At 43.5% G+C, this 144,179-nt stretch overlaps 1 protein-coding gene across 5 annotated transcripts; it reads right to left on the reverse strand.

The window, feature by feature from the left end:
- Positions 1-8,150: 8,150 nt before the first annotated feature.
- CPEB4 (cytoplasmic polyadenylation element binding protein 4) lies at positions 8,151-81,198 on the reverse strand. Of its 5 annotated transcripts, none has more exons than XM_049647770.1 (9): positions 79,043-81,198; positions 58,999-59,080; positions 40,282-40,332; positions 28,777-28,950; positions 25,536-25,625; positions 25,044-25,162; positions 22,761-22,875; positions 21,242-21,423; positions 8,151-18,565 (listed from the first exon to the last, which is right to left on the reverse strand). In XM_049647770.1, the coding sequence occupies exons 1-9, from the start codon at positions 80,165-80,167 to the stop codon at positions 18,338-18,340; spliced, it is 2,166 nt and encodes a 721-aa protein (XP_049503727.1). In that variant the 5' UTR covers positions 80,168-81,198; the 3' UTR covers positions 8,151-18,337. The 5 variants fall into 5 exon arrangements, with proteins under 5 accessions (XP_049503727.1, XP_049503729.1, XP_049503728.1 ...); XM_049647772.1 differs by lacking the exon at positions 79,043-81,198 and adding an exon at positions 60,955-62,345; XM_049647771.1 differs by lacking the exon at positions 40,282-40,332.
- Between the last annotated feature and the right edge of the window lie 62,981 nt (positions 81,199-144,179).

Genomic DNA, 144,179 nt, shown 5'->3' on the forward strand with positions numbered 1-144,179 from the left:
TTTTTCTGAGACCCCGCTACACATATTAAGTCTTCTTTTACCCTGTTCCGTATATTTCTTTTGCTCTTTCCTGTGGTTTCCGTCCTTGGTTCCGTCGTCACTTCTGTCTGGTTATTTTCTGTAGACCAGTCCACTAGTCCACTTTCCACGAATTCACTAACCTGCCATCAAATTCTAAATTTCAGTTACGTTTTTCAGTTCTGGAATGAAATGGAAACTGAGTTTTCTGCCTCTGAATTTCTTCAGAATATTTTCTAGAACGTATTGATCAGAGTGGTTTTCCATCCCATTAGGATCCGTGCAACCACTTTTTTTCTTTCTTGTTTTTTGGTTACTTGATTTTTGAATCCTGGTGTTCTGGGGAATTTGTGCATGCCAGATAATGTATAATTAACACTATAGATTATTTGAGAGTCTGGATAATATTTATCTTTCGTTTCTGGCAGGCAGGTAGGGTAGGGGAGTTTGAATTGATTTATAGCTTCGCTTGAGTCTTTATAAAGGTCGGTGTATATCTTGTTCAGTCTTGCTCCTTAGAATGTAGTTCCTCAGATGTCCCAATGTAAAGCCTGGGGCATTTACTAGACCCTCCTTGGGTGACCTTGAACGCTAGGCTGCCACTCATAACCTGGGCAGCATCTGGGGAGGGGGGAGAATTATGGTGGAGAGTCCTCTTGGTGCTTCTCTAGTGTTTGATTGTCTTCTTGGCAGGAGAGACGCTGGACCTGACACCAGCTAGTGCCCCCACGGCCACCGCAGGGGTGGGGCAGAGGCAGGGACCAGAGAAGACCAGCTTCCACGCCTCACCAGCATATTCACTCTCACTGGGCCCACCCTGTGCTCCACTGGCAGTCGGTGGGGATGGCCTCTGACGGGACTACCAGCAGGATGTCAAGAGAGCCAGGTGGGTGGAAGCATTTCCCAAAGCCAGAACCTTCTCAGGGTTCAGATCTCATCCCAAAGGACCCTCCTGAGAGTACCCCCCCGGGGTCCCTCTCTCCAAAGCAGCCTCTGTGCCCAAGTCCCTTCCTCACCCAATGTCTTTCCCGCAGGCTGCGGGGTTCTTTCTAATGGAGCGGCTTACCCCACAAGCCACTTGTCACCCCACAAGCCCTCCAGTTGCTACATGAAAGCAAGGACCCTGACCCTTTTGTCCCCACAGCCTGTCCCCAGGCACTTAACGCAGTGCCTGACACACACGTTCCACACTCCCCTGTTGTATTTATGAAGAAATAACGAAATGAGTGGCTAGACGCATTAGAAAAGGCCAACAAGAGAAGGAAGTTGCTCAGCTAACTTCCTCCACCAGGTGGCAGTCACAGCTCCCATATAAAAGAGGATCGCCCCTTTCAAGGAGAAACCACTCCGTTTTTATTTTTGCCAAGGAGTTAGTAGCCTGAATTCAAACCACGACTCTTTCCTTTGGCTTTTCGAAAGTAACACTTGGAGGAGGTGCGTTCCCAACCCGTATGTCCCGTGGGGCGAGTGGTCCTGGCTGCCTGCGCAGGGGGCAGGCTGGGGTAGTGCTGCGTAGAAAGACCAGGGGCAATTGTATAAGAAGGCATCTCAGCCCACAAAAGAGATATCTGCTCCTCCGTCGCCCCTCATCAAACAGCTGCAGAAGCTGAAAGAAAAACCAACGGATGCATATTCCTAGCCATGAATTTCATTTGGCCAGTCGTAGGCCTGGGGACATATGGTCCCCCCCCACCAGGAGGCGGCCGACTGTCGGATAAGGGCCTTCCCACCTCATCCGTGCTGAAGTGCTGTTCCTTCACCCTCCACTGGCTCTGACGAGTACTTCCCGCAGCTTCTGCCTCGTGCCTGGGAATGTACAGGGTGGGGGACCTGGACCGGTCCTTGCTGCTGAGCCCTAACTTCCAAAGAGCTAACATCAGGGACTCCTTGAGAAAGAAAGCGGCCCAGGCCAATTCCATGTCAGGGGGTAGGAAGCAGGGGGGAAGGTGGGTTTTTTAACAGGAAGAAATTGTGATATATTTTAAAACGCTTGCATTAAACAAATAAAGCTTTCACCCTCAAAATACAACTTAGAATTCTGTGTTTCCCAAGGAATTATAGGGGTTCCTCTTTAAGACTGGATCCTTTATGTGTTACAGGCAGAGGACGAGGTAATGGTACCTGAGTTTAAAATGGTACCGGAGGGGCGCCTGGGTGGCTCAGTCGGTTAAGCGTCCGACTTCAGCTCAGGTCATGATCTCGCGGTCCGTGAGTTCGAGCCCCGCGTCGGGCTCTGGGCTGGTGGTTCAGAGCCTGGAGCCTGCTTCCGATTCTGTGTCTCCCTCTCTCTCTGCCCCTCCCCCGTTCATGCTCTCTCTCTGTCTCAAAAATAAATAAACGTTAAAAAAAAAATTAAAAAAAATAAAATAAAATGGTACCAGAGTTTAAAGGCGTGTGACGGTTCAATTCTATTCTCATACCTGTCAGCAGATTTCTGCGGCATTTGTTTCACCTGAGATAAGGTCTCCCGGCTCCCTTTTTTGGCCCTTTGTGAATGAGAGAACCACGGGATGGGACGCGGCTCAACACTGAGTAAGTTGGGATTGAATGGATGGGAGGACCCCGCCCTGTGGGGAATGCAGAGAAACTTCACTAAACCTGGTGGCAGGGAAATCAAGTATTCCCTCCCTCCCCTGCTGCCTCCACCACCAAATCGACACCCACTCTCACCCATACACATGCACACACACATGCTTTGGCCCCTGGTTTTTAAGCCCCATCTCTAAGATTAATTAAATTGTCTGTGTCATTCATCTAGCTCATCTTCTTTCCGGAAAACCCCTCCGAATTAAACTAATGCTTAATCCGAATTAGAGCCCATCCAAGGCATCTAAGCACCGCTCATTACTTGCTAAAGCAGGATCTCTCTTGCCCTCAAACAAGCAAAGGATTTCAATGAGACCTCCCAGGACAGGGACGGGAACAGGGTAAGAAGTTCCCTTTGTAAGCGACATGCTCCTTTGGAAGCTTCTGTGTGTCTAGGTAGGATTAGAACTGCCTCGTTTCCTCCGGGTTCCCCGAAGGTTTCGCTTTTGTAGAAGCGTGCCAAGGGAATGGGATTAGGACTGCTTGGTAAATTGTGCTTCCTCCAAAATTAGCACAGCGTGGACCCAAGTCGTTCTCACGTATCCCTCACTCCAACCTATAGCCCTCCCGTGCCCACCTCTCTCCGTTCTGCCATCACTCTGGCCCATGCCGCTGTCATCTGCCAACATCCACCGTCCTCACTCACAGACACCCCTGCCATCCCTTCCTAAATTGTTCTTCTGCTCCCACTCTAGCTCCCCTCGGACCTAGTCTCCACACCATCACCAGAGTAATCCCAACTCAGTTCCCACCCTTGCCCTGCAGCTCCTTTCCAGCAGCTCTGCATCTGATTTAAAAAAAAACCCAAGGCCTCTGCCCTGGCTAACAAAGCCCTGCTTTATCTGGCCCTTTGGCCTCTCCGAGCTCATGCCACGACCTCTTCTTCCCCTTGTTGCTGTGTCCAGCCACACTGCTCTTCCTGAAGTATGTCAAGCTTGGTCTTGCCTCAGGACTCTTGCATGTGCTGTTCCCTCTGCCCAGAATACCTTTCCCTTATATGTCACCTTGGCTTGTTTTTCTCCTTATTCAGGTCTCGGCTTAAATCTCGCCTAGAGATGCCTTCTCGAACCTCCCAGTTCAAGTAGCTCCACTTCTCGTCTCCACCAAGTTACCCGGTTTTATTTTCCTCGTGACTCTCAGAACATTTTCCTGTTTATATATGTGTTTGTTGATTATCTGATTTCTGCTTCTGAATGTAAATGCCTACAGGACAGAGACTTCGCCCCCACAATATCCCCAGAGCCCAGAGCAGTGCAAACACTTGGATGAATGATTGACTGAACAAGGAAACCCCTCAATATAATTCTCCTTTGCAGATTTCCACCTTTGGCTAATAGAGGGCAAGTTCAAAATTCAGATGAGTGGTTCTGTGCATAATAATGCTTTATCTTTGTAAGGCACTGTCTCCTGAGAGTGTCCCGGCAACTACCCATGTTGGGAACAGGCATCGCATCTTGCCAGGGCTCAGAAGTTGAAATGACTCACCCAAACCTCTCTCTCTTACACACACAGGTGAGGTCTCAAATCCAGGTCTTTGTTTACAGGACGTAAACGCCAAGAGGACAGAGACTTTGCCTGTCTCGTCCCCACAGTATCCTCAGGATACATAATATCCTCAGCAGGTATTTGCTGGAGAAATGAGGGATACATGAATGAGCAAACTCCTGGGTAGAAGTCTCTCTGTGAGACGGAGGCACAGTCTAAAACAAAGCCGATTCCGACCTTTCACCCCATCTGGCTGCTCTGCTCTCCGTATCCAGAGGACGCTCCTCCCCTCTTGGCCCCTGGATCCTGGGTCTGAGAAGCTTCCAGCTCAGGAGGTGTGCGCACCACCCCTCCCAGCCACTATGCTCGCCCTGTCTTTGGGACTCCAAGGTTTAAAAATTCAAGGCTTGGGGGCGCCTGGGTAACTAAGTCGGTTAGGCGTCTGACTTCAGCGCAGGTCATGATCACATAGTTTGTGAGTTCGAGCCCCACACGGGGCTCTCTGCTGTCAGGGCGGAGCCCGCTTGGGATCCTCTGTCCTCTTCTCTCTCTGCCCCTCCCCCACTGGTTCTCTCCTCTCTCTCTGTCTCTGTCTCTCTCTCTCAAAATAAATAAACTTAAAAAAATTTTCAAGGTTTTCACGAGGCCAAAGTTCTTGCTTCTCCGCATGGTCTGCGATGCAGCAGTTCGGAGAAGCAGTTCTGAGAGCTTGTTAGAAAGACAAGAGTTTCAGGCCCCCAGGAGTGCTGAACCAGAGCCTGCATTTGAACAATATCCCTAGCTGAACTTGGTGCCCATTAGCACTGCAGGGCTCGGAGCTACCTTTATCTGGCATTCCGATCTCTATTTTGCTTGTGAAATACCTGAGCCTTGGGGCCCCATCAGCTCTCAGGCCCTCCTTCTGAAACACAGATCCTTTGGCGGCTGTTTTGAGAGCAGGTCTAGGAAAGAGAACTAATATCCAAATCCCGTGAGTCACTCATTCAGTAAACATTTATTAAGCACTTACGCTGTGCAAGGCACATGACTGCTCCTGAGGACACAAGCGCGGGTAAGACAGTATCTCCCCCGCCCCAAAAAACCGGGTAAACAAATGATGTATAATGCTAATTACACATTGTAAGAAATACTAGTCTGAAGGTGTGCTTCTGATAACAAAGTGTGATGGGTGGGGAGGCGGGACGGGGAGACTTGAGAAGGAGAGATTCAGGAAGTCCTCTTGGAGGTGATGTCTAAGTGAAGTCCTGCAGGGTGGAGGAGTTGAGTTGAAGTCTGAGGTCGGGGAGAGGCGGCGGGGTAGGCAGATACTTTCTCACTGAGGAGACAATTGGTAGGAAGACCCTGCCCCGGAAGAAGGGGCTTGCATCGGAGGAGGGCCGCAGTGTGGCTGGAGTGCACAGTGGAGAGAGGTGGGGGTGGGGGCCGGAGCCAGATCCCATAAGGCCTATGGGCTTGAGAAAACAAAAGCAGTTTTTCGGCTTTTTTTAAACATTTATTTGTTGTTGAGAGACAGAGAGACAGAGTGTGAGCAGGAGAGGGGCAGAGAGAGGAGGAGACACAGAATCCGAAGCAGGCTCCAGGCTCCGAGCTGTCAGCACAGAGCCCGACGCGGGGCTCGAACTCACAAACCGCGAGATCGTGACCTGAGCCGAAGTCGACGCTTAACCGACTGAGCCAGCCAGGCGCCCCGAGAAAACACAAGCAGTTTTATCTCCAGGGCCATGGGATGTTGTGGGAGGGTTTGGCAAGGCAAGGGCAGAGCCAGATTTCTGTTTGACCCCAGCTAACATGGTGGGGTGGGTGTTGGGGGGAAGGAATTGTAGCAGGTGGAGGCAGTAGCAGGGAGGGTGACCGCAAGGAGGCAACACTGAGGCGGGGCAGGGGACCGGGCGTTCTCCTGACTTGGTTCTCACCACAGCCCTGGAGACCGGTGTCCTTGTCCCCTCCATACAGAGATGGCAAGTGTACTGTCTCAGAGAGGGGAAGGGACTTCCCAAGGTATTGGCAGGCCACGATGGCCAGATCTGGCACAATAATGGTGATGATAATGACAGTCTCCAAAGTTTATTGTTTAAATGCTGCTTTGTTTACGATTGCCTCATTGAAGACTTAACCTCCGCCCCGAAGATGGGGATTTCATTTTTTTACCCCTTCTGATTGGTGAGACAAACAATATTCAGAGCTGAACTGAAGTGGCCAAATTCACTCACCCAGAGGTGGCAAAGGGACAGAAATCCTGGGGTCTCACCCTAGAACTATGTCTCCTGTCTCTGGGGTATGAGCCTGACTTCTAAATCCCAAGTCACCTCTAGTACCCAACACCACGCCTGGGGCCACCTTTGCCTCCGTTTTGCCATTTATAAGGGCAAAGGGGAAATAGCGGAGGAAGGAAAAATCGTATTTGCTGGAAGGCAGCATGACGGAGCTGTCAGCTCGCAGACTCCAGGCCTAATCTCCAGCTCCTCCCCTTCTTTTCCTGCTTATTTCCCTAAAGTGAAAGATTCTTGGCTCACCTAAAACTCTCCAGAACACCAGGGTTCCAGGGCACCGTCCCTGAGAGTTTGTGTTCAAATCGGTAGCAGAGTCCTGACCCTCTGTGCAGGGTATGGTTCCCCACCGTGGGAGGAATCCCGTTCCCAACGTGGAAGAGAGACAGCAAGAACAGGGCGCAGCAGCGGCACTTGGCCTGGAGTCGCCACACTTTCCCCGTCACCATGGCAACCCTTGCCGGCTGGATGGGACAGAATGCTGAGAATACGCAGAAGGGAAATGATGTAGGACAGCGGCAGCAAGAGGGTTCCTGCCTGACGCACGCACGGCCACCCTGCCAACCTGTCCTGCCCCCAACCCAGCACAGGCACCAGCACTAAGTGCACAGAGAGTAATAATAAGAACAGCAGTCGTTCGGATGCTAATAATGATTAACACGTACTGAGGGCACTAACTGCCGGACGGAAACAGATCAAGGCGCCCAGAGACCCCACGTCTGAAGGTCGTGGAGCTGCGCTCTCCGTATTAACTCAAAGGGGAAAATGATATAAAATAAATACACCGAAATCCAGGAAAGATTCCAATTTTCTGCCATCGTGGGCAACTACTTGCCATCATTGCAAAATGTCCCCGACCCGGACGAGAGAGGAAATGGTGTGGACAGCTGTGGCCCCAGCTGTTTGCAGCGTGTGTGGAGGGTGGGGCTACTGACCTCTGACACAAAATTGTATTTCTTAACTGAATTCCACTGCCCGCCTCTTCCAGTTCTTCCCACTCCCCCTACTGTCCCCCTTCACCCACCCTCGTTCCCCCCGCCCTGGGACACCCCTTGGGGAGGACTGCTGATTCTGACTTAAGTAGGACACTTTAGGGGACTAAATCTGAGTCCCCATTTGCATCCTTTCCAGTTTTAGAGTGTCGAGTTTGCTCTTTGTTAGGTTTGAATTCTTTGGGGGCAAAGAAAAAGGAAGTTGCTGATGACTGTATTTGGCTGTGGCCTTAATGTCTCCCTCAGAAGGGTGTTGCTGCAAATCTATGTTCAAACATTCTAAGTTGGTTCTTCTAGGCTCTCTAGCATCACATCTGTTCAGAAACAGCTGTTCGGGCTGCAGCAATGATCAAAGCTGTGTATTCCGGAGCTCCGGTGCTCTAAAAATGGCAAACACTTCTCTTTCTCTTTATATATATATATATATATATATATATATATATGTACATGTACATTTACATATATGTATATGCATAGAATATATTATATATGTCATATATATTATATATGGATATATATGATATATGTTATATATGGGGTATATATAATATATATGATATATGTGTATATATGTATATATGTGTATATATATATATGTATATAATCAAGAATATATATTCTCTGCAGAAATCTATTTTAATTATTCTGACATCTCAGTCCAGAAGCAAAATATTCATGTGCCATTTTAAAATTCACCAGGAAAATTCGTCAGTAAGAAGGCCTCTCCCTGCTCTTTTGGATTTCAGAGCTTTTTTTTTTTTTTTTAAGTTTTTATTTTTATTAAGACAGATTTCTGTCTGTCTTTTATTAAGACAGAGAGAAAAAGAGAGGGGGAGGGGCAGGGAGAGGGGAAAGAGAGAGTCCCAAGCAGGCTCCACACTGTCAGCACAGAGCCCGATGCACGGGACTTGAACTCATAAACCGTGAGGTCATGACCTGAACGGAAATCGGATGCTTAACTGAGCCACCCAGGTGCCCCAGGACCATTTTTTTAAGTTTGTTTATTTGAGGGAGAGAGAGTTTCTGTGCACCCACGCGCAAGCGGGAGATGGACAGAGAGAACCCCAAGCGGGCTCCATGGTGGCCGTGCAGAGCCTGACACAGGACTCAAACTCACTAACTGTGAGATCAGGCCCTTAGCCGAAATCAAGAAACACCTAACCAACTGAGCCTACCAGGCGCCCTGGATTTCATGATTATTTGGAGGAGATTACAAAGACTGCAGTCTCAAGAATGAGATGCGTGAGGGGAGGCTTGATTTGTACGATCTCTATATAGAACATGTTCAATTATAGTTCTATAGGAAGAAATAAAACCCTTTCTCCTGGGTGAGAGTTTCTTTGAATCTAAAAAAATATATCAGATGTATAGATGTATACAATATGTATGCAAATCTGTCAGTCTGTCTGCCTGCCTACCTGCTTATCCATTCACCCATTTGTCCATCCATACACCCACCCATCTGCCCATCCATCCGTCTAGCTAACTAGATATCCTTTCTTGACACCCATGTGATTTGGTTGGTCGGGTTTCTCCTTGGCTTTCTCAATTTAGGAGATGACGTAACTACACCCAAAAATAGCTATCACAGCATTGTTAAAGACATCCTTGTCAGAGACAATAAAGGGCAATGATTTGTCAATGGATTTGTAAAATGGTATTCTTTCAGTATCATTTCTTTTTAATTTTTAATGTTTATTTTTTGAGAGAGAGAGAGACAGAGCACGAGCGGGGGAGGGGCAGAGAGAGAGAGGGAGACACAGAATCCGAAGCAGGTTCCAGGCTCAAGCTGTCCGCACAGAGCCCGACGTGGGGCTCGAACTCACAGGCTGTGCGATCATGACCTGAGTCAAAGTTGGACGCTTAACCGATTGAGCCACCCAGGCTCCCCGCAGTATCACTTCTTGGTGAAACTTTAATGCAATTCCTCTTTGATTGGTTGGAAACTTAAAAGGGGGGTGAGGTCAAACAGGACCTGGGCGTCTGTGTGCCTGGGTTGGAATCCTGCCTGGCTTTGCAGACTGGTTAACCTTTCCGAACATTAGCCACACGAACAGTACCTACCTCGTGGCGTTGTGGGAGGTTGAAAAGAGGAAACGCCTATAGCAAGCGGGATGCCTGGCATCTGGTAGGCACGCCATCCATGCTAGTTGATGGGGGAGCGTTAGGCAAGCTGAGGGGCCGCACCCCCCCCCACTCCCACCCCCAACCAGGTGGGATGTGTGCTATTCCTTGGGCACTCCTGGCTGACCAAGAATGAAGGAAAGGGGAAAAACAAATGGTTAACTGATAGAGATCATAGTCCCGCAGGACCTCAGTCTCCATCACCCCTCCACAGTGATGTGGGAAACGAAGGCAGAAGGAAATGGCGGATAGAACTAACTTTCCTTATAACCGGCCGCCTATTGACACTTGAGGCTGGCAGAGTAAAACGTCCAGGAACTCCTTACTGTCTTAATGCTTTGCTGGAAAGAAAAACAACCTTAGCCTGGCAGTAGCCAGGCCTCCAGTATCCTGGGAGTCTTCTTTAATATATGAAAATCTCACTGGAAACTTCCCCTGGACTTTACCTCCCCCCAACCCCATAGTATATACCCAGTCTCTCCTCGTGGTCCCTGGGGCAGCTCTTCCTGCCCACGGGTCCCGTCCCCGTGCTTCAGTAAAATCACCTTCTTTTGCACCAAAGACGTCTTCAAGAATTCTTCCTTGGTCTTTGGCTCCAGAACCCCACTTTCACTCCAAAAAAAAAAAAAAAAACAAAAACAAAAACAAACCTCATCACTAGCTGTTGTAATTGTTATTCTTACTCGAGAACTGTTCGTGATTCTGGAAGTTGGGGGTTCATGGTGCTGGAGGAAAGGGTCTTCCTTTGGTCTTGGTTGCCCGCCCCAAACTGATCGGTCTTTCACTGGTGGTTAAGTCAAAGAGAAAAGGTATGCATTAAGAAGTCTGCAGCTCCTCCAAGTGAATAGAAATGACACTTCAACTCCCTTGCCCCTACTCCTGGAGAAGTCCGCCAAGTCTGGTCACTGAACCAACGACACACACTTAGGGAAGCCAGTAGATACACCAGAATCGTAGAGATGGCCCAGACCCGATCAAAACTCCCATTCTCGCCTGCAACTTTTGTTTTGTCTCCCTGTCTCGATACTTTCAAACATGATACCTTGCGCCCAGATTAGTTTTAAGAACGAAGCTTCTGTTTTAAAAGCAAATACCAATTGGAAGACAAAAAAAAAAAAAAAAAAAATCCCGTCCATTGCCATCCCCGTGGCAGTGAGGTTTACGGGGAAAGAACGTGGGATTTGGTAGATGGGGCTTGAATCCAGCCTTTACCTCATACGGGTTGTGTAACCTTGCAGGACACCCAACTTCTCCCGGAGATAGTTCTGTCTCCTGTTCAGTAGCTCCCAGGGCAGGGGTGGGGGTGGGGGCGCGGGGAAGGGAGGGTGCTGGCTATGCTCATGTATGTAAGTGCCTAACATACCAAGGTAGTCAGCAATTACGGGTTCCCTCTTCCAGAATCAAACCATTCCCTCACTGCCGAGTCAGGCGAGCTGAGAGTCACCTGAGAGATGAGGCCATTCTACACTCCTACCCCCAACCCTATAGCAGGTCTTTGGAATCAAATAAATCTTCAATAGCCGGCTAAACACACAAGGGGCCGCTTCCCTTTTCCCTCAACTATGAGAGGTGAATTATGCCTCCACGCATTCAGATAAGGCGGCTCAGGTCTGTACTGGACCCCGCCTAAGACCTTTTATGCAGTTTCACACATGTTTATTACACCCAGTTCTCATCCTGGCTCACTCACTCCAGAACACGTTTTGAATGTCCTGCCGCCTGTGGCGGGTTCTGCAGCGGGGTGGGAGGGTCATTCCTGGGGATGTTTGGTCCTTTTCTCTCTCGGGGGGTGGGGGGGGGGGTGCGGTGGGAGACGAGTGGAAAATAATCTCTTTAAATGGTGACATTTGCTTCATCACGTTGACATTTTTATGGTATCGAAGCCCTGCTTACTGAAATAGAACTCCAATGAAAAGGATAAAGAAAGCTCGGGCTTAGATTTGGACACCGCTGTTCATTTTTAACTTCCTGAGACACAGGGCTCTTTTCCAACTCTGGTCACCGCACTGAATCACAGTAAGACACTTTTTTTTTTTTTTTCTCTCCTTTTCCAGCCAGTCAACAATGACACCCAATTTGACTAGGAAAAAAGATTCCAACTTAAAATATTCTGACAAGGTTCAGGCATGCCAAAAACACAATGTTCTTTAATAAGAGACTGAATTGGTACTGCAGAAGAGTTCATAGTAGGGCACGAATGTTCATTTTCTGAATTCTTAGAGTTTATTCAAAGCCTGCGGTCCGGCTCTCAGAGCACTGGCAGGGGGTGCGGGGGACATTTGCGAGGGAAAATTTTCAAAGTTGGGAAATGACATGAATTATCAGGACCAGCATGTCACGAAGGGCAGATTCAAACCACAAGGTGCTTGTCTGAAGCAGCACTTGCCGTGGCACGCATGAGCAGTAAGGGCCGCTCTGAGCCAGGGAGAGGCACGATCAACAATCGCTTCCTAAGGTATGACGGTCCATTCTGCAAAGAAACTTCTCTCTTCTGGAACTGGGAGTAGAGGGAGGGGAATTAAGAAGCTAAACCGGAAACGGTGCAGGGGTTAGAAGCTAGGCAATGACTTCGAAGCCCCGTAAAGTTAACGTGGACAATGGTTACCAGCCTTGGGAATAACTAAGGAGGGACAGGACCAAGAGACGTTCCAGAACAAAAAACAGTAAGGTTCTTTGACTTCCTGATACTAGTATACATACTAAAATGGAGAGCAATAGATCCCAAGTATGTCCCATGGGGCCCTGTGTTATCTGTAAACAGAGACTGTAGGCAAAGAAATTTGGTGGTGGGGGGGAGGCACTTTCAAACAAAGTAAAATGGGTTTCTTCATTGTCCAACCTCTCAAAGCCTCAGCAAGCTAATTGCACGATTTGATTTTCCACGAAACAGGGTGCCTTATTTTCTATGTTTATTTAATGACCGAACTTCACATTTTTTTTGTCTGTTTCTTATAGAAAGGATTACCTTACTGTTTTGAAGATCCCGATTTGGGAAATAAATATGGAGTTCCTTGTTTATTATTCTGCCATTCCATACTTCAGAAAAGAATTACTCTTTTGTATCATTGACATCTCCACAGTTCCTTAATTTCTAAAATCAGGAATTTACTTTCCCCATGACTTTCGATCAGACTTTAAGGGGGTATTTATCCAACTTTAAGAAAGAAATCCATAAAAAAATCATTTTCCTTTTGAACTGGGTGTGGATACAAAGCCATTACCAAAAGAGGTTATGAAACAACTTGATTGTTAAGGATGGTGAAGAATGGGGTAGAGGACTTTCCTTTTTGGGTGAATTTGGGTGAACTACCAGTGAATAAGAAAATGCAGCCCAAATAGCCTCTCACACGCTATAGATTCACCGTTCTGTGATTTAAAACACCCACGTGTTGCACCTACATATTATTTTCAGATTTAATTGTTATATCACTTACAGTTGATGTGCACTTGCCTAACATAAATATTTCTAAAAAAAATTAAATAAATAAAACAAAAATAAAACAAAAACCAAAAAAAACCCCGGAATCTACTTATGTCTTTTTTTTTTTTTTTTTTTTGCCCCTACTTTAAGTGCCTAAACCAACCCAGAACGCCCAGGGATGTTGTCGAAGTGGCAACCAAACACCACCCACATCTCCAATGTCCCCTGGGGCTTCCTCAGGGGCCCTTCACTGAACTGGGAACATAAGTTTTCCCGCTATTGTCAGCCAAAGCTTGAGTGACCCAGTATTCCCGGGGGAATATCTAAGCGCTGCTTAGCCCTTCAGGCTAAGGCCCCTCAGGCTCCCCTACAGCTGGAAGAGCTACAGGTTGGAAAGACAAGTTAGATGCAAAAGACCTCTACAGTCCATTTGTCTCAGGACGAGAACGGCTTCTTCTCGTCTTAAGACTACTATCCTCGAGGTGAGAAAGAACAGAAATTAAATTTGACAAGACAGAACATTCTCTGTGTTATGCTTCATGCCATAATAAGTCCTGAAGTTAAAAGTTTGAAGATGTGGTGTAAAATGTAAACACGAATACATTGTGGTGCTCGGTAGTCCACGTGATTAACGAATCGAGTCAGAGATCGTACTTTGAATTCACATGCTACAGAGATTATTATCCCAGAGGCCATATCCTGTGATGTTAGGATCCAGGGAAAAACTAGGGGTTTGAAAGTCCAGACTTATTAACCAAGATCCTCTTGTATGGTGGCCAAAAATCAAGGCTCTTCATTAGCAAAGACCACAAATCAAACCCCCCACATACTGACCTTTCCTTACTTTTATTGGACATTGGCCTTCAGCAGGTGACTGAATGCTCGAATCCTGGCCGAGGCCTCCCATACGCACGGGAGGCTATTTAAAAAAAAAAAAAAAGAAAGAAAGAAAGAAAAGAAAAGAAAAGAAAGGGAAAAAAAAAGGACTCTGCAGGGCAACGTGTGAACTAATAGTACAGATCAAAGACAACAACCCACAGATATTTACAAACTTACACAAGCAACGCATACTTGCGACTGGTCCCTATATGGCTGGACATCTTTTCGTATCAGTATGTTCTGCCTTGGCCCGAGATATACACCTAATATTTTTTTAAAGGTTTCATTCCTGATCATGGAAGCATAACCTACTCATGTTGCAAATAAATAAGTATATTAAAAAGAAAGCTGAGTTAAAAGTTTTATTCATTCAACATCTCACATTACAAATATTTAAAAATTATATGCATACTGGTATAAATAGTCATTTGCAAACTATTTAATAACATTAATTTTCCACTAGCACTTCAACAAATGAACTCTTTTAAAAAAGGAACTGTGTTATATAACTTAAGAGTAGAACATACAAAAATAGGAACTTAACGTGAAAATGACTTTAATAAAAAATGAATTACCCTTATTTAAAATGCTATAATAAATACTACAACCTCCCCATACACAGTAAAAACTATATGGAAATTCAGCCAAGTAGTACAATTAACTGACATACTTAAATAACTTTTCCTTCTGATAATATGAGCAATACACTGGAAAAAAAAAAAAAAACATTAGGGATTAGTAAAAACTAGACACCCACTTGCTAAAAGTTTCACTTCCAAAAAATATAACAAAAATCTGATGAAAATTATAAAAACTAATTATACTTTAAATTTTAAAAATATAAAAAATAAAACAGTTGAATACAATATTGTCCCAATTCTTACAATGCTATCAATCACAGTAGCTTTAAAATAAGATAATAAAATAAAGCAAATGACCAAAACCTCTTTTATTCCATTTTTAAAAATAATCTCAAATTTACATTAGTAGAAAGATTGATTTCTGATTCTTTTCTTTAGAAACACCAGCAAGAAAGAGGATTACTCTTAACAGTAGAAAATGACATTTTTAAATGTCTGCAATTAAAAACAAAGAATTACACTGCAAAGATCTTTCAAAAGTTTGAAATAAGTATTGCACATAACTTGAAGTTAACTTGCCACAATTCATCACATTCAAGTTTTAAATCACCTTTTAACAGAAGATTCAACTCTTCAAAACAAAAGGGGTGAATTATCAAGTCTTTCCAACAGCACTCTCATAAAATGCTAAATTCGTTCACTGCAAGTTTTATTTTGCATTCTGCAGAGGTCTGTGTATGGAGAAGTATATATATTATACCAAAGCGTGGGGACCAGAAGGGGAAGGGAGAGAGGGTTCCTTTACATAGAAAATAATCAGAAACACTTTATTTTACATTGCAAAAATAACCATGTAATTACTCTGTAACTACATTGTAAGTACATGGCTGGTGCCATGCTAGTGTGCTAGAACTACATGCTTGGTAAATTGAAGTGATACCCTAAAATCTGTAAACTAATTCCATGTTAATTACGTTTTGAGTTACATGGTAACTCCCAACTACAATCCCGTGTAATCTGAAGGACATGTAATCAATAACGTTCAGAGTAATAGATAATAATTGTTTATGCCCTGTAAATTGAAGTGTAACCAAATAATCTGTAAACACGCTTGTCACACAATCACAAGTAAATATTAGTAGAATAACAATTTCTTACATTAGTCATGCATACTAACATTACACACCTGTCCCACGGCAGGCTATTTTTTTTTCTTTATATATAATTAAAAGAGCAGACATCTCTGAATCAAACACTTAACATCAATTTATTAATATTAAAAATGGCTAAACATTCACCAAGAATGTCTGCGTTGTGAATAATTTTAAAAACTTAGTAAGAAGCTGTAGACAATTTTGTTATTTTAAATTTCTACCCTATGCTTATGCGTTTAATTTTTTGTCTTTTTAGGAACTACCGTGTTATCTGTCATTTTCATGCGAATTTTTTTCATTAATTTGTGACTTTACATAGACTATTTCTTAAATTATAGGTGCACCAATAGCTGGTGCTGGGGAAGGATGTTTAAGCAACATGCTTTCTCTTCTCTGCAGACTCTAAAATAGCATTGCCAGTGCACAACATTCATAATTTAAAATGTATGCAGAGCACTGAAATGTATAAAAAGCAGAATATAAGAAAATAAAATTTATTAAAATTATTTATATTAAAAAATGAAGTATATGAAGATCTCTCAGTAATAAAAGTACAAAAAGCTACTCTTTGCAATATGAAAAATTGAGGTATTGCATAAAGAGATATCCCGTCAGTGAAAAGTGTGCCTAAAAATGTTCACTGTTGGAAAAACAAGATATACAAAAGTAGTGCATAACAAATATACATTATGTGCATGACAAAATAAGTTAGCTACAAAAACACTGTACCGAAATTCAGCAGGTCATGTACAAAGGGAAAAATTATTATTCAAAGCTAGTTCTCAAACAGTGTTATTTCTTGTTAACTCATCACACCTGTTTACTGAGTAGGAACAGTACAATAGCACACCCCAAGCCACCTACAAGCATCGAAAAGAATAAAAAGAGGCAAATGAACGTTTCGGTTAGAATCATGTAGTTCAGGAGAAAAGAAAAAAAAGTCCCTGACCAGCTACACAAGAGCACCCTCCATTCGCATGACTGCTTTCCGTATTTGCAGGGAATTCTTTAAAAGCAGCTCCCTTTCTATGTCTGACCATTAGACAGCATATGCCTCCATTTTGACCTTTGGAACTTAACAGGTATGCAGTTCGTTAAAGCCTGTGCTAAAAATAAAGGACTGCTTTTCCTAACGATAATCAGCAGGGGTCATCAGCCAGGTGGTTCCACCGTAGTGCTGGGGCAAGTCTTTGGTTTTGAAGGATCCAAGACGGTACTGTTAGGTAGCACAACTAGCAGGATTTTTGTTAATGTTTTGCACACCGGTAATAATCCTTTTGGTGGTGGGTAGGGCATTTGATAAGAGAATGTCAATTAAAATAAAAGTTACTTCCATGACCAGGGCTTCAAGAGACTATTTTAAATTTACCCCTGAAGCGTACTGTTCAACACATAATAACGCCTTTCGAAGCTAGAATTTTATGTATAATAAAGCATGCATTACTTGATGAAGTTGGCACTTCAAACACTGACTATGTCCCATGCTAAGTTCTGAAACGGTAATGTTATTTTTATTTTATAGGAAGAGTAAGATAAACATACGTACCTTTGCACAGATTTACACAGTTACTTAGTTCAACAGTGCAAAACACTCTGCAACTACTTAACTTTTTTTTTTTTTAACTTTTTTTTTTTCCGTTGTCTATGTTACAACTAAATTACAGGATACCCAAAGCAACTTTAAATCTAAAAGTAAGCCAATCGGCAGCCAATTTGTATATTGGTTTTGTTTCCCAGTTTGGGCTACAACTGTACTGTTAACGCAAAATCAAAACTGATGTCCTTGAGGTATCTCTAGATCCGTTCTGTTCTGTTTTGTTTTTTAACGTCAAAATGGAGAGCAAAGGCTGACACCTGATGAGTGTTTACTAAATTAGGATATAGAGTTTATATATAACATCAAAAATAAAATTTATACATTTGTTCTTCGGGGGGAGGAAATGCTAGTTTTCCCACCAGTTGTCATTAATTCTAGCTTTGGTAGGTTTCCTGGGGCCGTGACCAGACGAGGAAGTTTAAAAATAAATAAGTGCACTCCCCTCAGTAGTACATTTACCCAATTTTTACATTCTAAAGGTTTTTAAATGGTTGAAAAGAAAATAAACCTAGCTCTGCCTACTTTACTATTTTTTTTTTTTTTTTTTTCTGCTGTGGTAGTAACTCGGAGGCGTCATGAAATTCTACTCGGCCTCGAAACCCTTACAGTTTGTTCTAATGCTGCTTCGATCTTGCTCATGCATTTGTGTTTGCTTTAACATGCTCTTTCCTGTTAATAATTGTTAACTTCCTCCACTGCTGTAAATGAATAAAACGGTGGGGGGGGGGGGGGGGCAAAAAAGAGAGGCAAAAAAGAAAGAAAGGAAAAGGCAAAAGCACTTCTCTGGGGGAAAAACTGTGTCAGGACAGACTGATAGTGTTACTGTTGCATGGTTAATTTTAATAAAAGTATTCTTATATGTTATATTATTAACAATAATTTAATTAAAAACCCAAAATACTCTATTGTTTCATTTCTCTTTTAATATTTCTCTTTCTCCTCTAAGAAAATGTTACAGGAAGTTTTGGATCCTCTTGGTCTCCAGCAAAACAAGAGAATAAAACTTCCGTGCAACACGATGGCAATACGAAAAAGGAGTTCGTACGTACTGTTTTCAGTGACACGAGAATCTACAAAACGCCTATATTATAGGTCATTCTTTTTGTTACACTATTGTTAAGTTACGGGCTGCTACAAAAGGACATGCCAGCGTGAAGAGGGCGAGGAAGGGGTCAGAATTAACAGAAGAGTGCACTTATTCTGAGGCCTGAAAATGAGCACTGTAGTTACCCTTTAGTTCCAGCGGAATGAAATATGTCGCGGACGGTCACCGCCTTCCTTCACCAGGGGCTTGTGGAACTCCCTGCCAGCACGAGAATGAATAGCAGCCCAGCAATATTCACAGTAATACTGCAGACAGGTAACGTTAGCACAGAAAAATGGAGCAAATTTTCCACCACAACGGGCCCCCTGACATTCATCACACAGCTGATCATCCAAGACATATGGCTTAACTTCCACCTGCAATCGAAAAGAAAAGGAAGGCGTTTACACTTTTCAGTGAATGGTCCAGGCACCTCTTACTGTGGTGCGTGCACTTCCAACCTCTGTCTGAATCAATCTGTGCCGGGGTGCCCCGGAACAAGGGTCAGTAGCTCTTTTCCTGAAATTAAGGCAGTCCAGTCCATCCTTAAGGACCTGGTGAGGCTTTTGTACTCCTCATTTTACATTTCTGTCTTATTAAAGAACCACTTTTCAAAGGAAAAACAATTCGGCCAGAAATAAAGAAGGGAAGCCAACTGTTTAGAACATCACGAGATTAAACCCACAGGAGCATTTTTATAGACACAAACCATCGCTTTAATCAGTGGATCTGGATTTTTGTCATATGTGGAATTGTAATTTGAACAAAACCAACGAAGGGCTTCCCAGTTCCACAAAATAGCACTTCAGTATTCGCATCAGAGGGAAGATGCCTGACTTCTGTGTCATAAGCGTCTAAGTTGTAATAAAGGCTGGGTCACGGTTTCTATTTACAGTGTGCACATCGTGGGTTATTATCACCCAGACTCGGAACTCTGAGCAAACAAGACACGGCCGTAGTACTCACAGTCTAAAACCTCGCCTTATTCTCTGTCAGTAAGAATGGTTCAGTCTAAAAGTCAGAGGTGAATTTCTAAAACTGGGTCTGTTCCAGTGTTCAATAGGCCAACCTGTCATTTGAGTCTCTCAAGCATTAAAAATAACCTGGCTGTTAATTCACCAGTGAGAAAAGAGTTGGTTATTTTTAGTCGTAGAGAGACTCAGGGTTAAAATTCCCTTATACCAGGCCATCACTACCACCGGTGCCATCCGGTTGTGACAAGGAATCCTGACAAAGGTTAGCCATGAACAAAAGAAGACGAGTGACAGGAAGACGGGAAGAGCAGACAAACCAGAGCATTAGCCTTCTGGCCCCGAGGCCACTCCGTGACATCTATGGAGCTGCAAGAACGCTGGTCAAAGGGCTTGATTGCAGAGGAATACAAATGAAGTGTGCATTTCCATGACTAACCTTACACCTCTGACACCTTTGCTGGGATGAAGCGGCGAGACAGGAGACACTGCTTGGTCAGACGTAGCTATTTTTTCAGTGAACTAAAAGCATGTGGGCTTGTTAACTTATACTGCAACGTGTCTTGCCCTCTCCCTCCGTGTTTATGTTCGAATCTAGACCTTTCTTTTCATACGGTCACAGTATGACAGCCACTATCACCTTGTATTTCATACCGACACTGTAGCAGCGTATACATGAAATGAAACATAAGCAGTAAGTGTCAACCACCATCGCCTTGATAGTTTCTACATAATGAATTGAGAACAGCACGAAACGATCAATCAGTAAGGACTTTTTGGAGCACAATGCCTCAGAGTGTTGATATCTAAGTCAGTCCTAATGAAAGTGCCAGTCTCCCATGAAATAAGGAGCTAACAACACCAGAATATAAATCAACACACTGCTTCTTTCATCAGGAGGGTCTTTCTAGGGGGAGAAAAAAACCCCCAAAGAACCCCAAGTCAGCTGAACTCATCAACACCACGCTTCCTAATGTAGCTGATTCACATTCTGGTGTAATGGTGTAAACTCCTATCTCACCACAAGCTAGTAACCATTTGCTTCTGGCAGTCAGCTCACAGGCCACACTTTGAGCAGTGTCAGTGTAAGATACAGTTATATCTATCAGAACATCAACTCCTCAGGAGATGTTCCCGAGAAGAACATCAACTACTTGTCCTAGGTGCTAAAACATCTGGTGAATGCATGAAACACCAAACTAAGAAATAAATCTGTGAATGCAAAGAAATAAGACGGATAATGGAACACAGAGCTTCAAATACAGTAGCTTAGAAAACAGAGGAGAGCGCTCTCTCCGAGGTTTTCTCCAGCTTTTTAACTCAGAAGACAAACCAACAAAGAGGAATTTAAAGTACCGAAGATAATGCTAATTACTGCCTGATTTCAGGTGGTAGAATACACTAAAAAGATTATGATTTCTTTCACTTAATCTGTTTCAATGAAATATTTCTAACGCAGTCCTACCAGTGAATTTATTCAGTCATTTGTTACATAGCACACTGGAAAATAGGGCTTACGAGGTAGTCATGATGTCTCGGGATTAAAAAAAAAAGGTCAGGGGATCTCAAGGGCATCAATATATAATATATTGATGTGATATAATACATCAATATATAATATATTATTATTAATATATTATATATTATATATAATATATATAATATATAATTATATATTATTATTATATAATATATATATACTTATATATATAAGTATATATACTTATACTTATCAATATAAGTATACTTGATATTTATATCAAGTATATTGTACTTGATATAATGATATTTACTGAATGACTAACTGAATAAGTGAATGGATGGAGGTGATAGCTTAGGAGATTAAATCAACCACAGTAAATTGATGCAGGGCTCTGATTAGGCTACTCAAGAAACTAAGAGACAGAAAAAAATCACAGGAACCCTTAGATGCATTAAAGAATATACACCTAACTGGTCCTACAGGCATAACTGTCAGCTGCCAATTTTATTGCCATATTAAAATTCCCCCATTCCAATCTTGGTAATGACACACCGAGAGGGCCATTTCCAGAACTTTCCAGAATGTAATCTAGGACTTACCCGTTTATCTATCTCTCCATGCTGCAGCTGAACAAAGCGGGCACTGATAGCAGCTATGTAACTCTGTTGATTAGAGAATGCGACTCGCCCAGCTCCTTTAGGGTATTTCAGCTCAGGGTCGGTATCAATCCCCGCATAGCACACACCTCCATACAGACGATCCATTATCATGGCAAGCTCCACTAAATAAGAAAGGAACAAAGACGGCATTTGAAATCAGGAAAAGCCATCTCGCTCACCAAAGATTTCATCAAAAGCAGTTCATATGTATTCTGAGCTCACGTCCTTATGATAATTATGAAATCAATCTTTAATCTTTTAAATAAGGGCAGGGGCTCTGCTGGGTTTTTTTTTTTTTTACGTACGGTCTCTTTTAATCTTCACAACAACCCTATGAAGTAGGTAGTGATTTCCTGGGGAAATTGAGCCACCGAGTGGACGTTCAATCTGTCCAAGGTCACAGATGGTTAAGTGATAGTGCTGGGTCGGTCATCTTGGTCTGTCCGCTTTCTACCATGTGGCCACCATGGCTTTACAAGTAATAGTGTATTGCTTAATATAAATAATCAGGTGAACGCTAGCAAATTGACAGTATGGAGGTCGTTCTAGAATATCTCCATGAAAGCCTTGTTACCTTTCCCTACAGTCTAGTTTTCCACCAGTTTTTTATATAAAAACTTGAAATAACGAACGTATGGTGTTCTCCATGAGGCGTTTAAATTTTGAAACTGCATTCTCGTTCGTTTTTATCTTATCTCATTTATACTATTAAACCTCAAATTACTTGAAGTCAGGGATGAAATTTCTCCTGTAGGTCCTACTTTTAAAGACATGATGCACTGCTGAAAACCCTCCCATGTTTCAGAGCTCAGTAAAAGCCGGTGGGCAACTGGGGGCTTGGGAAATAAACCCTGAACATCTTGACATCTAGTCTACTCTTGAAGGGCTCTTCCAGATGATGACAAGAGTGATGCTCACTAACACCACACGGAGCCCTTGGCCCTGCTCATCACACTCAATCCTCAAAACTATCAAAACTCTTTATGAAGCAGATACACTTATAACTCCTTTGGACTGATGAGGACATTGAAAATTAGAGAAAATAACTTGTCCAACGTCACTCAACTATTAACTGGGAGCAGGGCACATGAATTCAAAGCCAGATACTTTGATTCTAGAATTCTCTTGGACATTAACTCAAATGCTTACGGAGAATTTTTCCTAAGATATCTTTATAAGGGGAGCGCCTGGGTGGCTCAGTGAGTTGAGCGGCCGACTTCGGATTTCAGCTCAGGTCATGATCTCACCATTCACGAGTTAGAGCCCTGCATCAGGCTCTGTGCTGACCACGTGGAGCCTGCTTGGGATTCTGTCTCCCTTTCTCTCTGCCCCACCCTCGCATGCATGCTCACTCTCACTCTCTCAAAAATAAATACACATTAAAAAAAAAAAAAAAACTTTATAAGGTTATTTCTTATGCTAAAGAATAAAGGGGGTATTTTTGTTTGTTTAATCATACCAGCTCGTAATGGTCGAGGAACACCACCAACAAATATAGTTTTTCGTGGGTCAAGAGGCTGTGAACCATCCATCACAAAGTCACTGTCACTGAGATTCCAAGGCCGAATCTGCACCTAGGGACCAGACAAACCAAAATGTCTCATTCTTAATGCTGACAATTTATGGAGAAATAAGTTTAAAATTACTGCAGAGTATCTGAAGAGCAACAATAATCCACATCATTATAGATCAATAAGGCTGTAAAATTAGGGGCGCCTGGGTGGCGCAGTCGGTTAAGCGTCCGACTTCAGCCAGGTCACGATCTCGCGGTCCTTGAGTTCGAGCCCCGCGTCAGGCTCTGGGCTGACGGCTCGGAGCCTGGAGCCTGTTTCCGATTCTGTGTCTCCCTCTCTCTGCCCCTCCCCCGTTCATGCTCTGTCTCTCTCTGTCCCAAAAATAAATAAAAAACGTTGAAAAAAAAAAAATAAGGCTGTAAAATTAGAAGACTTACAAATAGCATAGCCCAACCCTTCATTACATTTTTAAGAGTAAACCAAGTGATTTTTTTAAGTGAACCAATGTTAAGCGAACCAAGTGAACCAAGATGGAAAGTTCAGTTTCATTACCTATTATAAACTAAATCACTAACACTTCAATTATCGGTAATTAGCTGTTTTTCACACTATTTGGGCTTCCATCCCACCCGATCCCCCCAAATCTACATAATGTAAGTTAGCATGGTACTTGAGGTTAATCAGACTACAGTGCTAAAGGGGCGCCTGGGTGGCTCAATCGGTTGAGTGTCTGACTTCGGCTCAGGTCATGATCTCACGATCTGTGAGTTTGAACCCCGCAGCGGGCTCTGTGCTGACAGCTCAGAGCCTGGAGCCTGCTTCGGATTCTGTGTCTCCCTCTCTCTCTCTGCCCCTCCCCTGCTCATGCTCTCTCTCTCTCTCTCTCTCTCTCTGTCAAAAATAAATAACATTAAAAAGAAAAAAAATTAAAAAAAAAATACAGTGCTAATAAGTAAACTATGATTGTGTGCCCAATCCTACAAATGCAAACTACTCCTAATACTAACAAACCTGTTGCATTATTTCAAAAAGCATTTCAAAGTAAAAACATTAATATTTGCACATAGCGATGGGTCCACTGCTTCAGCCAACCAAGAATAATATTTGCACATAGCGATGGTTCCACTGCTTCAGCCAACCAAGAATCATGTATCTCATCCTAATTGTTTGCATTTATTTATTGTTACAAATGCCCATACCAAAGGCTATGGGTAGGTTCATAGTGGGGTATTCCCAATATGCCCATCAACAAAGTCCTAGGCCAGAGGTCCAAATTCAAATACTGTGAAGACTATGGGGGAACATAAACAAGTCAAGTATAAAGAGTCTAGGCCATGGGAACTCTGGGAAGAGTGTTCCTGACCTAGACAACCCCGAGGGAAGCTCCACTAATTACTGCTTGAGCAGTATGAACCCATAGGCACCTCCATTCTGAACTGCACCCCATTACCAGATCAACCTGAGTGATAATCAGTTGTTGATTTGCCAGATTTGTCAAAACAGGACAGTTGCTACTATTCTTAAAGACCAAATTTTTTGATAAAAAAAATTTTTTTTTTCAAAAAGAAAAAACCAGGGGCGCCTGGGTGGCTCAGTCGGTTAAGCATCCGACTTCGGCTCAGGTCATGATCTCACAGTTTGTTGAATTCGAGCCCCGCATCGGGCTCTGTGCTGACAGCTCAGAGCCTGGAGCCTGCTTCAGATTCTGTGTCTCCTCTCTCTCTGCCCCTCCCCTGCTTGTGCTCTGACTCTCTCTGTCTCTCAAAAATAAATAAACGTTAAAAAAAAATTAAAACGGAAAAAAAAAAAAGCCACGTACCTTTCTCTATATACATAATTCATTTTACTTTGGGAGAATACCTTGTGCAAAAAGTTAAGGACATTTATTGGGTAAAATTTTGATCAAAGAGAAGAAGGAGATAGACAAATACGTATTTGTGATTTTTGAGTTCTATTACTCAGAGGAAATTCAGCTACTTTATCAAACGTATTATCGACTGAAGTCTTTCAATGGTAAAGATTTACCAATATTTTAATTAACCAAAAAATTCAATGTCAAAAGAATGCGCACGAATAATACAGAATGTCAATGTTAGGAGGTTGACAGCAACGACATTCTACTTACAAACTTATCCATTAACAAACACATCAAGATGTCTGTGGGTTTTCAAACCAAGCAGAGATGGAGGCAAAAACAAGAAGCTATTTTCATGTTAGACAACACTCACTGGCTTATCTTTGATAGTGGGACTGGACACACACAGGTAGAGCTTTCCATCTTCTTCAATACATGCATCAATCAGAGCCTGAACAGAGCTTTCATCTTGAAAAAGCAGGAATGCATAGCCTGATAAAAAGGGGAAAAGAGGCTTATTTGTTTCCCTTCTTTTTTTTACATAATTCTTCAACAGAAAGGAAGGATAAACCGAAACTAAGGAAGAGAAAAAGAGTAAAAAAAAAAAATTAATAAACTTAAATATTCCTACCTGAAGTCTGATAGTATCAACATTAAAGTTCAGTTTGGTATCTTGAAACGTATTTTGGAGTAAAATTTAATTTGAATAGAAAGTATACATTAGGTAGAAATTTTAAAGATGTATTTGGGAAAATATAAGTTTAACAACGGAAACTTTTATAGCAAAGATGAACATTTATTAAAAGGCTAAACATTAAACAATGTAAGGATACACTGTACATGTATATTAAATTTGGAGAATTACCTTTAGGAGGAAAATAGGATTTGCTCTCTGCTTTATGAGGCCAATCCACAATCAAAGGGCCAAAGCGACGAAAACTAGCTGTGATCTCATCTAAAGAACAACAAAGCAAAACAAAACAGTAAATTTAAATATTTTTATAATCATTTTGGGGAAGTGGTTTAGAGAAAAGTTTCAAATCTACTCTTTACAAGAACAGTACAAAGAACTCCTACACCTCCTTCATCTAGATTCCCCAATTGTTAGTATTTTACACATTTCTTGCCCTTCTTTCTACCTGTATGTATGCATGAAATCAACCTATCTACCTACCTACCTACTTACCTATCATTTTTTTTCTGACATCGCGCTCTATAACCCCAAAATACAACCACTGGCACCTGCTCAAAACAAGGCCATCTCCCCATCTACCACCAGGTAACCCTCCCAATCAGGAAATCAATATTCATACACTATTACTACCCAATTCACAGACTCCACCCAAATTTCGACCCATCCCAGTAGTATCTCCTTTTCCCTTTCTGATCCAGAATCCTATCCAGGACACGTGATATATTTAGATGTCCTGCCCCTAGGGTATCAGTATTCTCCAGTCTTGGAACAGCTTCTCATTCTTTGCTATCTTTTATAGCTTTGACAGTCTTAAAAGGATAGAGGCCATTCATTCTGTAGGATGACTCTCAGCCCGTACCATTTCCTCATGACCAGACTCATGAGTAGACTATAGGAAAATAAATTTCCAAAGAAGTTCTGGAAACGGTAGGTAAGCGTGTATAGATAAGACCCAGAAGGAGAGCAGGTCAGAGGAAAAGAAGAGATGGGAGATGTGCTCAAATTCCAAGCTGGTAGAACTGTTTTTCTCTCCTCCAGATTGTGAAACAGTACAGTCTGCGCTCCTCTTGATGCCTGTTTCTACAGTACCATTTAGCTCACGTAAGAGAGACTGGTAAATAGAGGAAGGAAATCAGTACAACCTAGAAGTTTTACTGGCTCACAAGTGATTTTTCCTGGGCACGGTGAGCTAGCATAGTGGGAGGAGAACTATAACCTTCCTCAGGAAAAGAAAAAGCCCCTAGCTTGTCTGATATGCTGGCAGGAGCCCTCCCTCTCTCTTGTAAGAAAATTACAAATGAGCACAGCGACCAGGGCTCTCTCGCTGGAGAGGTATACTCTCAACCTTGCAGGGCTCTTTTCTCGGGAGTGTTTGCACCTTCTCGGGTGCTGAGGTCCAGTTACATCTGCACTGCCTCCAAGCTTGCAAGCCAGCGTTTCTGCTCTAGTGGTTTTGTGCATTTTCAGTATTCCTTGAGGTAACCTCCAACCGTGCTGACCTACTTGCCTACATTGTCCAAGCTATCTGCGGACATTACTTTCCTTTTTGCTGGTGCTTCCTAATGAACTTTGGGTACAAAGTTCAACAGGTTCGAAATTAGCTGCTTCTAACCCTATGTCACCAGAAACCCTGTAATTGTTGAGGTACCATTCCACATAGCACAATATTCTCCAGGACTGCATATTTCATGTTATAGAAATAACTTATCAATATGCTTGGTCTTAAGGATAATGCAAGACGACTACCATCATTCCCATTAATTTGGCTCAGTTTAAACCATCTCCTTTGCCAGGTTAGTTATATCTACCTGTGCTTCTAAGAGTTTTAGAAACTGCACATTTAAGATGGCTCAGTAATTTTCCAAAAAAAATACAGACTATCTAGGCCAGGAAGGAGTTTATCCCAGGCAAGGTCAGGTCAAATTCAGTCATCTCTCTCTTTTTGTATGTAAGCATGTAATTCACTCGTTAAACACCATCTGGGCTATAAAGACTTTAAAAGGCTAAAACACAAAACAAAACAAAAAACCACCTAGAACCTATGGTACTAGGGAAAATGAGGATTCCAGGCAGAGAAAAGAGAAGGCTGCACTTCGGAGCTTACTTAGAGAGGCCAATTTTGTGACCACGTGGTGAGCCCAAGATGAACACTTTGGAAAGCTGTGCCCTCTGAGGACAGGATGGAGACTGATTCAGTCTCACCTGAAATCCCAACACAGCTTCATAGATTAAACAAAACAAACGAAACAAAAGAGAACCGTGTTTATTTCAGTCTTTGGCTTTTTGAAACCTTTTTGTCTCAACCTTCCAAAAGATTGATCATCTTCAGGAAAATGAAGTGACTCAATACATTTAATCTCAGCCTAATGGGAAGCCATTAAACCTTATTATTATGACTTTACAGATTTTTAGAGAAAACTATTCTCCGTAACATTAATTGGTTGATTTCCATTTCCAATTCGGGAAACCAAGACAAAAGAGATTAGGACAAACAACAACGTCACCACCACCACCAAGGATATATGGTTGCTCTATGGTCTGCACCTTGGGTCTTTACTAGGTCATTTAGACCCACAGAGGAATAAAATATTACTGAACAATTAGTCCTCTAAATCTCTGCATGGCTGGCTCCTAATTCAGGTCTCAGCTCAAATATCACTTCCCTAAAGAGGATTTCCTTAACCACCTAATCTAAGAAGATATCACCGTATCACAAAATAGCACAGTATCACACTATTTTCTTTTCAACACTTACTCTCTGATACTTTCTTACATGGTTGCACACTATTTTATCTGCCTTTCTCCACTAGAACTGAAACTCTATGCAAACAAGGACTTTCTATCTTGGTTATACTATAAACAAGCCTAAGAACAGTGCATGGCATTTTAAAAGCCTGTAAATATTTGACAAGTGAAAAAATACTCCTTGAATGATAAAACCCTGAAGATTCCCTTTCTTGTGGTACTCCTTCAGGCTTTATTTTCCAAAAGTTCACACTTAATCTAAGATTTTTAAATGTTCAATTAACCACATTTATGGGGCACTCATGAAAGGTAGGAAACAAATAGGAAAACACATAGTGGAATTTGGCCAAGGCAGCCCACACGGACGAAAACGCAGTAAGCACTGTTTGCCCACAACAGACTCCTTGAGCCGGTTTTCCCATGTTTACTCTTTTTCATCTAGCACAATCACTTGCTTCAGCTGGTTGCCAAAGTCCTGTTCCCCTTCCTCCGTAAACTACTCTCACTTGCCAGGATAGAGAGATAGAACAAAAGAATCATGCAAATCGAAACTGAATACCTGGAGTCAGATAAGATTGTTATTATAATAACAGCCACCACTACCTATGAGTTACCTACTATGTGCCACAGTAGGCACCGTGCAGTTAACAGTTCTTTGTAAATATACCTTCATCGATGTCAGGAGGTAATCCGCCCACGAACACCTTGCGAGAGTATCGTTCCACTCTCTCTCCATTCTGGTGAGTGAAGCAGTGAGGTGAACCCAGGCCACTATGAAGAGGTTGATCCCCACGGCCATCATCCAAGAATCCATCTTCCATTGGAAACAGTGAAGACTGACCTGGAATAGAAAGCAGGAAAAAAAGAAAACGCTAACAGCAAATGTTCCTTGCCACCGATGACCTCACCCAAGAAACCAGGAAAAGGGCAGATTCAATAAAACTGCTGCTTTTATTTTTCTCACTAGATAACAAATCGCTTAGATAGGCTCTTGAATTCCCATCGCTTTCAAGTCTCAATGGAGTCAGAGAGAAAAGCACACGGTTAAACAGAAGACTGCTCAACTAGCCCCCTGGGATCCAGAAACTTCAGGGAGGTGAACTAGAAGTATAGTAGGAGGGAGCACTCTCTTTTGGAAGCAGCTGGCAGTAGACAGCACTGCCTTGGCAGGGCCCCATGGTCACGGGCAACCTAGACATGTATACCAAGTATTAAGTTTGACTAGCAGATGCTAGATCACTTGAGTTTTTCAAAAACACAGAATGACGTAGCCTGCACGACCTCCTCTAAGACTGTCCTTAAAATGCACAAGTCCATTCTTAAAGTGAGCACTCACCTTAGTTTACCTGAGTGGGTTCTAATCGAAACCCATTTAATGCTGCTCTCCAACCTCACTGTCTAGTCTTACAGAATTTAAGATTCTTAGGCATGCTAACGATCTATTTTCTTTCAGTTTGAGTAAGGACCAGCTGCCACCGGTGCCAGCTAATTCTAAAAACTAGGCATTACGTGTGCGGTTTGAAAATCCTGTGATACAGAAAATATAAGCGGAAGAGACCAGAGATGCCCAAGCAGTTCACATTATTCCCCTGTGTACTTGACCGCAAAATATGAACGTTGCAAATCATAAGCGAAAACACAGAGCTACAAATAACTGTAGAATCTCTCGAGCGCTGTTTTGGGACTTTCCGGGCTGCCAATTTCCTTGCAGGTACTACCTGAGGAGTTTGTTCACAGATCCTACAGAAATGTAGCTGTCAGTGCTCTTCCTCCACTGAAACATTCCGATGTCCCTTTGTTGCCACACTTGCCTTCCTCTCGACCTTCCTGACTGAACACAAATAGTAACAGTGTACTCACTATGAATTTATCCCATAAAACTATAGCTCAAGGGCTATGTAATGAAGATAAAAAATGACTTTGGAGGTTATTTCCTATATGGTCTTTAAAAGTCACTTCCACTTTAGAGTTGAGCTATCTGACTATCCACCTTGCTTGTAAAAAGGCAAAGCTATCACAGGCGTCAAAAATAAGGTTTATTCAGGTACCTCTAGGAAATGGTTCGTTTAAATTCTCTAAAATTTCTTGAGTTTTTTCCTCCAGTGTTGGAAATGTATAGGATTTGTCATTTGTGTAGCTAATCTCATTCAGTATTATGCTGAAATTAGTAGAGAAAAGTAGACATAAGGTATTCAAGTATAACAGAGCTTCCAATATGATCAGGTACTTTGAGACTAGTCACCCCATATTTTCCTTTTTAAAGATCCTTAAGTTTCTTCTCCTAAGAAATTCCTTTCAGCAAGGAAAAAAGCAAAATAAATCTTCTGATACAAAGAAGTTGGGTTTATAATTCGGGGACATTATTGATTCAAATCCAAATCCTACCATGCTGACTCCTTCAAATTAGAAAGTCTATAATGTTGACTATGACACATAATGTACGGATCAAAGCTATGGTGCATTCCCCCGCCCCCTTTCCCCACAAGGGTTAGAAATTGAGTGAACTTGGGTCCTCTCCAAATACAACTGGTACATTCAAAAGTTAGAAACAATAATGTTACCTCTCCTTCGCCCATATGTCCTTGCTGCATGTCAAATGAGAAAAAAAACAAAAAACAAAAACAACCTTTCAAACATTGTCAAAATAATCAACTGTGATTTCAACTACCAGCTTTTGAAACTGAAAAAAGTTGGCTATGCTCCGCATTTCCTAGTAAATGTCTCAAAAACAAGGAATTTGGATGGTGAGAGGTCAATTTAATACACCCTTCTGACTTGTTTTTAAGTTCTTCGAGAACACTGTAAAGCTGTATTGAATTTTACTTGTGGTAAGAGAAGTTTTTGGCTATAACTGTCACCCAGGATCCAAACTAGGTAACATGTAACACGATCTAAACCGACTCCTACCATACTGATCTTACATTGTCCCAGAATTCCCTGCTAACTAGCAATTCAGCAAATATGTCAATATTTAATTCAAGACTTTTTCACCACTACAGGATAAATAGCAATTTTACACGATGGCTTGATTAATCCCTCATAAAGAAAATCATAACAAATGAAATCTTTAGGCAATTTATAAACTTCCTTTTAGCCAAAGGAAGTTTCTTGTCCCTTGTCAAATTTCCCACCATGTCCCAAACGCTGAAAAGCAAAAGGTCTGGCATTTTATTGCCAAGTAGTTACGGCTAAGAGAAGTATACAATATACTGATACGTATTTCCTTGAATATCGGGAAAAGGGCAGTACAAACTTTAGATCAAGAAGCTTTTGAGAAAATGGCTCCCCTGAAACCAACTGGCACTTAAAAGCCCGGCTTGTCCGAACACCTGAAACCAATTCAACAAACATTGCTTGAATGCCTGATCTGGCTGGGCACTACAGACAAAGCACATGGCCCTGACTACACAGAACTAGCAAACTTAAATGCCAGACAGCCGCATAAGCAAATAATGATAATACAGCATGCCTACTGCAGTGGTAGTTATGTGTTAGGTGCAACAGAAACAGAGGAGGAAAGCAACTGGCTCCGATGAAAGAGTCAGGGAGAGGGGGTGTGGCATTGGAGCAGGAGATGGGATGGCATGTGAGACCTTAAGGAACAAATAGAGGAAGGGCACTGCAGGCCTAGTAATGCAGCAAATAGGAGTGCTGTCATGGTCAGGAAAAGGTGCCTAGAACAGAAGGACATGGAACGAGTGAGGACCTGGCTGCAGAGGAGTGTTCAAACAGGAAGTCGGGGTAGATTTTTGAGTTAGAAGGTGGAGTCGTACCTTGAAGAAGTCATTATACAAACTGGTCGGGGTTTTAGTTCTTAGCCCACTAAATAAATGCTTAAGATGTTTAATTCAGTTATAAGTGAGTTGTAACTTAGAAGCACTGTGTGGGTATTTTCCAAAGTGAGACTGTCTCATACAAAATACATGTTCTCCCACTCGTAGGTAACATGGGATTTCACCAAAATACTTGAACAAATGGATTAAAACCACAAAAAAATCTCCCTCCCTCAACTAGGTTTTCACTTTGGTAGGTCTTAAATTTGGGGTGAGGGGAGGTATTTTCTCAGTTAACTTGACATAGGTTGCAAAGACAAAGATATAAAAACAGGTGCTTGTTTAAGAACATTCTATTCCTATAACTACTTCAATGACAAGGGAGTTTGGGAAAACGAATGATTTGAAAATCTTGGTTCCGTCAAACTTAAAAAGTTGACTGATGCTACTCAGATTTCTAAGAAAACAAATGTTTGAAAAGAGTAGACTTTTAAAAGCTATAAAATTAACATAAAGCTCTCATAGCTTCCACTTATCAAAAATAAATACAGTTTCAGGAACAGTAAATGCTATAGATTAAAGGCAAAAATAAAATCTCAAAAATCTTTAAATGTATACTTCCAAACTTTGATCTTATACCACAAAATTAAGCTGGTTAATACACAAGAATTCATGGTTAAATTCTGAAAACTATTCAGAAATGCTTTCCCACACTGAGAAAAATAAGTGATAGGCACACAACGCTTACAACCACAAAAACTGTCAAATGAGGTAGGGAAATTAATATAAATTAGTACCAAAAGATAAAAACAATGATATTCTGGGGCTCCTGGGTGGCGCAGTCGGTTAAGCGTCCGACTTCAGCCAGGTCACGATCTCGCGGTCCTTGAGTTCGAGCCCCGCGTCAGGCTCTGGGCTGATGGCTCGGAGCCTGGAGCCTGTTTCCGATTCTGTGTCTCCCTCTCTCTCTGCCCCTCCCCCGTTCATGCTCTGTCTCTCTCTGTCCCAAAAATAAATAAAAAACGTTGAAAAAAAAATTTTTTTAAAACAATGATATTCTAGAACACAGAAGAGAAGAATGTTTATTTCCACTTATTATTGTGCTGTTAATTATACATTATTTTTAATGCAGATTTTGACATGACAAAATAAAGTACACAGATCATTAAGTACAGAGTCCAATGAATTTTCCATAACATGAATACACCTATGTAACCAGAACCCAGATATTAACAGAGTAGTAAATGGTGCCACTTCATCCTACATAGGAAAGATGTAATAAGCATCTTTTTCCCAACTATTTCAAATTATACTTGGCTTAAGATTATGATGACAGAATACTTGAAACACAGGTCTGCACCACTTTATTGAGGAAAATGTCAGATTTGGAATCTCATGATCATCAAATGTTACATATTATTTCATGTTTCTCAAACATCCAAGGAAGTGGTGGGTAAAAAAAAAAAAAAATCACTTAAATATGTATAAAGAAATCCACACTTTGGAAAATTCTAGCTAAGTTGGCTGAAATAAACTCTGCCCAGATTCTTCCTTTAATTTTCAAAGGGTACACTGTTAAAGATATTTGTAAAATGCATGCTATTATTACACACAAATCTTCTAGTCCCCATATGATTTAAAATGACTACTATTTATATGTTTATCTACTTTTATTATAATTTCTTAGTTTTCACTTATAAAGTCCTCAATAATTCCATGTTCAGTATTAACATGATTCAAAAATGCTCTAAATGGACTGGAAACATTGTAGCTATAAATTATTTTTTAATGTTTTATTTATTTTTAAGACAGAGAGAGACAGAGCATGAGTGGGGATGGGGCAGAGAGAGAGGGAGACACAGAATCCCAAGCAGGCTCCAGGCTCTGAGCTGTCAGCACAGAGCCCGACCCGGGGCTCAAACTCATGAACCGCGAGATCCTGAAGAGCCAAAGTCGGATGCTTAACTGACTGAACAACCCAGGTGCCCCATAGCTACCAATTTTTATGATTCCTAGATGCATGCTGTTATTAGGTCTATTGATAAATACTTTCTCTCCGAAATGTCTCCACAGGATTGCTTACAAATGCCCTACATTCATCATTAAATTCCCTCTAGTAACATTCCAGTACTCTGGGATGCTAGATTTGCAAAGAAGATAGAGATAGACTTTTCAGATCTTTTTTCTATACATCATTATAAAAATGAAAATATTATTTGTTTCTTATAAAGTATCTTTTTCTCATTGTTTCTCATTTGTCAAACGTTTCTCGTTTCTTGTCAAAAAGAAACAAGTATCCGTAACAGTGAAACAATCTTAAGAAGTAAATACCTAGCATGTAGCCATTTTAAGAGTGGCAAATATTCATGTGCTGGTATCTAAAGCTCTTTAAGAGAGTTTCCATGAGTTTCCCATGTGTGTACTGTATGGTTCATAACGTGTAAATTTAAAAATAAAGAAAATACAAATAGGCATGTGGGAATTTGCATAAATCTTTTTTCTAAAAACCACAAGAACCTTCAGGGAGAAAAACTGGCACAGAGAAAGAAAGAAGGATTTCACTTCCTGTTTTATCCTTTTTTGTATTATTTACATTAATCAACTACATTACTGTATTCGCTCACAGATCGTTTTTGGTTTTCTTCTTGGTACTGACATTAAAAATAAACAAATGATATATTAAAGAAAAGCAACTTTGTAAAGAAGAGGCTTTAGGCCATGAGGGATAAGAGATTACTACGTTTTAGGAGGCAATGAAAGACTGATCACACTCCGGCAACTCTGGCCTACCTCAGGCCTTTGGTCTACAACTCTCACTGCCCCCAAGCTGAGAAAACAGCAATTCTATTTGGAAAAACAAGGGGAGAGGGCTCAGAATAAAAGATGTTATCAAACAACAGATTTTTCCAATAGGACTAAAAAAAAAAGTATGTAGGGGAATTAGTCAAATTAGCAGTCATTTAAAAAGATATAAATCAAAGGCTGGAAGCTAAAAGAATGAAGATGGTAGAAACAAAAAGCAGGCAATCATCATAAAGACTGGGGCCAACAATTCAACAAAGATGCAAAGAATCATTTTAAATCATTTTATAAATCTACCCCTAATGTAATGGACGCATTGTCACAAATTTTAAATCTACGTTTCACAGTGAGAATCTCCTATGTCACGTTGGCTTGTGTTTACGCTAACTTGTTGGTATGATATTCAAAGATACTGATAAGATGAGACAAACATATTATGTGTGAAGAGCTATTTTAGAGAAGGGCAGAGAATGTGACCCTAGTTTCTCTATATCCCCAACCCTCAGTTTTTTATAAAAATGGAGAGCTGATTAGAGAATAACAAAAGATAGCCTATGTATATATCATGACCACATAGTCAGATGTTCAGTAAATAGTGATTTTCTCCCTCCACTAAAGTAAACTCATGTGTCTATATTCTGAGGTTGGTCTTCAATAATTACTCTCGGCTTTTCATTACTATTCTAAGGCTAACAACCGCAGAGCACTTTAGAGTTTACAATGTTTTCATATTATCTTTTTCAGGAAGGCATCTTTCAACATGCTCCTTATTCTAGCAACTAGAACCATATTATATACATTTTCAGTAAGTGACTATAATCTACTTTTCTCCTGGGTAAATTATACCTTCTCTCTTTTCATAGATTTCTGTGTATGTCGCCACCCCCCACCCCACCCCGCCGCCCTGCAACCCTTAAGCAAACAATCTTCCTCCTCTCATTCCAAAGAACTATAATTAAGAGTTGTTGTTCTATGCTAACCTTTAAAAGATCTCTTACGAATCTCCTATCTGGGACAAACAAATATTTTAATGGATGCTTCCAAGTAAAAGACATCCACAAAGAAAAGGAAATACATACATGAATCTGTTAAAACCTAATATATTTCGCTGTTATTCTATAAACTTTCCCTGCCAGAAGTTCTATTTTTGAAGCAGTTAATCCTATGGGCTGAAGCAGCGGAATGGGAGGTTGGGGAAAAAAAAGTGCCAAGCTCAGGGGCGCCTGGGTGGCTCAGTTGGTTAAGCAGCTGACTTCAGCTCAAGTCATGACCTCACAGTTCAGGAGTTCAAGCCCTGTCATCAGGCTCTGCGCTCTCAGCCTTGCCTGAACTCTCTTTCTCTCTCAAAAATAAATAAATACGTATTAAAAAAAAAAAAAGTACCAAGCACGAATACTTTTATACAGAGGTGGTGGTAGTTGTATGTTAGTCTTCTCAGGCAAAATAAATTCTCAAGATGGGTAAAGGGAAAATTAATCTTTTAATCTGATGTCTGTCTCAAAGCTACACCAAGGAATCTGAGGAACCTGAGGATAGTCTGGCCCAAGCTCCTTTCTGACTTGGCTGAGAAACTGAGTCAGTTTCAGGCTTGCTTTTCATAACCATGAAATGGATGTTCTAACTATATTCCTATTACATAAAACTTATTTGGAAAAGGTATCTGTTCTGGGATGAATTGTGTCCCCTTCTCAAAATTCATATGCTAAAGTCCTAACCTCCAGGACCTCAGAATGGGACTATATTTGACAACAGGATCTTTCTAGAGGTACTTAAGGTTAAATGAGGTCATTGAGGTAGGCCCGAATCCAAAATGACTGATGTCCTTATAAGAAGAAATTAGGACACCATTCATGCACAGAGGCAAAATCATGTGAACACAGAGAGAAGAGAGCCATCTAGCCAAGGAGAGAGGCCTCAGAAGAAATCAACCCTCCTGGCACTATGATCTTGAACTTCTAGCCTCCAAGACTCGAAGCTGGAGTTTATTTTTTCCGAGGAAAAAAATGTCTGTTTAAACCACCAGTCTATGGTACTTGTTAAGGCGGCTCTAGCAAATGAATACAGAATCCAGAAAGTAGCTACGAAGTTTGGGGGTTTTATACACTTAAAACCCAAGGATTTCCCCTGTGAATGTCCCTTAAAAAAAAAAATGTCTACAACTGATAACGGCAATAAATTGAATAATTCCCCAGAATGTGCACTACAATATTCTCAGCATCGTTATCAATTATTATCTGTTGAATTATACTTGCAGTGTCTTTTAAAAGTCATGAGTGGTATATGAAGGTCACTGCATAGTATGAAAACTGATGATCGAGCATGGCCAAGGGGGAAAAAAGTAATTTGATCTACCAGATGAGTAAGCCCTTTTTATCTCTGTACATGCAAATCCCAACACTACTCCAATATAAACTCAATATAAACTGCTGAAGCTGATAGACCACTCTGAACATTCTGAATCTTTTTTTCTTTTTAGTTATTGAGGATTTAAACCCTACTTTTTTCCAAAAAAAAACTTGGAGATTGCTTGAAAATTTCAAAACAAATTGTACGATAAAAATCATAGTCGAAATTCAGAGGTTCACGGGAGAAAGAGTAAACAATTCTTACACATTTTTATCCGAACAAAAGAGAAATGTCTTTCCGCTCAACAGTGGCTTGGAAGAAAAAACCTCTGAAACACTGCAGGTTACACGAAGTCGAATAGCTACATAACCACTTTTATAAAGGTTTTAAAACATGAACAGATGATTTATGGTGGGCAGGGAAGGAAAGCTCCTATAGTTCCTTAAAGTCTTAAACTCAGTAATGAATATATAGCAGCACAATGAACTAGGCTGTTATCTTCAGTTTTCAGAAAAGACTGCAAGGACATAAGACAGGAAGGGACTGTAATTCAAAATGAATACAGTAAGTTTCATGTTATCTATTTTAATTTTGTTTAATGTTGATTCATTTTTCAGAAAGAGAGAGAGCATGAGAAGTGGGGGGAGGGCAGAGAGAGAGGGAGACACAGAATCCAAAGCAGCCTCCAGGCTCCGAACGGTCAGCACAGAGCCTGACACAGGGCTCGATCCCACAGACCGCGAGATCACGACCTGAGCCGAAGTCGGATGCTTAACCGACTGAGCCACCCAGGCGCCCCTCTGTTAATAATCAGACAAAGAAAGCATGGTCAACTATAGACAATTCTTAGACTCCTCTTAATCCTTTGTTTTTTCCTGACAAATTTTTAGCATCTATTCCTAAGCATTCTAATTATTTTAATTTGACTGTGTGCCATGTATTATGCTAAGTGGTTTACATGCATTTCATCGTCATCTCAATTCTGTGAAATGGGTAGTATTTGTGAATTTATCTTCATTAAGTACAATTAATGCTTTACACTAGATTTCCAAAACATGAGCTAAACTGACAGCAAAGTTACTAAAAACTCAACACATGAATAAGAGTAATTTATCTATAGAAGCAATCCACCATAGAAGATGCTTCATAAATCTGACTGAAGAGAACAGGCAATGCCCACATCTAATCAAGGTGACTGAAAACTGCCTCAACGTCCCTCCGTCCCCACCTTGTTTTAATTCCAGGATTTTAAAGTAATCTGCTATAATCTGGACTTTGCTACCGGGGAGAAAATGACCCTGTCAGCCAACTCCAGCATCCGGTCAACCTAGTTTTATTCCGTATTAAAAATGTATAAATTGGCATCTGGTCCTAGTTGGCTGGTGATTAAAAACTGACACTTGATCAAATCTGACAAAATCAAGTTCTAGGACCCTCTGAGATGAACACTAGATCTGAGACTATGGTAGTCATAACCCCACTCTGCGATCCTGCTTAAGGAACCAGTAAGTTCCCCCTCTTTGACATCTCTTTGTTCTTTATCTTCCTACCTTTCAGTTTGAGACCATATTAACCTCAGCCAGTATATCTAATAAACAAAATTTCCATGAATGTAACAGCAAAAACCATAGAGTCTGTGGACCAGTAAAATGTCAGAATATAATTATTTGGGGGAGAAAGTTACCTTTATTTTTCTTTGCCAGGTAGGGGTCACAAAAACTAATCTAGTCATAAAAGAAAGGATATTAATGGCAGGGGGGAGGAGGAAATATAATACTAGACTCTAAAAATTTTTAAGTGAATTTAGCTTTAAAGAAAACCCATGAGAGAGTCTCGCCTCAACAAAGATGGACCCCAGAGGCAAATGATCTAATTTAGCAACTGCATGAGGAAAGTGAGACAAAGAAGACTTGACCACTTTGCCTAAGATCACACATCAATATCTCAAATCTTGGGTTCACTGCCATTTCCAGCACACAGACTCTGGAACTCGTTCCACAAGAAAAGCTAAGATCCTGCTGTAATGGCAACCCCTTATATTATTCCCCCTTATCTCGATGTCATTATCACCACTGGGTTTGGTTTTCGGTCTACACACATTTACGCTGAAGTATTATATTTTGACATTATTTCTGGTAGCTGTAGCATGAAGAGTCTGATAATAAGTGAGGCTTTTATAAACTGTACAGTCTCCAGAGGATCTGACGCATCCATCGCAATTCTCACAAATCAAATTTCTTTTCACTTTTCCTGACTCAACAATCCTATGTCCTTCAGAATACTGATTTCAAACATAAAAGCAGATCCAGTCACAAAAATAATTTGTAATCCTCCATTCATGATATACCATAGACAAGGAGTACAAGGTGGTGTGTTGGTTTTCTGCCTGCTTGTTTGGTTTGATTTCGTTTTTGGAATGATGAGAATATGGCTATTTAGTCAGGGAATACTTCTTCGAGATGGTGGGACTTAAACTTTGGCAGATAGAAGGCATTGTGAACACACAAATTTAAGATCCATATTCAATAGTGAATGAGTAGAAAAGAAGTAAATATGTCTTTTGAATTCTACCCAATTAAACGATAGTAGAACAAAACAGACACTTTTTGATTCTTTAATTCCTTCTATGAGTAGATGCCCCTTCCTGGTGAAATTTAGTCTGTTTCAGCAAATGTGCATAAAAGAGAACTCGATAGTACAATGGGGTAATATTTAGAACCAGAAAGGAGAATTTACCAAAGGCACCGTAAAGGCCAATAAAACTTCATCCTTCTTGTTCTCATTAGACAGCCAACGGTGAATGACCTTGTCCTTCACAATGTCAAGCCCTGTGGTCGCAGGCTGCTTTTTCTGGTTTCAGATCTCTGATTACCCTCCTTTTCCCCTGGAACATTTTTCTAACTACATGGAAATGGTTTTTATGTTGACATTTCAAAGGTCACTCTACAGAATCTAAGGGTAGATTAAACCATTCTTTATGTATCAGTATGTGATTCTCATTTATCCTGTCACCAATTTCAAGACAGAGAATCAGTTGGTTCTCAACGTTTAAAAAGTTCCTGCCGCAATCAGGAGGAAAAATAATTATTCGTTATACAGCTAATAGATTAATAGCAACTTGCAATTATGATTACAGAACAAACTAATGTCATTTTTTCCACCGGTCAAAGCATACCTCCTATATTTTCTCATCTAGGACTAACTTGGTTCAGTTCTGTGAACTTCACTAGGGTAAATCAATTATCACTTACCATTAATAAGCAGAGAGCTATCGGATCCTGGATATGAATAGTTTAGACGACCTGAAGGTAAAAGAAGGCCGTTACTAAATTTATTTTTTTCAGAGATGGTTTAAACGTATTTGTAACAAAGCTGAATTAATAGCTTTAATAGGTAAGGTATTTTTAAAAAGCTTTATTATGGGATAAAACTTTGCTGTGCTAATGAACACAATGAGTCAGAGGACATGTCAATCAGCATGTTCACAAACATCCAAAAAGGGCAAGTTTGAAAGTGGGAAAATAAAATATCCCTCATATTTAACTATTTGCTCTCTAATTTCCAAATTCCCACACAAAGTAATTTCCTTTATAACATTATGTTCTAACACAAACTCATCATGATGGTTTTTTTGCTCCATAAGTGTGAAAGTTTTCAGGTGTGCAGTTTTTTTGTGTGTGTGGTTTTTTAAAAGTACGTAAGTAGCAGGAAGATTTCTCTATATAATTCATAACAAAAGTCCAGGCTTATAACTACATGTACAGACACACTAATAGGTTTAAATTCTCATTTGGGAGGAAATGCACAGAAGGTAAGCAAAACATATCACTGTACTTACATGTGACAGAAAATATCAAAGCCCAGAGCACAATGCCCAGAGCACAATAGGTGCTCAATAAATGCTGGGTTGGTTTACTTCTGATTTCGAGGTGATTCAAAATCTAGTTTTGAACCTACAGTGGACACCCAAGATGTCCATCAAAAGAGAATTTGTGTTGGCACTAAAATTTTTGGAAGCCACAGCATCTTCTAGATTGGTAGCCACAAATAAAGGGAGGGAAACAGCAGTGGGGTGGATCTCTCCATTTATAAGGAATTACATTTCTGTTTTGGAGGAGTTTCTAAATATCTACACCACATAGTACCGTGTACTACTTCTGGGTACACACCATACCCCTAGTTCTACTCTGTAAATTATAAACATTATTAGGGCAACAGTTTTAAGTCTCCATATTCTACACGTTCATCTGCACCCGTCTTCATAAGAATGGTGGAAAACCCTCTACAAGTCTAAAGAACGAATAGGAGAACGTGACTGTTAATTATCTACCATGGTCAGCACTTTGTAAATCGGGGAATAGTGTGAGAATTTAAAACTGACTCCTAATTACAGACATTTCATTAGGAAATAGCACACTAAACTCTAATCCCACAGAATCACAGCAGACTCTCCGAAGGTACGGAAAAGTGGGTAAGCAGAGGTTCTCGCACGCCTTAAGGCTGAGGCAAGCCTTCCAACAGGCCAGGAGGCTCTGTCTAGCTCCAGGAAACACTATGGGAACCAGAGCCAATATGTGGTCCTATCGCTCCACTAGCCATACATTTACAACTCCTCAGAAAGGAACTTTAGGCCTCAACTATCTTTCGATTTCTCAAATTCTGCTTCTTTGAAATAGTCTCCAAAGCAACGACCTCATGCCATGAAAAAAAAGAAAACTGTGCTCTATTGCTAATAGCTTCAGTTAACCCATGTCCAAAACTTGGGAGTCTAATATGAAACAAAACCTGAACTTCATAATTTTCCTATACTTTAAGGCCAAATACAGGGATTATTATTAAGTTGTTAATTATTTCACTTAAATTTCAGTTTGCTCCTAGTTAGACTGAAGCTAGGGATGGAAATAGGAAAGGAGGAGGTAAAAGTTAATTCTGATATTCAATGTCTTCACGGACGTTGGCTCAATTATTTAATGCTAATATACACAGCCAAGTATCCAAGTCGGGCGAATTCCATCTAACCTGCTTTTAACTATAAGCCTGGATTGTATGATCTGTCACAAGCATTTTTTTTTTCTTTTTTTTTTAAAGCAGAGACTGGTGACGCTGGAAAAAGAACATGACCTTAACTGTTAAAAAAGTTAGGAGCGGGTGAGTAGTGTTTCTGAATCAGTTAACTCAAAGTAGCAGCTGATTTTCTGTAATGGAACACACGTATAAATTTTATTGCTGCAAAAACCCTCTAGTAAATAAGAGAACTATGACACCATTTTCATTTGCCATTTCATTTTTTAAGTTGATGTAAGTCAACACAGAAACAAAAGTATTTAACTATATTAATCGAAGTTAAAAGGAAATGTTTTACTTCTAAGAACATATTCTATTTTTTTTTTTTTTTTAATGCTAACCTTCCAGGTGAAACCAGGACTGTTCCATATAAACTAAATGCCTCTTATCTGATGCCAAGAAGGGATAATCAACAATGAGAATCCAAAAAGGACAAATGACCAAACTGGCTGGCCCAGTTTAAACAAACCAAGTTCCACCTTATCAGAAACTCACCTTTTGGGTATCTCTTTTAAGGAGAGAGAGATAAGAAGAATATTTCAACTTGACAGGCACAAAAATGTCCTGAACTCAGTTCTCAGAGTTTGCCTCAACGCGCAGCTTCTGAGGAGATCCTACCCTTTACCGCCAAGTAGGTGACCTTTGACCCCTTTCCTGCTCTTCCGACGACTTCCGAATGCAGTAATTCTACCCTTCAGCGAAGACAATAGGGCACTGAAGAATCAACAGCCAAGTTCATAGTTTAACTCTGAAAGTGATACTTGTTTTTAATTTTCTAACCTGGTCTTGTGATATGAGTCCTGTCAAGCTGGAATCAATTTTGGCCTCCAGGTAACAAATACACCTGTGACATTTTGTTAACCAATCAGTAATGTTTTCTACTTCGATTCAGAAAATATAAGCAATGATATTTTTTTTCAAAAAACTTTTTTTAAAACTTCATAATGCTTCCTTAACCTGACTGCCCTACCCTTCTGTAAATTCTTTCTACAATTAAAATATCTAGAGTCATCCATTGATGACATCCATTATGGATGACACGTATCACTTCCTTTCTGGAAATCTTCCATAAACTCTCATTTTAAGTGCCATGGGACATTCAAGTCTTCCATAAGCCTTTTCATTCTCCTTGTACACCCTTCATTTCTGTGCTAATATTCCCTCTGTTCTACGGATGCCAATTTTTACAGACATTTCTGCGGTTTCTATTCCACAGCTAGATCACTGACAATCCCTTCTTTTGTTTGACAGTACTCTTCCTTTGTTCCCAGGGGAGGGGATTTTTCAAATCTTTTCTTTTTTTTCTCTCTTCAGATTCACCCTTTTCCAGTGCAACCTTCCCCAAAAGGCAACCCCCTTTCTAGATTAACTCGCTAAGTTTTATTTCTAACTATGTTGCAACAGCCAACCTTGTTAGGTAATCATCTAAATTTCTTTTTTTTATCTCTTTATCATAATAGCCCCCTTTAAGAATTAGACTTTTACCTAGGTACCTTGAGTTTCCTGTTTGAGTACCAGGTAAGCATTGAATGAGTTCATTCCACTGAAATTAAAATACCAGCATTTTACAAATGAATAAAGTGAAGTAGAACAAAAATAAATGAGCTATCTGAATATGAATATAATCCAGTGTTTGTGGGTTTTGCTTGGTTGGTTTTTTGATAACTCATCTATCTATAAATATAAGCCAGGTTTTGGCACATTTAGAATTGAATTTCTCAAGGGAGAAGGAGGACACTGGGATTTCAGGCAAAGTGAACCTACTGGATAAAATTCAATCTTGGAAGGCTCTTAGTATTGATTATGTTATGAATATATAGAAATACTGCCTGGCTAGCCATCCTAATCTTAAGGGCGATTATGACAGAAAAATAGTAGTCCCTGGAGACCAGCTGGGGCATTTGGAGCCAGGAGCCCGGCATACATCATGCAGAAGGCAGAGACTATATTTGGTGCTATGACTCAACCTAGCCAAATACAGGCAACTGATACAGTGTGAGACTCTGGGGAACTACACTACCAAATTCTACAGCTCGGAAAAGATATGTACTTCAGCTAGCCAATCTTATGCCAGGCATTTGCAAGTTGCAGAACCAATATTTACCAACCAGAATAAGAACTGCTGGGGGGGGGGGGGGGCAGAAGTACCCAAAAGAACACTATGTACTATTATACTAAGACGAAAACTAAAGTAACCTCGTCAATGAGATGAAAGGAGGGAGGAAGGACTAGAAGGAGATACTCTGATATATTAGAGTATATATATGTATGCATTACTTCCAAATTAGAGAAAAAGTTATTTTCTAAAACATTACCCAGATATTACTGCTACTGATGATTCGGCAGGAAATGATATAATAAATGCTACTATTTCAAACACAGAAATATACAAATATACAAACACCGAAAAATGTCAAATGTTCTATAGTGCTATTAGATTTCATGCCACAACCTTCTTTTTCAGTCATGCCAGCATTGTCGGTGACGTGTGTAGGCTAAGGAATGATAATACGGGATAACTGCAAGGTTGCCCAAAATACAGCCATGCAGTCCTATATAAAGTAACGAGTGATGTAAAAGTCTAAGTTTTTTTGATTGACTCACCCTATTAAAACCTGGATACTCCAAGGAAAAGAGAAGGGTTTTCAGTGGACACCATTAAAATTTTCTAACAGGAAAAGCATAAGTATATAGGCTTAGGCCCATTCCTAAGGCAGAGTAAAGATTTATACACAGTACCAACATACATACATACATAAACATACATATACACTTGTTGTTTCACTGCAGTGTCCCTGCTAATTTTCTTTAGCTCACATTTAAGCTCACATATAAGTCAAAGCTATACTGCCACCAACGAGTTTTTAAAGGAGGTGTTGTTGCTCTACCTGCCTTTCTGCGTCTGCGGTTTTTACCAACACTGCCTGAGACTTGCAGCAAGATGGCGCTGTGGGGACCTAGACAACACAGAGCGAGGCTCAAAGAGATGTACAAAAAATTCAGTTTCTGAATACCAAATTTATACTTAGATGCAGAACACATATCAATAGGAACCATTGTAAAATGTGTTCAATACGTTCTATCACTTAATCGTATAATTATTTTTACTAATGCATTCCACTGACCTTACTCTATCCCCTAACCTATCTGTGATACCACCAGCCTCCAGTAAAGATGTCTCCATGCAAAATCACAAAGGAGGAACTGGCTGGAACTGACATCAGCTGGAGAATCTTGCCCCTCACCCATCCAAAGAGACATTTAAATCACACGTAGACACACTTCACGCTAAGCAAAACCCTTCTCTGAGAAAGAGCTGGCTTTCACTTTAAAAGCCAGGGCTTATTAAAAATTCTTGACTTCTCTTGCCTATCTCCCCAGGTTCATCTTTCCACACTGCCATTTCCCTTCCCACATTAGCTACTCCATTAACTTTTACTTCCGGGTAAACTTTTACTGGCCCATTAACTTTTACTTCCGGGTTCCACCCTCTTGTCTGGAATGCCCTCCTCTCTCTACTCCCAATGTCTCACCACTCAAGCCACCACCCTTCTGCCCAGGTAGCTTCTCATCCTATGGGAAGTCCTCCCTGCCTGCCCAAACCACTGGCTCTCTGGTTCAGACAACCTCATGCACTCCATACAACACCCTTTACACGATATTTGAATTACCTATCTCTAAACTCCCTCTTTCTCTAAGGCAACAAAATCTTTCAGGACAAATTTGGAGGTCTTGCCTCCCAGAGCTTCGAGCAAAGATGCTCCATAAATAGCTGAAGCAAATGAAGCAAAGCCAGCAACTGGTGGTCTCTCTGCCCCGGAACATGCAGTAGAAAGGGTAGAGAGGCAGACCAATTCCCGTCTTGTGAGCTAGGTCGAATTATGTAGCTTTTATGACCCTCGGTAAAACAAGTATTTCCATTTACTTTGCAAGGCTGTTGTTGAGAAATTCATGACACAATTTTTGCAGAATGCTCAGAAAAGTCCCCGGTACAGAAGAGGTGCTCTATTAACATTAAATCTTTTCCCCTCTGAGACCACAAGCCAGAGATAACCAACAATCTTCCACTTATGAAAGAAAGAGGAAGGATTTGTTTTAGCCAAATAAGATCCAAACTGAAAACTTGGAGAAGGGAGTGGCCATCTGGGGGATTTTTCAGCTTCAGAGAGATGAGAGCTTGCTGGTGTTCTTGGTTACAAACGGATGTGATTCTTTGGGGGAGTGAAGAGGGAAAAAAAATCAAACTCCTTACCTTTATAACAGCCAAATTGGCAAAGTAGCAGAAGTGTTTTAGGAAATGAAAACTGAAAATTCAACTGAAAAATGTTCCTTATAAAAAAACCAAGGAGGTCTTCCTTTTGTACCAATGCCTCAAATTTATTTTTCAATTGTGGTAAGAGATTGTAATAGTGGCAAAACAATAACATTTATCTGTAAGACAGTAAAGTCAAGGGGTAAATTTCCATAGATTATAGAAGGTTTCCTATAAAAAAGAAGGATGGCTTTGACTGGAACTCAGGGCAGGTACAAAGTTGCAAGACCTAACAAAAAGCATCTAAGAATTTCAGGCAGAAGGGGATGTCTAGAGAGAAACTAGCAAACAGCTGACCCAATTAAGGAATTCAAAAGATTTCCTACTGCCAGTAAACCAACAACAAGCCGGCAAGCAGGAAGGCTATTTTTATCCCTGCCAGAGGCCTTCTGACTCTGGATGCTACATTTAGAGGACAGAGCAACAAGATAACTTGCCTTAAGAGGATGTTATGATACCAGTGATTAATAGCAATTTTTAAAGCTTAAAAAACTAGGCATAGTTTTTGTCCAAATTTGAATGAACAAAAGCCAGTTTGAAAAACAAAAACAGAAAGATAATATAATGGAAAGAAAAGTGGAAAAACAGACCAACGGGTAGTAAAGTTTTAAGTAATCCAGAAAAAAGTCAAGGCAGTAAATTGAAATTCTCCTATCTTGGCAAAAGTTTGATTAAAAAAGGCATGTGTTACAAGAGACACATTTTAAAAGAACCAGTGAATAAACAAAGAATTAGCGATCTGACCCCAAGGTACAAATGATTTTGAGACACGGCTCTCTGTACTGACATGAACATAAAAGATCAAGACAAACTTATGAAATCTCTAGATGCCAGAAGCCAAGTTGCTTGTAAACGATTGAGAACTTTAGAGAAGAGTGATAAACTGCTCCTGAAACTGATTACTGAAGTCCAACCCCCAAAAAGCAATCGGCAGAGTCATTAACTGGCTTTCTGCATACATACCTATCCTCAACTCTAATCACTTATTTAATATAAAGTCTGATGACTTTATTGAACCTTAATGAAGAATGCACTTGAATTTCACACCTGATGCAATTTCACCTTTTGTGGTTTCTCAGAAGGCCCAGTTTTTATTTTCTCCTATCGATATTTAAGGCACTGAGGCTTCCTCCGCCTTACTAGCCTTCAAAACTAAGTAATAAACAAGCTATTATTCCAAGATATCTGCTAATTATTTGAAGGATAAGATGCATGAGGCCAGGAGTCTTTGCTTTTATTCCCTGATATATCCCAACAGCCTAAAATAGTGCCTGGCACATGGCTGATTCTTGATAGGTATTTGTTGTACGAAAGGCCTCCCACAGCTTTAGATTTTATATCCAAAGTGGTTCACAAAGTGAGTGAAGATGACAGGGGGGCAAGACAGCAGTGTATCTGAATCACTTGGAGGATACGCATGCTTGTCTCATGACAGACCTGGTGAATCAGAATCAGGGAAAATAAGCCACCTTGGAAACGTTCCCTCAGCGATCCTATTTTGACCTCTACCCTCGATAATGTAACCTTCAGTAAGAAACCAGCAGATTTGAGATCGGAATCTTTTACAGTACATTAGGATAAAATGCAGATCTTCAATTCTGACCCAGTGTCCTAAGTAAAAATTAAGAAACGTTAACGCCTATTCTCTGTCTAAAGCATACTAAAAAAAATAAATAAGTAAGAAGAAGAAAAAAAATGTTCAGGCTCTTTTTATGTTTTCCTCTTAAACGCCACATAATAAACACCCGAGCTACTAAACCAGGAACCAGGAGCTCTGTGTTCCTTTCTAGGTACCAGTTAGTTGAGTGATGAGTGACTTTTCCAGAAGCTGTTGTGTCTCTCTGAACTTCAACTTCCTCAACTGTAGAATGGAGATCACAAAACTCACATAAAAGGTTATGGTAAGGATTTAAGTTGCATAAATCCCAGAAGGGGCACGGAGTGAAAGTCAGAGAAACGGTATCAGAAGGACGAGCTCTTCCACTTGGAAGTGGTTGTTAACACCGCTTCCTACACAGGATGTCCAGGTCTATCTCAAAAAAGAAAACCGTAGCCTGGCATCAAATGTGTCCTCTGATCCACTACTACCTGGTGCATAGAGTGTACTCGAATATTTGTGGAACTGGAATATAAGCAGGAGCTCAAACCGTGGGCCTTAAAGAAGGCTGTCTCCCCCTGCTATCGGGGGCTGCCATGCTACCCAACCCCTTGTGGCAGGACTCCCCCGGACCCTAGCATTGCGCCAGACCTAGTCTAAACAGCCCACGCTCCTAGCCCGGCCTCGTAGGGCAAAAAGATGGCTTTAGGCGTCAAAGTCCCAAAGTGCTATTTTGGTGGAGCTAATAATCTAGGGTAAGGCAAGTTCAGCTCCTCGTTCCTCTATGTCTCCATCGTCACCATCTCCTCTATTAAATTCCTCCTTACGCTACACTCTTTTTGGTAACGGGGTACATTCCAATGGCAGTGTAAAGAAGAACAATTAGGGGCACCTGGGTGGCTCAGTCGGTGAAGCGTCCGACTTCAGCTCAGGTCACGATCTCGCGGTCCGTGAGTTCGAGCCCCGCGTCGGGCTCTGGGCTGATGGCTCGGAGCCTGGAGCCTGCTTCCGATTCTGTGTCTCCCTCTCTCTCTGCCCCTCCCCCCATTCATGCTCTGTCCCTCTCTGTCTCAAAAATAAATAAACGTTAAAAAAAAAAAATTAAAAAAAAAATTAAAAAATTAAAAAAATTAAAGAAGAACAATTAAAGAAGTTCTCTAGAGCAGTGTTTCATAACCTTTTGTAATTATTAAGACCTACTTTAATCAAAATATTTCAGGGGTGCCTGGTGGCTCAGTCGGTTAAGCGTCCGACTTCGGCTCAGGTCATGATCGCACAGTTTGTGAGTTCGAGCCCGGCGTCGGGCTCTGCGCTGACAGCTCGGAGCCTGGAGCCTGCTTCGGATTCTGTGTCTCCCCTCTCTCTCTGCCCCTCCCCTGCTCACACACTGTCTCTGTCTCTCTCAAGAATAAACATTAAAAAAAATATTAAAAAAAAAAAAGTTTCGGAGAGCCTCCCCACCACACTAACAAATGAGACCCCAACCCCCGCTCCCATGAATACTACCTGTAAAACAACAACAAACCACCTTAATAATAAAAGGCTACTATGAATTTAGCAACACCTTGAAATGTATTTTAATTACATTACATCAGCATCCACATGCTTCTGAAAGACAATCCTGCATATGTAAATGATGTATCTATCACCTAACTGGAATGCTTAGTCCTAATGGGTTCATAAGGGCCCCATCAAATAATTCTCATGGTTCAAGAGGCCCAAGGTCCACAAATTGAGAACAAAAACATTCCATGACGCCAAGTTTAAACAAAGGCTTCCTAAACATAATATTTTTAGGCCTATCTCAAAAAGAAAAGATGCAGTCTAAACACAAAGCCTACATTCAGCTGACTACATTTATTTGATTCCTGGTATACCCTTTCTACAACTAATCAGTATAAAATACTGCCACGCCCAAACTCACACGAAATCCATTCGCTACTTTTCGTCATGAAGCTACAAAACTCTGCAATTTTGTCACTTAGGAATACCATGTCAGAGAGACTTTGTGGAATTGCTAACAGTAGTTTAAAGGTCATGGTGTTCAATCCTTCCATTCCCAGGTGAGGAAACCAAAATCTAGAAAGAAGTGGTGGACCGAAGGCCTTATAACTGCTAATGGCAGAGCCAGGTTGGAGCACAATCCTAAATGCTTCTCTTTTCACTCCTCACAATTTGGGAAAGTCTGTTAGAAGGTAACAACTACTGATCATGTACAATAAAGAGATGGAGTGGCTAATTTAAATACCCGTATTTAATGAACCATACTAGGCATTTATTATTTGGAATATTAGGGCCAGCAGAAGTTAGATTTTTTTGTTTTAAGTTCTTTATACTTCAATTAATCACGACTGCTCTTCAGAATTGAGATTTGCACTTAGTGTGGGTTTCTTGAGAATGAAAAAAGGGTCCTCTAATTGGTTGATTCCTCCTTCTCTTTCCCAATGTATAGCAACTGGCATCAGCCCAACTGGATTCCAAAGAGATTATGGAACTGCTTTCCCTTCAGAGTTCCACTAACGTTCTTAATTGACTGGTTACCAGGTAATACCCAGAATAAAACAAAGCCTTGCTTTTAGACCAGAGCGCACTGGCGTGGGACTGAATTCAGAATCAGTCAATTAGGCAAAATAATGAAGCCCAGAGGCAGCCTGGCCATCTCAATACCTGATTCAAAGAGTAGTAACTAGTTCAAAATTAGTTAAAAAGTACTCCTTTTGCAAACTTTTAGCGCTGAACAACAACAGACTCTCTCTTGCGAGAGTTTTCTCTCTTTTCCATCTTGTAACTTTAGTAGTGAGGATAGTGGCAACGTGAGTGGGAAAAAATAAGGAGCTGTGGGGTAGAGAAATTCACCGTACCGGGTATATATATATATAGGTGCTAAATGAATCACCTGCATACATTAGTCATGTGGAAATGCCATGCCTATCAAGGAAGAAATAATTTTGTGGCACAACTGCAACTGATCTGTCCTTCCTGTCACTGAACTGAACGCGAAGAGAATCTCGGATATTTTTATGACAGCTCCAAGTTGGCAAATAACATATTCAAGGATTACAGATCACGGGGTCAAGGAAAAGTCTTAAGATCTTTGCAGACTACTCCCTATTGTATTACCCCATTATCAAAAGACTTTTCATTATGTAGCTATTAGTATTCAGGGCTGGTTTACTACCTGTCACGAAATAAGAGAGCAAGTCCCCTCTCCAGAGAATTTTAGAATATAGAAGGGAGACCAAAAGTACTGACACTACCAAAAGGTGCACATATACTATTATTTATTTGGAGGCAGGGCATGGACAAAATGGATCTCTATAAATATTCTCGACTTCCTTCTCCTATTTTTCTAGTGTAGGAAGCTCCCTAATATGTAACGCTGGCAAACTGTTGACAAAGTCGGAAGACTTTACTGCTTAAATATCGTTCTGATTTCATTTCTGAACGAAAAATAATATTATTGCCTGTCCATAAGGTAATACCTATACTTACTAAGCTGTACACAACACTGAAAGGGTAAAACACTGCAGAAAAGCACTTGTTAATGTGCTACCTGACTGCTGCCTTTTTTTCCCAAGTTACTGTTTTCTTGTTATTTCTAAGTGTTAACTGTCACGTGCAGTCGATTCCATCACCAGTCCCTGCTCTGAACGTACATCCAACAAAATTAAGCCACAACAGCCATAAAGTATGTATGTGAGCCTTAACGCAATTGTAAAGGGGGGGGGGGGAAGGTTGCTAAGTTAAAAGCTTCTTTTAAAGAAATGTTTCGGATCTTTAACCTTCTATAAACAGTTCACTCTCACCCCCCCGCCCCCATGCCCCTTTACCCTCACCTCTCACGCAGGTAAAATCAGGAGTTTAACAATGTTTTAAGAGGATCACTGAATTTTCATGGACTCAAAATAAGATTCTTTGCGCTCCATGCTCAGGATTAAGAGGACTGCTTAAGTAATTCTGGACCCACATCATGGATGACATAAGACAAACTCCCCCTTTGTGACAACTGCTTACATGATTTTCAGAACAAATAAAAACAAAAGTCAATATTCTATCACAAATGTGTGGAGGGGACAGGGCATGTTATGTTAATAAACTGGGCAGAGGAGGGTCTGGACACAGCACAAGGAGTGTTTACTATGAACAGAGCGGGTTTCAGTTCAGAGGCTAAAGGTCCAATGCTCTGTTCATACACATCACATTTTGTTCTCCCAGCCATCCCCACCACCCGCCCCCCCCTCCGAAAACAAAATAAATAAACAAAACCAAAAACAAAAGCAATCCCCAATCTGAAAAAGTGAAGCCATGCTGGTCAAAATCCACACCTTTGTAAGCTCTGCCTACACAGTGCTTGAGGAATCCAACAAATCCTGACCGGTAGTAAACCAGAGAGCGGACAGTGGTTCACAATTAAGAATATACCCTGCGTCGGTGATACAAAGGAAATCATGCCCCGCTACTTTGTCCCCTCCTGGCTCACAAAAGAAGTTACCTCAACACAGAAGCCCAGGTCCCATCCTGCGGCACCGCTAAGCCAAGCAAAAGAGAAGGAGTGTTGAGGATGTTCCATTTCAGGGGTCATAAAAGGGAGAGAGCGAAAGGAGAGGAAACCACTCGTTTCATTTCTAAACAGCCACACACACAGTTCACTGCAGTCGAGTTTAAATTGTATTTTTTGCTGTGTACTTAACTCTATTACTCACGAAGCTTCTAGAAGTAAGGCCACGTTCTTCTCTCTGGAGGCCTTAGCCACTCCCCTGCCAGGCTGCTCTGAGTTAACTTGGTATCATCCAAACAGAGCAAGAAGGAACCAGCCGAGTTCAGGAAGGATCCCGCCCGACTTTCAGAGCAGCTGCATGGTGGACTCTGAATCTTCAAGACGGGTAATATTTAAAGATGCCCCCCAATTCACCAGAAGACATCTGACGCCAAGTAACAGTCATTTACTTGGAAGGTGAAATTTGATTAAGAATCACGAGCAAAATTAGCTGGTTTGCACTATCCGTTTCTTCTTTACGGTACTTTGTATCACGCTCTGTTAAATCTCCCTTAAAGGAAAACGTTCATCTTGTCCTTTACAAAAGCGATGGAGGCGTGGGGCGCAGAGTAGTGCATAGTAGTCTTTTCTCACATTGCCACAGGCAAACTGATTCAACTGGGATAAAGGTTAAATACTACAAGAAATGATATCCCCTCACTACCACTTGAAATAAATCATTTTAACATTACAGCAGCGGAACTTCTTTCAGTCAGAGCTCCTTTCGTTTTTATAATTTTATTCACTCCAAAATCCAATTTTATAACAATGATGTTAAATGTAGTCCTATTTTCAACAACTCTCATAAAAAGTTTTTGGAGCTATCTCAAGTATACATAAAGTCACTCTGCAATATATGTTCTAAAACATCTGTATCAGTTTGCAACATCTGTTCCTTAAACTACGGAATTAGATGGCTGCAATTTGGAATATAGGATTATTAAAAGAATTGGGGATCAAAGAAAAATGTAAGGCTTCCTGGCTCTTTTTTATGGTATCTATTTTTAAGTAGCACTAACTTTATCCTCCCCCCTACTGTAAGGAATTTAAATTATCCCAAAGGTCATTCTCTTACAGCGACATAAAAACTTATGCAAAATAAATGAAACAGGCTTTGTGTACTCAACTTTCAACGGAGTTTCATGATTTTCTTCTAGAGAGATCATTATAAATTCTTTTGCTTAGCAACAAAGAAATGAGGCACAGATGGAATCATCACTTGCCTACTCATTTAAGCATTTGTTTCAAACAAATCCACAGCAATGAAAAATGGGGGGGGGGCCCCAGATTTAATGTGTAATAAAGAAAGAAAAACGTATATCAAAAATATTTTAAAACGCAAGGTCACAATACCTTCGGCAGCCAGGAATTAAATACATTGCGTTTTTGGAGTAGATCCAGCTCTCAAAATGAATTCTTATTAAATGAATGCATGAAGCAAGTGTGGCAGTAATGTCTAAGTGTGTAACATACTCCCACTGCTTACCCTACATATGCAATAGATCTCTTGGGCACCACGGGATATGTAAAAAAAAATGGCACTTGAAACAACTTGCACCTCTGAATGCAATCCTTATTGCTTACATTCAAGTCAAGTATTTAAAATGCCTGAAACTCACTGGGTGGATACTTTTAGTCCCTCTTCCACAAATAAAAGCAAGATACATTCTGGAACAATATAAAGACAAGAACATTCCAATTTCACAATATTCTGAGGAAAAAATAGGATGATATCCTGACTCATAATTTAGTTAGTTGATACCTGAAGAACAACTATAATGTTTTGACAATTTACAGATTTGCCTTTATTCTCGCAATAATTTTGCTGTCTCATTTGGCTTTCTAGTGAAATGAAGCAAACTATATACTAAGTTGCTTCCATATACAGGATTTAAAACACTCAGCGACTATTATGAAACTGTGGATTGTTTTACTCCATCTGACATCTGATAATTTTCAAGTACTATTTCTCTCTCTTTATTCCAGTGTGGCCTCCCTCTGCTTCCTCTCCCTAACAGCTACTTTTTGGTTTACATCTATACTCTTTCATTCCCTTCCCAGACAGAAAAGGAAAAAAAAAAAAAGTCTCCTTAATTGTCAGAGGTCTTTCCTACCATACACTGAATATAATACCATTTTGTGAATCTTTTATTTCACTGTGTCCAGCCCATGCTTCAGAAGGCTGAAAACAGATGTGCTCGCATGTGGTTTTAATATATTTCACGCTACTCCATTTCTAAACAGTAAGTACCAATTTCACAGGCAAGAAAAAACACAAATAACAGTAAGATAGAATATTCCCCCAAATGATCAGCTGACCACCTACAACAGTAAAAGATTCTTCTGTCCAGGTGAAGAAAATACTTGATAAGCCTAATAATTCTGTGGCAATGAGCAACCTGCCACTGGGAGATCAAAATTCAAAATCTGTCAATAGCTCACGCTCTTAGCTTACGAGACTGGGTGTGCAGTAAAGAAAATGAAATCGGTCTCTGGGGAAAGGCTTCTATGGACTATTACCGGCATTGGTTATGGAGAATGCAATATATAATTTCGTGGATAAAAATAACATACAGACATGCCAGCTGATCAGAGAAAGGACATGGAGATAAGGTAGAGGCAAGACCCTTTTCCTCCCAAAGAGCTAATCCTCTGTCCATGAAGAAAATGACAGTAGCCTTAATATTCTTGGAGAAACTACTTCAACTGTAATCAAAACTAATATAAATTATGAAATGAAGGCCAGGTACTCCTTTTGCACATTTGTTAAAAATGTTAAAAAAAATTTTAAAAAGATGAAAGGTTTTCAACAAGCCAGTTGGAATCAACAACACGTTCATAAAGATACTCAAAAGCTATATTTGAAGGTTCCTAGGCCTATTAAGCATTTTGTCTGTTGACTGCAAAATTAAGTTTTAAACCACACTACATTAAAGGAGATTTTTTTTTCCCAAAAGGAAAAGCAAAATTTCGTTTTCTAGGTTTTTTTTTTAATTTAGATGAATAATATAGCCATATCAATCCATCCAACTTAAAGGTCTTATATCAACTTTAAACACATTCAACAATCACATTTCTATAAGGAACTGCAAACGAAAGATTAGAAATAAGTGAAGTCATTCATAATATATTTTATGAAATTATTTTTAAGATAAAATAAACCCAAATATAAAATTTGCTTCCATATGGTGGGCTCTTTTTAATTCTCAAATTCTTTTAATTGAATTCTCATACTTTTTTTCTGAGAGGCATATTATTTTCTACTAGTCTCACAGAATCAACGCTCATATTCTGTTTTCTCCATTTCTAAAGTAGCAGAGCAACCGGAGGGGTTCTTTATTTTCAAAATGGATTGGCAGGTTTTATATATTTACTTTAAAAGGACAATATGTTGTTGTGGTTTTTTTTTTTTTTTTAAGATATTCAACTTCTGTTATCACCTTTAAAAAAAAATCTCACAATAGAATCACTGTTAAAATCAAGCACAGCTTTCCTAGTAGCTATCTAAACCAAGGGAGCTTGACAAGAAGTAAAGTATTTCCTCGAGCCAAACTACATTTCGGTGGTAATAGACTACAGCAATATAAAGTTCATCATCTTGGTTTAAAAAAAATCAAGCTGGGGCACCTGGGGGGCTCAGTCGGTTGCGTATCTGACTTCGGCTCAGGTCATGAGTTCGAGCCCCATGTAGGGCTCTGTGTTGTCACTTCAGAGCCTGGAGCTTGCGTCGGATTCTAGGTCTCCCTCTCCCTCTCTGCCCCTCCCCCACTGACGCTCTGTCTCTCTCAAGAAATGAATAAACGTTAAAAGAAATTTTTTTTTAAATACAAAAAATCAAGCATAACTATACTCTGACATTTTGGGACAAAGAACTCATGTATGAATTCTTTACTACTCTTTAAAGGAAAAAAGGGACAAAGTTCACTTAATATACTTAAGTCACTTTGGCACTTAAGCTTAAGTTCGAGCTAAGTTTCTCATTTGATAGGCTTGAAAATAGACTTAACAGATATTTAGTAATAATCTATACCATTTATTGAGTGCTTTCAAGGCTGGGCAGTGTGCTGGATCTCATGGATATATCATAGCATTCAATCCTCCCAACCACCATAAACCATAGCAACAGAATGGCAGTTGAAATCCAGATCCGACCCCAAAACCGATGGCCTTTCCGCTTTGCCGCACTTCCTTTTATAAATCACTATTTTTACAAAACCTTTATGTTTCCAGACCAGGCTGATCAGATTTGATGTTTTCTGTCATCGGACTTAATTTTTCGTTATCCCTACAGAATCAGCTTAAAGAAACTTGATTTGGGTAAAAGTTGGTAGGAAGAAATTGAAAGGGGAATATAGAATAAAAGCAGAACTTTACATGATGATTCAGCACACTAGAAGAAATAGAAATAAACCTGAGAGATATTCTGGCTGTATCTGATAAATAAAAGAAATGCTACTGTTAATCCTATTAGAATAATGTGTGCAAACTCTTATTTCTAACCTAAGTACTAGTTAGGGCTTGCTTCTTAGAAGCATCACGTAATAAACTGCTTACATCTGCTACCGTTTGGAAACTGTGTTTTCTCTGAAATGTGCTTATCATGAATAAATAAATAAAATAAAATATCATGAAATAAAAAGAAACAGGCACTTATCATGAAAAATGAGTTCTGATTATTTATTATCCCTTGTATCAAGTACATAAGAGGCTCTCCCCCGCCCCAAAAAAAGAAAGTTGCTGAAGGAATCAAATACATTAAGAATAAACAAATGTCCTTTACCTTCAGCTACTTTTTCTGTACTTAGCTTTTAATTTGGGGATAATTGCAGATTCACAGCAGGTTGCAAAACATAGTACAGAGAGATCCTATGTACCCTTTATCCGGCATCCTCAAGTGGTGACACCTTACATAAGTAGAGTACAAACCAGGAAACTGCCATTGGTACAATCTACAGACCATATTCACATTTCTCCCTTAGCTTATACTTTTAATTTAAGAGTGTGTAGTTTTTCTGGTGCTAGAAAGGGCCTTAGACTCTCCTCACTCTTCTGATGAGAAAACAGACACGTCAAAGAGGCTGATCCCAAGTCAGAGTGCTAAGAAATGGCAAAAATAAATTCTGAACAAGAGATCATCTTTCCTCAGAAACAGACTGTGTATCTGGGTTAGTCACCCGTCAGAATTATATGGGGAATTCAGTAAAGATCTTCAAAAATATTCTTAATTATGGCAAAGTTATCTCAACAGCTGGATGCACACTTTTTTCACATATTATTTTTCATCTCCCCAGACCTCAAAAAGCTCTCCTGAAAAAAATGTACCATTGTTCGTCTGCTGAAAAAGTACTTAAAAGTTTGACTGCAGCAGTAATATAATCAACCAAACTCAAAGGAAAACCAGGCCGGGCTGGTCACCACTTAAAGCAACAGGCTGTCTTGCCACCTTTAACCCTAGTGCAAAGCTGTGTCTGGCACAAAGTAGGATCATAAACACTGAACAAATGAATGGATGAAGGAGTGAACGAACAGGTAAGTGGGATGACCAAATGTATCCAACGTTCCAAATTTCTTTAAAAAAAACAAGCAAACAAACAAAAAAAAAAACCCAACCCTGCTTTCCAGTAAACTGACATTTATGTGCAGAAAAATATCTTATTTTGTGGGGTAGTTTTCCCAAAATCAGAGCTGGAGGGACCGTTAGAGAATACCCAGTCTGGTAATTCTCAGTCCTGGTTACCGGTGAGCATCACGTGAGACACTGAAAAGTTGACATGCCAAGTCCCATCCCATAGGTGGAATGGAGTCCAGGCATCTATATTTTGTTTTTAAAGCTTACCCATTATAAGTGCCTTACTTTAACAGTGAGGCTAAGCCTCTTACTATAAAGATGAGAAATTAAGGCCTAGGCAAAAGAAAATGTACTATTCAAAATAACAGAGCCAGTCAGCAACAGAATTGAGACCAGAATGCAGAAAGAACACTATTTTTTCCTAACATAATCCATAAAAACTATTTCAATAATAAAACTTCATTTTAACTTGGAAACTACTGGCCGTTTTTAAAAATGTGAAACTAGACCAAAACCTCTATCAGCATTTGGACTCTTACTAGTGTCCAGTCACTATCAAGAGCAGAGACACATAGAGGTTTGAGACACTGAGCACTTTTTGCCTCAGATGTAAAAAAAAAATAAATAAATAAATGAAGTGTATGGTTCGTGTCTCCCATTAAATTAGAACTCTTGCAGCACTCTTAATGGGTACTGGGAAGGGCCCACAGTGGATGCCCACCAAATACGTTTGATTTTTTCACAAGAGAGGTCCATGTACAAAATTGATGGAACTGACTACATACAAAATATGCACCCATAATATTTGCCGTATTGCTCACGAGATTACATAGATAATACAAATGTTTAACTGTTCGCTAAAACCAAATAGTTAGATTTTTAAAATTACCTTTAATGGAATCATTTTCAGCTCTCATAATGTCAATGAGGGAACTCTCCAGGGAGTGCATGTCAAATGTCCTGGGGCGATCCTGCAAACACAAACAGCCACAAACCACTTTTAAAATAGCTTTTACTTATAAAAGGAGACAATAAGCTGCATCCGATGGGACACAGATCAAAAAGGGGCAATTTTACTCCCTCTATGTGTAAGGTACATTATTACTACATTTTATTTTTAACACTTCCAAAACATCAAAAGCACAAAAAGTACCCAGGGTTCAGCAGAGAGTGATTTGATTTCTAGTAATTTCAATTAAAGCTTTACTTTTACTAATAAAGCAAAGGCAACTAAAACCTGTTTCCATATAGTCAACAACATGAAACAAATGCAAAAATAAAATTCATAACCTGTCTGCCACTTAAGATTGCAGTAACGTGGCAAAACTTGACAAACTTGTTTCAGCACTTTAGGTTCCGAGCTGCATTCAATAGAGATTGCTACCGAATAGCCATATGCTTGTAACCCAAAGTTTGGAAATCGTTATCCAATAGTCTTTTGACCACTAAGTGGCAAAGCAGTCTTGATATTGCTGCCATTATTTTAAAGGGAAGACAGGGGGTCAACACTGTTGATCTAAACCCTGGCTTAACCAAATGCATCTCAAGAGTGGGTGAGAAATCTGAAAATACACAACGAACCAACCGCTCTGGCATTCTTCTGGAGGAAAAGTACTAGAGATAACTAAGATTAAGTTTAGCCTGACAAGTGACGAGTAGGAGATGAAAATATTTTAAAATTAAACTTTGAAAGGAAGCAGTAATACAGGTTTCGGAACCACCCGAAGAATAAACAGGTGCACATACAGAGACAACTGCCAAACGTCTTAAAGAAAAGGGGCTGGGGCGCCTGGGTGGCTCAGTCGGTTAAGCGTCCGACTTCAGCTCAGGTCACGATCTCACGGTCCGTGAGTTCGAGCCCCGCGTCGGGCACTGGGCTGATGGCTCAGAGCCTGGAGCCTGCTTCTGATTCTGTGTCTCCCTCTCTCTCTGCCCCTCCCCCGTTCATGCTCTGTCTCTCTCTGTCTCAAAAATAAAAATAAACATTAAAAAAAAAAAATTAAAAAAAAAAAAGAAAAGGGGCTTCCAAAGGAATTTGACAAGCGGGAGTCTATAACCTTCTCTTCAGCTTTATTTTCTCTTACATTACTTTTTAACTCAAAGCTTTGGCTTTTTAAAAAAAGGTTCCCCTGGGGCGCCTGGGTGGCTCAGTCGGTTGGGCATCCGACTTCAACTCAGGTCACGATCTCACAGTCTGTGAGTTCGAGCCCTGCGTCGGGCTCTGGGCTGATGGCTCAGAGCCTGGAGCCTGCTTCCGATTCTGTGTCTCCCTCTCTCTCTGCCTCTCCCCCGTTCATGCTCTGTCTCTCTCTCTGTCTCAAAAATAAAATAATAAAACGTTAAATAAAAAAAAAAATTAAAAAAAAAATAAAAAAGGTTCCCCTGATTTTATCCCCCACCCCTTTCTTTCAATTTGTGGAATCTCACTTTTCCTCTTTCCTAGCAAACTTCTAGAACCCTAAGACTGATAGAGCACGTTCTCCACTGGAGAGCATTTTTTGATCAACTTGGCATTTCTCCTCCGTCCTTCTGTAACACCACCTGTCCTATTTCCCTGAAATAGGGATCACTTCTGACCACACTCCACCATGTAGACATTCAGAATGTTCTCTGAATGAACTGTTTTAGGATACCAATTTCTTTTTTTTTTTTTAATGTTTATTTAGAGAGAAAGATACAGCCCTGACACCAATTTCTTTACCTCTGCAACTTGAGGAGCTCAAGAACAGTTATATTTGAATATAATCCAATATTTAAAACAGAGCATTACAGGTTTTTTGTTGGGTTAGACAGGATGAAGCTGGGGATGGGGAGCAGAAGCCTTAACACGCTGTTCTGCTCTGACCTGGTACAACTCCCTCCAGAATATCTTTCTCACTTTTCTTCCCGGTTCTTTCCTCATCATCTTCACCTTCTCAATATGGTCTACAGAGAAGCAGGAGGACACGTGGCCAGAATTAGATTTCTAAAGAGTAGTGTTCACAAAAAGGGAGACAACTGCTCTGTTTTTTTATCCTTCCTCATCTCAAGCACTGAATCAAATCAAAACTCTTGAATTAAATCAAAACTGCCTATTCTTTTGGAAGCTAGGTGGATTCGAGGCATAACTTGCGAAAGAAGTTAAAACAAAATTCCACTGTCTTATTCTACAGTTGCTGGATTTGTCCCCTGTTCCGAAATCTACGAAGCACACCGATAACTAGGCCATCCACTGTCTCTACTACCTCCGATACAAAACCAGTGTTGGAGGCAAGAATTCTCGGTGTCTGATAACTTGCCTATGTCGTCAGTTTCTCAAGGTCAGGAAGTATGTCTTACATCAAATGTTCCCAATGGGTACAACTCCAAAGGGTGGCGGTGTGCCAAGATATTCAGCGCCTAAGCCCACAGGACTGATGTAGCAGGAACTCCCTAACAGATGATTTTTGTTTCAATATTATGTTTTCTATGTGTGTCATGATATGAAACAGGTTGAGAAGCTTTGCCCTACATTTCTGTATCACTGTGCCTCACCCAGGATCTGAAAGGTAGAAAGCACAAGCGTTTGCTGAAGCAATGAATAAATAAATGCCTTCAAGTAATTTTTAAATATTTAAAATATTTCTTTCCTCCTATTTCCTTAAGGTTTGTTCTTACATTTTCCCTTTCCTGCCTTAGAGTTGTAGGTTTTCTTTTGCCAAAATAACTGTCCTGGGTGGTGGGGTAGAGGATACTCAGCCTGGTGTTTTTTGTTTTTTGTTTTTTTTTTAATGCAACTAAAGCAGTAAGCAACCTTGTGAATTTCCAGAACTTGCATTTTGCCAATCACTGAATAACAAGATCACTGAAGAAAGAGAAGCAGTTTGTTTTGGTTTATGACAGTTGTTTCCATTAAATAAAGAAGCTTCCTGCATCCGACTTCAGCCCAGGTCATGAACTCATGGTTCATGAGTTAGAGCCCCACATCGGGCTCTGTGCTCCAAGTTTGGAGCCTGGAGCCTGCTTTGATTTCTGTGTCTCCCTCTCTCTCCGCCCTCCCCTGCTCAAGCTCTGTCTCTCTCTCAAAAATAAACAAACACTTAAAAAAAGAAAGAAAGAAACTTCCTTTTGGGGCACCTGGGTGGCTTAGTCCGTTAAACATCTGACTTTGGCTCCGGTCATGATCTCGCAGCTTAGGAGTTTGAGCCCCACATTGGGCTCTCTGCTGTCAGTGCGTAGCCTGCTTCAGATCCTCTGTCTCCCTCTCTCTGCCACTCCCCTGCTTGGGCCCCCCTCTCTCTCAAAAATAAATAAACATTTAAAAAAATATTTTAAATATTATTTTAAAAAAACAAAAAATAAGCTTCCTTTTAACCTGTTAAGTTTCTAAATGTGGTACTGAAATTTACCAAAGCCACTTCATTACCTCCTCCCCCAGCATAGTGCCTGAAACATAAAGATTTTTGCTAATACAACCATTGACTTGTAACTGGTGGAACATATTAAAATTAAAATCCTAAATGAAATTTTTAAATTTTCAGTAATGCTTTATGGGATTAAAAACAAACAAACCCTCTATCCTTTTTACATTCATACTAACTTTCATTTCTCACGATTTAATACAAGATTAACAAATAAATGCCAATATACAAACTCTGATCAATTGGTACTGATTCTCAGATGCGATGTGTTGAGAAAGATTTTCAGGCTCTGTGTGGATTCAAGAGGGAATGGTGTCTGGACAGACTGCTGATGATTTAAGTGCAAGGTACAGACCCAATGGCACAAGTACCACATTCTTGCCAACCGCCTAATATGTATTCCTTCCCACAGTCCAGCCTTATTACAATTATTATAAATGACTACATCCGTATAACATTTTATTTCTTATGATGCCTTGGCAATTCAAAGAGTTCAAAAGCCACACATTTTGTCAAGTAAACATTCTGTTCTCAGAGAGGGTCTAAAGTTTATCTTTCTTGATTTACTCCCTCTCACTGGTCTTTTCCATTGATTTTTGACCCTCTAATTAAAATAAAAACAAAATCTAACATTTAGGGGCGCCTGGGTGGCTCAGTCAGTTAAGTGTCCAACTTCAGCTCAGGTCATGATCCCATGGTCGTGGGTTCGAATCCCGCATCAGGCTCTGTGCTGATGGCTCAGAGCCTGGAGCCTGCTTCAGATTCTGTGTATCCCCCTCGCTCTGCCCCTCCCTCACTTGTACTCTCTCTCAAAAATAAATAAAAAGTTAAAATATTAAAAAAAAAAACCTAAAATTTAAGTGAGCCACTAGGAAATAGGTGGAGAAGTAGACACAAATAAATAAACCCAAGGAATAAGAACACAAACGATGTTGGTTTTCCTACGCAATAACCAAAGTGTCAAAATAAGAGGGCTTTGATTTCCCTATTTCATTCTTTGACTTTGCCTTTTTTTGATTGCTAATTGGGCCAAATATCATAATCACTTATCTGTTTTCTAGGATCCATTTCCCAGAAAGTAAACTATAAAATAAAAAACTCGCTAAGTGACAGCTCTCCTAGATTGAATTTGAGCTGATACCCAAAATATGAACATCAGCATAAATCGGTGGAATGAACATTGGACACTAGGAAGCCCCAACTCCTCCACTGGTGGGTCATGTGAGTTTGGGCACTTTCACCTTTCAGACCTCTTTGCTGATCTGAAAAAGGAAAACATTTGATTAGATCTGTAATGACCTCTTCCTAGCTCCAAAATATATTTGTATTCCAGCTTTCTGATGTCCTTAGTTTGTGGTCTCCCAAGATTTAGTTTAATTATATTGATGACTATTGGCAGGAAGCAAAAATGTAATTGGGAATGACTAATGAAAGCTCATCATTTTGTGCCCACGAAAAGGTGAGAGTCAATCACAGGTTAATAAGAAACGAAGCCTTAAAAGTCTTAGCAGGACAGTCGTTACATTTTCTTATGCTATACATAATGGAAAATAAGCTTTTTAAATAAAAAAAAATTTACTTAAAACAATTTGTTGAAGGGGATGTGCTGATTTCAGGTGAAAGGGCAAAGACTCTATAAAACAAAAAACACGAGAAACCATATTTGCTTCAACATACCATCACCTGTTTCTCTTGGCAGCCTAAAGGGAGAAAAGGCAGAAAAACAGAACTATCTTTTACTGAACACCTACTAAGTTCCTGACATTATTTTAAGTACTTTATTTTTAAAAATTTTTTTTTAACGTTTATTTATTTTTGAGAGAGAGAGAGAGACAGAGCATGAACAGGGGAGGGTCAGAGAGAGAGGGAGACACAGAATCTGAAACAGGCTCCAGGCTCTGAGCTGTCAGCACAGAGCCCGACGCGGGGCTCGAACTCACGGACTGTGAGATCATGACCTGAGCCAAAGTCAGACGCTTAACCGACCGAGCCACCCAGGCGCCCCTTAAGTACTTTATTAATACTGTCTTAATTAATCCTCAAACCTCCTTCTAAGTTAGATGGCATTATTCCCGTTTTCATGATAAAAACTAAGACTAAGGAAAATTCTGTTTACTGCACAGACAGGTTCCTGCATAGTTCAGCAGCTTAGTCAGGATTCAAGCCTAAATCGCCCTCCAGAGCAGGCAGTAATTCCTTGGGTAAGCAGTCAAAGGACCACACTAATTAAGACATACATTTACACAGGGGTGCCAGGGTGGCTCAGTCACGTGTTCGACTTCGGCTCAGTTCATGATCTCACGGTTCGTGAGTTTGAGCCCCACATCGGGCTCTGTGCTGACAGCTCAGAGCCAGGAGCCTGCTTCCGATTCTGTGTCTCCCTCACTCTCTCCCCCTCCCCTCTCAAAAAAAATAAACGTTAAGAAAAAAAATGTTAATAAAAATAAAACAAAAGACATGCATTGGTATAAATGAGATACTCTGCTGTAAAGGTCCAGGGAGCAGGAATGTGCTGGCAAGTGCCCAACAAATTGCAGGCACTGGAATATTTCTCAATAAAGAAAGAAAGAAAGAATAAAATGTGTAAGAGTATGTATAAGGATAATCTAGGATTATATCAGAGGTACCAAGAAGATACGAAAAGAAGCCTCATCTTCCTTCTTTCTGTCGAGGTGGCAAATAGATATGGTGCACAAATGAAAAACCTACCACAAATGCCACTCTAGGCTTTCTACTGCCAACCACAGGAGTAGAAGTGGTAGTAACAGTAGTAATAATACCACTAACCTTAGTAGCTAACACTTATCAAGCTCTAATGCTTTATATATATGATCTTCTTTATTCCTCACAAAAATCCTATACAGTTAGGTATGTTCCGTAATTATCCCTTTTCACAGACGAAGAAACGGAAACTTAGAGGGATTAAATAACTGTATCAACTCGAGGTAAGTGGAGGGGCAGAATTTGAACCCAGGCCTTCCGACTCTAGAACAGGTGAGCTTAATAATCCTGAAGGAAGATAGAAGAGTACCAATTATTTTCAAGGCTCAGCAAAGCAAACCTGACTACGACACTTGGACCTCATTTTATTTTGTAATCCTAATTGTTATATTTAACATATAGAGTTGCAGGTCAGTAACTGGTTGGTTTCAGTTTCTGTCATCTGTACCTCACAGAACAATTTCTAATGGGAAAAAACCATACAAGCTAATATGAAAATCCAAGTTGGTAAAAAATAATGTTCTGATAAAACAAATTAGTACTTCAAACAGCAGGACACGTCCTTTTTTTTTTTTTTTTTTTTTAATTGTTTTAATGTTTATTTTTGAGAGAGAGAGAAACATAGTGTGAGCGGGGGAGGGATAGAGAGAGAGGGAGACACAGAATCCGAAGCAGGCTCCAGGCTCTGAGCTGTCAGCACAGAGCCCGATGCGGGGCTTGAACTCACAAACTGTGAGGTCATGACCTGAGCTGAAGTCAGCAGTTTAACCGACTGAGCCACCCAGGTGCCCCAGGACACGTCCTTTTAACTTACACCTGAGTGATCCTGACTCTGCCATGGCAAAATAGGAAGCCTTACATCAGCAAATATCTGATGACATGGCTTTTCATAACATTCCAGGAGTAGCCAAAAGAAACACATGAACCTGTCGGTCTATTGACACAGGAAGAACAACTAGACTGCAGTTACACCACAAACCAAAATCATCATTCATGGCTTTTTTTTTTTCTTTTTAACATCCAGATGGATATTCTAAAACTTGAGAGCGTATGAGAGACGGTGATTCTCAAGCTCGAGAGTCTATCAGAATCATCTGGAGATCTTGTCAAAACATAGATTAGGAGGTCTACCCACAAAAGTATCTCATTCAGTAGGCCTGGGTAGGATCCACGAATTCACGTTTCTAGTAAGTTTCTAAGTGAAGCCAGGGACCACACTTTGAGTGGCATGGAGTTAAGCAATTACCTTCAACAGGTTAACTTCCTTAGATACTTGGGGTTGTGTTTGTGAGTTACATCCTGGCTGACTGGCCACAATACAGTCCAGCTTAAATAGTCTACGTCACCCATTTTAAGGTTTCTGCATAAAGCGAAGGGATTGCTCTCAGAACCCAAAACAAAGCCCTCTCCAAGCCCCGAGACGCCTAACTTGGAAAAAGATTACAATCAAGTTCAATTTCAACAATTCAACCACCCTGACCACTCTATTACTGGTTCTTGTCTGTTTATACTTGAGTTAGCATGTTTTTGCATTAGTAGACTGGATCTAACACACAAAAAGTACTTAACTGAATACAGCCACATTATTAAGAACCAGAGCCAAAAGTCAGCTACTACTCCCTTCACTCACTCTCTCCCTACAAAGACAGACAGCACTGTGATCACCACTTCCCAGACAACTATGTATCTATATCAGCCAATGGAAGTTTCTCTTTCTGGCTTAAACTTTCCCTAGTGAAGAAGGGAAAAGAAAATATTTTGGTTTGAAAGGAAAGTCTATGCCAGGATGTCAGCTGCCAAAATAAATAGGAAGTCTGGGATGCCAGTAGAGTCCATAATTAATCAAAGGTACTATGGGAGTTTTAATCCAAGATTTGCCAAGATGTGAATGTTCTTCTTGGGTTAAATATGTAAGCCCACAGCCATCAAAAAAGACTACCTAAGTCAACTTTCATGAGTCCACTTCCAGATGTCCCTCATATCCCTGTGCAGAAACGAGTCCCTTTTTCCCAGCCACCCTAACATGCCACCATTCCACATGATGCTGACAAAGTTCCATCACAGCCATCCCCCCAGTGGGCTGTGAGCACCACTCATCTACACAGCCACAGATATGCTGCACATGTGCAGAGTATAAGTCCTTCATTATTGTCACCACCGTTATTAAAGTGGCCAACACGTTCCTCCTGGTTCAGTGTTGTGCATCTTATGTGAGTTATGTATGATACACATACGTTGGTTCCTCACAACCATCACATAAAGTGCATACGATTATCATCCCCATTTTAGGTAAATGATGCTGTAAGAAGTTAACTAATCGCTCTCCCAGTCACACGGTAAGTGGTAGAGTCTGACGTCAGAGAAGCTTAGAAACGTGATCCATTTAAGTAAGCCTCATCGGGACCTAGAAATTTCAATGTGTAAACGCCCAGCAAGAATGAAGTCCTTTGCTATATACAGGGCCTGAATGCAGAGAACAAGTGTCAGAGGTTAAAGTCAAAGAGGTAATTATCTGCAGGAGAAGAAACCACACTCAGCATCATCTCATATTTCTTCACGTGTTTCCTCTTCCATCAGTACTTTCTGATTATGACAGCTTAATAACTAAGGCAGAATCTTAAGAGACCATAGGCTACCAAACGCTCCCTATAAAAAACCATAACTAAATGAGTGAATGTCGTTGGTGTTTTACTCTGATTGGATCAATAGCTCCATTTGCTCCCATGTGAACTGATGAATCGGATCTCTCCAGAAAGCCTTCAAGAAGAAAATTTTACTCCACCTTCACTAAATAAACCACACTCATTTTGAGCATTAGAGATCCTTGAAATGGTAAACACTTCTTGTCACCACTTAACTGAATTTACAAAACAAGCTGGCTGCCTTTCCAGACTTGATTAGTCATTCCTGGGTCGACAGACCCCTTCTTTTTGTTGACTATTTGTTCATTCTCACCTTGCCTGGCAGAGAGAAATAATTAAAGTCTACTCTATTCTAAGACCTGAGTTTATTATGTTTTTAATATAATTTATGGACAAATTGGTTTCCACACAACACCCAGTGTTCATCCCAACAAGTGCCCTCCCCAATGCCCATCACCCACTTTCCCCTCTCCCCCCACCCCCCGACAACCCTCAGTTTGATCTCAGTATCCAAGGGTCTCTTATCCCTCCCTCTCTGTAACTTCTTTTTCCCCTTTCCCTCCCCCATGGTCTTCTGTTAAGTTTCTCAGGATCCACATAAGAGTGAAAACATATGGTATCTGTCTTTCTCTGCCTGACTTATTTCACTTAGCGTAATACCCTCCAGCTCCATCCGCGTTGCTGCAAATGGCCAGATTTCACTCTTTCTCATTGCCAGGTAGTATTCCATTGTATATATAAACCACATCTTCTTTATCCATTCGTCAGTTGATGGACATTTAGGCTCTTTCCACAGTTTGGCTATCGTTGAGAGTGCTGCTATAAACACTGTGGTACAAGTGCCCCTATGCATCAGCACTCCTGTATCCCTTGGGTAAATGCCCAGCAATGCTATTTTTTAAATTTTTGAGGAACCTCCACACTGTTTTCCAGAGCAGCTGCTCCGGTTTGCATTCCCACCAACACTGCAAGAGGGTTCCCGTTTCTCCACATCCTCACCAGCATCTACAGTCTCCTGATTTTGTTCATTTTAGCCACTCTGACCGGCGTGAGGTGGTATTTCAGTGTGGTTTTGATTTGTATTTCCCTGATAAGGAGTGACATTGAGTATCGTTTCATGTGTCTGCTGGCCATCTGGATGTCTTCTTTGGAAAAATTCTCAGACCTGAGTTTAAATGACCACTTACTAGACAAGTGATCTTGATGCCACAGCATCTGTGAACCTTGGTTTCATCAGCAAAATGAAGATAATAAATCGCGGTGAGGAAAAAGATAAGGTATCTGAACAGATTGTGCAAAATGCCCGGTCATTAGATCTATTCAATAAACAGTCTTTCTGCCCCTTCTCTCTCTAGTGAAATAGCAGAAGAGCCTGAAAGTAATATACTAAATTAGGAATTGTTATATCTGAATAATTCAGCTGCTCTGTGCTATTTCCTGTAGCGCATTTTCATAGGAAACTGAAATGGAAAAAAATATTTCTCCTACTTAATAAACTACTCAGGGCAAGAAGTCACTAGCTTAAGGAAAATAGGTAAATACTACTAAAACTCAACACTAAGGAATGAAGTCATTTAGCCCTTTCTGGCCCTTCCTCTGCCTTTGGAAGCTTACTGCCTATCAGAGTTCCTCTGTTCCACGTCTGCTGGGCCGGATCAGGTCCTAAGTCAGCAAGGAAAATGGTCACCCAAATGCACAATCTTTATTCCTAAACTGGGGCCCGTGTCCTATAACCCATGACATCTTTTTTGGGAACCTTGAGAGCAACGTCAAAAAGCAGCCTGTGCCCAGTGTCAGCCTTTCTGGGCCCTCACAATTCCCACCCCCATATCCTTAGCTCCCCAGAGTTTCCTGAGCAGAAGGTACTTCTGGCCCAGACTGTACACTTCAAGAAGTATGCTTGCCTTGGTCATGTACTCCCAGTGCATAGACCATTGAAAGTATCAGACATTTGCAAGAGGTGAAAAAATCTGATGCAGTCCAACAAAAGCCCCAAATCGCTCAATTCTTCTTAAAAAACAAAAACAGACAAACAAAAATACGCCCCAAAAGCTCCCAGTCGTGTCCTGTTCTCTCTCCTTTCAGAGATCCTTCTCACAAGTCCACAGGAGCCTGAACCTGGGGAAAGAATAAGGTGGATAGAAGAAAACTAGACCATCCTCTCCCAAATTTTCAGTCATCGATTGATACGTTTTGGCATTTTTGTTGGATCTCTCCTTTTTTTTTCCTGATAGCCAAGTGACTACCAACACCCTTCTCTGCCCAGAGGGAGGAAATGAAGCCAGCAGTGATTTCCTTGGAGATTAGCACCAGCTTGAGTGGTGAAACAAGCTGAGCAGGTGCCACAGAATGTGGGCCTTGCTTCAGTTTCTCACTATCTTTTCTTTTCTTTTTTTTTTTTAAGTTTATTTATTTTTGACAGAGAGAGAGGCAGAGAACGAGCAGGGGAGAGGCAGAGAGAGATGGAGACACAGACTCCGAAGCAGGCTCCAGGCTCCGAGCTGTCAGCACAGAGCCTGACACGGGGCTTGAACCCACAGACCGCGAGATCATGACCTGAGCTGAAGTCAGATGCTCAACCAACTGAGCCACCCAGGCGCCCCTCTCACTATCTTGGCTTAAAAACACCCATGAAGTGTTGTTGTTGTTGTTGTTGTTGTTGTTGTTGTTGCTGCTGTTGTGGTGGTGGGGGGGGGGGGGGGGGGAACAAACTCCTAATCTTTTAGAGACACATACTAAAGCATTTACAGTTAAAATGATACACTATCTGGAAACTGCTTTAAAATAACATGAAAAGTGGGGCGCCTGGATGGCTCAGTCGGTTAAGCATCAACTTCGGCTCAGGTCATGATCTCACAGTTTGTGAGTTCGAGCCCCGCATCGGGCTCTGTGCTGACAGTTCAGAGCCCAGAGCCTGCTTCAGATTCTGTGTCTCCCTCTCTCTCTGCCCTTCCCCCACTCACACTCTGTCTCTGTCTCTCTCTCTCTCTCTCTGTGTCTCTCAAAAATAAATAAATAAATACATAACATTAATTAAAAATAAAATAAAATAAAATAACATGAAAATAACATAAGAAGATACAGGAGACTGTCAAGTTGATCATTGTTAAAGCCCGATGACGTGTACATGGGGCTCTGTTATACTATTTTGTCTACTATTGAATATGCTTAATATTTTTCCTAATAAAAAATTTAAAAGTCATGAGGGAAAACACTTTGCCAAAATAGAGACCAAAAAAAGTCAATAATTTTTTTAGCAGTGTTCAAGAAAGTGAGAACATCATCTAGCTTTGAATTCCACTATCATTTAAGTACGGTGACTTTCTTTTTAAAAATTATAGTTTGGGGCGCCTGGGTGGCTCAGTCGGTTAAGCGGCCGACTTCGGCTCAGGTCATGATCTCGCGGTCCGTGAGTTCAAGCCCCGCGTCGGGCTCTGTGCTGACAGCTCAGAGCCCGGAGCCTGTTTCAGATTCTGTGTCTCCCTCTCTCTGACCCTCCCCCGTTCATGCTCTGTCTCTCTCTGTCTCAAAAATAAATAAATGTTAAAAAAAAAAAAATTATAGTTTGGTTTATGAAAGTCTTCTTTAAAATTAAGCTCAAATTACCAGACACAAGTTATACAATGGTTTTCATATTTTAAGAAGACATGCTAATTGCAAGATTTTGAATCAATATTTCTATGTGATCACCTGTCAAAGCAAATGAGAAAATGAAGGATCAGGAAGGTTGAGTAGCTTGCCCTAGGTCGTACAGTGAGTGGCAGAGCCATATTTGGAACCCAGCTCTGACTTCCATACTATAATTAGGAGATTTTTCTGAATAGCAACATTCTTATGTTGACTTTTATTTTAAAGGTTCTTACAGATGTAGGGGCGCCTGGGTGGCTCAGTCGGCTAAGCATCCGACTTCAACTCAGGTCACGATCTCACGGTCTGTGAGTTCGAGCCCTGCGTCGGGCTCTGGGCTGATGGCTCAGAGCCTGGAGCCTGCTTCCGATTCTGTGTCTCCCTCTCTCTCTGACCCTCCCCCGTTCATGCTCTGTCTCTCTCTGTCTCAAAAATAAATAAAAACAAAAAAAAGTTAAAAAAAAAAATTTAAAGGTTCTTACAGATGTAAAATAACAACAGCTATTTTACTGATGAGCACTCAGATGAGTTCCTCAAAAACACCTGGAAGAACTACTATTAAAAGTATGTTACATAATATTTAAATATAAATATGGCTTTAAAATGTATAATACTGAGGGATTAACTATAATGTAGTTTAGATCTATAAAAAAAAAATGATTGGGATATTTCTGGTAAATGTTCAGCAAACAGAAATTGCCCAATCTAAATACTCTAAAATATGAAAAGTATGGGCATGGCTTAAGACTTTGAACTTTCATTAATTCAGTTTGCAAACATGAGAGAGGACCTGTAAGTGGCTGATGGAGTTTTCTCCTTTACGTGTCATAAGGCCTGAATTCTGTTAACCATAGGTTAAAGTTTGCCTTTTGTAACACCATTTTGCCACAGAACTTAAATAAGCACATGTTGCACACAAGCATATATTTATAAATGTGGCCATTAATAAAATATTTGAAAATACCATTAACACATTGCTTTTGTTATAGCTAAAGGTGGATCTCGTAATTTGCCTTAAAGTTCAAAACAGCTCATGGAGGGGCACCTGGGTGGCTCAGTCGGTTAAGCGTCCAACTTCAGCTCAGGTCATGATCTCCTGGTTCTTGAGTTAGAGCCCTGCGTTGGGCTTTGTGATGACAGCTCAGAGCCTGGAGCTTGCTTCAGATTCAGTGTCTCTGTCTCTCTCTGCCCCTCCCTCTCTCTCTCTCTTTCTCTCTCTCTCACTTCTCTCTCTCTCTCTCTCTCGCTCTCTCAAATAAACATTAAAAAAAATTAAAACAGCTCATGGATTAAAATGACCTGAAACTATCAATTGCTAATTGTATTTATAATGAGATTAAAAAAAAAAGTATGTTTAGTATCATTCAGGGACTAGCACAGATCAGAAATAAATTATAAATCAAACCAAAACAACTTTTATGAGACATCTAGTCTTGCCCCTGGTCGATAACATAGGAAGTGCTCATTAAATATGTGCTAAATAAATTAAAACATACAAAACAAAACTGAATTCCAGAATAAAAGCTAAAATATACCCAATTCAAATCCCTGGTACCTTTTCCTATCTCTTACCAAAAAAATCACAAATTCTCCTTTGAAACAGTCTCCTTTAATGTATACAAAGGCAATGAAATGTTCTAAATTGCTCAAAATAACTACAGGTAAAATTTTTCAAAGTACTGAAAGATACAGTCTGCCAATCCTAATGAAATTTTAAGCGTATACACAATTATAAAACTTCTCAAGAAAATTGATAATTCTGCTAAATGTTTTATCTGTCCTGGATTGCATCTAGCTCATTCAAAAGGAGTAAAATGTAAATAAAATATATAGCATGAGAGAGGCGGTACAAAGGACTGTTAAAAATCTTTCGTAGATACCGTAATTGTAAGTAATTTCATTGTTTTGCTAAGAACCAGAGGCTGTGCTTCACTCTACTTCGTGTTTGTTTGGCGTCATAAAATAGGCTTTCTCGATAATTTTTCAAGTTTCACCTTCAAAAACTGATTAAAAAGAGGACTGTACCTTTATCTTTCTAGCTACTAAGAATTTTCTGAAACCCTGAAAGTGGAACCCCTTCTGTTTCAATAATATAAAATGTGATGAGAACCTATACTAATTTTGAAGTTAAAAAATTACACATCGCTATAAATTTATCATGGTAAAAACGTACTTTAATTTCTGCAAGAGCAATTTTCTCTGAACAATTAAATTTTATAAAATGAGTCTGTCAGGAAATATTAAAATGAATGCTCATGTTATGGGCTCCCTGCCTTAATTCTATACATTATCTTATCTGTGCTGGGACCAAAAACTGAAGTACAATGTAGTGTTGAAAATATGTGATAATGGATCTCCAAGCTTATTTTCCTTACAGCAAGATAAGGTTCTTAAAAAAATAAACACGGGGTGTTAAATTTAAACTAGGCATATGTTAACTTTAAGACTACTTTTCCAGGGGCGCCTGGGTGGCTCAGTCGGTTGGGCGTCCGACTTCGGCTCAGGTCACGATCTCACACTCCGTGGGTTCGAGCCCCGCATCGGGCTCTGTGCTGACAGCTCAGAGCCTGGAGCCTGTTTCAGATTCTGTGTCTCCCTCTCTCTCTGACCCCCCCCTGTTCATGCTCTGTCTCTCCCTGTCTCAAAAATAAATAAACGTTAAAAAAAATTAAAAAAAAAAAAAAGACTACTTTTCCATTCTTTCTCATGAACACCAACAAGAATTATTCTCAAAAGCGTAAACCCATGAACCAAGAGCATCTTTCTAGTTGCAGCCAGCAACAACCAAGTTCATGAGGCTTGCTATAAACAGGTTTTTCCTGAAAGACATAGAACGATGTGTTGATCATACTCCATGGCTTCTGTGAAGACAACAAAAAAATAATAAAAAAAACCACTCTACCCTGCCCAAGTTTTGATTCCATCAGAAAAGCAATTAAACCTAGTTGAAAGGTTTTCTACAAAAAGGCACAAAATTGTATCTGGTAGGCTTTTTCCAAAGTTGTTCCAATATCTCAATTCTGCTGGAGCCAAAACAATCCAACCCATACTTTATAGTTTAAAAAATGAATTTTCCTTCTTCTAATATGAAGGAATACAAAGTAATAGAAAATGTTTCCTATATAAAGATTCCCTCCCAGGACGCTATTAAAAAACCAAAACTGTAATGAGGTTGCACTTAGACAACTGCAATAATTCACCATGAATTTCAGAAGTGAAGCAATGCAGTAACTTTCTGTTTTCAAATATAAGATGCCATATATCATTTTAAGGATCAATAAACTTACAACACAAGCAGAGTTATTAAAGTGACATGAATTATTTGCCTGGTTAAGACAAATCCATGGTGACTGTGTCTTAAGTAAAAGCAAATGGGCTCTAAATCCCAAAATGTCTCCCTATCAAGTTTTAGGATGGTCTTTAGGAAAGATTTTGCCCACCACCCCCCCGCCTTTTTATTAATTAATTAATTTATTGATTGATTGTCTATTTCCTGGTATTTAGCTAATGGAGGTGTGAGTATAACTGAGCTGAAGATAAGAGAGTATCAGAATATATACTATACAATTCTCCTTTACTTTCCTGTAAGGACAGAAAATAGGCACCTCTCCAAAGAAGTGCTGTATTCAAATATAATTATTGGCAAGTGCCCCAATATATTATTTGGTTTGGACATTGAAATTCCAGGATGTGTTTGGCAGGACAAGGAATTTTTTTTTTTTCCTCCTTAATGTAAGAGTCAAATCATGCCTTTAAGAATATGGACCTTGTTTCTTCATTTTAAAATTGGGACAATAAAACCAAACCTCATAGGATTGAGAAGTCCTATGCCAGTGCCTGACATATAGTGCATACTAAAAATAAACAAAAAAAATTGACTTGAATATTATCTAAGCTTAACATTTTAAAGTTGAGAAGTATATTCTATTATTTTATATTATTTTCCACTTTCGAAACTTACATCTTTTGATTAGCATGTACCAACCATTCAAACTATAAAATTTTTCTTCTCATCTTACTTGCTTCTAGGAGGCATTCTCCCCCAAACCTGTATTATGTTTATGTCAAGAGGCACTGTAGTATACTGGTTAAAAGCCAAATCTTGTGTCTGAAAAGTAATAATAATTTCTACCCCATAGGATTGTTGAATGAATTAAATGAGTTAATATATGTAAAACTGAATATCATAAGCATGTTAGCTATTATTATATTAATTATACAATATATATAATTATATTAGGTATATATAATTATATACATTAATGGTATCTGAAAACAGGATTTGAGGCATGTCATTTGAGTTCGTATTAATTAAAGCTTTAAACTAAGCAAAAACAAAACAGAAAACTAGAAAAAGACCTTATTTTTTGTAATACAAAAAATATTCACAAAATACAATGCCTTGCCATATCAGTTATTTAGAGGATTATTCACATATTTGAAATCTCTGTTCTTGCTCCGCAAACATGGATAAAAGAGAATGTTAAGGCTGGACAAAAAAACTAACTGAAGACGTTATCCTCAATTTCAATTCACTGTACGTACTCAAACCTGCACTAAACAAATGTGAAAAACATTCTGATTTATTTCAAGTTAAAACAAACATTGCCTGGTGTTAGTTACGTATCAGGTGAATTCTTTCCTTTCAATGTAACAATACCATGCTGGCCTTTGATTGAATACTAACATCATAATGTGGCCATGTAAGCTGGATCCCGTAACTTCTGTGGTGCATTTCCAGATCTCTACACAACACCTTAGGAATTCTTGACAATAGCCATCGAAACTGAATTACTAATATCTATAAAATTTCTTTCCTAAAATGAATAGCTTTTAGGGTAATAAATTCAAAAATGGCAGCGGTTAGGAAAGAGTGTGGTTGTGGTTGCAGCAATTGCAATTTCACAGTAGCTCACTTCAGGATCATAAGGAACTTAGGCATCACCTCCATCATCCCCCACATTTTATGGAGAAACCGAGGTCCCCAAATGCTATGATATTGATAGGGCCAAGACCATAACCTAGGTCTCCAGGCTCCCAGTCAAGTAAGTGTTTCTTTGAGTTTTTCATATTAAATTTAACCAAGTAATCCATACCAACCCAAAATGGCATTTTTTCTTTTTTGCCAAAAACCAATTCAAAAGAGTAATTGTTAAAACACACACACACACACACACACACACACACACACACACACAGAACTACATTCATTTAAGTAAGCACTACAGTAGTCAGTTTACTAACTTCGTGTGATTTTTTTCAAAACCCAATCAGGATTTTTTAAAATCCCTTGTTTCTATTGTGACTTTCAAATCACCACCACACTTGCTCTTGGCTCCCTGAACCCCACTCCCTTTCCTAAAAATGGTGGGGACGGTGAGCAGTAATCAACAATCTACTTTCTAATCCTACCACATTTGAGCCAAGTATATTGACTCATCCTTTTTCCCATCCTCAGCATAATAGACAACAATCCTAAGGGAAGAGTTAGTTTCCTAGTTAGTTTTAGGATCAATCTTAGTCTATTCTATTATTATTTCATATAAGCCTCCAACTGAACCGAAAGATTTCACGTTAAACACATTCCATTAGCCCCCCCAAAATACCAATAATGTGCATATATATAGTTTATTCATTTTCCGAATTTTTTATTTTTCCCAAAGCAAATCTTTATCAAAAATCAGTAAACTGAGAACAGAAAATAAAGCATGAGGTCACATAAGTTCATTCTGTCACTGTATAGTAGTAAAATAAAGTGTATTCAGTTCTGAACCAATCTTAATCAGTTGAAATGTACAGAATGCCATCTCAGACCTAAAAATTAGCAACATACGAATAATTCATAAAAGTCACCTTTGCACTACATTTTCCTTAAATGTATGTTCAAAAGAGTACTAAAAGCAACTTTTTTAAAAACAGACTTCATGAAATTGCCAATATCTAAAAGAGCCTTTTTTTACCTAACCACTAACACAAGATAACTGCTCTTCAGTTTTGAGTAAAGAATCCTTTATAAAAGCAAAAGCCAACAGCTTTTTGATACTTAGGCAAAAAAAAAAAAAAAAAGTTTAAAACTCTAAAATAAACTTAATGGAATATTTTAAGATACATCCTAACTGTTACACCTGAATCCTTCAGGGAAGGGACATTTAATTCCTTGGAATGACATAGGATTCTCTTAGCAGACTTCCCCTCCCGCTAAGCAAATGATTAATCAAAACAGATAATTCTGCTTGTGCTGACATCATATTTGGGGACATTGCAACTATTTTGTAATCTGCTTTAGCCCTTGCAGAAACGTCTCTACAATAACCCTCTATCTGTGGTGCATGCATGTGTATATACACACACACAATGTACATACACACATATGTACATACACAGGTATACAGACATGTATTTTAATCCTTGTTTTTTTAACCTAGAATTGGCACTCGAATCAGCTGTGTGCTTTTGCGCAAGTTATATCTTTCTGATACTCAATTTTTTCCTCTGCAAAATGGGGATAACAATAGAACTTACCTTGTGGGGTCATTGTGAGGACTGACTCAGTGTTAGCTTATTATCCCATATAAATTTCCTTAACACATATAAACAATCGTACCCCCGAAGTGTACAAACTTAGTGGGGCATCTGATGCTCAATTAACTATGAAATTCCCTTTATGTCCTATCTGTCAACTAGACCGGCTGCTCATTAATTCAAAAACATCAAACAATGTGACTCTTACAGAGTAAAGATACACTGGTGGCCAGAAAGACAAGTGATCTTTGCCTGGATCTATTTTTAGGAACGGTTTATCTACACCCCTAGTGTTAACACTGGAAAATAAACAAATGGATGAAAGGCATCATGAAAGAGTCACTCTGAGATCAACAGTTTCATGGTATTTGAAAATAAATGGGGATGAAGAAAACATTTAGATCATTTCTGTACCAGTCCTTACTGAACAGGGCAGGCCGGAATTTGCAAAGAGGTTTAAGAGGAATTGCTGAATTGATGAATTCAGACTGTTCACACTGCAAGGTTCAGAGAGGTTCCAGGTTTAAAATGTAACCAGGGAGAAAACTATAATTCAATAGTTGGTTTTCACTGAATCACTACCCTACACTACAGTGGAGGAAAAACATGAATTCTGTCATCTAGTTACTTCATGCAGGCAGAAAATGATCATCAGTTTCCACAGTGAAATATACTTGTATCTATACATTATTTATTCCCACCTAAAAAAGTAGGGAAAAAAACAACACTGCTGATCCTGTCAGGCTAGAAAGGTATTACAGTTAATAATTCTGACATCATTAGCTATCTGGTATTCATAAGTACGCCAATTCATACTATTATCTATGGGGGAGATTACAATTAGAAATTTCCCAAAGAAACCGCTGAATATTTTGTTCCAAATTATACTCCTGTCCTGCCAAAATAACGTCTGGTAATTAACTCATTTTCTCAGAAGAGTTCTGATATGCGCACGAACAATTCAAACTCTCTTTAGTTAAACAGATACTACAGCAGGCAATTTCCTTATTCATCTTAATCTATAAATGGAACATAATCTTACCGGAAAAGGAAAAATGTTGTCAGCCCTGTTCAAGCTATCTTCCATCCAGGATTTAGGAGCAAAGGCAGAGCTGGGGCGAGCGTACTTCTGCAGCTGAATATGATTGCTTGCAAAATTTTTCTTCAAAGGCGAGATGGAGTTCAGGGGCGTTATTCCTCCATTCAGCCCTCTGCGGTGATCTCGGCCTTGGGAACCTCCCCAGCCACCATATCCACCACCTCCCGGGCTCCACGAAGAAGATGGTGTAGGAGAGGGGCTCTGGTAGCTGCTCCACGGAGAGGGGGGCTTGTTAAGATTATTCGCCAAATGAGGCAGCTGGTTAAAAGCAGCATTTCTATGTGTGAAAGGCGGGGGATGGGGACTGGCGGGAGACCTCCTCTGCTGCTGATGCTGGCTGTGATGATGCTGGAAATGAGGGTGATGAGGGTGGTGCTGTGACAGAGGCCCGATCTGAGGGGAGAAGCTGCCTCCAAAGCCAGGGCTGACGTGATGGGGGAAATTCTGGAACAACAGAGCACCGTTATTGGCCGAAGCAGCCGGGACCCCTCCCTGGTGAAAGAAACTTGCATCTTCGTTGATGATTGTAGAGGAAGAAGGTGCTATCGCTGCCGACCAGTTACTGAAACCAGTAAGGGACGATGCACTAGACGTCAAGGGTTGGGTCGAAGTCCCCAGCCCCGTGGCTTCTTGATAATCAAACCCTGTCAACACTGGCGATTCGATTCTTATTTTCTCCTTCCCGTTGCCGTTTTCCGAAGAATTGTCCCCTTGATTTTCTTCCGACTTGGTCTTCTCGGTTTCAGGCAGTATTCCGGCTTCCTGACCTGGACTGGGGGAGAGCTGCTGCTTTTCTAAAGGGTCCTGCTGTTCCTGTTGCTGACTTTTTGCTTTTTCTGACCCCAATATCTCATCCTGAATGTTATGGGTAGCTGGAGCGGGAAAGAGCCAAGCTGACCCCGCACTGCTGCCATTGGCAGCTGTGTTATTATTTATAAAAGCAGCAGGGCTGGGGGTGGCATTTTGGTGATGGTGTGGAGGCTGCAGATGTGGATGGAATCTGACTGGAAAAGCAGATTTATTCCCAGTATTGCTTTGCACTAGCACTCCAAACCCGTAATCCCCCATTTATCACTTTTAGGATCAGAAGCTTACGATAAAAAAGGGCAACCCGGTGTCCCGCGTCTTTGCGTCCTCCACCCGAAATTTAAGTCGTCTGTTTGCAGTGTCTTATTTATATAGCTAGCTCAAAGATCGCAGCTTATCACTCGAAATAGTTCTGATTTGGAATTCTGGTCTCTGAAAGGAAAAAAAAAACTAAAAAAAAAAAAAAAGTCTCTTAACACATGGACATGAATCCGACTGGGCTTGTTTCTAGGAGGGAATAAAAACGAAGAGGGCAAAACTCAAGTCTTTGGTTAGTAAAATAGGCGCTTTCTTTTTCCAAAGGAAAATGTACATGAATGACAAAAACACAGCTTCTCAAGCATCTATGGATGTAGAAGAATAAGCCTTGCGCGGAGTAAAAATATATATATATATAATTTAACAATCACATATGGTCTTCCTCAGCAGTTTAGATTCACTCACATAAAAATTAGAATAGGGCTAAGAGGAGAATACGTTCTTTTCTTGGCAGCTTGGTTAAAAAAAATCAGGAATAATTTAAGAACATTATATATTATATATTTATATATATAGATTATATTAGGTTATCTGGGGCGGGAGGTGAATTCCTGGTTGCGGGAGAGGAAATCAGCATTGACTAATGGAAAGATGATCGCAGGGAGGTCTCTGCTGTTCCCGGTCCTGTTTCTGCTCTTTCACGGGGCGCAGTTTTGGCCTCGGGGGCTGTTCCTGAGGCTCTGGGTGCAGATCTTGCTGCGGTCGCTGTTCCTGGGCTCCCCCCCGGCCTCCTCTCCCCCATGAAAGGGGTTGGAAACACCCGTTTCTCCCTCTTGGGGGGATCGCGATCAGCAAGGATTAGCGAGACTCGACGACAGGGAGCTGGCGGCCCGGGGGTGCGGGGACCAACGGGGCGACCTGGAAGGTCCTGCAGTTTCGGCCTCTTCCCCTCTCTGCGGCTCCGGGGTTTTTTTCCCTCATGGGACCCAGGGGCGGTTTGTTCAGTTCTCTCAGTTCGATTCTCCGCAGGGGGGGTGGGGGGGGTGGGGGGGGGGGGGGGGGGAGGGAGAGGAAAAAAAGGGAAAACCCACTAGTGTAGTTATTCTAAAAGAAAAGGGCCTCCCCCCTTTGTGCTCTCTCTTCTTTCCCTCAGATTAAAAAAAAAAAATCTATAATTTAGAAGGCTTTTGTTTCTCCTCACGGTTGCTGGGCCGTCGTCGCCGCCGCCGCCGTCACTTTGCCCCGGTCCCGCAGTCCCCGCTGTCGTTGTTGCGGACTCCGCCTGGCTCTTCTTTTTCTCTCCTTCTTCCTCCTCTTCCTCCTCTGCTGTCGCCGATGCCGCCGCCGCCGCCGCCGCCACCGCCTCCCGGTGTCCGGGTCCCGCAGCCGCGGCTGAGTCCTTCTCCTCAGGACCGAGCCGAGTGAAATGACAACCAGCTGGAAAGACCGAGAGACACTTCCGGTTCGAAGAGGGAGGGGTGGGGTACCGAGGGCACCCCGCCCACCTGTCGAAATACCAATCAGCTGTTAGAATTTAGACGAGGCCACGCCCCCCGGCTCCGGTCCCCTCCCAGGAAGGTCGAAAGCTTACCTCGAGAGACGCCCCTTCCGTCTGCGCCTCGCCCAGTGAGGCCTGGCGACTGGAACCCGCTCCCCCACCCAGAGTGAGCGCAGCAGGTTGCCATCTTTAGTGTGGGCACAGGACCCCTTCGCTGTTGATCTCCCCTCCCATCTCTTTGCAGGAGTTGCATGTAGGGACGCACGGAAGAGAACGGATCCCTCGAGCCCTAAGAAAAAGAGCCAGGGTCTTGCGGATCCGAGTGGCGACCGGTAAAACCAAGGATGAACGGGAGGCCTGCCCACAGTAAAGGTGGGTCCCCGGGCATCACGTGCTTTGGCCCGAGCTCCGCCCCAGAGGGATCTGGAAGGGGAGGCGGGTCTCCCCAGCCTCTGTGCCGAGCCTGGAACTGCGTACGTCCTTGTCCTGCCTGTTGACCTCACGCGGGACTCTCCCTTCACCTTCCATTCCACCACCCCCACTCCCCAGCGTGGCTTAGCTGGGAGACTTGGTGCAGTCTATCAGGCACAAAGATACAGCTGCTGTAAACGTATGTGGTTGAGACCTCTTCATCCTATTCTAGTCCGCTCTCCACACCGTACCAGAGAGACATTTCCAACACGAAAATCTTACGGTCTTCCTCATCTGTTCAGATCTTTCTATGAAAAAGGCCAAACTCCTTAGTCTGGTATTCAAGGCCTTTCCGCTCTGTGGGCGGTTGTATCTTAACACCTCATCTCCGAACAAATGCCCCACACCAAGCTGCTCCAAACACCCTCCCGGTGCCTTTTAACATGCCCTTTTCTTCATTCTCCACTTGGTAAACGCTTGTTTTCATCTTAGGAATTCAAACGCTACCAGCTCTGCCTCCTGAATTCTCTTAACGAGCATCCATGGCCCATTAGTCCTGTGTTTCTCATGCTCCTTTATCCCATTATTGTAATGGCTGCTTATGTCTGCCAGACCTGGGCTCATTGAGGAGAGGACCTTGTGGATAGGAGGACATGGGTGAATCAATGCTGAAGAAATGAATCAACAAACCAACTACAGTGGACGCTATCTGGAATGACAGTCCCCTTACCAAGTCTGAATTAATTCATTCCTTTTGCTGTTTGGAGTTCATGCCTCTCAAACTCTTATCATTTGGGTGATTCATTAGCTGCTCCAGCGTTGGTCTTGTTCATCTTTGCACATTCCCACTTACGACCGCCATCGGGGACTAGGGTAATGCCTCACTTTAAAGATGATGAATAAGTGTTTCCCTTTAGTAGGAAATGAGAAATGAAAAATGAAGGGAAGGAATCACAGTAGAGCCAGAGTAGGAAAAAAAGAGCGGTCAAAAACTTTTAAGAAGCAGCTCATGAACACGGGTGGCTTCCACTTCATTTCTATTAGCCTTCCCTGAATGGTCCTAACTTCTTCTGCCGCAGTTCCTCCATCCTCCAACACTTCCATGTAGAACGCCTGTTTAGAGCCTGAAGCCGTGATTTTTATTCTCTTTCCTTCTGTCATGACCATGAGTCTTACCTCTGCAATTCTATTTGGCGTTCTTTGGGCATAGGGATTGGGTCTTAGTCTGCTGTTTGTTCCCCACGACAGGACATACCTTGAGTCTTGCCGGTTCGGTTCCACCAGAGTGTCCAAGGTGTCATTTCTTCCAGAATGGTTGCCCTGACCGCCCCTCTCTCTAACATCTCGTAGACTCCTCTCTTTACATTACTGCTAGTTGGGGGCGCCTGGGTGGCTCAGTCGGTTAAGCGTCCGACTTCGGCTCAGGTCACGATCTTGCGGTCCGTGAGTTCGAGCCCCGCGTCGGGCTCTGGGCTGACGGCTCAGAGCCTGGAGCCTGTTTTCCGATTCTGTGTCTCCCTCTCTCTCTGCCCCTCCCCCGTTCATGCTCTGTCTCTCTCTGTCTCAAAAATAAATAAACGTTAAATAAATAAATAAATAAATAAATTACTGCTAGTTGTCAGTGGGTTCATTTCTTAGGGGCAAAGGTTTTATCTGGTTATCTTTGTGTCCCTAGTGGCCAGCGTAGGGTCCGGCACAGAGCAGACTCAGAACACGTTTGTTAAGTGAATGAATGGATGTTCAGTACCCAGTAGATAGTTGAGTCTTTTGGAGCTACCAATTCTCCGTGGCTAAAATGGCAGCCATGACTTGGGGGAAAAGGGACTGTCTTTGGAGCCCAACAGTGTAATTTGAATCCCACCTCTACTTCTACTTCCTGGTTGTACAACCCTGGGCTTTACCTCTATGAGCCCCCACTTCCTTATAGACCAAATATGAATGATGTTTTCCTCTCTCACTAGGTTAGTAAATTACACGAGCTACATGTGAAGGGCTGGGCTGAGGTTTTTTTAAAATATCAGTTCCTTATTAACATATTAAGTGCAGAGAACTTGTACTTCACAAGCGTCTTTTGCCTAGAAGCAGCTGTGAGCATGACAGAATCCAGGAACCCGTGTTGCTTTATAGGGGGAGGAGGCAGACCTGAGCCACAGTCAGGGTGCTGCTAGGTCAGCCTGTTCTTTTAAGACTAAATCAAGTATGGGCAGTAGGTTTAGGCTGGACTGGAGCTAATTGTCACTATAGACATCAGGCTCCTGGTTAGGGAGGAGAAGCTTGGGAGAAGGAAGAGGGAAACAATTCTCTTGGATCATTTGTCTACTCAGAAACCCAGGATACCCACCCCAGGGCTGCCCTCCTTAAAAACATTCTGGCCTCGGAAACTGGCCTAGGTAACCATGACAACAATTCAGTAGCTCCATTTAGGATCTCCAAAGGGATCTACAGTTGTAGATGAGTGCTGGCTTGAACGCTGTGCTGGCAGAAGAGAGCCCCTCCATGAAGCATGCTCCCTGAGAACCTTTCAGTTTGCAGAGAAAGCAAGCTCTGCACAAACATTAAGGTGCTACCGGATAAAAACAAACAAAACGAAACAAATAAACCTCCCTCCCTGTCCAGCAAGGAGCTGACACACCTTCAAGAGAACTTGTAGCATAGTGAATGCCTGTACCTTGCTGGCTGTTGCCCAGTCCCCTCTGGGGTTTGAGGTCAACCACACCCCAAACTCAAGCCTCCCAGGAAGCATGGCCCTAATATCTCCTTCACCGGCCTCTTTTAAAGCTTGGCAGGTGATATAAATCTCACCCCGTAATCACCCAGAGTGAACTCTGCCCCAATCCCAACTCTGATGTCCTCCACCACTGCCCTTGAAGCATCCGTCAGCCTTCCCAACAGCACACACCCCACTCCCCAGGGGCCTGTCTGGTGACTTTAGTAACCAGCGCCACCACCCAAGGCCACTCATGTTGTGCACTGTGCAATTCCATAAGGCGCCACGGACTATTATGGGAATGCCACCCCCTGGAGTTATACAATGTGGCGGCCCTGCTTCAGTTCATCTGAGTAAAACGCAGAGGCACCTTGTGAAACGATGACACCCATACAAAAAAAAGTACACCTAGGTACTACTGTAAATTATATGAGCACATTCTTATTGCATGCAGAAACATTCAAAGCAGTTGATCCATTTAGAGGTTAGAGTTGGTGGCCCAGGAGCTTTCTGTGATGGAATTGAAGGACACGGTGTCCTTGATATTGTTGAGTAGTGAGCTGTAGTGAGAAGGCAAGTCTGGGCAGGTTCATGGTCCCGTCCCCTAAGAGATTAATACCCAGCTACTTTGCCTAGCTTTGTTAATAAGCCTTCTAATGTAGTGGTAGAATATATGTTTTACTGGAACTAAGAAAATATAAAAGTAGTATATTCAGAGGCAGGTCCTGTGAAGGTAGAGGAAGAGAGAAGAGTGGAATTACTTTTGGAATATCTTCTTGTCCACAAGCATCTGGAAGCTTACTCCCAGAAGGCAAGCTAGACAGAAAAAAAAACCAAGTTCCCAAAGTAGGTTTTATTAAACCCCGCCTCCGATCTCCACCCTGTTTTGATATTGAAAAGTGTACATGTTTCCTTAAAAAAAACCACTGTTTTGTTTCGTCTTGTTTTATCGTTAATTGCTGGGTTATATTTTCCCTTTTTGTTTGTTGTTTTACAATCTGCACGAACCCTCTGCGTCTTAAACACTGTTTTTTCCCTGCTTTCTCATTCAAGGTTATTACCATTAACATAGAGTCCATATTAACAAGCCATTTTGGTGGGGGTGGTGAAGTCAGTTCCTCCAATGCACTGTTACTACCTAAATGGCTTGGAAAGGTCCTGGACACAGACATGCTTCACTTGAAATTGCCTTCTCCTGGCAAAGATTTAGGTGAGCAGGAACAGGGGGTTGACCTTCCAAACTGTGACATGCATCACATGGGATGACTGTTGTGGCCTCGGCCACCTATGTGGATGGGCTGCCGACCTAGATCACCCCTTGCTGTTTTGATTGGACACACTCCACCTCCCTGCACCAAACCCTGGCCTTACTGCTGAACAGCTGCCATCTCATACCCTGTGGATAGGCCGGAGGATTTTCACCTGTGAGACTAGAAAAAGAATAGCTTTTTGGAGCTTGCAGGGAAGATGTAGGGCCCAGAGGTCAGACCCAAATTCTAGCCCCAGCATAGCCATAAGTTCATAGGCACTGGTTCAATTTGATGATTTCCTTTCAGCTGGAATTTTTACTACCGAAAGGGTTTCACTTTGGAACTCTTAACCAATAAAGGTTCAAAGAAAGGCATTATAAAAAAAAAAAAAAAAAAATTTGCTAAATTCTTTACTAAGTACCTAACTTCTTTTATATCCAAATTTCCTGGTCCCCTATTCCTGGAGTATACATATTCCTGAAGAACAGTTATGTGTTGATTCATAAGCATCCAGCCTCACACTTTAGTGTGCACTGGGCCTCTTAGCAGCCTGTCAAATGCAGATTTCTAGGCCCCGTCCCCCCAGGATATTCTGATTAAATTTTCTCATACTGCTTTCTCATAAATTTTAAAGTACAAGAGATTCTCTCCAAATTATGTAAGAGCACAGAAAAAAACAAAATCACAATGGCCCAAGCAAAAACAACTTCCTTTCTCACATAAAAGGGATTTGAGAGAATCAATAGAGGGCTGGTGGAGTGGTTTCAGGAAGTCATCAGAAGCTGGGTTCCTTTTATCCCATTCCTTCCCTCCCTAAAATGTAACTTCTGCCTATGATCCAAGATAGTTGATCAAGCTCCAGCCATCACATCTGTATTTTAGACTGAAGGAAGGAGGGAAAAGATGAAGAAGACATGACCCTTCTGTTTGAGGACACTTTTTGAAAGACCTACACATCACTTCCGTTTTCCTTCCCCCGGCAGGAACTTGGCCATATGCAATCTGGGCAAAAGAGGTTGGGAAGTATGGTCTTTATTTCACGCTCAGGTGACGCGTTAAAAAGTGACACTCTATTATCAGTGAAGAATAGGGGAGGTGAATACTGATGGATGAGGCACTTTGGCCTAGAGAAGTTCAGTGTCCTACCTGAATTGTGTACTCGAGTCAGTGCCCTCGTTCTGCAGTTGAGGAAACAGGTCCAGGGAAGGGCCGTATCTAAAATCAGTTATTTTGCTCAGATAGTTTGACCCAGAACTCTTCCTCTTCCCAGTGGTCCTCAAATTCAGCGTGCTTCAGAATTATCTGGAGGACTAGTTAAAACTAGAATTTCTGATTGAATAGATACAGGGTAGGGCCAAGAATTTGCATGTCTAACAAGTTTTCAAGTGATGCCAATGCTGCTGGTTTGATGGAACATGCTGTGAGGACTAGTGATCCATTGAATGTCCCCACTGGGCCTTCAATTCACTGTGACCAGCCTTAGTCCACCTCCCATTTTCTCTGGTTTGCTAAATGGTGCCATGATTCATTCTCTCGGTTGGCTAAGCCAAACACAGGAGTCATCCTAAACTCCTCCTCTCTCCTCCTCCATCCTCTTAGAGTTGGACCCCAGGTTTTCTTCATTTCCTCTCTTCAGCATTTCCTCCTTCTCTCCATCTCCTACTTTGGTTCAAGTCTGCTCAGGTCTCACCTGGATTTTTTTGCAGATGCTATCTTCAGGCTGAATACCTGGCTCTGCTCACTGAATCTTTCTAAATGGGGAGTCTAATTGCTCCATTGTTTAAACACTTTCAGTGGCTTTGTGATGTATTCAACTGTATTTTTCAAACCTCATGGATTTTCATTCCAGCCTCACAATTTTTGCCATATTGGGGTAGCTCCTGCATTTAATAGGTTTCTTTAAGTTGGCCTACCTTTTAAAAAAACTTAAAAACTTGTTCAAGGTAATGTGATTTACCACTCAAAAGGAACAACAATTATCATTCACTAGAACCTAAAAGTATGTTGTAACATATAAATATTGAAAACAAAATAACGGTGTGAATTTCTCCTAGATCCCAGATTACAAATCCAAGGCCCTAATTTTGCGGGCTTCTTCCTCCTTGTTAGAAAGGAAGGTTAATAAGGTTAGAAAGGTGCTAAAGACTTACTAGCCCGATCTTGAAAGGTCTTCTTTACATAATTAGAGGGACTGAAAGAGAATGGAAAGGGAACTCAGTTTCTCACTGTGCGACTTAGGAGTACACACTGCGTTGTCTGGGTACGACGTGCAACCATCTCGTGTACCCCACTAGAAAAGGACCCACTGTCTGAAAAGCACTGCCAGACTCCTTAACATCGCATCCCATGCACCTCACCAACCAGATGATGGTTCAGCATCATTTTGTGCAGCTCCCCCAGAACCTTGTTCCAACCATCCTGAAAAACTTGAGGTTCCATGAACCTGCCATCAGTCACAAATACCACTTGTTACAAGTCACAGAATGCATGAGTAAGAATGACCTAACCAATAAGAGGTTATTTTTCTCACACATCAAGGAGTCTAGAGGTGGGCGGTTGCTGGTGGGAGGTGACTGGTCAGTGATGTCAGAGCTCTGGGTTGGAATCTCTAGATGTTCTTGGCCTTTCCTTCAGGGTCTTAAGATGTTTGCCACAGACCTAGTCTGTGACTTTCAGAGGCAAGAAACTAAGGGCTTCAAAGAGTTGAGTTTCTGGGCATGAGGTTTCTTCTGATCAAGGAGAGTAGGTCTTTCCCAGGGGCCTTCAGCATACTTCCTTTTACATCCTTTTGGTCAGAACTAGGTCATATGCCATGATCTAGAGCAAACCTGGGCCCACCTTTCCTGAGACCAAAGAACTCCCAACATGAAACGGAAAACAAAATCAGAATTCTGCTAGCAAAGGTAAAGGGAGAGTCTTTGGAGAAGTCAAAAAATGTCTCCCAAGCTCATCACACAACGTCCTTAAGGCCTTTCCATGTGTGTCTGTTTGCCAACAACACTCACTTTGCTTGCCAGGGGAACTCCCACTCAAGCACCCTCGTTGGCCTCCTCTGACCGCCCAGCAAAGGTGGTGTCTTCTCCTAAGTTGGCAGAGACACTTGGCCATGTAATTGACTATTATGTAAATGACTTTTTAGATCCCAGTCACTAGAGCTGCTCCTCTGGGTCAGGCACTCTTTTCTCTTTTGTATCCTCCGGGCCTGACATTATGCCAGCACATAGTAGGCCTTTAATGAGTGTGTGATGAATTAAGGTTGAATTTTTTCATTTTTTTTTTTTTTTCTGACACACAAGCCACGAGTAAATCCAAAGGCATACATGTTAGGTTGGATTTAACAACGAACACGCTTTGGAAGATCTTATAAAGAGTACTCTAGATTTGATCGTTGCTCTTTTGTGTTGCTTTACGAAAAATACGGCCATCTCCTATTAGTATACACCAAGTTTATATTGGCATAACACTTCTACGATGCTGAAGATCTTTCTGGCAAATCAGTCACTGTAAATCCTGGAGAGTGGTTTTATAAACTTAGTAAACCACTTCAATCTTGTGTAAGGCACATTATACAGGGTAATAGCTTCGTTGGGCCAAGTAAGTTTAGGTACAGTTCCACGATTGCATTAAGCTAGCCTGTATTGATATACCCTCAATGTTAAACAGCTTCTTAATGAGGTGAATTGCCTTGAAGCCATTGGATAGTGCACATACACACACATGAATACGTGTAAAGTCATCACCACCCCCAAAACAACTACAGAGGCAGTAATTATATAATATTAATGATCAATATACAGTTGGATGTACCCGTTTCTAAGGTAGCTGAGTTGATTCTCAGTAATGGGTTTCCAGAAAGGACCCGGTCCCCACAAAAGTATCTTCAGGTTCAACAGCCCATGTAAAATATAATAAGTGCATAAATAATTTAGCAAGAGAAATAGGTAGCATTATGGCCACACTTCTGTGTGGCTGTTATTTAAGAGCCTGGCAGCTTGGCAGTTAGAAACCACTATGTCCAGGGTGCTGTAATTCACCATTTGCTCAGAGTTAAAATGAGGCAGAGGAGAGCTCCAGGCCCCTCGCTCATTTTTTATTTAGAGGCGTTTTTTTGAATCCATTAGGCCATTTAAGTTCTAAAAATAGAAAAAGGGAAAAGAAATAAACATGATTCAAATTTAGGAATTTAGAGGCTGCTTGGAGCCCTCATTAGGCAGGGTCTGGGAGGCATTTTCTAAGCAACGTTCTACAAACTTGCAAGTGCGTGGTGCGAGTTTAAACATTCATTTCATTGTGCTTGTGTTTCTTTTTAATCCCTAGATGGTGGTTTACGAGGCAGAGTTTTTCGAATTCTAATCTTTTTATATGCTCAAGCACATAATTTTTGCTGTATTATTATATTACCTTTTCTATTATTCACCCAATGTTATTTGTAAATGGACTCAAGTTTTTAGAACTTAGCTAAATAAGTTGAAAAGGAAAATGTTGTGGACCAATATAAATAGAAAGAGCAACGTCATGTCATAAACAGATGCTGTCATTTACTTTTTCCTAACACACTCTGAAATAAACATATATGGACTCAAACACAAGTCTAGTAATTCAGGGTTTATGCTGAAAGCATCTCAAAGGACTGTCGGTGGCACTTTTAGGGAAGCACTGACTTACTGGTTAGGAACGCACACCTTTTAAATGGGGCAGGATTGATCTCGATCCCATTTGCCAGAGTGCCATTTGCCATTTGCTGGATGACTCATGAGCAGGTCTGCTTGTCTTTCTGAGCCTCAGTGTCTGCATCTGGAAAACAGGGATAAAAATTGTTAAGCAGTTAGTTGCGAGGATAATATGAGGCAATGCATGGAAAGCTCCTGTCTGAGCTCCCCACCTAGAGCAAATGTCCATGAAATGTCAGCTATGATTATTACTCATCTGTGATTGGGGAGATGTAGGTGATTACAGAGCACCAACCGCCAACAAACTCAGTTCAGAACAAATAAAATACATATACAAATAAAATAGTTTACGATGTGACTTTGTGGTAGGCTCTGGGGACACGCAGATGATTCTCAAATTGATGGTTATAAAGAGCTCATGACAGCAGGTGTATAGGAAGTGCAGTGAGAGGTATGTGCTCAAGTCATTTTGGCAGACCAGAGGAGAACATGATGAAACTCAGCATCAGGAAAAAAAAAATCCATACGTCAGGCCTTTGCTGATGGGTTACGGGGACATATGTCAGTACTGGAAGGTACCAAGTAAATTGGATTTCTGCTGGAAAACAGAAGATGCATGAAATTCAAACGTACATACAGCAATGGAGACATATCATCATTTACTTCTGGGCTTGAGTGACATGAATGAATTGGTGAATATCATTTGCAAAACCAAATAATGGTGAAGCAACATACAAATGGGATTTTGATTTTCTTTCCTTCCATTGAGGTCACAGACAGGTGGTTCACGGATACTTTAGATTGGGCTTGCAGAGTAATTTACCTTTTTTTTAAGTTATTACTTGCTATCATGTAGAAATTATGCAATTTCATAAGAAAACCAAGACTTGTATTTTTTTTTTTTTAATGGAAGATGTGGCCATCTGGATTCCTACATATGGCAATTTGGGGCTGGAGTTAAGAAGTTGTTACTCTTGTAAGATGGGGCGTTTGCTATCTAGTTCGTCATGGTCCCAATCCATCCAGCTGATAATGCTGACTAAGGAGTCAGGCAAGTGGGACCCTGCCTTTGGCCCCATGCCTTAGACGCACCACTCTGTCCCCTCTCCAAAGGTGCCCTTCTTCAGGCAGCCAGAAGTTCATTGAGCCAAGGGATGCCTGCATTACCTCTTATAAACCATACTACTGGAGCCGAGGGACCCTGGAACTCCCTGCCCATATGACCTGTGCCGGCTTCCAGAGCCTGTAGAGACCTCTTTGTCAGTTAGTTCTTCCAAAGGTGAATGGCATACATACCCTGGGCCTAAGGAATGGAAGAGAAAGCTAGGGTGTTTTTGTGGGGAGGGAAAGGAATGAAACTTGAATGTGCAGGCCAAGGTGCCCATCCACTTGCACGAAGTCCTTTTCTGTGTGAGCTCAAGTCAGGTATGGGAAGAGTAGAAGAGTAGATGGTCTGTTGCAGTGTGTGTGTGTGTGTGTGTGTGTGTGCACGTGTGTGTGTTATCTTGGGCTAGGGACCAGTTCTCTCTGTATCATCATCTTTAGGTAAGGAAGTCTGAGGAGTCCGAGAATTCTAACTTTGAACTTGGCCTTACAGGTCATTGTAAAGGTGTATTTGTCAATGTAGGAGACTACCCGATACTTCAGTTTATTAATTCTATTTATAACTTGTAAGTATTTCGACATATGGTGGATGGACTTCCATTTATACTCTTTCCCCGGGCCTGCAAATGTTAGCAAATATTAATAGTGGGCCAGCAGGTGGATTTCACTTCTTTCTCTTTGCTGCCTGACCCCCATTAGTACTTGAGTTTGTGGCTCCCACTAAACTGTGAGCTCCATGAGGGTGGCATCCAGCCATGCCGCCCCTCGCCATGTATCCAATTAATGTTGAATGAGTGACTAGGTAATCTGAGAGCAAATATTTCAGGTTAGTCCTTTTGGAACTACTTTCTTCTGTCATCTATGTACACACATCGCAATTATTTGAAGTTTTCTCCTTAGAAATATGATTAATCTCTAGACTTTTTAAAAAATTTTTTTAATGTTTATTTATTTTTGAGACAGAGAGAGACAGAGCATGAACGAGGGAGGGTCAGAGAGAGAGAGGGAGACACAGAATCCGAACCAGGCTCCAGTCTCCGAGCTGTCAGCACAGAGCCCAACGCGGGGCTCGAACTCACGGACTGTGAGAGCATGACCTGAGCCGAAGTCGGCCGCTTAACCGACTGAGCCACCCAGGCGCCCCCTCTAGACTTTTTTTTTTTTTTTTGGTGATTTCTATTTTTCTGATTTAAAATGAATTTATATGCATGGCAAAATAATCCAAAAGGTTTAAACAAGCACAAAGAACCTCATGCATTGCCCTAACTCCACGGACGCCACCATTATTCACATTCTGATATCTTTATTTCCAGTCTTTTTTTCATCCATTTCTTTTCATAGTTGAGACCCTGCCCAGAGATTGATGACAGTAAGCTGCCACACTCCAACTATCTGAGCCATGTTTCTGCTGCTGTTTGTCATCCCTGTGATGCATTTTAAAAGATAAATTGCCTAAGAAACTTCTCGATTTCACGGAGAAATATCGAAGTGAGGAGTGTTATGAACACTTTCCAGAGAGGTGAATGACCAGGTTCTAAATTTGTGTGTGGGGAGAGTTCATGATATATTCTACTTACCGATTGTTCATCATTTTTATCAACATCATGATCGCCATCGAAGGTCAACTATTAGCCATCTAATTGTTTACAGCCTTTTTCCGTGGTGCTCTGTCTGAAAAATGCTGCCTACGCTTGGCCTGTTCCATTTCGAAGGTGACAGACTGCCCTGTGTACATGCACGTGGTTCAGTCAGCAGTCCATACACATGCATCAGGTGACGCACCCTTGAGATTCCAAGACTATCCAGGCCAAGTGGGGAGAGATGACTAGATTCCAAATTGCAGTAAGCATGACAAGCCAGTAAAATAAGGGTGCCATGGGGACACGGAAGAGAAGCTGCTTTACTCAGCCTGGGCTCCGGGGAGGGCTTCCAAGAAGAGGCGAAATTTGAGCGCTGTCCGGAAAGCTGAGCTAGGGGTTGGCAGGCGTGGAAAGGAATTGGGTGTCGGGGTGAGGCCCCTCAAGGGTGTGGCTGGTGAAGAGGAGAGCACCTAACCCACACTCATTGACAACTGTGTACTATGTATTGAAGGGCCATGCTGGATCCTCAGAAGATAGAGATGGACAGATTAATGAATGACTGACTATATGAACAGACCTTTGGGTGACATCCCACCTGATAGAACATTTCAGATCTACATCCTGATAATGAAGCCTAAGTCCGAGGCATTCTAGAATATCCCTAATAAAAGTAATTTAAAACACCCTCTACACTCTGGCAGTGCCTGTCAAAAACGTACATAGCCCATGACCCAGAAATTCTATTTCTTGGTTTCTGCTGTAAAAAAAAAAACCTGTTCAAATAACTTGCTTGTGTAAAAGGGTATACATCACAGCACTCTTCGTAAAAATAAAAAATAAAAAAAAAAAATGGGATCAACCAAAATGTGCAGAGATGAATGGTTGTCAAAACTAGGCTATATCTATCCTATGGAACTGTATGGAAAGTTAGGGTTAGTAGATTTATATACGCACAGTAAAAGCTCCAAGACAGCTGAAGGGGCGGGGGGGGGGGGGGGGAGTCAAGCAACATACATACAATATATCATTTGTGTAAAAAAGTGACTTTTACATTGTGCGGGCACACAAATATCATGTTTCCTATAGTTACAGAGATACACAAGTTTTTATTAGTTCGATAGAGACACATTTCATACAAACACTCAGATAACAAATTAAATGCTTTACCAGAGGACGGTTGTTGAACCGCAAACCCGTGGCTACCTGTGAGGGAGGGCAGAGATTGGAGGAGAGTACAAAGAGCCTGTATTCTGTGAATGAGTTCTGCAATTAAAGACTAATTACAGCAATGAAAATGTTCTAACTTTCGTGATAAATCAGTACCACCTATCTGGGAATAAATTGAGCAACGTGAAACAAGACACTAAAATGTTCCTAGCCTGCGAGTGAGTCATTTTCCTTTTAGAAATCCATCCAAAGGAAGTAACCACAGAGAGCTGCAAAGATTTTCATATAAAGATATTCAGTGCAGGGGTTCCTGGTGTGGCTCAGTCGATTAAGCGATTAAGCATCTGACTTCGGCTTAGGCTTGTGATCTCAAGGTTCGTGAGTTCGAGCCCCATGTCGGGTTCTCTGCTGTCAGCACAGAGCCCGCTTCAGATCCTCTGTCTCCCTCTCTCTCTGCCCCTCCCCTGCGCACGCTCTCTCTCTTTCAAAAATAAACATGAAAAAAAAAAAAGATGTTCAGTGCAGTACTATTTATCATAGTGGGGGGGAAAAGGAATCATCTGAAGTGTTCAATTAAATGGGTAACACTTAAGTGGTAAGTTTTCATATGGAATGTTGGGTAGCCATCAAAACTTGGTTGCAGAAGAATTTTTATTGACTTGTAAAAATGTTAACAAAGTACTATGAAATCAGAATATAAAAATGTGAAGATAGTATGATCCCTAATATAATACAAGCACAAAGGCACATAGACAAAGCCCATGAGGGTTGGGTACAGGACCCAGGAGAGCAATTTGACTGGGTCTCATGTTCACTTAAGGTCTCAAATTTAGCCTTTTGACACAATCTCTCTCTCTCTCTTAATGTTTATTTATTCTTGAGAGAGAGAGAGAGTACAAGTGGGAGAGGGGCAGAGAGAGAGAGGGAGACAGAATCCAAAGCAGGCTCCAGGCTCCAAGCTGTCAGCACAGAGCCCGACCCAGGGCTCGAACCCACAAACTGTGACATCATGACCTGAGCTGAAGTCATACGCACAACCAACTCAGCCATCCAGGTACCCCTCGACATGATCTTTAAATGCAGTTTTATAAATAATCACAGGGATACTCTGAATAATTACACTTACTCACAGATATACTGTTGCCATTTAATAATCATGTGACTCTGTTTGTGGCATGTAAACATTTAAAATACAGCATAATTTTCCCCCACCCTGCTATACAGTATTGCTTCACAAATAGAGGAAGCCCCGACTGCTCACTCACTGAGAGGGCCTGTTCTGCCACGGGCACACAGGGGCAGAAGGAAACACCCCAAGTAGGACTGTGCACTCTTGGTGGTGGTATTATAGACTTTTTAATGGATAGTTTTCCCCTTTTCCTAAATTTTCTATACTGAACGTGTTGTATTTCTTTCATAATTTAAAAATAGCTCTAAAAATAGAGTAAAAATTAAAACAAAAACCAAACAAACAAAAAAAAAAAACGGAAGAGGAAATGTCCTTCTCTAAAACACAAAAGCAGCTCCTGGTTCTAGAATGTGCCACATCAGGATGTCCCCAGCCGGAGACCGAGGCAGACTGGCACCAGGGCTGGACAGAAAGAATGCAGCTGGACCCTGCTTCAGTACGTCACTGAAAGGCCAGCGGTGACTTCTGCCCCCACCCCTCCCGACACTGCGCTTCTGTGTGAGGCCAGAGCAATTCTGCAGGCCAAGGGGGCAAGACAATTCTGGTTCAAAGCAGGACCTGACAGTTGGAGGGGGTGGGGAGATAATCCAGGCTCCTGATAAACTGGGCGAACCTGCAGCCCTAGTTCCGTGGCTCTAAATCAGGGTGCGTGGGAGCCAGGAGGAGCTGCTCATTTGCAGGAACAAATGGGATACTCAGGTCGGGCTGATAAATAAATCCCTTTATCAGGGGACTTCAGAATAGGATTTATTTGCATGACAGACAAACAGCACCTCGGATGGCAGGCACAATAGGGTGAGAGAAGACACGAATCACTAGATTAGAGTAGAATCTCTTATTAATGGATTCGGGCCCTATTCTTGACAGGTTCAGGGTGTGTGTGTGTGTGTGTGCGCGCGCGTGTGTGTTTTATAGCCAACAAAAGTGAATGCTCCTTCCCACCACCCTCCACCCTCGTGCTCCACGATTTCCTTTTTCTCCCCCACTAACAAAGCGGGTGTAACTGGTTCTATCAGCAGAACCAGCACACTGGCGTTCAGGGTTTCCCCTCGTGAGGAAATCGCTCCTGCCTCCTTGCAGGAGACACACACGCACTGGTAGGTCAGGGAGAGTATCTAGTGGCGAGCAGCTGGGGCCGGGAGCCAGCACCCTCATTAGAGAAAGCTGCTGCTATTTCTAGCCTGCCTCTCTTCAGTGAAAGCAGGTCATTACAAACACAGCGCGTTTTTGCATATTAACCAAATTAAAATAATAATATGTTCTCTCCTTTCATGTGCTGTACTGATAAATCCCAATTTATGAATGAAACATGCTGATTAGTTAGTTAAAAAATAATTAGTCCCAGAATGTGTTTCTGAGTCGGAGACTTAATGAATGCACACAAATACGTTTTCCCAAGTCCTCAGCCCATTAGTCTTTTAAAGCAAAATATTCATAAGACGCGTTCGTGAGAGACACATGATGAAGTAGCCTGATTTTATTTTTCTTCCTTTCTCACTGCGTGGGGGTAAAATTTGGATGTTATTTGGTGCCTTTCAGGCTGGGTCACTTTAGAGATATGGATCCAAGCAATGGCTGTCATACTCGATTGGGTTTTGACATTCAGAGTGCCGAGAGAAAAGGTCTCAGCCCAGAAGCTCCTTCTTGTCCTGGAGAGGACCTTCGAATTCTGTTATGGAGCCTTCATTTCTGGGGTCCAAAGGTTAATTACACAAAGACTGGGGCAGCTGAGAATCAGGGGCTAGCATCCCCAAGACCAGGGTGCGGTCAATTAGATTTTCATCATGTTCCTACATCTGGGAAAACCAGTACTGGGTTTTGGACAAAATCTAGGTATTTGGGCCACTGAGAATCAGGGGGTTCCAGACACTCCAAGGACAGAGGAGCAAAAGGATGACCACCTAGCTAAGGGCCTTTAACCTGAAGACCAGCTGACCATTTCTAACCTGGGAGGCTGTGCACGGCACAATTGTACCTTCCTGGGGCATTAAATTCTACGGCTTGTACTGCATTGTATATTGTAAAAAACCACCCTTGAAAATTCCTTACCTTGCCCAACGGATGTATGTCACAAATAAGATGGTTAATTTCCATTGTTGGACCAGACCGCTGTTTCTTTGATTGAACCTCCTGCGAACTACAGGCCTGCATTTAGGAACTTTGTTTTGGACTCTCTTTCCTGCGTCTCTGCCTTGACCTTTCCTTCGGCCCGCAGTTCACCCTCTTGAAGTCTGTCTAATGAACATGCCCTCACAACTCAACTCAAGCATACTCTCCTCTATGAAGCTCTCTCTTAGCCCGCCGCGAGTTGATATTCCCTCAGTTCTGTGTAAAGGCTGGGATCTGTTCTGATGCGTTGGGCAACCATTCAGACTTGTCTGTCTGCGCCAGTTGTAAGATATCTTGAAACTCCACTCGATCCCTCCTCCCCACTCTGTGGTCCCACAGCACTCTGCAGTATCTCCATCTTTGTTATCCTGGGTTTTCTTTGTTGGTTTTTCCTTTTCTGCTTCCCTACCTGACTGTGAGTCAAGAGAGGACAGGTTTGACTATCATTCATCTCTGTAGCTAGCCCAGGGCTGGCCACTAGAAGGTATCAATAATGGAGAGAGGGAGGGGACAAGGAGAGAGGAAGATGGGTAGAAGACGAGAAACATGGGGGGAAAGGGAGCTGGTGTATTTTGGGCCCATGTGCTGATCACCATGAGGAAGTGGCCGCAGGCTATAAAGCTGTCTTTATAGACACCTCCCCCAGCCATCTGCCCCCAAAACTCTGGCACAAGAAATCTCTGCCTTTCCTAGAAAAATTTCAGCTCCTATGCAAATGGTATATAAGTGTTGAGTATTATCTGCGTTTTGCATTTGGAAAGAAAAAAAATCTTTTGCACTGGTCTGTGTCTGTTTTATTGTCCGGCCCTTTGAGGCTCTGGTCTGTGAGTGTCTGTGCCAGTGTGTGTGGCTGAGAATGGGCGCTTTATGTGCAAAGGAAGCAAGGCTTTTTTTGGCCGGTTCTCTGAACCCAGCTGCCAGTCACAGGGCTGGCTGCCTCAATCCGCATCAAGGAAGTCTCGGTCTGTATTTGAGTCCTGTGCTAAGGAAGCCGCTGCCTTTCAGAGCAGGCCTCTAGGACATCCCTCGAATCGGGAGTGCCCTGGGCCATGGAAGGCTCGCAGCCCAAGTGCCAGGCAGCACAGAGGAAGGGTACAGAGCCTTTATGTGCCTTTCTCTTCGGGAAGCTCCGTGCTGCCGTGAAAAGGAATCAGGCTGACAGTGCAAATCTGCCTGCGAATCTTCCGCTGGGCGATCTCAGGCAGGCTTTTCGACCTCTCTGTGCCTCAAGTTTCCTCATCAGTAACATGGGGAGAACAGAATTGCCACCTTGATAGAGTTGCTGTGACGAATTGACACAACGCACCTGATCACGTTTTGTGAACGGAAAGGTTAAATGCATGTGTCGGTTTGTTAACAGGAGATCAAAATGGGGGTTTTAGCAGAGGCACCAAGGTGCGACATCGGCTACATTTCACGGGCGGGGCGGGGCCAGCCAAGCGAAGCCTTTACAAAAGAAAAACCCCAAAACCAGTTGCACACTTCTCCAAGCTCTTCACCACTTTGGAGGAGAGAACTGGGTTGGGCTGTTGAAATGTGGGGAAGAGTTTGTGAAAACTTCTTCGGAAAAGGAGTTTGTGCTTCGGCCTTAGCCCTTAGGCCATCGGGGACTCTCAGAGAGCTTATGTCCTGTGCCCGGCCGTGGGGGGTGGGGGGCCTGGGTCTGGCGCATGCTCTTGGAAGTGACCGTGGCTGATGGCAGCAGAGGAAGGGAAGTAGGGATATGACCCTAGGTGGCAGGTGAGAGGTTATAATCATAGGTGGTCACAGCAGGGACGTCTCCAGAAAATCTAAATGTCAACCTAAAACATCTGTCACACTCAGAGAGTGCAAAGCCATCCTTCGACAATACACACAACTGAGAACTTTTCTATCCCCCTTACCTTCTTGGAGGATCCAGAAAACAGGCTCGCAAGCTCACGGAGGAGCAGAAATGCTGGCCTATCAGGAAGAGGAGAGGAGACAGAGGTAATGAATGGAGGCAGTGTCCCTGAATTAGGACGATCACTGGAACTTCTATGACCTAACAGTGATTAGGAAACTCATGGGCCTGACCATATTCTCATTCTGGAGCAAGGAATAGATTGCACACAATGAGTAGGTATAAAGGGAAATGATAGGCCAAAAATAAGAAGTTGTTTTATGGGAATCTTGCTTGTTCGTCGTATTGGATACATTATTATCACTTATCCAGCACGAACCATGTGCTAAGCGCTGTGCAAAGCACTTTATATTCTCAAATAACCCACGGATGTAGGAGCTGTCCCCATGTTCATTTTGCAAAGGAGGGAACTGAGGTTCAGAAAAGTCGGATAACCTGCCATAGGTTGCAGGATGGGTGGGAAGGAGCCGGGATTGGGAGTCAGGTTGTCAGGCTCTAGAGTTGCCCTACCCCCTCCCACCTCAGTAGGCAGTGTCTCAGTAGGCAGATCAGACAAGGTATTTGGTGAAGGGCTAAAGTTGTCCTTCATGCCTCCAAGTGCACTCAGCTAAAAATACTTCAAGAGCGCACAGGAATTCTCAGCAATCCCTTTGGGGAGGGACTCTAAGGAGACATGCTGTTTTGGTTAGAATGACTTGGTTTTAAATATCAAGACTCACTCAGGCTAGCTTAAGGCCAACAGGGAACATGACCGGGAAGACACAGGGATGTGTTCCCATCGCCTGTCGGGACTCTCTCTGCCTCCTTCCCTCTCCTTTCTGTTTCTTACTCCTCCTCTTTTTCCCTCTGCACATTCCACAGTCCATTTTGCAGAATGTGGCTGCCTCCGATCCCAAGTTAGGGGCAGGCTCCTCAATGCCAGCTCTGCAGAGGCTGAATCCTGATGAGAAGTGCGGAGACAGTTTATATACAGTGAATATACACTGAGTACCTACTACGTGCCAGGCATTATCTTAGACATTTGGGATGTAGCAGTGAACAAAACAGGAGAGAAAAATCAAATCAAACAACTCCCGGGGGTGGGGGGGCGTCCCCTCCAGTGAGATTCTGATTGGTCTCTTTAGGGTCAGCTGACCTCTTCCCCTGGTCCAGTCAAACATGCCCGGGGGCGGGATCACAGAGTAGAGGCTGGTGGCTGGAAGCCCAGCCAGGAGACTGAGCTAGGTGTGGAATCCAAAGCTGTCAATCCCTGAAGCCATCCCAGCCAGAAGATTTCAACCTACAGTTGAGCTAGTTCTAGCAAAGTTTCAGCCCTTCATAGCGGCTGCTCTCCTCTGTTAGGTCCCACTGGCAGCCTCTCTCGGGAGGGTCCCCACCTCATCAGCCTTGTCCCTGGTCTCTTTCATGCCAGGTTTGATACACATTGTCCTTTATCCCACCCTTTTGTGTCGGACAAAGCCAGATCTTATTTCCCTGTTGCTTTTTGTTCGTCTCTCCTCCCTGAGTGAATGCCTTTCAGTGGGGAAATGGGGCGGTTTTGCCCTGCCCTGGTGCAGGCATCGAGCGGAGGCAGAGCGGGAAATGGGAGCCCACCCAGAGAAGAAACTATATACTGGGGCTCTTGTCCCCCATACGGTCCCTTCTGAGCCACTGACACTGCTTTGTACAGCTGGGCCTGGCTGTGGGGACCTGGCTGAACAGGGCCTTGTCAAAGTGTCCTCATCCTTCACTGTCCTGCAGGAGGGAATTACGGCAACCTGGACAGTTAGAGTCCTCCCCTGCTTCCTGTTTGATGGTCACTGTGATCAGCTTCGGTCCTGCCAGCTGCTGCTTTCCAATTGGCCCGGTTCTGGGCCTCCCACCTCCCTACCATGGGTACAGCCATTTTCTTTCTTTCCTTTTTTTTTTTTTTTCTTTTTTTTCTTTTCTTTCCTTTTTTTTTTTTTTTTTTCAACATGAGCTACTGCACACTCCGTAATGGAATAGATTACATCAGACCCTGCATTTGCCAGCCTCAGCGCTAAGCTAACTTCTCAGAGGACACCAACCTGGTTTATATTGGGATGGAGTTCACAGTGCAGAATCCGCCCCCCCGGGGGGGTGGATTTCTGTGGGATCCCCAAGTATTGCCAGTTGCAAAGTGTGGCATTTTGAATTTTCCTCATGGTTAAGAACAGGAATGTCCGAGTAGGGGAGACCAGGATTCAATCCTGCCACAGCCACTTGATTTGCACAGTCGCTACGCATGTGACTCAACCCTTGGTGCCCCAGCGTCCTCATGTACAAGGAGGTTGATAATAGTTTCCTCGTTGCATAATTTTAAGTTTGAAGTGGGACAATGTATGTCAGGTGCTCAGCCTGGTTCCTGGCACGTAGTAACGACCCAACACCCTGACGGCAACTGTCAATGCGTTCGTTACATCCCTCCTCCAACTCTGTTCCCCCCACGTAATCTCCACAGAGACGGTGGGCTGGAGCCAGGCTCTGGGGTCACACAGACCTGCAAGGTTGCCTATTCTAGGGTTGCCCTGAAGACTAAATGAGATAATGTACAAAATTCGAATAAGCACGTGTGCTATTAAGCATGTTCACACATCTTACTGATTTAATCATAACACCTCCAAGAGGTAGGTACCATTATTCTACGGATTTTATGCACAGGGAGGCCGAGCCATCAACAGGGGCCTGACGTAATTGGCTCCAGGGTAGGAGCTAGGATAAGGATGAGGCAGGAAATGGGTAGAGAAATCATGTCTGTTTACCTCGTCAGTCCCACGCTCAGCCACACGGCCTGAAGTGCCTGGCACCCAGTAGGAGTTCGAAATAACGTGAATTGCATTTCTCCATGCTGCAGATCTGTAACAACAAGGCTACAGAGCAGAATGGGTGTTTGGGACAATATCTGTGTGAACCATTAGGGAGTAAAATCAAGCCGATGATATGACCAAGTAAGGTTGAGACAGCACCTACTGTGCGTCAGGGGCTCTCCTGAGGACTTGGCGTGTGTCATTGCAAATTAGTCGTGAGAAGCACCACATACGGTAGGTGAACACACCCCCGTGGTTTGTGTGAGTTCTGTCCCCTTAGACGTCTGAGATTCCTGATCTCACACGAGGGCCGAAAACCACTTTTTCTTAGAACTGGCAGGAAAGACTCTTGTGAGTGGCCCAAACTGAACAGCAAACAGGATGTGCAAAGATTTGGAAGGACAACCTTGTCATGGCCAAATTTCCAGCCTTATTTTCCACCGGTCCAGAAAAATATATGCACAGAGTAAAGCAGTATCCAGGCCGAGAACCTGGAGGTGTCAGTCAGGGACTGGCAGGAAACAGATGGCACACTTAAATTAGTGATTCGAGAAGAGTTTAATAAAGGAGCTATTTACAAAGATGTGGGGAAACCACAGGGGTAGTGCAGTTCCCTGGGGCCAGTAATAGCTGAGTGCTGTCACCTCCCCTAGGCCTGAAGGGAGAGGGGACAGAGCGGTGACCTGAACTGTGCCGAAAGGCCCACCCTGCAGGAGCTGTGGCTTTTGGTAGAGGGACCCAGCCAACCCACAGTGAGCCAGCAAGGCAGAGGCAGGGGACTAAATCCTGCAGCCTTGCTCTCCTCCCTCTTTCCCATCGCCCGCTCAGGCTCCCCATTGTTTGAGCCCAACCAGGAACCAGAGGGCAAGGAGGGTGGTCCAAAGATTCAATCCACCTAGATAAGCCTCCCCAGGGCACAGAGCAGAGTGGAAGAGGTGGGAGCGTGGGACTGGATGGACAAAGGGAAGATTTCTTGAACACTGCATCTCAGCTATAACCACAGAGGCCATTGACTCCCTGGGACATTTGCAGGCAAAGAGAAGTTTGGGACCTCCATGGTGGTGGCCCGTTTCTAGGTTTGTGGAGTGGGATGGTGGGTGCACATGCCTGGCAGGCTTGTGCTGGCCAAGCCAGGAGCCTGACGTCACCCTCTGTCCCTTACACCTTGAATGGGGTCTCTTCACCAACTCGAATCGAATGGAGTATTGAATCTCATTTTTTCTTTATGGCTACACTCTTCAAAGCCAGAAATAGCCAAAGGGGACTTTGCAAGCCCAGGACTGTCTCTGACTGCAAACGCAGTCATGTCCTTTAGCACAGGCATAAGTTTTACTTCTCCTATGATTTCGTTTCTGATATTTGTGTGTCCGTCCCATTGTCTAAAATATAAACCCCACAATGGCATGTTTTATTCATCCCCACACGCCCAGAACTTGACACGAGGCTGACATTCTGTAGGATCGCAATAAATATTCGTTAAATCTTTATGTCCTGTAGTCCTCGGCAGATTCCAATTTAACCAGCATTTATTAAGGCCCTACTACTCTTCGAGTGCTGTGTCAGGTCATTTTCATATCGATTCTCTAATTTAATATTCCCCACAGCCCGAGTTTCTTATCTCCATTTTTACAAATGAGGAAACTGAGGCTCAAAGAGATGAAAGAGACAGAGCCTGGATTTGAACAGAGTTCTGCTTCCCTGGCCTAATGCTCTTTCCTTTCCTGCTCAGATGGTGTCCCTTGATTGGTCACCGGACAGTTACTTCATGCATATGCATGAGCTGACTGCATGAATGAGCCCAGTGGAGCCCCTGTGTATGTGTGTGCTTTGCGAAGCTCTGAAAGATACCGATGGTGCTGGCCCGCACACAATGTTTGCCCCAGTTTGATGGCTGTAGCCAACGAAAGTGCTCCTGGGTATCCTCCCCAACAAGTCTACCTTACGCCTGTCCTGCAGTGTGAGCGTGAGATCAGGTCAGATGGGGGCTGCCCCTACACTTGGCTTTTGAATGCAGGAGCCCGGCTCTCTCGTACATAGCTTGCTCCCATTGATTCAAAACACACATATTTCTGAGTTTCCTCTGTTGAACATCGAAAACCGAAAACGGTCAGGAGCTTACCCTTTGGTTGTTCTGGAGCCGCCAAAATTCGAATTGGCCAATAAAATTCACCTGTCTCAGAAGAGTCCCCAGTATGCCCCCATTTACCAGGAAGAGAACAAAAGTTAAAAGCTGGTCCTTATGCATATCCCATGTGCCCTGAATTTGCATATTTGTCTCTCCATGTTCATAACGGCCCTAAAGGTGGGAACTGTTTTTAGTCATATTTTCCAGGTGGTGGGCCCGAAGCTTTAGGGTGGTGGGGCCCTTGTCGAAAGGCACACAGTTAGGAAGTGGCAGAACCAGGACTCCGGGCAGACTTGGACTTTTGGCTCTTGCCAAAAGACGGGAGCAGCCCAAGGGAGCTTTCTCCAGCTTCTAAGCCCGCTGGCCTCAATCACAGGTAGGATCACCTCGATTCCTTCTCATTACCTTCTGCCCTATTTTACTGAGGATTCAGGGCAGATTCAGATCTGGCCTAGAAAAACATCATTCTGACCCCTCAGAGAAAGAAAGAGAGGAATGTGTTTCCAGGCTGTTCCGTAGAACCTAAGGCACTTTCATGACAAGACTTTCTCCTTTCTGCTAATCCTCGGGACACTTTGTCTTCCCCTTCCTACGGCCCTGTCACAGCCTGCCTTGTTTCTGCCCTGTCTCCCCCTCTAGGCAGAGGGCTCTTCCAGAGTGGAGTCTGTGGCCCATTCGGAGCCTCCCGTCACACCCAAAGTCTCAGTGTCCATCAATACGTACGAGTACCCATTGTATGCCAAGTTCCCTATCAGACACTTTCATAGCTGTGACCGTGCTTCTATTTTGTGGCCACCCATGCAGAGCACCTTGGAGGATTAGCCCATTTTACAGATGGGGATGTTGAGGCCAGAGAGGTGAAAGAACTTGCCCAACGTCACAGAGCTAGTCAGTCAAGGACATTTGAGCACTGGCCTGTTTTGCCCCACTACTGGCCATCTTTCTGCAACATCACAGCTTCTGAGGAAGTGCTCAGTAGATGTTGGTTGAATGACAAAGGAAGGAAGGGAGGGAGGAGGAGAAGGAGGAATATTGAAAACAGTTCAAAGACAGCAAAATAAAAGAGAAACAATAGACTATGGCAAAGCAGTAAATTAGTAGAACATGAAAGAAATGGATCTAGGGTCTAACTTCCTTTCTTCTAAGGTCGTGAAAAGAAAGGCATACACTCACGATCAGAGAAAGAAACATGGAAGCAGGTGGAATTTTAGCTTCAGATGGATCTTTCACCAGGCTTCCTGGGGGGATGAGAAGGCTCAGTCACAACATCAGGACGCATTACAAGGCACGTGTGCTCTATGTTGAAACGGTCATATTCTTTCCAATGAACTCGAGCAATTCGTATATATACAGTTTACATATATGTATATGCACAGAGCAGCTAGAGAAGTCACCACCGTTGGAGTTAAATGACCAAGGTTCAATTTCTAGGTCTGTCCTTCCCGAGCTGCCCAGCCTTAGGTAGACCCTCTTATGTCTATCAACCCCAGTTTTCTCCTCTGTAACATACGCTTCACAGGAGTCCTCATTTCACAGGGAGTTAGTAAATCTAAGTAAAATAGGAAATATAAGCCCCTACCAGGGATTTAGTTAAATGTTTCCCACATTATTGCATCTAATTAATTCATTTTATTCATTTAAAAACAAATTTTTTTTGAACATTTGTTTATTTTTTGAGAGAGGGAGGGAGCATGAGTGGGGGAAGGGCAGAGAGAGAAGGAGACCGGGGCTCCGAAGTGGGCTCTATGCTGACCGCAGAGAGCCCGATGCAGGGCTTGAACCCATGAACCGTGAGATCATGACCTGAGCTGAAGTCGGACGCTTAACCGACTGGGCCACCCAGAAGCCTGTAACTGATTCATTTTAAATGAGGAAAAGGAAAGTAGCCTCCTCTGCTAGCAGCTCCAACACCGTACCTGGGATAGCACATGAGGCAGTTCAGAGCAGTAGGGGTTTCCATGGGGTCTGGAGCCAGACTATTGGCGTCAAAACCTGGCTTTGCCATCGCGAAGCTGGGTGACCTGGGGCAACTTACTTAACCTCCTTTGGCCTCAGTTTTCTCACCTGTCAAGTGGGCATAACCATAGGACTTGCCTCCTAGAGTTCTCTTTTTTTTTTAATTTTTTTTTTTTTAACGTTTATTTATTTTTGAGACAGAGAGAGACAGAGCACGAACTGGGGAGGGTCAGAGAGAGAGGGAGACCCAGAATCTGAAACAGGCTTCAGGCTCTAAGCTGTCAGCACAGAGCCTGACGCGGGGCTCGAACTCACGGACCGCGAGATCGTGACCCGAGCCGAAGTCGGCCGCTTAACCGACTGAGCCACCCAGGCGCCCCTAGAGTTCTTAAGAGTATGGTCCCTTGGAATCCTGCCTAGCACATAGCAAGTATTCAGAAAACGCCCGTTATTACAGTATTAGCATCATCATTTTTACGTTCTGAGTGTTTTTGTTAGGACTGCATTTCAGTTGTTGCGCCCTCTCCTTCACCCGCCCTCCGCCCGCATCCCCACTGCTGAGCTGGGGGACCCAGATCTGCAGGGCAGAGAGGCATGACTTAGGCGAGGAGAGAGCCTCGTCGTCTTTCAGTGATGTCAGGAGGGTTCCTTATCAATAATTGAACAGTTTTTCCAGGAACCCAATCTAGAGAGTGCAGTGCCCTGGCTGCAGCAGGGCCTGGCTGGCTGGGGCCCCCGGAAGCCTCTGGGCACAGTGGGGATTGTGATCTGCCTGCTCTGTGGGCAGAGGGTTCTGCTTGCTTGCTGGATGGGCTCCTGCCGCAGGGTGAGACTTGAGACCCGGGCCTCACTGCAGGGCCTTCACACTGCCCCCAGGTCTTGCTCCCGCGGTCCTGTTCCAGCAGCCCCCAAATAGATGGCCCTGTTCTTCACCTGGTATGCTCAAGGGATCCCAGAGCCTGTAAGTCATTCTGAACACTGACCCCCACCACTGCTTACTTTCAAGTCACCCACAGGCCCTGATGACTTTGTTTTTAAATATAACCCAAATCTGCTCGCTTCCTCCCTCCATTTTCGTCTCCACCACCCTAGTCCAGGCCTGCTGGGGCCCCCACAGAAGCATCTTCCTGGCTTCCCTCACCTCCACGTGCAACCCCACCCCCAGCCCCAGGGTATACACACACACACACACACACACACACACACACAGCAACTAAGAGTAATCTTTCTACGATGCAAATTAGGGTCCCGTCACCTCCGTGCCTAAAACGCTTTCACGCTTCTGTGATGCTCTCAGGAAAATATCAGCCCTCCACATGCACTCAAGGCCTGTGGTTAACCTCTGTCCAACCTCACCGGAAGCTCTTCATCCATGACCTTCCCCCCACCCCTCCCTCGTATCAGTCCCTGTCACAAAGACTTCACACCTCCAGGCCCTCACCCCTCTTGTTCTGTCTTCTGTGTCTGCCTCCTACTTATCACGCAGTTCTCAGATAACCACCTCCTCAGAGAAGCCTCTCCTGACCCTCCTGATCGAAATCGGTGACCCCACACCCCCACCCGCCTTCCCTCCACGGCCCCTGAATATTTCCACCTTGAGACTCATCTCGACCAGAATGATTTGGTCAACCTATCGGCTTCCTTATTTATAGTCCGTCTCCCCCACTAGAAGGAGAGCCCGTGTGGACACGGATGCTGTCCGTCTTACTCACAGCTGTATCCTTAGGACTTCAACAGCTCTGGTGCCCAGCAGGTAGGCAGTAAATATTTATTAAATGGATGGCGGGAGGCTGGGAGGGTGTGGAGTGTTGTGGAGCGAGCACTGGACTTGGAATCTCGAGTCCCAGGTCTGAGTACCAGCCCTGTGACCTGCTCTGTGTGTGTGTGCTTAAACCCCTCATTATACCTCTGAAGCTGCAGCTGGAGTCAGGAGACCTGGGGTCTAGCTGGGGCCCTACCACTTGCCGACCGTGTGACCTTGGGCCGCTTACCTTCTCTCTCTGGGCCTCCTTTCCCTTCGCGGTCAAATGGGGACTGTACTGTCTACTTCACAGGAGACTTGTCAATGGAATGTATGAATGGAGTGTATGGAGCCGGAGTGTGGAATCCATGCATGAAGACAAAGTCCGGCACATCGTGGGGGCAAAGAGGGGGAACCTAGGGCCTGCCAGATCCTGTGGGCGTTCTGCACATAGCAGGGCAGATACATCCTGTGTTCGCACCACGGAAGCCACAGCCAGAAAAGCAAACAGCAACTATCCAGCCCAAAGCCTTTTAGATGGTAACCCACTTCAAAGGCGCCAAGCCAAAGAAACCACCCCCAAAGTATGTGTTGCCTCCCTTTAAGGAGGGAGAGATCCTTCTGGACTTCATCGAGTTTCCCTTTTGGAAGGGGTTGCTAGGGAGCTCAGAGACACCTTGGAGCCTCAACCACAGGTTTTCCTCCTGCAGTGTGAGTGTCCGTTATGCAAACTGGATATAACCCAGTGGATAATTCATGGTATACAATTGGCTCCCCAGAGTCCCCTGGGGAACCAAAGGGGTCATTAAGTGAAAGGCTTTGAAGTTGTAACATTTGCTTTGAGACTTTATCATAACACTGGCTGGAAAAGAGGATAAAGGAGATAAAAAAACATCTGTAAGATGTTTAGTACTAAAGTCAGAGCTGGTGGCCGTTAGGGGGGTGGCACTTAATCTGATAGCACTAAATCAGCTGACATTTCGATTTTACAGCTATGAACTCCCAGCTACAGAACACCTTTACTGCTGGGACCCCTGTAGGAAGAATTCTTTTTATTATTGTGACTCTCGAGATCTCTAGTCCAAAGCCCCCTCCTCCCCTTTTTCTTGTTTTTGCTCACATTGCAACAATTTATTTCATAGCCATGACCAGGAACTCATGGCTGCGCCGGGGGTTAAAGGCAGAAAGGGCCATCAATGCTTAGCATGCATGTTTCCACCTGCTTGCCAGGATGTTGCCTTTTTTTTTTTTTTTTTTTTCTTTTTCTTATCTGTGAATGACATCCTGCCTCCATCAGATGTAGCCTGGCTATCTCTCACTCCTAAAGCTGACCTAGATTAAAAAGAAGCCCCTGGTTGGAAAAGAGGAGGAAACTTGCATAATGTCACTGACTACCAGGTCCCTCCAAATACCCGACCGTATTTGAGGAAGGTAGGACTTATTCCACCCCACTTTTGTAGAGAAAAACAGTCTCAGTGCCATTCAGTAACTTACCAAAGGAATAGAGCCAGAAGGCGGCCACGCTGGATTGGAACCTTGATCTCCACAACTCTAAAGACTGCAATCCTCCACTGTCTGGAATCTTTTCTCAGGCTTCCGTTACTTCGGAGCCCGAAGCAAGTTTGAGCTCGCCACGTTTGCATTTGTTTGCAGACTGGGCTCCTGAGTTGTGATTTACTTTTCAGTGTTCATTCCTCATTTTGCAAGCAGCCTGCTCCAGACCTCTGACTTCTCTTAGTTGGTCAGACTTCTCATCTGTAACCCAGCCCACGATCCTAGCAGAATCCAGTCAAAATAAGTGATCTGCTCTCAGGGCTGCTTGAATATTTCATGGTGGCCTGGTTGGAGGCGGAGGACAGATCATTCTGCTCTGGGGGCAGGCGAGGCAGCTAATGGGTCAGCCGCAGGCACCAGATGTCCAGAGGCTGGGATAGATGACCCGTCAGACGAGGCCAGCAGACGACGATGCTTCAGGTTAAACATCTTGCTAAGGATAGGGCTGCGTGTTTGTAAGAGGTCGTGTTTTTAAATGCCTGATTTAGGTGGTCCCTTGACCCTGGACTTGGAGGACAAGTTGGTTTTAGCATTGCTATAACCCTTATGGCCTTATAGCAGCCCTTGAATGATCTTCTAAGAAACACACACGTACCTACCCCCCAGAGGAGGCTGGTGGAGCCCCCAATCTGCAGGTGGGTAAATTTGCTGCCCACAGAATTTAAATGACATGCTCTAGCTTACCCTGGAGATAATGGCAATTCTGGGATCTGATCCTGACTCTCTCTGTCTCCACCTAAGAGAAGTGACCAGTGATTGGAAAGGTCTTGGGACATAGAGAGAGAGGGGAAACCTAGGTTCTCTTGCCATGTCTTCCACTCACTGCCGATGACCAGATCACGTTCCCCTTCGGAGCTGCAGCTTCCACTCCGAAGAGCTCTTGGGATCGACGATGTTATCGCCAACATGACTTTTCCTCCCAGCAGCAAATTAGGTGGGGGCTATGGCACAGAAGGCAGGGAGGTGGACAAGAGGGATGAGAAAGCCATTCTAATTCTGTGCCTGAGATCTCCCACTCAGAGACCATGGTCATCAGTCGTGGGTGGAGAAATGAACTGCAGACCAGGAACCTGATTGTACGTCAGCTGTGTTTTAAGAGTTCAAATGAGGAGGGGCGCCGGGGTGGCTCAGTCGGTTAAGCGTCCGACTTCGGCTCAGGTCGTGACCTCGCAGTCTGTGAGTTCGAGCCCCGCGTCGGGCTCTGTGCTGACAGCTCAGAGCCTGGAGCCTATTTCAGATTCTGTATCTCCCTCTCTCTGACCCTCCCCCGTTCATGCTCTGTCTCTCTTTGTCTCAAAAATAATAAATAAACATTAAAAAAAAAAAAAGTTCAAATGAGTTCAAAGGTGGGAGGTGCTTCGGGCTAGAAGGCCAGCTCTCCACTTCTCACTCACCCAGAGATGATTTATTGAGTGCCTACTGTACGCCAGGCACTGAGCTAGGTCCTGGGGACCCGAGATGAACAAGGCAGACGCATCCCTTACCTTTTGGGGCCTACATTCTAGTCAGGGAGGGGAGTACTATCCCTAAAAAAGGGAAGCTTAAGGAGTCACCAGGGTTCTTCAGGAAACAGAACGGGATGGAATGGAGGGACCAGTAGGAGGCATGTCCAGCAGAGAGGTGACGGCGAGTGACCTCAGAGCTGGACCTGAGGGTGAGATGGAACCAGCTGGAAGGAGAGGGTCAGACAAGGCTACATGCCCAAGTTCGGACGCCTCCAGCTGAAAGTAACAGAACACCCAAACGCAAGGTGGCTTAACTGATAAGAACTTTTCTGCCCTCCCTGAGCCTGTTTGTTCTTCTTGCATCATCTCCTGGGTCCCGTGAGGATCCACAGGGGCAATGCGCAGGAGCCTTCTAGCCCACCGCTCGGTATTTTAGGAGGTGCCCAATGATGCCCTCCTTTCTCTCTTGCAACTGGGGAAAGACTCGAACGTAGTTCCCCAGGGATAGAAAGGGCCTTTGGTTCCAAACCCCTTCCAAACCCACTGGGGCTCAGGAAACCCCATCTTGCATTTTGCCTTTGAGTCGCCAGTTCCTAGAAGCGGACCTACTCTGGATCGTAGCTTGGCCCCACCCACCATGCGGCCCAACGCGCTCGCTATTTCAGTCACAGTCACTAAGTGCTCCCATCCAAACCTCTTGAGGCTACAAGGTACCAAATGTTTTGAATTAATTGGCTTCTATTTTCCTTCCTGTGCATGTGCCTCGGTGCCTTTTTAGGGCAAGATTGACTAGAGGAATCCTTGCTGAATTCTGGAAGCCCTGATTCAAACTTGGAGTTATTATCTCTAATATGCTGTGCAATTCCCTCTGCATCTTTTATGACATGGAGGGGAGGCACAATTTACCCAAGTCTATCATTTGAGGCTTTTAAAATTTTTTGCTGAAGGAAAGTTATTGGGTGTGCCTTATAAAAGTATCCATCCCATCCGTCATTGCATGTTCACGAGATGTTTATTGATATTGAGGACACGCCTCTGTGCCAAGCATTGCACTGGGTCCCTCATAATTCAGGTTAACTTCTCCCAAGTCTGTCAGGTCAGTAGTCGTATCTCCATTTGGCAGAGAAAACAACAAAACGATAGCAACAACAACAACAACAACGACGACGACAAAGTTCAGACTGAAGAGAAGGTTGGAAAAAAAAAAAACAACAGAATGAAGAGAAGGTTGGCATTTTTCATTCTCACCCCTACTTGCTCGGATGCATGCCTACCAGGAGCTGTGGACCTCCGTGGAGAGCAGTTCCCAATGGATTTCACTAACACGGTTTCTTCCTTTGCTCCCTTGGCCCAAGAGTGGGTCCCAGCCTCCCTTTGTTGCCTCACCATCCCTGGTGTGTCCCCTAACTTTCTCGGCACCTCTCTATGTGGTCCCTCCCCACAGATCGCTTCCTCAGAACCGTGAGCAGTGAGTGGCCTTTCCTCCAGGACCGTCGCTGATCCACCTGTGCAAGAGGATGCAGCTGACAACAAAATGGTGGCTCTGAGACTCCACATTCTCTGTCCACTGTCGCTGTCACGCTGTCCTCCTGCCCCTGTTATCCTGAGAACTTGTTTGTTTGTTTTTGAGGAAAAGAAAGAAGAGCGCCTCCTTGTATCTTTGAATGTCTCTGCAGTTTTTATAGGAAATTTAGAAGGAAGTGGACCTTTTTTTAGAATCCAGTGAGAGGGTGTGCATTTCACGTCCAAAATTCTATTCCAATTGGCCCAACCGGGTGATTGCACCCGGTTCCTTTGAGACTCTTGTCCTACTGGAGACGCAAAGATGGCTGTGGGGAGCCATGGCAATTAAGTTTCCTAGGGGTGCCATTACATAATAGACACCCCGGGGGCTTAAAACAACAGATATTTATTGTCTCCCAGCTCTGGAGGCCAGGAGTCTGAAGCCAGTGTCAGCAAGGCTGTGTTCCCTCTGAGACTCTGGGTAGGATCCTTCCTTGCCTCTTCCTAGCTTAGGGTGCTGGCGGGAATCTCTGCCCTTCCTTGGCTTGTCACTGCCTCTCTCTAGCTCTCCCTCTGTCCTCACCTGGCGTTCACCCTGCGTGTCTGTGTGTCTCCTCTTCCTGTAGGGCGCTGCGTCCTAGCACATTAAGGCCGTCCCTACTCCAGCTTGACCTCAACGAATTACGCCGTCAACAGCCCTATTTCCAAATAAGGTCTCTTTCCAAGGTACCAAGGGTCAGGACTTCAATGTGGCTTTTTGAGGGATGCAATTTAATAATAGCAGAGCTATCACTGAAGTCCCACCAAAGGGGATCCCACATGGAGACTGACTTAGCAAAAATGATTTCAGAAAAGAAAAAATCAAGAGTTACAGTAAACACTGAAGGGCAACCTTTCCTTCCTTCCTACTTTCCTTCCTTCCTTCCTGCCTCCCTCCCCCCTTTCTTTTCTTTTCTTTTCTTTTCTTTTCTTTCTTTCTTTCTTTGTTTCTCTCTCTTTCTTTCTTTTCTTTCTTTGTTTCTCTCTCTTTCTTTCTTTTCTTTCTTTCTCTCTCTCTCTTTCTTTCTTTCTTTTCTTTCTTTCTCTCTTTCTTTTCTTTCTCTCTTTCTTTCTTTTCTTTCTTTCTCTCTTTCTTTTCTTTCTTTCTCTCTTTCTTTTCTTTCTTTCTCTCTTTCTTTTCTTTCTTTCTCTCTTTCTTTCTTTTCTTTCTTTCTCTCTTTCTTTCTTTCTTTTCTTTCTCTCTTTCTTTCTTTTCTTTCTTTTCTTTCTTTCTCTCTTTCTTTCTTTCTCTCTTTCTTTTCTTTCTTTCTCCCTTTCTTTCTTTTCTTTCTTTCTCTCTTTCTTTCTTTTCTTTTCTTTCTTTCTCTCTTTCTTTCTTTCTTTCTTTCTTTTCTTCCTTTCTCTCTTTCTTTCTTTTCTTTCTTTCTTTCTTTCTTTTCTTTCTTTCTCTTTCTTTCTTTTTTTCTTTCTTTCTTTCTTTCTTTCTTGACTGTAGGCAATGTTTCTGCACATCAGCTCACATCAGTTCATGTTCCCATTTGGACTCACAAGGATGGCAGTGGTGGGGACTTGGAGAAGTACATGGTGGGGTGAATCTTCATTCTCATAGACCTAACAGCATCTGCATGTGTGTTCAAGGTGTACGTATGTGTGCAGTGACTGGGGGATGTGGCAGACTTAAAAAAAATCCCCTTGTTTTATCTTTCAGAGTAATATTTACTGATCTGTGCCAGTCTGTGCAATATGCAAGAGCAAGAGTGCCAGGGTGGAGGGACAAGAGAAGGTTGGGGCAAGTGGGGAAGGGTCTGGGCAAAGAGAAGCTTTGGAGAGGCATTTGACAAACCGCAAGAATCAGCACTTCCCCCTCCCTCTCTCCCTCTCTTCCCCTCCCCCCCCCTTCTTTCCTTCCTTCCTTCCAAGAAGACTATTGATCTGTTTTATGGTCAGTGATTCCCACATAAACGAATATATAAATGATTTAACCAATTGGTCAATCAATCAATCCCGAATAAATATTTATTAAGCACCTATTATGTATCCTGTTGCAGACGATTTAAAAGGATATGCAAGTAAGGCATGGTGCACACAAAGATGACTGCTAACTTCTGTCTCTTCTCCCATAAAGAGTGGAGTCTATTTAGAATCTGGACGGGCCTGTGGCTTGCTTCGATCAATAGAATTCAGCAGAAGTGAGCTGTGTGACTCCGGAGGCTGGGCCTTAGGACATCTGCAATTTCTGCTTTCACACCTCTGGAATACAGAGATGGAGAGCCCTGGAGACAGAGGTCACGCATCGGCTCCCTCTTTCCTTAGCAGGAAATAGTCCTGGGCAGTGGCTAGGTTCAAATCCACTGCCCTCTGTTTTTTATTCTCAGAACATCTGAAGCCTGGGTGATCATTCCAATAAGCACGGTTGGTCACATCTCTACTTAAGACCCTTCACGGCATCCCCGTTCATCTAGGAGAAATCTACGGACCTCATGACTTGCTCCTTACTCCTCCAGCCTCCCCCCTCCCCGCCCTCCATAACATTTCCCTGTGAGTTCCGGGAATACACAGGTGCTACCATGCACCATGTTCTTACCTATTTCCAGCCTTTGCTCCCATGCCTCCTTTGGCCTGGTCACCCTTCTCCTCTTCTCTGCTCAGCCAATTGTGCCAAGGTTCAATTGTCACTTCCTCCAGAAGCTTTCCCATCTCAAGGTGCTGATCCTCCCATAGCTGAGAACACCCCCTGTTTACTGCTGGAGCCGCCCTGATCAGATTCCATTGTAATGGCCTGTTTATGTGTCTGGCTCTCCCACCGGACGGACGGAGAATTCCCTGAGTATTTGTGTCCTCCGAGCTGGCACAGAGCTGAGCTAGGGCTTTTCCCGTGCATTACCTCATTTCTTAGCTACACTATTATCATCAGCATTTTTATTATTGGTGTGACTTCTCCTTTTGTAACAGCGTGCTCCTGGGGCAACACTGTCCCCCCAATTCCATAGATGTGCTTCGGAAAAAGCAAACAAACAGTATTTCAGAATTGAAAAGCAAAATAAAGAAATAGGCCCAAAGTGTATATACAACTTCCTCTGGTAGTGGCTTAAGTGAGAGGACAATTAGTCCCCAGGTAGTGTTTACAACGAAAACAAGTCCCAGAGGACATATAGGGACCCTGAGGAGTAGGACATTGCACAGGAACCTCAGGGAGTTTCAGTGGAAACCAGCTTCTAGGAGGTAAAGCAGCTCGGCTTTAGTCCCTACCACCTTGATTTCAGACCCCCTTGCCCAAACTGCTTGCAGCCTGGGGGTTCACTCCCGTGGCATACCCCTGGGGGTGGGGGTGCCCCATGCCTCCGTCCTGGGGTAGTGTCTCAGCCTACAGAGCAAGGACTGTAGAGAAGTCCTATAGCGTCCCAGTGCAGGCGGTCCCACGGGAAAGCTCAGATTTCCCTCCATAAGCTCCCACCGTCGTATCCCTGCCCGGCCCCGAGGACTCCTGGCTACAGATTTGGGAGGTGGGGGTGAGGAATAAATGCTACTGTATCCCCCACCCTCAGCATTGCAGGCTTTGGTCCCCGGCGGGTGTTGGGGGGGCAGGCCTGGGTGGGGGAACGTGCAAAACGCCAACTGGGACAAGTCTGGTGATACAAATAGGCGAACCGGGTCAGGGGTAAGGTGGTAAGGAATGGTGGGGAATGAAAAAAATTAGACCACTCAGCTCCTACTCATACTCGCCATGAGGGGATGTTGGGTCTGTGGCAAGAGCCTGTCGTGTTTCTTCAGAGGCACCTAGAAGCTGAAATTTTAACGTGACGTCTCCCCATATTAAATATTGAACATGAGTTTACAAAAACTTAAAAGATCTCTTACCAAGTAAAGCATAGGAGCACAGGTGTCCAGCTAGTGGCCTCTCTTCTACTGATGTGTTGTGTTCCAAATTATAATCCATATCTGAATGTTTGCCACTGCGGAACGTCACAGAATCAATCTTTTATGCCTCCCCAGTTCTGGGTCATTGATAAATTCATAGGTGGAATGAGGCGATGGAAAGATTTGGAGAGTCCGAAGAAAGTGCGTTTGAATCTCAGAGCCGCTGTTTCCTAGGTATGTGCTGTTCCCTGAGCTTCACTTTTCACATCTGTAAAATGGGGACAATTGTGACAGATCCTGTTGGTTACCGGCAAGTAGCCATCCCCTAACCCACCCCCAGCCCCGGTGTGTTCTTGCAAATAGAGAATAATTTTGTTCAGGCACTGGAGGAGCACAGTGAACTCAAGGAGACGAGCTGTGTTAGCTTAAGTCTTCGTCAGACTCTATCCCACTTTGCCCAGGATTTGCCTGGGGACACGCATGAGACCCAGGTTTGGGCAATGAATGCAGAAGGGAAGTCTGCTGAGGACGTTCCTGAGATACGTTTTCCTCCCTCCTGAAAGAGAAAGTGTTAAGGAGCAAAGACCCCCTTTCTGCCCTCACCTTGTCCTTTCGGTTTGGGACACTGCAAGGTGAGTATGATGTGAGGTGCTTACAGCCATGGCAGCCATTTTAGGACCATGAGGGAAAGGGCAAGAGAATCCCAGAAATGGCTGCTCCACAGTCCTGGCCATATGGAGTCTGCTTCCAGACGTCTCATTAAGAAATAGCAAATGTCCTTATGGTTTAAGCTATTCTTTCTCAAACTTGAGTATGCATCAGAATCACCTGAAGGGCATATGAAAACACAGATTGCCGGCCCTACTCCCCGAGTTTCTGATTCAGTAGGTCTAGCGCGGGCCCAAGAATGGGCGTTTCTGACAAGTTCCTGTGATAGTGGTGATGCTGGCGAACCACATTTTGAGAACCACTCTTTAAGCCACTGTTAGCTGCCCATCCTAGGACTTGCTGATGAAAACCCCCAACGGATCGAATGACACTTGAGAGAGGCATTTGGCCATTCGTGGAGATACCATATGTATCGAGCTGGCAGACCTTAGTTTCTCTCGTTCTCTTTCCTTTTTATCTCCGGGCGTTATCCTACCGCTCCAACCTGACACAGGTCCAGCTTGAACTGAGAGTCTGCAATATGCCAAGGATGTAATTTCTCGAAATAACGTCCATTATGCTAACAGCAAAGACAATGACATTTCCACTACATAACTTCTTTTTTTTTTTTTTATAAGTTTATGTATTTATTTTGAGAGACAGAGAGAGAGCATGCGTGAGGGAGGGGCAGAGGCTGAGAGAGACTCCCAAGCAGGCTCCATGCTGTCAGTGCAGAGCCGAAGGTGGGAGGTGAACTCACCAACCGTGAGATCATGACCTGAGCCAAAATCAAGAGTATGACTCAACCTACTGAGCCAACCAGGCACTCTTCCACTAATGGAAGTTTGAATGGAAACCCTCACCTCCAGCGTGTTTGACAAACCTCCACGAAAAGCGCGTGATGGGACTGGCTTCTACCTTCAGGATAAAACGTCAGTTTGAACCAAATATAATCTGTTGGGACATAGCTCTGATTTTGCCGTGTAAGGACTTGTGATCAAGAAGTTCCCTGTACAGGTCTTCTCAGAAGCCTCCCATGTGGTGACCGTGGCTCTCTCTCATTGACTAGATTCCCATGCTTCATGCTCAGAAACCAGTGCAAACTATTTACCATTATCTCTCAGCTGAGACAATCTCCTCAGAGCACCCTTCCCCAGACCTGCCTGCTGTCCCCCTGGAACCATGCTTTTTCTCCTCTTTTTCCCTTTTCACAGACATCTCCATTCCTACTTCCTATGTGCCCTTTTCTTATTCTCTAAGCCCCCCACGTTTGCCTTTTTCACACTGTGCTGGCCTTTTCTGCCCAGTAGGAAGGGACTCAGGGGAGGCAGCGTGAATCAGTAGGAACAGTCTGGAAAAAGCACCCTTAGAAAGCACCCCGCCCTGCTCCCAGTCTAGCTCTGGCCCTCTCTGGGTGCAGTCAGCAGGTCAAGGGGCCTTCCGTAGAAGCCAGTCTGTAAAACTTGAATGCCTATATCCATCACCTGGGGATCTTGCTAAAATGCTGATTCTGTCTGGAGGGAGGAAGCGCTGACATTCTGCAGGTACCATAGATGTTGCTGGTCCACAGACGACACTTGGCCTAGCAGAATTCCACATCCTAACTGCCAGATAAGGCAGCCGCTAGTTGGTGAGTGGTTGCTGAGCTCCTGAAATGCGGCTAGAGCCAGCTGAGATGTGCTGGCAAAGCGGAACAGCACAACAAGGGCAAATTTCTCATAAATACCTTTTTATAATTGATCGCAGAATTTAAATGCCGCATGTGGCTCGCATCTGTGACTCATGTTGCATTTCTACTAGAGATCACTGTTCTAGATCATGCTCCGTACTTGGGGACCAGGGATGTCGTGCTCAAAAGGCTAAGAGCCCATTTCTGGAGACTGCATAGACTCCTTCCCCAGGTCTGTCCTCCCGAAGGCTGAGCAAGCTGCCCTTATGCAAACCCTGAAGGCCAGGGCAGGCCGAAGTGCAGCTGTTGGTGGCGAGACGGGGCGGACGATGGGGTCAGGACACCAGGCTGGAGAACCCTCAGGCGTTCGCCTATACAAGGCCCATCTCGGTACAGGACAGAGAACAAGACTGGGGTTAGGGGCCGCTTGGAACCAGCCTTCCTATGTCACCAGAGTTAGTCACAAAATCTGGAGGCGTCTGCGATCCCTGATTTCATCTTGGCCTTCCAGATTGCTAGGCACATATATTTGTCAAGGTATGTGGATAGAACATATTTTATTTAACAGTTTGTTAGCTTGATTTATAACTTCTAATATTTAGACATACGATATGTGGGCCTCTGTTTGGGCTCTGGCCCTGGGCAAGTGAGATAATTACGATACAGCTTTGTGAGGGACCATTAGTTCAGTGGGGAGAACTTAAACCCATTTATTTTTCCATGGCAGAAAGGCAGGAAGCATATTCCGGGCATCCAGCTGTTGGGTCAGGGATGCTAGTGAGCAACACAGCCAACCAGCTTTGCCTCTCTCCACCGGCTCACATTTGCAGCCATTGAGCATCTGGTGGCTTCCTTAGGGTAAGCGGAAGATTGATTAAATACTGTGAGGGCCCAGGCTGGGCCCTCCTTCTTTTGAGATGCCCGCCAACAGCATCACACATAAGACACAGGAACGCCTGGGACGCCTGGGTGGCTCGGTCGGTTAAGCATCTGACTTTGGCTCAGGTCACGATCTCACAGTTCATAAGTTCGAGCCCCACGTCGGGCTCGCCGCTGTCGGCTCAGAGCCTGGAGCCTGCCTCGGATTCTGTGTGTGTGTGTGTGTGTGTGTGTCTCAAAATTAAATAAACAAGCATTCAAACAAAAAAAAAAAGACAGGAATGCTTGGATTTGAATGCAGGTGATCCCCTCTGGGTCTAAGTTTCCCCATCAGTATAATGGGCTTGATGATAATGCAAGAGGAGGGCTCATAGGAAGATGAATCGAGATACTATTTATAAAGGACCTAAAACCATGCCTGGCTCAGCCTAAGTGTTCTACAAATGCCTGTTCTTACCGATGCCATTTACAGCTGGGGCATCAAAAGTGCAGAGAAGTGAGGTAGTCTTGCTTGAGGACAACACCTAGTTTAGCGACAGAGCTGAGGTCCAAACCCAGCTTGCCTTCATTCCAAAGCCCGTGCTCTTTCCTGCTATCACGTGCCTCTCACACGTGAGTATTTCTCAACCACAGAGATAAATTTGTCTCCTCTTTCATGTGGGGTGCGTTCCCCGAGCTGGAGAGAGAAGGCTAAAAATACCACCGGGTGTAAATCGGATCCAGTAAGAAGGGGTGAGCTGTGGTTGGGTCGGGTCTGGAAGGAAAGCCCCCTCTCCCTGCTCCCCTGCGATGTTTCAAAGGACTTTGGTCTGAAAACGCACCCGAGCCTGTGATGAGCTTCTGAAACCAGCGCTGGGGTGACAGAGCAGGAGGCCTGGCCAAGGCCCTGCGTCCTCTTCTGTCGCTTCTCCCGTCGCCTCTTTCGGGCTCTCTCCCTGTGCTGGACATGTTCCTTATCCAGCCAAGCCAGTGCCCTCTTCAGGAGCCCATGCACACGCCCGGGGGCAGATCTGCCCCCGACTGGCTTGCTCAAAGGTCCCCGTCAAAGCGGCCCCCGCCCCCTCCCCACACTGGCCCACTCACTCTCTAGCACCGTGCCCCTTCGTGGTCTGTACAGTACTCAGCTCAAGCCACCCATTTCTGTGTCAATCTGCCCCTCTAGCACGTGAGCCCAAAGATAGCAGGCACGGCGTCATTTTCGCCCACTGCTGTCTCGGGAGCCTGCAATATGTCTGATGCCTCTTCATCTTCAGAAATATTTTTTGAATAAATAGATGTATGCATGTAGGAATGAAAGAACAGAGGAAGGAAACCTCAGTTCTGGCCCCCACTCTGCGCCTTGTTTGCTGTGTGACCTTAGGACAGTCGCTTTGCCTCTCTGGCTCTCATTCTTCTCAATTATAGAATGAGGGGGTTGCACTACATTAGAAAGTCTTAAGGCTTACTTTGTGGGTTGCACGGAAAGGTTCAAGCAGGAAAGTCACGTGCTCATATTGCATTAAAAAGGGAAAGGAAACTACTCTGGGATCCGGTAGAAAGTGGATTAAAGGTGCCCATTCCGGAGTCCAGGGAGTAGCCAGAGGGCTGGGACAAATGTACAAGCCAGAAAGAAATGAGTCACCCAGGTTTATCAGAAGATAGAAGATAAAACTCCCCAACTGTCTTAGGTGACACACTCCCCAGGAACCCAAGCCCACTATAGAGTCGTCTATGCTGTGGAGGAAGCTTCTCTCTGTCTCTGTCTCTCTCCCTCTCTCTCGGACACACAGTTATGTACACACACCTGCACCTTCTCCTTCCCCCACAACCTGCTTCATTATCATCTGGATTTGTCAGATTATGTGATTTCGGCAGATAAACAAATATGTAATATTTTGATAAATCATCATCCCAATGACTATATATAATCGACCCCTTTCTATGGGCATTGTATAATGAGACATTAACTATTAAGTATGTACAGTAATATAATACATTACAATAATACAGTAAAGAGTAGCAAACTATGCATAGAGACCAAATCAAGATTAGGCAGATTTAACAGATCAGGACCAGGAAAGCAGTGATAAGATAAACAAGCAAACAGGGGATTCTAGGCTTTTATCAAAGTCTAGCCACAAATTGGGCTTTGAGCTTCCTAGTGGCCAGAACAAAAAGGAAACATGACCAGCTACTTTATTTACATTATGTAAGGAATAAGCATGCTAATATCTCAGGAGAAAAATTTTCCTTGACACCTGACTTGGACAGAAGTATCTCACATAGGTTTTTATCGAGAGACAACTAAGCGATGTCGTGTGCATGTTTCCAATTAAAAATACAGAAACTGGTGTAGTAGAAATCATTTTACGAGAGAAATTTCTTTTAAGTAAGCTCCACGCCCAACGTGGGGTTTGAACGCACAACCCCGAGCTCAGAAGCCAGGTGCTCTACCCACTGAGCCAGCCAGGCGCCCTGAGAGACATATATTTTGATTAAGAAAAGGAGACATAAGGAGGAAGAAGGATGGGGCTGCTTATGCATCAACAACATGTGTTTGGAGTTGGGTTTATAAATTAATGAATCAAATAATCATAAGTCTACAAATGAACTCTCCCTCTCAGCAGGAAAATGAACAAAAAGAACTACAGTTTACTGAGTCTTTACTGTATGTCAGGAACTATGCTAAGCAGGTGACCTAAATGAGCTCGGGTCCTCCACCAGCCCTGAGAGGTAAGATTATCGTTCCACCTACTGATGGGTTTAGCGACTTTCTGTACCTTGCTGGAGATCAGAGAGTTCTTAACACTGGTCTTTCTGACCCCAGATTCCTGCTCTGAAGCATGAGACTCTTTCTCTGTGGGGGGAGTCCGTTAAATGCATTGAGGGTGGGAGTCATGGTCACAAGGTCAATTTTATTCCATATCAAACCAAAAAGGAAGAATCGTGCAGGAGACTCCATCCCAGGATGAATGTACCAAAGTGTCCACATCAGTTTCAGAGGGAGAAACTGATCAATCCAGCAAGGTGTACCAGGATGCACCAGACTGTGATAACACGATGGCATTTTATCCGGAAAAAAATAAAATGCCCATTATCATCAGGCAGAAAATATGTTGCCCTCACATTGCTGGGAGGGAGCACAGGGCAAGCCCCGGGCAGCCAGGCTGTGTGGCAGGACCCTACTCTCCTTGATGTTGTTCAAGGAGAGTATATTGCATCATCATGATGTCCTCACTAGAAGACAAAGTCTTAAAGTTACAAATTCCGTTGTTTGGAGAAAACATCCACAGAGGGGTCCGTGTCCGCACTTACACTCAAGTGCAAGTGTGGCTTCTGGAGTCGGGAAGAATGAAGTTCAATTATTTGGCTGTGCCTAATAGAGATGGCAATTGTCTCACCCTCTCTAATGATAATAGCTCTGACCTCACAAGATTATTGTGAGGGTGAAGAAGTGAGATGCTGCTGGTTGAGGGTTTTGTCCCGTGTCCGGCACACAGCAAGTGCTTAAGAGATGAGAGTTTTAATTACTCACTAGCTTGGATTACAGCCCGTCTCTGAGCCAGTCACGCTGGCCAGGGGGGATGTTGTACTCCACTTGGCCGGACCTGGGTCAGACCTCCGTTCTGAGAGTTGATACTGACGGCTATGTGGGCTGGGGGTTGTGGGAAGGCAAGGGCGATAGCGTGGGAAACAGTGATTAGGAGACCACCGCAGGTATCTAATTAAGAGATGATGGTGGTTGACCAAGGGTGGCGACTGTGACACTAGAGAGCTGACGTTCAGGCGTTTTGTGCTTCTGGCAAGCCGTGAGCCATGAGGACTGAGGGCTCTCAGCTCTACTAGGAGCTCTGCTGCTGCTTCTTCACGTGGGATAAGGACGGAAAACACCAGAGGAGCAAAGGTGAAGTAACATACGCCACGGGTTCTTGCAGAAACCAAATAGCAGGCTATCCTTCCTGCACCAGATCGTGCCACCAAATAACCCCCTTCGTGGATCTTGGATTTCTAAGAAAACGCATGCCGTAGAGGAAGGGTGTATAGTTAAGCCAGAAGCGGGCTCAAGAGCCCAGTGCCAGTCATGCTAACCGCAGGCGACAGGCAGCCCTTTATGCACGGGGTATTGGTACTGTCTTCCCCAAGCCTCTACTGCTCCTCCTTGATGACAAGCAGGTCCTTGGGTTTCAAAACAGGAAGTTGCCTGACTTGGGTTGCTGTTCTTCTTGGCAGCTTCCCTTCCGGGCAGCCCCTCCTTCAGACAAATGGAGGCAGCCATTCTGTAAAAAGTGAGACACATCCTTTATGGAGCGCTGGGGCCGGAGACAGAATGTGCCATGGCACTGATTAGGGCGCCCTGGGAAGGGATAGCATGAGCTTCAGCATGGCCCATCACCTCTGCACAAGGCACACTTGGGATTGATAAAGCAAGCATCACACAAGAAGGGAAAGGACATGACAGGCACTGAGAGCCAGCCATGAACCAAGCATTGGGTTAAGACATTTTATCTCGGAGATGCCTCTCAACAGCCCTAATAGGTGGGCATCATGTCTCTTACTTGACAAGCTCCGGGTTAGGATGTGGCACAGCCAGGACTCACATCTCTATTGGACTCCGAAAGCCCGTACTTTCTTATCCATCACCCGGTTGTTTTCACCTCTGGAGCGTCCCCGTGACTCCAGCTGGTATTTTCCCCCACTGATTTTTTCCCCACTGATTTGCAGTCAGAGACCATCAGCATCTATTGCCAGGAGATAAGAACAGCCTTGTAGCTGTGTGCACACATACACATATATGCACGTACTTTGCATATTGTAGCGGGTTATGAAAAAGTTAGGGCTTATCAATGAGCAGCTCTACCATTTATCCTACCAATTCCTCTCTTAAATTCGGACAGTCTAATTTCCTTGAAGTCAGGAAGCGTCACTATCAGTTTCATCCTGTTCACCCAAAAGATAGTCCCCCGTCAGTATCTCATACACGGCAGGTGCTCGCTGTATGTTGCTTAACCGGAAATGAACTGAATTATGTATTTTATCTGCGCTTCACAGTTCTTTGGAATTTAAGGGGAGCTGGTACTCCACAAATTTTATTGCCTTGTCATTGTTAAAGAGCTTTTCAGAGGGGAACATTTTCTTTAAACTCCAAAAGGGTTAGTAAACATTAGTTTGAAAGAGTATAAGGGCATGATATTTGGGCTCCTTTCTCAGAAGGGGGTTTCATATCTAACACATACATAATTGTGTTGCATCCAACACACTTAATATGCTTTTCAATTTGGCTTTGATGAGAGCCTGACCAACACCCAAAGGCCTCTCCAGCTTGAACTAAGGCTTGTCTTGCCAGAAACCAAAGTTCCCAGCCATTAATCAATGTCTAGTCCCTACCATGCTGAGAATAGACCACTTGCCTGTAAAGATGTTCAAGGAAACTGCCCGTGGCTTCCGGTAACAGCTAGTGTGAGTGGGAAAGACATAAATTATTAGAGGGGTGGGGCTGAGTGGACAGAAAATGAAGGAGCATTGTCAATAGTTTCATCCACAGCAGGGTGTGATTTTTAGAAAAGAATAGAATAGAATAGAATATTAAATATAACATAAAATACAAAATAAAAATACAATGAATGCAATAAGGCCAATGTCACTTTCCAGTTCCTCCTGGATTGGACTTCAGACAGTGATTCTTTGTTTCGGTCTTTTCTATGAGGCAAGATGTGATTGCAACCGAAGTACATTGATTAACCCAAAATAACTTTCCCTCAATTTGTTGGATGCTCAAGGATACTCTGGAGACCCTGCTTTTGTTTTGAGTTAGCCATTTGGGAGCTTGGCGCTGATCCTTGGGCAACCATTCAAACTGAGTGAACCAGAAAAATGTCAGGAACTACACAAGGACATATAGTACAGTTTAATTAGTTTAGAGAGAGGGCGGCCCCCCCCCTCCCTAAACATCACTCCAGCAAATTGTTTTTTTTATGGTCTTGTTAAAATAATTTCATGGTTGCAGTTTTGTTCTCATGCTAACTGAGCAGGACCGCGTGGGTTATTAAAGAGGGTAGTCAGTGTGGCAAAGGTGGGTGCATTCTCTTTGCTTTTAAAAAACATAGAGGTCTAATCATCTGGCTTGTGGAATGGCATATTAAAGAACCCAATCTTGAATGTCAGCGCCAGGCTGAAGCTCCTCTTAATAATAGTCGCTAGCTAGGAAACTCGTCTGCTGACTTTAATCAGGAATTTTCCATAGTAACCGAGGCTGCCCACGGGTAGCCCGGCAGTGGAGATTTTCATTCCATCATGCACATTTTTCTGTTCATCGTGGCAGGGAGAACATTACTTACCAGAACAGGTGAGCAGAGCTATGCTCTCTGGGAATGGAAACCTTGCTGTTCCTCGCCCTAAAGACAACTCCTCGAATTGATTGGAGAAGTGTCCAGTTTAAAGGAGGGCAAGTCCCCTTGGTTTCAAGAGATTGGTCTGTGGCATCTGACACGAAGCCCTCAAGTCTTTCTGGTATCACTTTGTCTCGTCATATAAATCATGTGGTCGTGATGGCAATCGGGGCAGCCCCTCTGCCTTACGTGGGAGCTAGACTCTGATCGCAGACGTTGTCACCTTGCTGAAGAAATTTCCGTGGCTCTCCATGGCCCATGGGACAAAATTCAGATTTTTTGGCCTACTTTTCAAGGTGGTTCCTAATCTAGCCATAAACCATTTCTGGCTTTATTTCCCTTTCTCCACGCCGCCTGGCTACACCGAGTGGCTCTTTGGAGCATCCTTGACAAGGCTCTTCCTACGACCTTAGAATGCCCTTCCACCTCACACCCATCGGGATGGCTACTATCAAAAGACCAGAAAACTAACAAGCGTCAGGGAGGATGTGGAGAAATTGGAATCCCGTGCACCGTTGGCGGGAATGGGAGGGCCGCTACGGAAAAATGGTACGGCGGTTCCTCAGAAGGAATTAAAAATGGAAATGGAATTACCGTATGATCCGGCAATCCCACCTCGGGGTACATACCCAAAAGAAATGGGAGCAGGGTCTCGAAAAGATGTTTGTACACCACATTCACAGCAGCATTATTTACAACGGCGAAAACGCGGAGGTACCTCAAGTGTCCAATCAGCGGATGAAGGATATAGACAGCAGGTAGAATATACATACAGCACAGTATTGTCCAACCTTAAAAAGAAGGACAGTCTGACACCTGTTACAACAGGGATGAAACTCAAGAATGTTATGGTAAGCGAGATAAGCCAGTCACAAAAGGACATACACCGTACTTAGGTGAGGTACTTCGAGTCGTCAAAATCAGGGATGGAAAGGAGAATAGGGGTCGCCAGGGCCTGGCGGGGGGCAGGGAGGAATGGAGAGTTATTGCTTGATGGCTATAGTTTCAGCGTTGTGACAAAGGGAAGAATTCTGGAGATGGACGGTGGTGATGATTGCACAGTGTTATGAATGTGTTGATACCCCTTCACCGTATCCTTAAAACTGGTTATGATGGTAAATTTCTCTTATACGTATTGATAATAAAAAAGAGTTGGGGGGAGAAAAAGGAAAAGAAAGAAGAACGTCCTTCTCCGTGTCTGTTGGACAAAGTCCTCTTCATCTATGATCGTGCGAGGCAAAGCTCAAATGCCATCTCCTATGGGGGCTTGCCGTCCATGGGGAAGGGACACCGAGGCTGCCCCCGCAGCAGTGGGCATGGCTGCCTCTGATTGAAGCTTTCCTGACGGTGTGCGTGGGCCTCTGTGTGTGGCTGTGTAATAGAAAACTGCCTTTTAAGCCATCTACCCTTCGGAAGAGATGGTGACAGCGACTGCCCCGAGCCTTGCTACTGTAGGTAAGGTTTGCTGCATCAGAGTCAGGTGGGAATTTATAAGGAGGAGCACTTATCTCAGGCCCAACCCTCAGATCCACTGAATCAGAATCTGCCTCTTTTTTTTTTTTTTTTTTCAACCAAAGCTTCTGGTAAATCATTTGTGCCTTTACGCATTAAGCCCTGGTCTAGAGGGCCCAGCTTCAGGAGGCACATCTTTAATTCCTCCGTGGGACCCGGTTACGCGGCAGAGGCAGCATGAAACTCCTTATGGGTCACACACACCTGAGCACTCTCTGAAGCCAGCATATGTTTTTCAAGTCCTCCCAGGATAGAAAACCGTGGGCTCAGCCCAGGGGTTCTATAACTTGAGTGTCGTATCAGAATAACTCCAAGGGCTTGTTCATCCCTCTTCCGCGTTCCTGAGGCAGTAGATCCGAGGTGGGGCTCAGAATTTGCATTTCTAGCCAGTTTCTGCATGATGCCAGCCCTGGACGCTGCCTGTGGAAGGACTACACGAAGGGCTACTGGCTTCGCGCCTGGGAAATACGTGTCGGATGTACGAACTGACGGAGAATTCGAAAGAGAAAATAGATCCAAGAAGTGCCTAGGGTTTTAGGGCTCAGTTGTGTAACTTGCCATCCCCAAACGCAGGGGTTCAAAACAGCAATAATGCATCATTTCTCACGATCCTGGAGGTTGACTGGGCTCAGTTGGGTTGTTATCTAACTCCACATGGTGGAGCTGAGGGCTGGAGTTACAACACCCAAGATGGCCTCTCACCCTCAAGGCCCCTTCCCTTGCCCGGGTTCTCACCCCTCAGTAGTCTGGCCTAAGCTTCTTGGAAGCAGCTGGTTTCCAAGGGGGAGGGCACGGAAACTGTCAGTTTTCCTTTTAAGGCCCGGGCTTGGAAGCCCCAGAGGATCACTTTGCCACCTTCTATTGGTATCAACCAAGTCTCAAGGACAGCTTAGATTCAAGGGGAGGGGTGCTAGACATCACCTCTTAATAGGAGGAGCAGCAGAGAATTTGTAGCCATCATTAACCCACCACCTCTGGTTTATTACAGAGAATACATTAAGGGACCTACTGAGAAAAACCTACAACCCTGCTAATCGGTCAGTTGGTCACTGTAGTGATACGTACTACAGCCATTGTTTGCTTTCCATGCTGGACCTCCAGGGCTGGGGATTCAGTGGGGGGACATCAACTTTGCTCCATGTTCCTGCTCAGTCGAGCTCTCCTCGTGATCTCATGTTCTTTTGGACGCAGGCTTTTTACCTTTTCATCCATTGCACCGAAGACGGAAGGGGCTTGGGCGAATCGGTTTGCGGGTACAAAACACACCACAGAAAGTTCTGTAAGACTCACATCCTGAGGTAGTGAAAGCTCTTGATTAGCGCAATAAAACACCTATGAATCCCTTCATCCTTGATCATCAGATGGTAAAAAAAATAAGAGAGTTTGGCAAACGAATGACAACTTGATTGTCCGTGACCCATGGTCCATTCGGTTGGGAGCTGTTATTAGTAATAGTATGATTTGGGTTTTTAGGACTTTAATAGTAAATGTAACAGCCATACTTTCTGTAGTCTGCAGAGCCCTTTTTCAGGGGCGTTATCACATCTGATCCTTCATAATCCAGCAAGTTGTATTTAGCCTCATCCTACAGATGAGGAAACTGAGTTCCTAAGAGTAGAAGTTGCCCAAGGTCATGATGACTGTAAAACTGTTGGAATTCACACCCAGGACTCTCAGCCACGAGCCTTTCCCATGACTTATTTCAAACACTTCCTTCCAGGAAAAAAGCTTAATTGAGCGTGCTGTAGTCAACCTAACACGGTAGGAGGAAATACGATTTAATCCAGATCTCGTCAGCAGTATTGTCGTGTGAGAGCTTCTTAGAAACGCTGAATCCTTGGTCCTAACCCAGATCCGCATTTTAACAAGGCCTCCAAGTGATTCGTCCATCCCCAAAAGTTTGAGAAGCACAGATCTAGGACACAGTTTTGAAGTCAGACCGGCTGGTGTCAAATCCTGCGGAGTCTCTCCTAGCTGCCTGATGTGGGCAATGAGTTCTCTAAGCTGCAGTGTGTTTATCTGTAACATAGTGATTAAGGAAGAAAAAAAAAAATCTGCCCTCCCAAGGTTATTGTAAACACTCTACGAGTTAATGCAAAAAAAGTGCTTTGCAGACGGCCTGGCTTATAGTAAGTGCTCAGTAAATGTGAGCCACTATTATTATTGTTAAAACTAATAACCTTCCTGATCAGCCAGCCAGATGGTCCGCAACTCCCTGCTGTGAAAAGCAAAACTCTCCCTACATACTAACTGCAAAAGAAAGAAGAGACAGAGCCCTTGCCCTTGAGATGCTCTCCGAGCAATGAGAAAGGGAGGACAGACACACAGAAAAACAGACAAGCGGAGTTCTTCCACAGAACGATCCCCATGGAGCCCGCACTCTCGCAGGCGAGATGGGCTGTTTGATGAGGTGCCACAGGGGAAGAGGAATGGTTCCGGAGCTTGTTAACTAACTGATGAGTCAGGGGTGACAGCGACTGAAGCGTGAAGGTGGGAATACACAGACCAGGCTCAGCGTGGCAGGGCCACCGGGGCAGACTTCCCCTCCCCCACCCGTGAGAGTGCAGAGCTGGTGGAAGGGGGCAAGCCCCGCGGGGCAGGGGGGGGGGGGAGTGCGGGGTCAGAGCTGGTCTTCCCCGGGGCAACAGGGGACATTGGGCCTGCAGGGCTGACTAAGCCAGGATCTAGAGGGCAATGCCCGGGCTCCAAGCCCTGGGGCAAGAAGATCGATTCCAAATCCAGAGCCAGTTATGGCGGAATGGATGCCAGCAGCTAGGAGGACCCTGGTGAAGACTCAATTTATGTACCAGAAGCTGGAGCAGGGTCGGAGTAAGGGTCAGGGTCCAAGGGGCTGCCTGGAAGCATGATACCGATAACAGTGACAACTGATAAAATCGAAACATAACAATAACATTGACCAAGGGCTTGGCACACACCAGCATTTCCTAGTATTAATTCACTTCATCCTCACAAGTATATGAAATCAATCCTTTCTTACTACAGAACTGAGACATAGAGATGGTAAGTTATTTGCCCACAGTCACACTAATAAGTGGCAGAGCCAGGCCATTTGGGTCTCAGAAGTGGCCTTTTTGGGGTGCCTGGGTGGCTCGTTCGGTTAAGCCTCCGACTTCGGCTCGGGTCATGATCTCACGGCTCGTGGGTTCAAGCCACACATCGGGCTCTGTGCTGACAGCTGGGAGCCTGGAGCCTGCTTCGGATGCTGCGTCTCCCTCTCTCTCTGCCCCTCCCCCACTCACACTCTGTTTCTCTCTCTCTCTCTTAAAACTAAATAAACGTTAAAAAAAAATTTTTTTTAAAGGAAAAAGAAAGAACTGGCCTTCTTAACTCTTAAACTAGATTGAATATCAGCTGGTCTTTGGCGCTGGTCTTTTGGGGACCAGGGGGAGGGACTTGATGTGCGAGTTGGGTCCACCTGTCTCAAGGAGCCTGGGGGGGGGGGGGAGAAAAGCCCACTTATCTTCCAAGATTCAGGATGACCTGTGATACTATCTTTTGAAGAGGTGGCTACCCCAGAGATGAGGACACCCCTAATTTCTCTTTGTCTTACATTTCAGGTTCCACAGGGCAGATACTGGGAAGTACCCAGTCTGGGGCACACACAAAGCCAGGCTCTGAGAGATATAGATGGGTCAGGCACTATTTTAACCCCGAGGCTAAAATACTCTATGGTCTCATAGAGGCTGTCACAGCAACATGTGTCAGAGAGATGCAAACCACGGAGGGTCAGGAGAGGATGCTGTGGCTGTAACTTTCTTCTCGGCCAATGAAACCAAGATGGTGGAAAGATTGGTACTATCCTTCTCGTGTCTCGTTCCGGCCATGTACTGGTCCTTGTGAGTCTTTTCCCCAAGCCAATTTGGTCCTAAGTTGCTTCACCTTCTCACCTTCTGCGATTTCTTCCCCGACCCCCTCAAGTCTCTTTATTTACGAAATTCACAGATCTACTCCCAACTTAGGAAGAAGCTTTGGCAAAATCTCCACTCATCCAGCATGCGGTTAGAAATAACCCATGGGCCAAAACAAGCCACGAGCAAATTGAAGGCAAAATGAGGCAAAATGCCCTACACAGCAGTGGGAAAGAGGCTTGGTCAACAGTTTGTAAGATCTTTGGGCAAATCCCAGCCTCTGACACCTATTAGCAGTGGGATCCTGAGCAGTGACTTACCCTTGGTAAGCCTGAATTTCCTTTCCCTATGCAAAACTTTCCTTGCACAAAACCCCACTGCCTTTAGGGACCCTGCCTAATCTGGGCCCTGCTAACCTCTCCAGCGTCATTTCTCAGAATTCTCCTTGGGCTTCAAACAACAGACGAGCATTCGCTTAAATCACAAAGACATATATTGTTCACTTGTCAGGAAGTCTGAGGGTACCTGCTTCCAGCGTTGCTTTTGCAACACTGCTTTTGGAGTCCAGATATTGGTTTCACGTCTCCCCAGGTCTCCGGGCCTTCCTCTTATTGTCACAAGATGGCTGCCACGGCTCCAGGCATTGCACTCACACATAACAGTGAGGAGATCTCTTCGTTGGCTTCTTTGCTTTAATCTGAAGCTCCTCCAGGAAACTTCTCTTGACATTGTTTTGGATGAAACAGTGTCACGTGGCCATCTCTAGCAAGGTGAAGTCTGGGAAAGCCTAGATCTTGCTTCTCTCTGGGTGGTATAGCTGGTGAGGGAGAATGAATTGCAGATATCTACTGAGTGGCCAAGCAACATTGTCTGCTATATTCCTAATCAAAGTGTTGTCTGTCTAACACACGAATCCGCCCAATGTTTCCCCAAAAGAGCATATAATTTCAGCTTCTGTGTCATTGCATATGCTGGTTCCCTTTGCCTGGAATGCCTTTCCTTCCCTTCTCCATCTGGTGAACCCCCACTTATCTTCCAAGATTCAGCTGTGACGTCTTCCTATAATATCACTTCCACTCTAGAGTCTGAGTGAGACAGATCTTCCCTCTATGAGCCAAAAGCTTCTCTGATTTATTTCTATATCCTAGAGTCTAGCATATTACCGAACATAAAACAGGTGCCCATGAAATGCTTACTGAACAAATAAATGAAGATAATTGTCACTACCTCATAGTCATTGAGAGCTCGAAAATGAGCTCGTTTGTGAAAAAATAGTATACGTTTTCATTAATAATGATTGACATCATGATATTAGTGATTTCGGCTAGCATTCATTGAAGACTTAACTCTACGGCGGCCGCTATTCTACAGATCCTACACACCTAATTCATCTAGTTTTATTTTTTTATTTTTATTTTTGTAATGTTTATTCATTTTTTGAGAGACAGAGCGTGAGTGGAGGAGGGGCAGAAAGAGAGGAAGACTCAGAATCCGAAGCAGGCTCCAGGCTCTGCGCTGACAGCAGAGAGCCCGATGTGGGGCTCGAACTCCCGGACCGCGAGATCATGACCTGAGCTGAAGTCAGATGCTTAACCGACTGAGCCACCCAGGCGCCTCTAATTCCTCTAATTTATTCAAAACACTGTGAAATGGGCCGGAGACCATACGCTAGGTGTTGTTGAAGTAACAAACGATGTTCAAATCTTCAGTGGCTTAAACACCAAAGACTGATTTCTCACTCGTGCTAAACATCATTTGTGGGTAGAGAGGATCTGTCACCATTTTAATATTTCAAGAAACGAATTGACCGGCTCGTAGGTGCAGCAGCCGGGTCACACGGCCTCCTTGGACAACATGGCAGAGAAAGGGAGCATGGGAAGCCGATGCCGGCTCCAAACGCTTCTGTCTAGAAGCGATGCACACCGCTTGCACTTACATTGAGTTGCTGAAGGCCGGTCCCATGGTCATGCCCAAGTTGAAGGAGTCAGTGAGGGCTGCTAGCTAGCATCCACCACATAGGTACTGTTATTACCTGTCATTAACAGATGGAGAAACTGAAGCAGAGAGTGGAGATAAAGTGATGTGCCCAAGATCACACAGCCGGTGAGTGGTTGAGCCGGGATTCGAATTTGGCTTTTGTGAATTAGAGCAGAGGTCAGCAAACCCTTTTGGTCCAGGGTCAGAGAGTGAATAGTTTAGGCTTTGCAGGCCATCCAGTCTCTGATGCAACTACTCGATCGTAGTGTGAGAGTGCAAAGGCAGCCACAGACAATGTAAATGAATGGGCACAGCGGTGTTCCAATAACACTTTATTTGCAAAAGTATGAGGTGGGTCAGATTGGCTGGCAGGCCATGGTTGGCCGACCCCTTCGTGAGAATCCTTGCTTGTGACCCCAAGGTTACCCTGAGCTCTGAAGAGTGTAAAAGGAGGAACAAATGTGAGGTATTATAACCATTTTCTGTCAAATATCTGCCACATTGCCTCCCTAGCCAGCCAGAGTCAAATGACTTCACAGACTTTAATGGGTCACTGAGCCTTCATCGGGCCAAGGTTAAGGGGAACCAGCTTCTCTTTGGGGCCTGGCTAATTATTACTGTACAAGTTTAAAAGAAATGACAGACAGGTAATTTTCTTACTAAAAATGAGAACAGGACCCATACCAAGGACCAAGCAAGCCAGTATTAAACCCCCATTAGCTGTGTGGGGTCATTTCTAATGGCACGTTCACCGATGGGACAATTATTCTGCTGGCCTGTGCTAACCAGCAATTGAAATCAGTGGGAGGCTCTGGGCACCAAAGCAGGTTTTTTTCTGGGCCACCTAACCCAGACCTTGTTTTTCCAGCTGACACTCTGCCTGTGTCAGCTAATTCCTGCTTTGGAAAATGCATTCCAGGGCTAATAAAGACTTTAAAGTCACACCATTTTCTCACCATGTTATTAAAACCCAAATGGCTTCGCTTATTCCTAATATGACCAGGAGATTTCCCGGCTAGCTCAGAAACGGCCCGAAAAGTCCCAGAATCTGGGTTTCCGATTGGAAGACGAGGCCTGGGGTTTATTTGTGGATTAATTGTTTCTAAGTAGTGCAAGTAATGCGATGGCAAGGCAGTGCGCCGGGCGCAATAAAAGCAGACCATGGCAACCAATTTTACTGAAACACGCCTGTCTTTGACGGTCTGTAAGACAGCATTCGCCTTCACCGCCCGCTCACCGCCAGCGGGAACCTGGGCAAGTCCCTTCGCCTCACCGAGCCTCAGTTTCCACTTTTGTGAAATGGCGATGACGAGACCAGCTTCACAAGTGCTGTCGGGAGGGTGGCAGGCAGCGTGGTATAAGTGCCCAGAAGGCCCTCCCCGAATGGCAGCTAGCATGGAAGCAGGAAGGCTTTGGGTCTGGCCAAGCCAGAAATAGCTGAGAACTGGCTCCGGGAAACTGGCAGAATCAACCCCAAGCTGAGCTCCCTAGCGCTAATTGGAAATAAATCAGGAGAAACAATAACCAGCCAGAACAATTAGAAGAATGAGCTAATGGAACCCGTCCACCCCGAGTTTTTGCTCCTTCTGGAATGGCAACCAGTCCTCCCCCAGGCCAGTCTGCAGCTGCCTTGAGGGAGGAAGCCTGCATGGGGCAGAGACAGAGACAGAGACAGAGACAGAGAGAGAGAGCCTCATTTCAGCATGTCTGTCTTTATCTCCACCATCAGTTCCCACGAATGCTGTGCTGAGCTCACCAGAGAGGGCAGCTGGGGCCATCCACGGAGGCCTGGGGAGACTTGCAGATGTCCCCAGCAGGACAAAGCACCGAGGTGCCAGGATAGGGCCAGACGTTGCCCTGGGCCCCAGTTCTTCTGTGGCGGAGCTGCAGGCAGAGGGCCAGAATGGAAGCTTTAGAAGCGTGGGCGGGCTCCCAGAGCTCATCTAGACTTTACCTACCCCTTTTTCAGATAAGCAAACTGAGGTCCAGAGAGAGTTAGCGATTTGCCTGAGTTCAGGCAGCAGGAATGGAACTTGGATCTCTTCCTTCGGCCTTTGCACCGTGCAGTCCCTTCAGACACGGGGCAGATGGTTAGAGTTGGGTTGGAGAGACGGGCTATATCTGAGCAGAGAAGAAAAGTATGAGGTCGAGAAAACAGACTTCTAAAATTCCAAGCTAGGAAAAAAGGAAAACGTCTCTCCCCATCATCGTGACATCCCATTAGAATGGGGGACCATCCCATTCCCTCCAAGATTGTATTCAATTCAAGTGTCCCCACCCAGAGGGAAGGGTCAGCTTCGGCTCCAGAAGATTGAGCACAAACACTATTTTCGCCTCACTTGCTTTGTGGAAAATTTTAGAATCCTGGCCCTGCTATTTCCTGGCTGTGTGTCCTTGTGCAAGTCACGTCCCCTCTCTGAGCTCCAACTGCCCCACCTGCAACACTGGAGTGGTGGTAGAACTGAGTATCTTTTGCAAGCTGCAAAATGCGAGATAAATGTAAGGCTTTGGTCACACGGTGTTTATTTCTTCGTAACTCAGATTGAGGCAGAGAATTCCCCGTCGGAAGCAGGTGTCTCCACTCCTAAAAAAAAAAAAGGGTAGAGAAAAATGCGGAGCAGCCATCCTGCAGAGTCTGGACCCTCCTTCCTGTTTTAACAACCTCCCTGTAAACTGCCCAGGGGGTGACCGACTCCCCTCCACTGCAACCTGCAGTAAATTGCATTCCGGGCCAGCTCACCAATCATTAGCCATGCAATCTTGTTTATCCTGCCCCAGCCTGGAACTTGGCCTCTTACAAAACCCCAACTACAAAAGGAGAACAGGTTGAACCAAAACTTCGCAGCAAGGGAAGGAAGCCTTCCAGGAGGCTAGGGGATATTTATTAAACAGACACAGGCCAGTGCCCACTGACCAGGTCTCAGCCCCAAAGTCCCAGCTGACCTTTCTGCTGCCACTGAGTTGAGAGTTTGAGGTGGGATCTGATCTCCAGAAGGGACAGCCTCCAAGCTGGGGCCATTGTCTAGCCCAAACCGAAAGTCAGCCCCTTACTGCCAATGACAGCAACATGGTCATTAAGTTATTTGCTCGTCACCTTCCGTGGGGCACAGGTTGTGTAATCCTTACAATTTCTCCAGGAAGCTTTTACAGATGTGGAAGTTGGGCTTCTGATTCATTGAGTCACTTGCCCAAGGTCACAGAGCCAGAGGGTGGAGTAGATGGGACAGCTGCTGTTTATATCAGCTGCACACTTCCCTGCCTCTCCCCTTTCTTGGGGTGACAGACCCAGCTGCCTGTGCACCTGAGCCGGGCACAAGACCCGGGCCAATTCAGTCATAAGACCATATTCTCCTGGCAAAAATAATAGAGGATTCTGTGACCAAGCAGGACCCAACAGACCCTGTTTGAAGCACTTGACACGTACGAGCGCATTACCACCTCACCATGACCCAATGATATAGTCACCAATGACAAATAGATGTCCCCTTTACAGATGAATACACTGAGGCACAGCAAAGTTAAGTAACTTGCCCAAGGCCACACAGGGCGGAGAAGCTAGAATCGAACAATCCGGCTCCAAAGCCCATCCTCGTAACCACCGGGCTAGCCTGTGCCTAAATCCATGTGCCAGCCATGCCACGGTTGGCTGGCTCCTCCCTCAGTTCCATGGCGCTGCTTCTCGAGCTTGGTGATTTGTGAGACCCCCGGGGCCCCCTTCACTCTGCTCCTACGTGCCATTCCAAACTGTCTCATCAGGTCAGGCTGCCTCTCACGGCCTCTGAATCACGGTGTCCTGACCTACCACTGGGCCTCCTCCGCCCCCCCTCCAATGGCTCAAGCCCCCCAAACACACACACGGATACACATATCCACGGACACACATGTGCCCACACGAACGCACTTGCTCTGTCGCACGTAGATACGCACATATTCATACACATAGCCACTCACTCTCATACACACACACACACACACACACACACACACATTCACACACATACACATATGCACGCACATATATATATACATATATATATACTCAGTCACACACACAGATATACCTACATGCACACACATCTACACTCACTCTCACCCATGTACACACACACAAACACACACACGTACCCACATCTACCCATATACACACGTACGCAAATACGCTACCTTTGCAGATGGACACAATCACCTATGGCATCTGCAAAATGTTAACTTTCTTTCTGGCGCAGCACTGCCCCTGCATGTAGCGGGAGCCACATGGGTGATTTTAAATTTTCTAGCAGCCGCATTGGAAAAGTAACAAGGTAAGGCAAGTAATTTCAGCAGCCTAGGTAATACACATTCAAAATACTGGCGTTTCAGCATGTAATTAACATAAAGCCAATTATTGGCGACTTTCTTGCTCTCGTTCTGAGTTTTCAAAATCTGGTATGTATTTTACGCTTACAGCACATCTCAGTTTGTACGAGACACGTTTGTACGAAATGTCACGAGACACGAGACATTTCTACTGAACTGGGCGGAGCAGCTTGAGAGCAAGACCCCCCAAATGCTTTCACGTCACAGCCCGCGTAGGAAATGATCATGCTTGTATGGTATCCTGGGGTAAATAGTCGAGCCCGATGGAGGCCAGAGGCAAAAGGCCCAAACATTCCAGTTTCCCCCATGTGTCCAAACCCTGCTAAGGGCTGGACCACAAGCGTATTAAGAAAAGGCAGCTTCTCTGGGGGATTTCAGCCCCATTTGCCCTTGGAGTTGAAGCTGGATGCCCTGGTTCTGTGCACAGCCTGTGCACTGGGGCTGGAGCAACCCAGTGAAACTGTCTTGAAAGCCAACAACCGTCCGCATTCATTTCTGACAGCTCTCTGTGGCCACACCCTCATGGCCCTCAGGGCTCCAGCTTCTGCCTGCCGGCCAGATGCCTATTTCACCTGGGCTGGAAACGGAGCCTCATTATGGGTTTTCACAAAACTTCACAATTTACAACAAGCAATTAAGTTAGCTGAGTAGATTTTAGGACTTTGGGGGGTGGGTCAAAAGAAGGAAGGTCACCTCAAAGCTCACGATCTTCTGCCATCTTGCTGGTGGTCGTCTCTTCTCTTCTGCAATGGCTTGCTTGTTTATATCCGCTCCCCACCCCCACCCCACCTCAATGCCTGTGTTGAAACCCTTACTCTTACTTACTTACAAAGGAATGGTATTAAGAGGTGGGGTCAGATGGTGATTACTCATGATAGGATCAGTGTCCTTATAGGAAGAGGAAGAGAGCTTGCTCTTTCTTTCTGTTCTCCACCTTAGGACACAGCAAAAAGACGGCAAACGGTGGTGGAAGGTGGGGGTTGGGGGTTGGGGGTTGGTCAAGAACTTGTATCAGACCCCAACCACACTGGCACCCTGATGTTGGATGTGTCAACCTCCGGAACTGTGGGAAACAAATATTTGATGTTTAAGCCACCCAGTCGGTGGTGTTCTGCAGCCTGAGCTGTCTGACGGTTTAGTCCGGTCGCTGGGCTGGTGCCTGCTCTGGGTGACTGCCTTCAACTGACCTCTGGGGCATTGTGTGCCCACCCATCACTGAAGTCCATGGTCCTGGCCATTTGCCTCTGGTTCCAAAGTCCACCCACCCGAGCCCTTCTCAGTGTCTCAGCATTCCTTTCTGGGGCCCCTGGGAACTTAGCAAAACCTTGCACATCTCATTTTGCCTCAGGCTCATTTATCTGGCCACTCACTTCTGTAGAGCTGCACGGTTGTCCCTGCACAGCTGGACATGGCCTTGCACAGTGCCCCATCCAGCTGTCCAGCCGACCTACCCTGTCCAGGGAAGTATGCCACCAGCATCCTATCTCCTCCATCCATCCCATATTCTCAGGATCCTCTGTCCTCCCTGGACGTTTCCATCATGCCCTCTTTTAGGGATCCTCTCTGGTCTGGGAAAACCAGACAGTCGTCCTTCTGGCACCTGCTCCCCTCACCATCTATCCTCCTGATGGAACAACCATCATGGAGCAGGAAGAACTGGACTCCCCTTCATCACCTCCTTCAGGCCAGGACTTAAGAAAAGTTGAATCCCCTCCTCTGTCCCAGGATGCCCTTCATCCCGCCCTTCCCCGAGGCCGGGATAGACAGGTGCAGGCAGACAACCACAGGAACCCCAACACCTTGCCCATCAGTCGTGGAAGATCCACAAATATTATCTTGGTCTCAGTTGCTTTTCCCAACCTTTCAAAGTGCTCAGCAGAACAGGGGGTTGCTATGTAATGGTCACCATCCTCGTGAAAAGGAAGTCAGGGTTAGAGGTGGCCCCTTTTCCCCCCTGTTGAATACATTCAGTGGTGATTATTATGGTGTTAATTATTCATATGGTCAGCCACGGAAGAGAGGGGAAATACCAACAATGCAATTAAGAAATGCTTCCCTTACACCTCCTCAAGGCTGGGGCTTCGCAGAAATCCCAGTCCCCAAATCTGAGTCCCCAGCCTAGACCCGTGGCCACGATTTCCTCCCCTCCCCATCCCTTATACCCACCCTAGGGAAATCATTTGAATTCAATTTCCTCCACCAAACAACTCATCGAGGAAATGGAAGCCGAAACAACACCGAAGGACCCATTTTGTCTATTCCGGCAAAACGTACGGACTCATGATACCATCCAGCGTGTGAACCCTTTGACCACAACTTGGCAGTGAGTTGCGAGAGCTATTGGAAAAGGTTCGTACCCTTTGACCTAGAATTGATCCGACGGAAGTTAATTCCTGAAAGGAAAAATCTTTCACATGCGTGTTCATGGTGCTGATATCACTAATAGCTTAACTGGTAACCTTGAAACCAAGGGGCAGGGGAGAGGTTAAGGAAAGTACAGCCCGCGGAAGCGGTGTAATATTATGCAGTCACTACAAATGATGGGAAGATTATGTAGCAACATCCCAAGGGCTTGTCATTTGATGTTCAGTCTAAAAAGGCAGAACCCCAGCCTGTCTCTCTGCAGGTTCTCTCAGACCTGCCGTGGTCTGTGTTAACCAAGTCTTTACCAGCCTGGTGCTTCCTCCCCATCTTTCCGTCCGGCTCGGCTCTGGCCTTCTCTTTGCCAGCACAGAGATGGCGTCACTGTCTGCCCGCGTGTTCGTGTCTGGCTCTGGATGATGCATTTTTTGGAGGACGGGCACTCTGTTTTCTCTCTCCCTGCTGCCCGGCACTCAGTCCACGCTTTCAAAAAATGTTCATTGAGTTAGGGAGTCAAGGGCAATCGTTTTGGCTGCTGTTTATCGAGCACCTCCTATGCAGCCGTCTTTGCGATTGGCATTTCCCATATGCTATTTCACGTGATTTTGTATTGAAATGATCTTATGATGTTGATAGTGTTGTTACTCCGTTTGTACAGATGGGAAATGAGCTCAGGGAAGTGGTCGCATAGCCAAGGCCACGCACTTGGTGAAGAGGGAGAGACAGGATTTGAATTCTAGCTCTGCCTGACATTCAAGCCGGTGTTCTGTTTATTTCAATGTGTGTGCGTGTGTGTGTGTGTGCGCGCGTGCACGCTGACCAATGACTATGTAGATAAATAGGAAGAAAGCGTGGAAAAAATAGAAAATGGATGACCTGTGGGGCGGGTGAGTAGTAAGATGGTGGGTGATTTTTCTCTTGTTTCGTATATAATTGCTTGGAATGATAGGTTGAGCTGAGAAGAGAAGAATTCACCCAGGTTCCAGGTCCTCCCGGAGCTGAGTCCCAGTATCCCGAGTATCTTAAAGTGAGAAAAGCTCTGTTGGTCAGTTAACTCCTTTTCCGGTTACTTCCCAGGGCCCAGGGGACATTCTGTTCCAGAGAGACAGTCATGTGCAAGTCCTGGGCCCGGGCTTAGTGCCAGGAGCAAAGCGTCTGCTGCACTGTGGTATGCTGCTGACCAAGCCTGGTCCACCTGGCCCATGGTACAGGGGCAAGTATGGGCCAGGTGTTTGCTCACCATTTCTGCCACTCTGCTCACTGCCTCTGGGGCAAGTAGGTGTTCTGGGGTGCAGCTCATCACAGGTGTGTGTGTGTGCATGTGTGTGTGTGTGTGTGTGCTGGGAGGAGGCAGGGGCATGTGGAGGGTGCATTCACAGCCTCCATATCAGTGCAAGCCCTAAGATTTAGCAGGCTGATGTTATCTCTAACCGAGTTGAGGTACAAGTCAAAGAAGATATTCATCACACCGTTTTAAGCTTGCATCTCATTACTGTGCCAGTCTGCCTCTGTGTTATGAATTAATATTTTTAATAAATCCTGCAATTATCTTCTGGATGGCATAATTATCTTGCCATGTGATCTTTTTTTCGGTGTTGAAACCATGAATTTGATCAATGCGACTGTTTAAAAAATACGTCCGTTTTCCTAACTTTTGTGTAAGCGTGTCTTCACTTGTAAAAAATGTGCTCAAAAATACTAAAAAAATTTGAAGTTGTGCAGGTCCCTTTTATTCCCTGAGAGATCCAAGCCCCTGGTGAGCTTGTATGGGATAGAGAGGAACTCATAGCTCTTAGCTCTTCTGGAGTGTTCAATGTGCTTTCAATCCTTCATATTGAAAATAAAGGAATAAATGGGGGGAAAGCAGAAAATAAGATCTAAAACACCAAAATCTCAGCTTTTAAAAGGGCAGTGGCGATCAAACCCATCCATTTATATCTGCTTCTTTCTCAAACACCACGAAAACGACAAAGGGATTTAAAAAATATAAGTTTACAAGCACAAAGAGAACAGAAGCGTGGAGGTGCCAATTAATGTTTCTGAAAGCAGACGGGTGAATAGTAACCAGTTTTGCCGACAAGAGAGAGCTTTAACCGAAGCCTACAAGGGAAAAGCCACAGGCCCCCAGCCCATCTTTGGAATTGGAGGCCATGGGTACCTTGGAGGTTGGATGAGGAGTGGAGCTAAGAATAGTAGGGATGTTTGAAGAAGCAAGAAGACAGCGAGACCCATCCCCGCCACCATCACTGCCCCCACAGCCGCCACCAACATCATCACGGTTTCTGCCATCACCGCCCGTTACCGTCGTCACCAATATCATTGCCATCTATCACTATCATGGCTGTCACTACCACCACTCTCCCCCTCAACCAGTGAGCCCAGACAAACGTCTCTCCTCCAATACAACAAAGCCTGGACGCTTTCTCGGGTAGAAGACGAGATGGAGAGATGCGATCACTGCTCAAAATCGGGGCAAAGACTTTATTCTATGAGGATATTGGGGGAAAAAAAAAGTCTCCCTATTGAATCCAGAGAATCTGAACGAGGTGCCAGGCTGATAATCCCCAGGCGGGAGACTGAAGGACACCATTCCAGGGAAACTGACCAGCCGAAGGACAAAACAAAGTCACCGCTTCTTTACGTAATAGTGAAACTCTCCAACTAGACAACGCAACAGTACATCTCTGGAACAAAGCAAGTAGGAAAGAGGGGACCCACGGGTAACGGAGATGATATGGAAGTGTCTGTCGTCTGCCATGGAACACTGCCAAAGAACAACAAGAAAAACAACACTAATGATTTTCTCAGAAAGAGAGGAGTTACATCTCAAAGATGGAGGCTATAAAAATGAAAGTTCAGAGAATAAGAAAGATCCCTTCTGAAAGGAGAGAAGTAGGCCAAGGGGCTCGAAAGGCCTAGGCCCCCCAGAGTCTAGGGAGGGCAACACACGGAAACCAAGCAACAAGCCATGAGCAGCAAGGCACCTCAGTCCTGCCAATCTGTGGCCAAGATACATCTGCAAACTGGTGGGTCTGGCTGCCCAGTTAGGTCCTGGTATTTGTTGCTCATTTAATCTCCACAACAGTCCTGCTAAGTGTGAATTATTATGCTCATTTTTATAAACAGGATCTCAAACAAACATGGCAGTAGGTCAGAAACCTATGAAATAGCTTTATAGGTCATTGTGCTTTCCATGGCTCAATCCAATATATGGTCTAAGGTCACAATGCAACCTTTTTTGGCCAAAGATATGAAGTGTTGAAAGATAAGACATTATCATCTGGGGTCTCAAATGTGGTAATTTTTCACATGTTATCTATGGGTCTAAAAGGAAAAAGAATATGTATTTTCGTAGTGGTTTGCTGAAGGGCTCTTTCCTAGTTTGGCTCTGGTCGATCTGCAGCAAATCCATAGTGTTAATAGTGAGTGAGTCTGTGTGTGTGTGTGTGTGTGTGTGTGTGTGTGTGTGTCTGTGGTTTAGGTGAAGAAATTAAATTAGTGTACCCCCCTTCCCGAGTCACAAGGAGGCTGAGTATACGTGTTAATGGGAGTGTGGGTTGGGGCAGAAAGCTCATTGCTGGATCTTTACGTCTGGGTGAATCTGTAGCAGGTGCAACTCTTGGTAGAGAAAGCACAAGTCCTTGGGTTCCAGGCACCAACCAAGGAACCTCATTTTTTCTTATGACTGCCCTTGTAAACAGCTGATTGGACTCTTTTCTCCCTGCCACTTTGGACGAAACCTTGGAGGGGTGGAAACTCAGCCATCATTTCTTTGGTCACTCATCTTACATAATAACCGATCCTCCCCAGACACTCATAGTCC

Source organism: Panthera uncia (assembly GCF_023721935.1).
Source record: "Panthera uncia isolate 11264 chromosome A1 unlocalized genomic scaffold, Puncia_PCG_1.0 HiC_scaffold_17, whole genome shotgun sequence".
In the NCBI taxonomy this organism is placed as follows: Eukaryota; Metazoa; Chordata; class Mammalia; order Carnivora; family Felidae; genus Panthera; species Panthera uncia.

Excerpts from the sequence above, each read along its gene's own strand:
- CPEB4 (XM_049647770.1), bottom strand. The coding sequence starts at position 80,167 with ATGGGGGATTACGGGTTTGGAGTGCTAGTGCAAAGCAATACTGGGAAT. Across the intron at positions 25,163-25,535 it reads ATCCTATTTTCCTCCTAAAG|GCTATGCATTCCTGCTTTTT; the intron begins GTAATTCTCCAA and ends CCTTTTTATCAG. Across the intron at positions 22,876-25,043 it reads CCACTATCAAAGATAAGCCA|GTGCAGATTCGGCCTTGGAA; the intron begins GTGAGTGTTGTC and ends TCTGGTCCCTAG.